Source organism: Odontesthes bonariensis, chromosome 5 (genome assembly GCF_027942865.1).
Source record: "Odontesthes bonariensis isolate fOdoBon6 chromosome 5, fOdoBon6.hap1, whole genome shotgun sequence".
Lineage (NCBI taxonomy): Eukaryota > Metazoa > Chordata > Actinopteri > Atheriniformes > Atherinopsidae > Odontesthes > Odontesthes bonariensis.
In genome coordinates this window covers 13,506,291-13,627,033 of record NC_134510.1, presented here as the reverse complement: position 1 = coordinate 13,627,033, position 120,743 = coordinate 13,506,291, and the positions used below count along the sequence as shown (strand labels likewise).

Sequence of the window (120,743 nt, the reverse complement as noted above, 5' to 3'; positions counted from 1 at the left end):
TTTGTATTGATCTTTGTTCCTTTAAAAACTGTCGTGTGTGGTTTTGGCAGTGTAATTTGGATAGTTATTGTGCTGGGGCTGCAGGCACTGTTGCCTCACAATAAAAGCATTCCTGGTTTGAATCCCGGCTGCCTTTCAGTGTGGAGTTTGATTTTTCTCCCCTTGCATGCATGGCTCCTCTCCAACTTCTTACTACCGTCCAAAACCATGCACGTTAGGCTGATTTGTAATTCCCACCATGTCCTTATGAATGACAGTGAGAGTGCATGGTTGTCTCTGTCAGTCCTGCGATGGACTGGCAACCCTTCCAGGTTGTACCCCACCTCCCGCCCAATAGCAGCTCTTGCCCCCTCCACCATGACCCTGAATTGGATTAAGCGGGTATAGAAAATGGGTGGATGATATCGGTGTCTATACATATCACCTCTCTTTCATTTACTTTTCAGTAGATGACCATATAGTGGTAGTGGTACATTGGTGTGCTCTGTACCTCCTGACAACTCAAACAACTGCATTTCCTCTGATATTTTTTTTTTTGTTCTCCAGCTTTGTGACAGAAACAGTCTAAAGTTCCAAAACTGAGAAAGTTTGTTTTTTAGTAGGGCTGGGCAACGATTCAAATTTTGAATCTAATTAATCACATGATTTCCCTGATTAATCACGATTAATCGCATTTGTACGCAAAATCCAAAAATGAATTCAAAAGTAGCGTATAGCTTTTAGCATTTAGTTCCATTTTAAATGTACTGCCATATAAATGAAAGTGCCATAACATTTGTTGTGCAAACACACTTTAACATCAGCATTTTTATGTAGTTTTTATGTAGAAGCCTCGCTCCACTGTCCGTTTCCTTGAATGACTTGCTGGTATCAGTTGTGTGTTTTGCCTTTAAGTGATATTTTAGACTTGAACTATTACGGAGAGAAGACAATTCAACTTGGATGTAAATGCAGGAGTTTTTAAAAAACATTTATTTTGAAATACGTGCTTTTATGTTGAAACAAGTAAAACAGGAAGCAGCGCCGGTTAACTCCGCGAGCTTCACACAGAGACCGAGGAGAACCTGTAAAGGTGATGTTACCTGCTAGTTTATTTTTTATTTTATTACTCCACGCTTCGTGGTGTTTGCTGTAACTGTGTGAATCTGATGCATTCAACAGACTTTTACATAATAAAACCTGCGTTAATGCGCGATAAAATATTTATCGGCATTAAATAATTAACAAATGAACGCGATAATGAGTTAACTCGCCCAGCCCTAGTTTTTAGCCAATATTTTTTCCTTCATTAGTGATTTTCTAATTTGTGTGTCAGTTACCACAGTGAGATTATGCTTTACAGACTGTATTTTCAGCGTGTTCTTTATGATGAACCCCAGTTTTAGTGATCTTACACATGGGTGTACTCACTTCTGTTGTATACTGTGAATTACGTGCAAACCCTCAAGCTGTTACTTGTTCCACTGTAACTTAACAGAGCGGCAGTGAATAATCATGGTAAAAGGAGCTTTACATGCACAAATACTGATGCATGAATGACAAGAGTGCCTGTTCAGAGCATATTTATTTACAACGTAGTGTTATGTTCACATACAACAGAATCCTCACCATATCATTCAAAGCAACATTTGTCCCGAAAGCAAAACTTAAATGATTTTATTATTTTCACATGAACAATCCCCACCCTCCCCACGTGTCCCTTGTAAAGTTAGTAAAACATGCAAAGACAAATTTATGATATCAAAAAACATGATGAAAACAATAAACGTGTACAGAGATGCAGAACAGAAACATTTGATGTGGAAAAATGAAAATAAGCAAAAACACAACTCTGAGTCGTTTTCAGGTTGCTATGAGCACATGTGGCAAAACAGAACTGAAAGGAGTGCATTTCATATGATACGTACATTCATGCAATCTAGATTTTTTGTCAAAGGCACTTTGGTTGAACCAGAGAAAACAAAAAAATATATACTTTGTATACTTAGACTAGCTGACTGAAGCGTGCTGTTTCACTGAAGTGTCACAATCTGAGTGAAAAAATGTTGATGCATAGTTGTGTATTATCTGGGAGTGTAACTATCAAGACATTTGTTTCTGCATAGATATCACCGTTATTGTTCAAGAAATAAACACATGACAACAGCTAATTAGTGACGAGTGTTCCTAGAAAGGCATCCCGAGATGAAGTTGACTCAGTCTCAGCTTCCCTCAAGTGTGATGAACATTGGAAGAAAGGTCATACTCAAAAGGCAGATCTAGAAACAAATGAAAATAACTGTGAAACACAAGCAAAATAAACCCAAGCATGCAGCGAGAGGAAGCAAAAAGGACAAATCAAGTAAAATATGTAAAAGAAAAAGAAAGAAAATCAAAATGAAACCTTTTTTCATTTTTCAGTAATGAACTAAAAATGATAAACGATATTTGTGGAAAACAGGTGCGCCCTACCTGTTGCGCCGCATGAGGATGACATTGACCTGCAAATCCATCCAGACTGGAGGGGTCGTACGCTCCTGGCAACTGAGTATTTGTGCTCACGTGTTGGAATCTGAGCGACTGAGACAGCTAGGAAAGGGGAAATAAAGGACACATTAGCGGTAATGAGAGATTTTAACGCATAATGCTTACTAGTCACATGACACAGCAACATGTGAGATGCGGAGGGAAAAAAAGAGAAAAAACAAACAAAAAAAACCTGAATAATAATTTGAACTTACAAGAATGAAAGTAACAGGCGGCAGGTCTGAGAAGGAGCAGGATTGAGTCTGACATCATCTTGGGATGTGGCAGGAACACTTGTTTTGAGGATATGAGCAATCCAAAATTTAAGGTGTGTAAAACAATGAAGCAATTAACCTTTCCACTGAATAGAAATGGCGAGGAAGAATAACAAATGTGAAACTAGTTTTGGAATAGCCTGCATAATTTTAATTTTGGCACTTTTCAATGCTGTATTCCAGTGGTGTTACATTTTATAATATTTTAACTGGTGTAATCTGTGCTGCTATTTACTGGGTTCAGTGTACTGTTACCCAGGCAACATTTGACAAAACAAAAACAAAAACAAAAAACATTAACGCATCCTCTGTCCATACTCCTAAAGCTTTCAGAAGTTTTCAAGACGTTTTAGTTAAAAACATTAGATCTATGTGGACATTCAGTATGTCATAACTACTGTTGTCAAAAAAGTTAGAAAATAGACAAAAAAAATCTGAATTTCAAAAGAAATAAGATATTACATACAGCATATATTAGTTTTAAAAAGCACTAGTATACATCTTTTGAACAGGTGTAAAAATGATAACTCTATGGTCACTTAAAAATAGCAAAACTTATCATGCTTTGCTTTGAAAAATATGAACTGACTAGGTAATCAGTACTACAAGAAATTCATATTCTATATATTTAGCAATTCTTGGTTATGTCCTCATAGAAGAGGTATGTGTTTACACAGATTCTATATATGACAAATAATTCAATAGCCTTTGCAATTTGTGTGACCTCATGCAATGAAGAATAAATAACTTATATTTCCTTTGTTACTGAAACTATTTTTTCCTGTTAGAAATGCAGCTGTAAAGTGCATTAGTATTATTGGTTCTTAGTCACTAGTTATTAAGGACAGAACTAGCTACTCAGAATCTACGGGTGTAGCTTGATGAGGATGTGAAGGAGGAGGATGAAAGGTTCATGCTAAAGCCAGTGCCAGCATCAAAGCTGCCTCTTCTGGAGCCTGATCGAGATCCCGTCCTTGAGCCAGTTCGAGAGCCGTATGCAGATCCGGGGCCACTGGCATTGTAGGGACTGTAGAGGCCTTTGCTAGATTGTGAAGAGGCCTCCAGAAGCCGTAGGCCAGATCCTTCTTCGACCATGCTTTTGTCCATGGCATCTTTGAAGGAGATTTTCAGTTTGGTTTTTGGACATGTTAGATATTTAGAATAACTACTGACATCTCTCAATTTCTGGGCAGTGCGGGCATCAATTGTTCCCTTCCTGATGGATTCATCTATGGACACTCTGCTCTCAACATCCGGCTCAATAAGTCCACCAGTTAGATACTGGATCTCAAGGAAACGCTGCCCAGCCTCATAATACAGCCAGCCCTTCTTTAGGGCCTGGGAGGCAGACATCTTCACTTTAGTTCTGGGGTCTTCAAAGCCATTGAAAGCTTTTTGGGCCAGGTTGAGACGATCGACCATGACTTTATCCACCAAACCTTTCTCTGTAGCATCACCGACTGTGAATCTCTCTCCACTGGTGGGGTCAATTATTCCTCCTGTGCAGGCTTGGGCTTCCAACAATCTCTGGCCTGTGATGTTGTCTACCAGGTTTCTATGAATTGCCTCAGTGATAGACACTTTCTCCAACGTGTCTGTGTCCAATATTCCTGCTATGGGTCCAGTTTCCTCTGTTGGGTCATTCCATATGACTGCAGGTGGTTTAATGGAGGGTATGGGGCTCATTGAAGAGGAGTAAGTGGAACCAGTGGTGGAACCAAATGAGGAAGAGCGTGAACGGAAGCCTCCCATGTTTCCAGAAAGCATGTCAGCAAACTCTGTGATAGACAGGTTTCCAGCTCGGTATGTATCAAGAGAATTCTGGTCAATGAGTCCACGTGAAATGGCGTCATCAACATCATACTGTCTACCCGACCTTCTGTCGATGATCATGGATTTAACAGTGCCATCGGAGGAAGACATTGTGATTTCCTCCCACTCACACTCCTGCTCAGAAAGCTCCAAGTAGGTTTGATGGTCAATCAGTCCCTTTCTGTAGGCCTCATATACAGTCATTTCTTTGCCTGTCTCTGGGTCTACGATGACAACTCTGCGCTTACGAACTGAGGACTTGGAGGAGGTCTTCCTTTCCCGCTTCTTTTCTTTCAGTAGCAGGAGCACCAGGCCAGTGTCAGGATCAGTGACGCACCTTTCCATCAGCCCGAGGTAGGTTAGGTTTTCCTCAGTGTTGGGGTCAAAGAAACCTTTGGTGTCATCAGATGGATCAGACAGAATCTCATTCATTTCCTCATCAAAGAAGCCACGTTTGTAGGCCACTTCAACTGGCAGACGATGACTTTCCTCTGGGTCAATAATTCCACCAGTCGCAATCTGGGCTTCCAGGAGGCGGATGCCATGATCTTTTAAGATGAGCCCCTTTTTCATAGCCTGGAACAGGGAGATTGTTTTGCCTGAATAAGGATCTCTGTACCCGGTCACTGCACGCTCAGCAGAAAGAAGCTTGTCTTTAAATTCTGGACCAACAATTCCCATCTTCACAGATTCATGGACAGTCAGTTTAAGGTTCTTGATTGGATCAATGACATACCCTGTAGCTGCTTGGGCCTCAAGGAGTTCAAATGCAGTGCCTGGTCTAATCATGTTCTTCTTCATGGCCTGGTATATTGATAGACGTTCCTTTGCAGACTCCAAAAATACACCGGCAATACAACCTGTGCCCTTAAGGTATCTTGACAGTCTATTGCTAACCTCTTCCACTGTAATAAGGCCTTCGTTTAATTCAGTGACTGTCTGCTGGTCAATAATTTGTGAGCGAATCAACTCCTCCATTGTGATCTGTTTTCTCAGGCCCTCGAATGTCAGTCTCTTGTCTCCCAGGGAGAGTAGGCGCAATCCACTGTCTAGCTTGCATCTCTTGAGCAGCTCTGCATATGACACTTTCTCGTCAGTGACCGGGTCAACAAACCCTTTAACTTCATCAGTGAGTTTCTCATTGGTTTCCTTGTTGATATAACCTCTTTGCAAAGCAATGTCCGCAGGCAGGTGGAACTGGAATTCTGGATCAATAAGGCCACCAGTGGCAGTTTGCGCCTCCAACATTTTCAGAGCATAATCCTCTGGAACAAGATCCTTTTTCATGGCCTGGAAAAGAGATATGATTTTTCCACTGTATGGATCTTTGTATCCAGTGACAGCTCTTTCAGCTGAGAGAAGTTTATCGTGGATCTCAGGTCCAACGATACCCTTACGAACAGCTTCATCAACAGTGAGTGTCTCATTCTTCACTGGATCTACAATGAATCCTGTTGCAGCTTGGGCTTCTAGGAGGCTGAGGCCTATTTCTGGTTGAAGAAAACCTCTCTTCATTGCTTGGTATATGCTTATCTTGGAGCTTGAATCTGTTTTGACTCCAGCAACACAGCCAGTGCCATAGAGATACTGTTTCACACTGGTCATCTCCATTATGTCACGGATATTTCTCTTGCCCTGTTTCAGCAGATTGTATGTCTCCAAGTTAATGATTCGGGCACTGTACAGCTCCTCAATTGTTATTCTTCTCCTCAGAGTCTTATATGACAGTGGACTGTCATTTCTAACGACCTCTCTTTGCTCCATTATCTCAATGATTATGATGATCATGCGCTCTTTAGTGATATTACCAGCGCGATATTCACTCATGAGTCTCTGCCTCTCCTGCTCTGGAAGCAAATTTGAGTTCATGACATCCCAGAGGTTCATTGGTTTGTCAGCAAGGCCCTCAATCGGAATGTCAATTTGGGTGCTTGTCAGATCGCTCTGGGTCTGTTCTTCTGTATAAAGGTATGTCTTCTCTACGACAGTTGGAGACTGAGGCTTGGAGAGTGGGAGGATGTACAGGCCTGTGTCAGTATCTCTTTGGCATTTCTCTTTTAACTGACTATAGGTTACATTTTCATCCGTCTCTGGATCTGAGAAAGCCTTGTTATCACCTGATGGTTCAGATAAGGTCTTTGCAATTTCTTTGCTGAAAATGTTCTTCTGATATGCAACATCCATGGGTACACGGTGGCTATTTACAGGGTCAATGATTCCTCCACTGACCATCTGAGCCTCCAGCAGGGGCATGGCATGCTCTTTCAGGATGAGATCTTTTTCCACTGCTTCAAAGAGGGATATTTTCTTGCCAGTAAATGGATCTTTATAGCCTGTAACAGCTTTTTCTGCAGAGAGGAGTTTCTCATGAAGCTCTGGACCTACAAGGCCTGATTTAACTGCTTCATCTACTGATAGGCATTGGTTTCTCACTGGATCTACAATGAACCCAGTTGCAGCCTGAGCTTCAAGAAGTGAAAGACCAGTGTTGTGTCTGAGAAGCTTTTTCTTCATAGCTTGATAAATGCTTATTTTCTCCTTTGTAGGCTCAAGGTAAATGCCAGCAATGCTTTCGGTGCCCTGCAGATATTTACTGACATTGGGATTCTCACCAATTTGTTTAGGTGTTGTTTTACCTTGTTGAAGAAGGTCAAAGGTTGGCTTGTCAATGATCTTAGAATCATAAAGAGAGCCTGCTGGGACAGGAGCTCTGAGTCCCTTAAAGCTGGACTGTTCCTTTTTCTTAGCTTCTTTCTCATCCACTATGGTGATAATAATCTTAATTATCTTTTCAATTGTAACCTTCCCTGACCGGAACTGTCTGAGCAGGTCAAGTCTCTGTTCCTCAGTGAGATACTCAGAGTAGATAATTTCCCAGAGGGTCATCTTCCTGCCCTTAAATGGTCCGGAGTCCAGCTCCAGAGTTGCCTGAGTCATTGCCTCTTTTGTTTGGGCTTCAGTGTATACAGTCTCCTCCTTATCATTGATTGCTTCGTCAGAAAGATGAAGAAGCTGGAGACCAGTTTTCTTTGCAGTCACACATCTTTTAAAGAGCTGGGAGTATGTGATGTGTTCTTTTGTGTTTGGGTCAAAGAAACATTTAGTTTCATCAGTTGGGCTGCTCAGAGACTGTTTCATTTCATCATCGAAATAATTCCTCTTGCAGGCTACATCATGAGGGATGTGATGGCTCTTTACTGGATCAATGATCCCACCAGTGGTCATTTGAGCATCGAGCAATCGGATACCTTGGTCTTTAGGAATGAGATCTTTTTTCATTGCCTGGAAAAGAGATACAGTCTTTCCAGTGTAGGGATCTTTGTAGCCTGTAACAGCTCTCTCTGCAGACAGGAGCTTTTCATGCAGCTCAGGACCCACAACACCTGCTTTGACAGCCTCGTCAACTGTGTACTTCTGGTTGTGAACGGGGTCAACCACATAGCCTGTTCCTGCTTGGGCTTCAAGCATATTCAAGGCAAAACTGGTCTTGATCATGTTCTTCTTCATAGCTTGATAGAAGGACATTGTCTCCTTGGATGAATCAATGATTACACCTGCAATGCAGTTAGTACCCCTCAGTGCCTTTTGTACTGGCTCCATTTCTGAGACCTCTTTGACGGTTTTATTCCCCTTGTGCAATTTGTTGTACAGATCTTTATCAATGACTTTGGATTCCAGAAGCTCACTGGCAGGGACAGGTGCCCTCAGACCATCAAAGGTGATTTCTTTCTTCTTCTCCTTCTCCTCAGCCACCGTAATCACAATCCTAATGATCTTTTCGATTGTGATTTTGCCTGTCTTGTACTGACGGAGAAGATCCCTCTTCTGATCTTCAGTGAAGTACTCAGAGTTTATTATCTCCCAAATGGTGACAGTTTTTCCCTTGAATCTTCCAAATGGCACTGACACAGTTGTTTTGCTGAACACGTCTTTGGTCTCTTCTTCTGTGTATATGCTGGAGCACTGAGCAGCCTTGTCTGTGATTGGCAGGAGTAACAGACCGGTCTCTGGGTCAGTATTGCATCTTGCCATCAGCTCAGAATATGTCAAAGGTTCCTGAGTGCTGGGGTCAAAGTATCCCTTTGAATCATCTGAAGGTTTCTGCATAATCTTACTCATTTCTGCGTCATACTGCCCTTGTTTATAGGCTGTTTCATCGGGTACACGGTGACTGTTGATAGGGTCAATGATGCCGCCAGTAGCAAGCTGAGCCTCAAGAACTCTGATGGCATGATCATGTTCCATCAGACCCTTCTTCATTGCTTCAAATACAGAGATCTTTCCACCTGTGTATGGATCTTTGTAACCAACAACAGCTCTCTCAGCTGAAAGCATTTTGTTGTGTAGTTCAGGGCCAATCAAGCCTTCCTTGACAGCCTCATTAACAGAAAGTTTCTTATTCTTGATGGGGTCTAAAATGTAGCCCGTGGCTGCCTGTGCCTCCAGGAGTATCATGGCTGTGCCAGGGGTGATCTTCTTTTCTTTTGACGCTTGATAGATTGACATTTTTTGATTAGTTGGAGTCAAAACGCCTGCAATGGCATTCTTTCCTTTGAGAATTCTTTTAAGATTTTCAGTCTCACCAAGCTCTTGAGCTGTGATTTTGCCATTTTTCAGCTTGTCAAAGTCCTTTGTGGGTAAAAGACCAAGGTCATGAAGTCTGCTCGCAGGTACCTTTTCACGGATGCCATCAAATGCTAATGGATCTGGCCTCTTGTCAGCACCATCTACCAGGTCACCGGCACTTTGACCATTGTAAACCTTTTTTGTTTCAACCGTTGTTACGTGGATGATCTCTTTTTGCTGGTCTTTCTGGGCTTCCTCAAGCTGCTGTAGTTTCTCACGCAATTTCTTGTTCTCCTCCGCAAGAATCTTTTCTTGCTCGAGTCTCTTCTTCTCCAGGTCTTGCATTTGTTTTTGTTTGTTCAGCATTTCTTCCTCAGCCTCTTTCTGTTTACTGAGGGCTATGTCCATGGTAGCCTTAAGTTTCTTCTTCTCCTCATCCATCTGCCGTTTCTGGCGTTCCTGTTCATCTTTAAGAGCCTTTGCCTTTCTCACTTCCTCCTCAAACTGGCTCTCGAGTCTCTTCTTCTCATCTTCAATGAGCTTCTCTTTCTTTAATAGATTCTCCTTTTCTGTCAGGAATGTCTGTTGGAGCACCGTCTTTTCGTGCTCAATTTGTTTTTGCTGGGCATCAGCAATCTGACAGAAGAAAAGAGAACATTAGTTACAATAGATTCATAGCTGTGACACGCATGTTATTCTTTTTTTTTTAGCTGTTATTTCAGTTATTTAATTTAAACTGTACAATGCACTCTGCTTATGCAAACGGGGTTAATCCTTAATTGAAATGATTCCATGACTTTATTTTTTTCCTTAATAATTATACTACTTAATATATTTTTAGATTACCCCCTCCCACACTTTTCTTTTTTTTTTTTAATCAAACAAGATTCTCAAACTTCTTTAAAAAACACCAAATTACATTCTTTAACATACAGTTAAAGCTTAAATCCTTCATTCTCTATGAGGGCGGCATATGAGTAAGTACTTTTATACAAATTTAAACTTCACAAAAAATATATTACAAAGAAGGATTGACAATAAATTCTTAGAGTCTGATCTAGACTGTATTCCAAAACAATATGTATGCAAAGAATAAATGAGCAAATAAATAAATGAAGGTCAGAAATAAAACACTCGTATTTCGCGTCTCTAAGGACTGAAATAGAGTGGTGCTTGAAAGTTCTTGAGTCCTTTGAAATTGACTATATTTCTACATAAAAAATAAAAAAGACCTAAAACATAAATAAGCGTCCATACTAGTTTTTGATTAAGAAAAGATTAAGAAAACTTAAATAAAACAAACATGTCATCATTGGTCATTTATATTGTGTGGAAGATGGTCCAATATACACATCTGTGAGTTGTAAAAGTATTTGCAACTGGGATTGGCAGTTATTTCTAAGGTAAAATAAGAGTTAGGTGCTTTCAAACAAATGGGGGACAATAAAAACATAAATCTCTCTATTTATGAATTCTAAACAAAGTTTGCTCCATAAAGCCTAAATCTTGGCTATTCCTGTAAATATTCTCAGTTTTTTTTTTCTAATAAGTTTGAAAAGTGTAATGCATGTAATCATCATATAAGGTCTACATTGTATTCATTGATGCATTATTTTGAAATACATTCTGGAAATTCAGAGATCCAGTACAGATGTAGTGCAGGTTGTGGAAGCAGCAGCTGGACCGCCAGGGCTTCAATTGATCAAGTATTTTCTTGTTCAGCATTATTCAGTGTCTATTTTTATTTATTTTTTCCCTGTGTGTGTGTGTGTGTGTGTGTGTGTGTGTGTGTGGGGAGGGGAGTGTCCCTTCCAAAGCTAAGACCAAACTTACGCCCTTGGTAACGATGTCTGAGCAACTAAACACCTCTCTCACAAGGACTTATGTTAATGTTCATAAGAACACCTATTCATATGCATATATATATATATACACACATACATATCAAATGGACAATCCAGAAACCTAACGAAAAAGAGTTTTGTGGCTGAATAAGAAAAACTATTTAGTTTTAGTGAGTATTGCTGAAGGTATTTGGCATTTCAGCATAAAAACACCTTCTCCCATCTGTGAAACACGATGGTGGTAGTATCATGGTTCAGCCGCTTTTGCTGGAGCGAGAGGCGGGGTACACCCTGGACAGGTCGTGAGTCCATCACAGTGTGAGTAGTTCATATGGACAGAGCCATTAAACAGACTGTTCTGCATGGAGGAATGGACTAAAATCAAGCTGATAAACAGGACTTATCAACATTCACTACAAATATGTCTGCAGTTGTTGCTGTAAAAAGCGTTCACACAACATACTTTTGCCACTCACAGATATGTCATATAAGCTTCTTTTTCAAAATACATAAACGACCATGTGAGCCATATTTGTATAACTAGTGATGTGTACATTCTGATCATACAGAAATAGAGTTGTTAAACTTTCAAGCAATACTGTAGGACCCAGAACAAAAGTAAGTAGTGGACGTTTGCCTTAAAGAGATGCAGTCATTTAAAAAAAAAAAAAAAAAAAAAAAAGTCAGACATTTTCTCATTTTGGAGTATGACACATGGAATGACAAAAAAAAAAAAAAATCAAAAGTTAAATTGATTGCATATTTTGCTACAATAGTGTTTTTTTTACATTATGCCATTGTGATGACTATCACTTCTTTCAGCTCAGTAAAGCATTTTATTTTTTGCTGCTACACCTTCATCATTTAATTAGAATCACTTAGTATTATTTAGCATTTAAACATTGGATATCATTATTTCTATCATATGCTAGTTACACTCCAATGTGTTACAACAATTATACCGAATGTGTATTTCTATTTCTAAATAAAATGAATTAGACAAGCTAATGCATATCAACTCTAGGAACTTTAAAGTAACATTCAACGGCTCCACAGTTTTTTGTTTTTTTTAATTCCTTCTGTTCATTCAAATAGGGTGAGTTGTCTATATTATAATATAATGATTCTGACACGTAACATTACAATTGTCCTCGCCGCTTCGAGGGATGATGGACAAAGTGTTAATGCTGCAGCTACTGCAAAAGGTAGGAAAGGGCTGTTCCATGTCATCATGTCTTAAGCATCAAGCTAATGCCCACTTGTATGTTTCATGATCATGTCAGGTAGGATATACAAGTATAGTAAACGCCTCAGCGAAATATTTTAGTAGCTGAAAATTTTGGCTGGAAGTAAGGTTCACGGTTCGTCTACCATCAATTTAAAAACAATGGCTCTTTAAACTGAGCCTAGTTTAAATGATGTGATGGGTTTTTTCAGAATATTGCTCGTCTTTCCACTTGCTAATCCACACTTTAATACAAAGCTTAGGATGAGTTTTGTGATGGAAGACGTAGGATGCGCGTCTGAAAACGGAGAAACATTCCAGGACATGAGGAGGCATTCGGGATATGATCTGCATGAGCACAGTGCACTGTCACAATGAAAATCTTCAAAATCAAAAATATGAATTATGGTTAGTGTAATCAGAGACAGGAATAGAGGAAAGTTTCAGAAGGAAGAGAGTTAGTCTTTTGACAGAGTTAACAATGACATGAGCTGCTCTGCTATGCCATTTTTGACACAATACCTCTTTAGACTTATTTTGAAGTTCTTCGGCATCCTTTTTCAGCCTAGCCTTCTCGTTCTCTAGGTCTGCGATAGCTTTGCGTAAATCGTCGGCCTCCTTGCTGGTATTTAGCCTCTCAAACTCCAGTCTTTCAACTGCAGTCATTTTTTCTTTGGTTGCAATCTCGGTCTCATGAAGACGGGCAGCGATTGTATTGGCCTGATTCCTGAATTTTTTGGCCTCCTCTTCCGCTTTGGCCTGGGCTTCATGGAGCTGAGAAACCTGAAGTTTGAGATTTTCCGCTTCAGCTTTGATCTCCAGCTGCCTTTTCCTCTCCGCTTCGAGTGAGCGCTGGTATTCCACCGTTTCCTCCTCCAGACGCTGCTGCATTAGTTGTTTATCCTCCAGGAGCTTTTGTGCCTGTTCCTGAGCCAAGTCTTTCTGCCTTTGGAGCATCTCTGCCTCAGCTTTGAGTCTGGAGGCTTCTTGTATGGCCTGCATTTTCTCTTTAAGCATCTTATCAGCAAGCGTTCTCTGCTGATTGAGGTCTTCTTCTGCGATCTGCCTCAAGCGTGCAGCCTCTTGGGCCTCAACACTAAGCCGAGCAGCGTCCTCTGCAAGCTTTTTCATATTATTAGCCTCCTCGGCGAGGAATTTCTGTGTGTTGTCCTTGTCTTTTTTGATGAGACGCTGATTTTCCTCCTCAATTCTGAGTTTCAGTTTGAGTAGCTCTTCCATCTGAACCTTGACTTTAAAAAGCTCCTCCTCCACCTGGCCCCTTTGCTTGACAGCATCATCCACCTCATCCTTCAGGCGCTGCAGCTCTTCATCGAGGACAGATTTCTGATTATCCGTTTCGTCAAGTTTAAGCTTGACCTTGGTGAGCTCTTGCTCCACCTGGAACTTTTGTTTTAATGTTTGCTCGGCCAGTTTTTTATGCTTTGCCATTTCAGCATCAGCTTGTTGTTTCTGCTTGAGCGCTGCCGCTTCTGCTTGTGCTAGCTTAGCAGCTTCAAACTCGGCCTCCTTCCTCAACCTTTCAGCATCTTCCTGAGCGTTGGCTTGGATGGCAGCTTCTCGCTCTGCGGCAGCTTTTTGCCGTTCTGCTTCTTCTGCTTGTTGACGGAGAAGAGCTGCCTCTCTTTCAGCCTTCTCCCTGGCAGCTTCTGCTATTTTGGCCAGCTTCTTGGCTTTCTCATACTCTTCTTTAAGCTTCTTCTGCACGATGCTATCCTCCTTCTGTTGAGCAAGGACACTTTGCACTTGCTGCTCAGCTGCACTGCACTTCTGAGCTGCTTGTTGGGCAACAACGACCTGTTGTTCTGCCTCTTTGTCAGCCTCATCTTTCTGCTTTCTGGCTTCTTCGGCTCTCTTTTTCAGCCGTTCGAGCTCATCTTGGGCTATCTTGCGTTGCCTGGCTGCCTCTTCCTCTGCAGCAGCAATCTTTTTGACCTTTTCCTCTGCTTCTCTCCTCCTGTTCTCCTCCTGCAGAGCAAGCTTCCTGAGTTTCTCTGCCTCCTCTTCTGCTCTGAGCTTGCTTTGTTGAGTTTCCTCCGCAAAGGTTTTGAGCTTATTCAGTTCTAGCTCCAGATCAAGTTTTCCAGATGAAGCTTTTTCAAAGTTCAGCTTAAGGATTCGGATTTCTTCTTCCACGGCCCGCCTCTGCTTGAGTGTATCATCCACTAATGCCCTTTGTCTTTCCATTTCAGACTCGGATGACTTCTTCAGTTGGACAATCTTGTCCTCGATCTCTTGCTTGTGTTGGTTGGCCTGGTCCTCGAGAGCTTTTCTCTGGTAAGCCTCATCTTCGGCTTGCCGCCTGAGTCTCTCGTTTTCTGCTTCCTTCTCTTTAAGGGCAATTTCAGCCTCCGTTTTTAATTTCGTGGCTTCACTGATTGTAGCAAGCTTCTCTTTGAGAATCCTCTCAGCCTCCGCTCTCTGACGAGCTGCCTCTTCCTCTGCAATTTGCCGCTGATGTTTGGCCTCCTCTGCAATGGATCGAAGCTTACTTGCCTCCTCAGCCAGGTCCCTCATCTTGGTGGCTTCTGCTTCGAAAAGTTGTTTGCTCTTCTCCGTGTTGGACATGGACTCCTTTTCGGCTTTAGACTTCATCTGGATGAGAAAATCCATCTCACTCCTAACTTTGGCCAGTTCATCCTCCAGCTGTTTCCTTTGCTGCTGAGCGGCTGCGACTTCATTCTTCAGGCGGTAAAGTTCATCCTCCAGGAGGGATCTCTGTTGCTCTGCGTTGTCAAAGTCTGCCCTGAGCCGGATGAGTTCCTGTTCAGCAGTGAGCTTCTGCTGAGCTGTGCTCTCAGCCACCTTCCGCTGCCTCTCAAGCTCTTTCTCGGCCATGTCCTTCTGCTTCAGCGCCGAATCCTCAGCTTTGGCTCTCTTCTTAGCCTCGCGCTCTGCCTCCTCCTTCTGTTTCTCAGCATCTTCTTGAGCGAGGCTCTTTTTGTGCGCTTCCTCTTCAGCTTGGAGTCTTAGACGAAGGGCCTCATTAGCTTTCTGCCTCCATTTTTCCAGCTCCTTTTCGGCCTCTTCTCGGGCCTTTTCTGCATCCTCCTGTCTTTTCTTGAGACGAGTTGCATCTTGCTGCAGCTGAAGGACAGCACCGTGCTCTTGCTTGAGCGATTCCTCCAACTTTGAGGTCTTTTCCACAAAAGAAATGTGTTTGCTTTGGAGCTCAACGGCAGCACTCTTCTGGGCAGCCTCATGAGCCACCTTGATTTGTCTCTCCTTTTCAATCTCGGCTTGTTTGACTTGTCTCTCAGCCTCCTCGGCCTGTCGCCTCAGGTTCTGAAGGTCTTCAAGAGCTTTTTGTTTTTGCTTGGCAGCTTCCTTCTCCGCCTCAGATTTGCATTTGAGTTCCTCCTCTGCTTCGCGCTTTTTCTGCGTCTCCTCGTTGACTTGTTTGCGGAGCTTCTCGGCCTCCTCCTGGGCAGCCTTTCTGAGTTTCTCAGCCTCAGCTGCTCTATCGCGAAGCTGCTTGAGCTCAGACTCTGCGGTGGACTTTTGTTTTACAGTCGTCTCCAGTTGGATCCTGATGATGTGGATTTCCTCCTCAATCTTGGACCGGCTTTTAAGAGCGTCATCCACCTGCTGGCTTTTGTCTTTGATCTGCTGCTCTGAGAGGTTTTTGAGCTCGTGGAGCTCCTGCCGGATGTTGTGCTTTTGCTTTTCTGCATCTACAGCAGCCATTTCTCTCCTGCTTACTTCTTCCTGCATTCTGAGCTTCAGCTCTTGAGCCTCTTTCTCAGCTTTAGCAATGGCCTTCGCGTGTGCTTCAGCTAACTGCTTCTGTTTGTCTAACTCAGCCTGCATCTCCGCCATCTTTTTCTGCTCTTCCGCTTTGAGTTTCTTTGCAGCTTTCTGCATTAGTGGAAGCAAATGGTAAAGAAAGGATTATAATCAAGCACGATAGGTTAAAGGTAATACTTTACATCAACCAGCCCAAAAACAGTGTGGATTAAAAGGGTTATTACTTTAGAAATCACAGCCAAAACACACTTGTTTCAGAGCAACTTAATGTACTGTATTACCTTGCAATGTTATTGTTAAAATTAGCTCAAAGACGAGATCAAACACTAGATGCAAATTAGATGCACATTCATCAAAGTGATGTTAAATTGGTGATGCAGTGATAAACATGACAAGACAATTCAGGAAAAATGGAAGATGCGGATGTGTCAAATAATGTATGGAAACAAAATATCACTTCACAACACAGCAAGAATAATCAGGGCATGCAGCTGTAGCTGTAGCACTAAATTTGTTAAAATCATAGTTTTACAGTGCGCTATAGTCAATGAAATTGTTTAAAATAATTCACTTATTTCCCACACTTAAATATTGTGCGATCACTACAGAAATATGTCTGGAACAGATGTTTTCAGTCAGCTGGTGGGTTCCTGTTTCACATAAATATATCCCTTAAACGGTGTTTGATAACTGTTGGAACGTTTGAACTGTTCATTCTTTTACTATAAAGTCTAAATGCTTTGAGTTAGAGTCACACTACTCTCTTAGACTGTTTTTTATCTCTTCCCGTGCACTGGGGGTTCTTTAAATCACAAACTGTGATCAAATAGAATAGAAAGGAAAGATAACGTGAAAGATGAAATGTTCAAGTGAAGGAACTGTTAGGTAGCAAACCAGCTTAGGACGTCAAAAAGTTTAGGAATAACTAAAACTTCTGTTAGCAGAGCAAAACTATTATAGTCTAAGCTGTCAGCGAGGATATTAGAGCAGTATTTCTCCAGAAAACTTCAGTGAAACCGAAAACAAATATGCAGAGGAAAGTCAAAAAAGCAGTTTGAGAGAAGAAGAGATGCTGGGATGATGGAGGGAATGGGGACTGTAGAGGAGGGAGGTACCTGAGACACTGATAAGTTACCTTTTTAATGCTCAAACAAGTTAAGCATTCATCATGGCAAAGCACTGGCAAGCAGTTAAAAGAAGCAAGGACACAAACAAAACATCAGGTTAGAAAAGAATGTAAATCTTTGAATTTGTGTTAATTTAGATTTAAGGAAAAGAAAGAGATGAAGTCGGTCATATCATAACTGAGCTGTTGAGTTACAACTTTGAGTTTAACCTCAGGAAAAACAGTTGCCAGCGGGATAAGAAAGAAACTGAAAGAAGTGAAAGGAAGAACCCCTTGTTCTAAATCTTCAATGGCACATGTGAAATGGATGGAAATGAAAGAGTCGACACATGTGTGAACATACACTGTGCTGTATCAGCTAATTCCAGTTTTAGAGATTGAGAGTTGTGCTCTCAGTAAAGCTCCTATGTGAATAATGTCCTTTGATGCCTTATGCACTTGAATCATATGGATCGTATCTGTTTACAGCCATTATTTTGATTTAACGCCTGTTTTAACACATTATGGTTATGATATGATCTTTACTAGAAGCCAAAGATATCCTCCAAAAAAAAAAGACTTGCTTCCCTAGCGACTAAGTCAGCTACAGCATGCCCATGTTTCATGCAAACCCGGTGCAAAGGAACTGTTTGTCATCCGTACATTAAATGTAATATGTGTGTTTGTGACAGACAAACAAAGAAAAGTGCATGTGTGCGTGCTTGCATGCATTTTGGTGAGCCGTGGTGAATCTGTGTCGTTTGTTTCTTTGCTTGGTTAGATTAGTGTTAGGTTTCAGTTTGTTTGGGACCCTCAGCCAGTTGTCACGCACCTCCTCGTCCTCCAAGCGGCGCTGCGTGTCGGTGATGAACTTGATGTACTGACTCGTCAGAGTCATCAGCTCACTGTACCGGGTCCTCAGTGTTACATACTGATGCAGGTAGAAAAAACAAACAGCATTAACAAATGGGTCGAGTTCAGGCAAATGGGCCCCAGTCGTATAAACGTATTAGTCCATGAAAACACACCTCCTGAATGATGTTGTCAGAAGCAGAATCCAACTTGGTTTTCTTCAGGGGGGAAGCAAGGGGCTCCACCTGAGCTTTGTAGGCAACTAGCTGGAGTTCGTAGTCCTGTTTGTATAAAAAAAGATCAGTTATGCCCCACATGGTGTCACTAAATGTTCATTTTTACAATACATACAAAATATATGCGGACTATTGTTGTTTAAGTCTTACCTTGATCGTGTCAATATATGCTTTGGCATACTTCTGGCATTCATCAACTTTGTCTTTGTTCTGTTCAATCTCTTCCAGGAGTTTCTGTTTTGAAAAATAATCCAAAGTAAAAGTTAACTTCTGGAATTTAACACGGAAACAAACAAACAAACAAACAAACAAACAAAAAAAAAAAAGCGTGTTGCAGTTTCTACCTTCTCCTGGGCGAGCTGATCTTTCAGAGTTTTGCTGTCAGTGATGGGCACAGCCTGGATCTTCTCCTGCCTTTGCTTGGCGTCAGCAATCCACCGGATTAGCCAATCGTAGCTCTCACGATAGTAACCCAGCTGCCGACCGAGCTGCTCGAGCTCTCTCTGACGGAGGTCGATCTGAGTGAACACTGCCTTCCAGCGCTCCTGCAGACTGGACATCAGCTGGCGGTAGTGATCCAGCTCAGCGTCACGCTCACTGTGCACACGGGCCATCTTGTCACTAACAGCGGAGGCTTTCTTCAGCTCCTCTTCCAGAGAGTCAAACACTGGCTGTTCCCCTTCAGCCTCAGCACGCATTTTCTGTAAAAAAGGCCAGTCAGCTGTGAGCAAATGTGGTCAAACTTATCGCAAAAAGGTTGAACTGCAATCTGGGATATTTTTTGTGCCGTGCAGTGCAGATTGACTTTTTGCACGATATTATTAAGAACATTATTTCAACTATCATTTTGTTTTGCTTACCTTGAGCTTAGTTCTGTAAGACTCAACTTCTTTGACATCACTGGGCACGGTGTGAACCTCCCGCAGGCAGTCCTCATACTGCTTTAGGACTCCCTCCGCACCCTGTGTGTTACGGATGACCATTTCCACAGTCTTGAGCCTGACAAAAAGAACGAATTAGAATTTTTTTTTTTTTAAAAACAGGTTAGGTGTGGTGCTAAAACATGGTGAAACGGTACATTTTCTGTTCAGAGTAAGTGGTTGGGCACTTACTTCTCGAGATAAACGGAGGAGAGCATGTAGGTGTGGTCCATCTTCTGAACAGTGAACTCAAGCTCGGACCGCAGCATAGGAGCCGAGGCAGTTTGCTGAGGGGAAGCCAACACTTGCTGTGTCTTCACAGACACCTTATCAAGGTCCTTCTTGAGGCCCTCAAGCTCTCCCTGGACTGTCTGTGCAACAAAATAAGACCCGAGTTAACAACATGAAGCAGCATTGAAGGGAATTAAACCTGAGCCAGGCAACAATGCAGAGTGCTTTAAAGAATTCATTAAATCAATCTGTGGTGGGATTCTAATCTCTGGATCAGCCAAAGGCTTTGGTTCATTTTTAAACAGTCTCAGATCAGCTGGGACCAGGTGCAACTCATTTCTTGTATTTCTCTCACTTTCACTTCTCACTGCTCTCTTTGCTCTCCCCTACGGTAGGGATTTGAGCACATATGCGCATTGGACAGTGCTAAATTTCATCCTTTATCAATTAGCTTGCTTCTTTAAACATGCCTAAATTTTAAGTTCAATACCTTCTGCTGCGTTGTTTTCTGAGCACATTCTCTTAGAGGTTCTTTTTCCACTGGTTTGCGGATCCGAGCCACAGTCTGAGTCTCACAGTCCTCTATACGCAGACGCAGGTCCTTCAGCTCCGAGATGTAGTTCTTACACAGAGTCTCATCCTGTTGACCTGCATCACAGCGTTTGCATTAGATTAGGACGCAGAGAGAATGGATTTGCTGTAGAAGTTAGGTGGAAGAATTAAGACTTTATTGATGTTAATTCATTTATTGCACGAGGCCATATAACATGTCATTCTCACGATTTGACACTATGACTTAACAGAGGTGCGGTCATGTCTGCACAAACATCGACCGCATGTTCAAACCACTGCTGCAGTGCACTTAATAAACCATCGATCATGCATTTCCTCATGTGTTGCGTCTTAAACACACAGCTCCATACACAGTACATCTGTACTACATGCTATTTTGCATGTAGAAATAATCAAATAGGGCTTTATGGCATAGAGCAGAACATACTGTCACCTAATTCACAACACATGGGTTGTATTTGGTGCAGAGTCTCCAAATAAAAAGCAAATTGGGAGCCAAACAACATGCAGTCACACATGACACTAATCTAGAAGTGAAATGCCTGTGCATGAACATCACATCTAAAGTTTGAAAGCGTTTTCACACATCAAATTGGTGAGCTGGAGCTTCAGCTGGCCTTATGTCACTCACCTTTGAGCCTAACAACCATTAGCCCTGAAAGGTGAATTGACAATTACAGACTGTAAAAGTACAATCCAATTATTGCATATTCCCTTGTTCTAACTACGAATAACAAAAAAAATACCAAAGATGACAAACAAAGCGCTGATTTATGGAACAAATCTTACCTTTCTCCATGGAGCGGAGCAGGTTGTCGAAATGCTGGCTTGACTTGGTGTAGTCCTCCTCGACCTGCATGCGGTCATCGGGGCCAAAGGTCTGCGAGTCCTGGCTGTCGCGCATAAAGTCCTGGTAGTGCAGCTCCAGGTTCCTCATGACCAGCCGGTATTCCTCTGCTTTCATGGTCTTTAACTGAACAGGCCAGAGAAGAACGGAGGACCAGTTAACAGGCGGGACTACCCAAGTACGCTTTCACTTGGGTTCGATGTTGTGATTTAATTCGATAATTTGGTATTTTCACTTGGAATCGGATTCATTTCATGGTGCAAAAAATAAAAAATATATAGCTAAAGTGTGAACTTGTCCTTTTACAAAGGCTGGATCCAGAGCCAAGTCATCATTTTGCAATAACTGAGTTTGATTCCCATCCTTGCACATTCTTCAGCTGTATACTTCATACTTGGGTCCAAGTTACATGTTTAGTTTCAGTGTTCTAATCAAATTATCCGAGTTTCATTTATTTAATTAGAAGATATAAGTGTTAATGCCAACCATGGTGATGTTCCAGGAGCGTATCTGTGTGAAGTCTCTCATCAGGTATTGCCATGACAGCAGACTCTTCATGTTTATATGCAGCACCTGCCACATGGACACCATCTGCTGATGGCCTGCATCCAGACTAGAGTGAGGAAAGAGTGGGAATTTAGCAACAATTAAAAAGACAAAATGCACCTGAGAAAAGAGCAGATCATCAGAGATAATATAATTAGAAGACTCTTCATGCTATGTCCATACTGTTGTCTCTGCATTCTCACCTCGACACACTGTCCACAGCCTCTTTGTTGACTGGAGGTACCATGAAGCAGATAGAGGGCACCACCGCCTCGTGTCCAGAGCGGTTCAAAACCTTCCATTTGAAAGGCTGAGAGTTGTTTAGAAGCGCGCACTCTTCTCCTTTGTGGACAGTGATCTGAAACGGATGAAAGGAGCCTTTTAACACCCTGTTGAAATAAATGACGATGCTGGTAAATCCTTATGTGTCACCGCTGGCTGGTCATACTAACCTCCTGCTGCTTGAAGTCGCAGACGGCCTGAATGGGCAGCTTGCCTTTGATGGAGGTGGTGGGGTTGCGAGGTTTCAGCTGGATGATGGATCTGGCTCTCTTATTCAGGCCGGTGACCAGAGTCTTGAATTCGTTCAGCTGTTCCTTCTCATCCTGCCGAGTGAAAGGAAGAGTTAGTTCACAGTGCTGTATGTGTGTATGTTGTAAACACACGAGTGCGAGCATGCACATCTACCCACCACAGTGTCCTGCAGCAGGTCCTCCAGGCGCGTGGCTGTTGTAGAGCGATCGCAGCTGTATTTCTTTTTCATGTTTTCTTGGATTTTCCTCATCTGCTCCTGAGCCTCTTTCACATCAGCAAAGAACTGCACAGACAGGAGTCCCGTAATGGTAAGCGCATTCGAGAAACAAATGCTCATGAATGAATAAATGGAAGAAAAAAAAGTCTGTGTTCCACACCTGGTAGTAGGCTGTGTTTTCTTTGAGGTGAGCCTCCACACAGCAGCACAGCTGGAGGATCCAGCTCCACTGAGTCTGCAGGGCAGATGTGAAGGCCTAGTAGAGACAAAGAAGACACAATGATGGTGAGTGAGTTTGGGCCTCAGTGATGTAAACTATATGCTGGCCTGTGGCTTGCTAATGTAATCACCTCAACTGTTTTCCTGCCAGGATGTCCATCCTTGACAAGTTTGTCTCCCAAAGCCTGGATATCATTGACCTTCTTCTCCCTCAGTTCCAGCTCTCGCATGAGACCCTGAAGAGTCCAAAAGACTTAAGTTAACGATCAGATTTATTCGCTCTGTCAGAGAATCTCAAGAGCTGAAATCAGAGATACAAATAAGCGACGGTAGAAGTTCTGCTTCTCACGTACAGAGTAATTGTCTTTTTTAGTTGTCATGTTGGTGTTCCGGTCACTCCAGTCAAAGTTGACCTCTTCTTCTTCTTTGTCATTCAGCCACATCAGTTCCTTAGTGGCAGCGCTGACAAAGCTGTGCAGGGAGTCCAAGTTTCTCAGGCGGAACTTGGAAGAGTTCTGAGGGAAAAGACGGTTCAGACAAAAAGTTAGACGAAAATCTGAATATCATCCACAAAATAAAAAATGTTTGAAATCTAAAAATGATTTACCAGTAGTTTGCCATACTGAAGGTCCAGCTTCCCCAGGTACTCTCTGTATGTGCCTTTGCTGACAGGAGATAACTGGCTCTGGAACAGTAGAAGAGACATTAGCACGAGGCAGGGAACAACACAAGTTAACGTCAGACATTCTGGAGTTCGCTCCAACGCTCGATGTTGTACCTCGTCAGACTTTGCACGTTCGATCTTGGATTTAAAGTCCTCCACGGTCTGATGCAGGCCTCTGTGGCTGCCAAGCTGGGTTTCCACAGACGGCAGATCCGATCCCCACTCTGCTTCATCTATACGCCGCTGGTTCTCCTCCACCCAGGCCAGCAAGTCTTGGACATAGCGCAGGGTCACGTCATCTACCTCTGGCCGCACCTTCATGGTGGTCTGCTGGGAACTCTGGGAGAGGGAAACCTGAGCCGCGGTTACAGCGGATTTCAGACGAAGGTTGTAGTCAGTGCGCAAGTTCACCAGGCGCTCATGGAGGCGATAAACTCTGCGGGGATCAGAAACAAAGCCAGTGGTCAGCAGAAAGTCATCACGCTGTTAGATCACCCGAATGCAGCAAACATGGCAACCTACCTGCGGTACATCTGTTCGGCCTGAGGGTGGCGCCCATCCTTGAGGATCTGCACGTCATTGAAGAGCAGGCGGATCATGTTGTCGGCCTTGTCCAGCTCCCTCTCCACTTCCGCTGTGTGCTGAGCTGGTTTCCCTGCATTCAGCAGACGAATGTCCTGAAAGAAAGACGGCCACAAGAAATATTAATTCCTCAGCGTTTCCACTGCCGCACAGATCAGAAACAAAAAGGCTTTTCTCTGTGAAGGATAAATAAGTCGCACGAGATTAGAGATTCTTATGAATATCTGCTGATGGATTCTCAGGATAAGTTTTACTAAAATGGAGTGAGGTCACACAGAATATAATCAGACATGAACTCAGTATCCACACTGTGCTTTCATCTCCCGCTAAACATTTGACCATATTCAAAATGTTTTTTAAAAAAAAGGAAGTTTGGTTTAACAAACCGCTTATTTTCATCATCTGGATTTCATGCCATTTGTAAAGTACTCAGGCGTTTGGTATTTTAACTACCAGACGAAAGGAGGACTTACAGTCTGCAGCAGCTTCTCCAGGTGAGTCAGCTGCTCGTCGCACGATCCCGACTCCATCTGGACTTTACTGAAAATCCTCTGGAGCCTCTCGAGCCTGGGTGAGATCAACAAAAGCATGATTGAGATTAGTTAAACGAGATGGTACCGTCGCGTAAAGAACACTTACGGCCGCCTGTGTTGCAGCAGGTACTCCAGTTTGTGAGGGTCAGTCACAAAGGCCATATTTCAGCTCTCTGATGAAGAATAGCTGAAAGCTACGAGAGACTCGACTCCGCTCACTCTCCCATAACTCTGACGTGAATAAGACGAAAAATCTCCCCATTTACTGACAAATAAGTGCGGCCTGCTCATTCGGTTACTTTTCAGAACTACAGAAACAGGGCTGTCAGATGGAGAGATAAACAGACGGTCTCATGACAGGAAGCCCTCCCTCTTCGGCTTGACGTATCATTACTCCAAATACTAAAATAATGTACAGTGTCCCGTCTAATTGAATCAAGCTGAATCTATTTGTGAAGCAGTGGGGACACGTTGTCTCATTTTGTTTCAAACAACACACATCATAGGGGAAAGCAGCCTTTTAAAATATTTCAGGATAGTGAGTGAGGAACAATTCAACATGCAATGACATCATTTTGTGACTCTAGTCATTCCCTCAGGACCGTAACTTTACTCACAAGCTCGCTAATTCAGGAATGTCTCAGCGAAACGCAGAGCTCCAATCTTCCTGGCTTTTTTTTTTTTTTTTTTTTTAGTTCATATGAAGAGCTTGTGATAAAAATCAGATGCATCTCCGTCCAAGAATCTTATTACCGTTTTAAATACAAATAACCTGATAAAGGGCTCTTTAACTCCCCTCTTGTGTTAGGCTGGAGCTCTATCTTTTCCACTACAAAGAATGAATTCTCTTGCTTTTCCAAAGATCATTTGTTTTGTGTAGCTGAATTAATGTTTTTTTGTTTTTTTTTGTGTAAAAGTATGAACTCTTTTTCTGGCGTTTGCATTTGTTTGTTCATATTCTGGATTCTTCTAATTGCAGCAGGGGAAATCCAGGTTGAGAGTGATCTTCTGACTGGTTAATCTCTGTTAACACCTGGGTAAGGAACTGATTTTGATCACAGTAAACATAAACAGACACAAATATGCTTCTGTCCTAACCTCTCAAACTCTATCCTGAGCAGTCGTTCTCTCTCGAGGATGGCCACGTGGAGTCGACCCCACTCTTTTTCCACATCAATGGGATGGTAGCCCGGGGGGACCTTAACCTGACCACTATGCACTGCACTCTGTGAACGGGTGAAAGGACGATGACTTAGTTTACAGACAATAGACAATAATAGACAATAATGGAATACAATGCAACATCAGAGGTAGCTTGCCTCAAAGGACTGGTAGATGTGCTTGGAGTGGTTCTTGTTGGATTCCTTCGCTGGGAGCTCAGTCTCTTTGAACTTCAAGAACTGCCGCCAGAGAAGCTGAGGTGGAAAACACACGAAACAAACGTGCGAGTTAGATTTTCATTTTTCTTTCCGTTAACGTCTGCTCTTCTTTCCCCCAAAATAATCGTACCGATTTATAAAATATGTGCAAACGCTTTCTGATCCCTGAATCACATCAAAGTAACGCATCACATGACAGCTCTTGGCCCACAGACAGTGAGGTGATGCATCCCCTCATCTGAGAGGATCGCAGACACGTTCCCATGACCGGTGTAAATTAGATCAGCCCGGTAATAAAAATCACACAATTTCACTCCTTGTATCATAAGAGCAAAAATTTTCCAGACATTGTTTAGTGTTTTGAAAAAAAAAAAAAAGAATAAAAGCAAACCAAAAACCCCAAACTACTTTTAATGATGCTGTGTGAAAGCCCTTTGGTCACACCACACTTTTGTTCTATAGTTGCTGATAGGGCGTGGCAGACTGCTGAGGATCAAGTCAAAGATTATCTGCCTTCTGGCTGCGTTTTCTTAGCACTGCACTGCCCCACCTACAGCTCAACAATGCCTGTGAATAGCTGCTCATTATGTAAGTGTGTGCTTTGATCCAACAACAAAGGCTGCCAAAAGCACTTTTTCACAATATTCACATTTTTCATACATGTACTCTGTTCCAATAAGCCTTTGAAAACATAATGACTAGTTTTCACCTCTTATGAGTTGCTCAGCCATGAACATGTCTAATAACAAAGTCCCAGGCATGTGGGCTTAATAACAGCATATATAACAGCATATATAACAGCTCCATAACTCACCTCTATCTCCTCGTAGCTGGCCGGGAACTTTCTCTCCTCGAAGACCGTGACATGGTGGCGGATCCACTGCAGCAGAAGAGTCACCAGCTCATAGTACTCCTGCCAGCGCAGCTCCAGCTCCTGCAGCCAGCACAGCAGCAACACACATGAGACTTTCACAACAACAAACAGGAGGGCTCTTATTTTCGGCCGTCTCCATTTGCCTTCCCTCACACACCATCCTGAATTCAATTAAGCTGCAACAAGCCATGATTTGTTTTAAAGAAGAGGACTAGTGAAGAGGTGGACAATGGTGGGAGACAGACAGTGACATATTTCCCGATCTTCGTCAGATTACGTGTGTGCAGTCACACGCGGGCCGGGAAGAACATTTAGGAGAGAAAAAAAGTACCGTTTACATGCAGGCAACTTTAATATTAGGACGTTAAATCAAGCTACAGACTGTAAAACCTTGTTGTAAAGCACTTTTCTCCATCTTAGGAAAGGCTGAAACACCACAGGCTGGTAATTTCCTGTTCTTCTTTCTCTCACGTGACTTGGGTTTGTCTCTGACGTATTAATACCTCTAAAAACAAAAGCTAAGCTCCAAGCAGAATCTCAAGCTTGCTGCTTTTTGATTCAATCTGACCAATCACCTGACAGAAGCAAGCATTTTTCCCCATTTTAGATCATATTCACAGCACTCCTGGCTTTTATCAACTTTTCACGGTCCGCTTACATTAGCTCTGGCACCATCATGGACGTCAACACGGGGCATGACATCATACAGAGATGACACGTAAGTGATGATGGATTTCTCGTCAGGATGTGCAACGTCGACATCTGGAAGTGTAAGGTAAAATCAGCGTGTTTGACATAGTCATCAACGACAGCTCTTCGATATTTCTGCTCAGGCGGGTTTTGCTGAGTCATACCTTCAGGGTCCAGGAGGCGTGTCACTCCCAGGTCTCTTTCAGCCACACTGAAGGCCTGTTCAAGGTTCTCCAGGTTGGTCTGTCGGTAGACTTTACCCATGTCGAGGAGTCTGGGACTAGTGAAAAAAAAAAATCTTGTTGATAGGGAGAAAATAATAATCAGATGTGAAAAAAATAACATTGTTGTGTTGATGAGAGAGATTTAGTTGTTTTCGGTCTTTTTTGTCTTTGAAGTTACTTTCAATTTCAGCTCTATAATTACTTAAAGTTAATATTGTTAATATTTCTCGTATCTATCCTTTGTTTTTACTTTTCACATACTTTATGCTTGTACCTCAGAATAAGAGCTGAGCTTAACACGGCAAATGTCCATCTGAAGAACACAACATGGGGTAAATGCCACTCGTGAACACATTGGCAGAAGTAATGCAGCCGATATAAACCAGTGTGCTGTAATGGTATGACTCCACTATAATGGCAGCATCAGTTTTTTAAGACCTTCTGCCAATGGCTAAATGCTGTAAAAGAGCCCACCTGTTCGCGTTCTGACAAACCCACTCGAGCACCTGCCTTTTTGTCCTCTGGGTGTTTGACTCTTCCTGGCAGATGTCAGTGCATCTATAGGTGGAATGTAATTTACTGAGCAGCTAACAGAAAAAAAAAAGCTGACACATTTGTAAGTCAGCAGCCAGCCGCAGCTTGACTCCAAGAAGTTTCTAGAGTGCTTCACATAATGATTGACTGCATCACATTACCTCACCTCATCTATCACGAATGCAGACTTTATAATTACACAACTTTTGATCACATCGTAAACCTATTTAGCAGTTTTAAATGCAATTATCATCCCTGCAGATTGACATGTAGTGAGCAAACACAGAGTACGCAGCCTCGTACAGCTCTCTGATGCGCAGAGTGGAATGGCCGGCGTTCTGTCTATACACCGGAGAGGCTTCCACATGCCGGACTTCTCGAACAGAGTACTGTTTTGTTGGCCGAGAGAAGCTGCTCATGCTCTGGGCCTCTCTCCCATGAAAGCTGCGGGACTTCCATCCATGGCCCAGTTCTTCGCTGCTGGAGCGGGCCCCTGAGCTTTGAGAACCCCGCCCGGAGTCCCAGGAGGATAACTCCGATGGGATGTCCTCACACAGCATGATCACACGTTCGTCCACATCGCTGACCGATCCTGCCGCGCCGCGGACAAAGCCCAGGCTTCCCTTCTTCTGTTTGGACTTCTTCTTCTTTAAACTGAGCATGATGATACCCGCAGGGTGTTCCTCAAACAGTACCGAGTGAAAAGACTACGCTCAAGCAGTTCTAATTATGCCGCATGTCCTCATTCAAAGAGATCCACACGAGGCTTGATGGTCACGTATAAATCCATCTGGGTATTGTCTCATCTTCTGAAGCTCCAGATGAAAAAAAGCCTCCTGGTGGAGCAGTCGAGTCACTGCTCTTTGACCGAGCTGGTCTATACGAAACAAAAATTTAGGTGTTGCTTTTCAGATCCAGGTTGGAAATGTACACACGTGTACATAAACCCAGGAGAATCTTGAATTCTCTGAGTGAGAACATGCTCTCCACCAGTTTGCCCAGACATATAACTCAGAACAAAGTAGCGCCAGAGTTTTCATGTGGCAGACGCTTCTACAGCTACGCCCACACACCACACCCCTGACCTTTATGAAAAGCAGCAACAAGCCAGCCTCGGGAGTCTCAAAAAAAAAAAAGAAAAAAAAAAGAAAAACAGTACAGTTGAGGAAACTTGTCCCTGCAGGTATATTTCTCTTTCAAATCAATGGCTCAAAAGAACTATGAACATTTCTGTCATCTAATCCGATCTTCTGCGCTTTGCTCTCTGGACTTGCATGAATGCCATTGTTTTTACCGGTGATAGTATTCATCACCAAAATCTCCCTGAGAAACAAATGTACATTCTTTTCCCAGGATACTAATACACAAAGCGATTCCCAACCATTCAGTCTGCCATAAACACAAACAACAGCTTTGGGAGAATCAGCATATTTAGGGTACAACAGCAACGCCTCCAGGTTGTACTTCTACGTCTTCTCTATCAAAGGTGGCAGAGAGTTACTCAGGGGGAACATCTACCAGAGGTATTTCAGGCCTTGAGGCTTAAAATCTTTGAGGAGACTCATCAATAAACATTTCCTTAAAGCTGCCTGAGCATGGCTACGCTCGGGTATCGAGCAGCTTGGTGCACAGTATGCCGCAGCTTTTTCTCTCCTTTTAAATGCAAAATGACCCAATTATCATGCTTGAATTTATTTAGGACTCTTCATATCAAGACTGAAAGCAGGATTTAATAACAGAGCAGGCTTGAACTCGAATTAATAAGTTTGATTTGACATTTGAAATGATTCCAAACTCTCGCTCCTGCTCCAGTGCACATATAGAATTCAACTTATTAGTGGTGGTTTGTAATGACAAAACCCTGCAACAATGTGACATGTACCCTGTCAGCGTGGGTGTGTCGCGGGGGTATATGTATTGACTAATAATTAAGAGTTTCGTGTCTGTGCTTGCATCGCATGTCATTTTCACACTCACTAGTGCTTGTGTATGACAGCGTTGAAGAGCTTGCCATCCCTCCAGCTGGTGGTGAAGTTGTCGCAGCGGATGCCCTGGTAGCCGTCCGTCATCCTCTGGGACCAGAGCAGCAGCTTCTCTTTGGCCGTCATGTCCTCTGACAGGCCGTTGATCTGAATATCTGAGATCTGAGACAATATACACAGCGTGTCAACACAGCAGGAGACACATCATTTGTAGGTAATTTAAGTCGAAGAAATTATAAAAAATGTAGTCATTAGTGGAAACCAAAAGGTGCAATTACATGGAATTACTCAACACCATGAAAGTCCCACTCCAGTAATTACTTGTCCCCTAAAGAAATTATCCCTGTTCCTGAAAACTGTACACCTAAGTTTTTATCCCACAAAGAAATCTCTTGATCCTAAAATAGCTTTGTGTCTGACTTATACCTTAATCTTCATTCAGCCAATGAACATGCTAATCTTTGGAAATGCTCATCTGGCTCCTTCCATATCTCCACCCACCAGCCGCGGACACTGCCTGACCTGCTTGCTCCAACTCTGCTTACACCACGCTCTGTTCAGCACTTCTAACATTCAGGTAACTCTGCTGTTAATGTCTGAACCAGAAAGCTAAATGAATCAAGGACGCATGCAAGTGGAAGCATGAGAATGGTAATCTAGCCACTATGACTCTCTACATTGTTAGAATGGCTGCTCAGCCCTGCCGTGAGCTGCGGCTCCTCCCTCAGCTTTGCCTATACCGTATGCTCCACCACTAAACTTTCCCTCTTGCTTAAACAAGCTTTTGATTTTAATAGGTTCCTCTCAGCGCGCAAAAAGCTTCAAGTTGTCAGGATTTCTTCCTCCAAAATTCTACGTAGAACATCAAGGCCGTCTGAGCTCAGGTGGTGCTCTGCAGATTCAAAGCAGAAATCCTCAGCCACAGCGTCGGTGGCTGATTTCGCTCATATGTCTGGTAACGCATGTAAAACGTCTCGTGGATATATAAAAACGGTTCAATTTTTCTTTTGATTTTCTTATCAGAGGGGTCTTATAATACATTATATCTTAGATTCACACCTTAACCATTTTTTGACTTAGCTTTTTTAATAAGTTACTTATTAGCATCGGTTGTCTGAGGTGTCTGTTTACGGGATGTAGCAGTATTTATGCCTGATCACGTACGTGAAAACAGTGCTGTGGCTTTGGCATCCAGATAAGTTTAACTTTGGAAGCCGTGAGTCATTAAAAAAAAAAAAAAAAAAAAGATCTAACCTGCAAATCTGCTAAGATTTTGAAAACAGGCATTATTTTAAAAACAATCTTAAAATAAATGTATGGATTGGATCCATCCATACTAGTACTGCTAATCTCATCAAACTGATCGCAGACTCTTTTCCTGTAAAAATGTTATTGCTTTGGGATAATTATCCGTTGGGAGTTAACACAGAGGGACATTTAGTTCCATTACCTTTGATGAGTAAGTCACAATGACTCACCAGCAACCACATCCACATCCTTTTTTTCACCATTGTATAAAAGTATAATGACTCAGTTTATCATCTGGGTGTGGTGGCCAGGGCAGGACTATCACCCCGATGGGCAGGGATTTCTGCCTGGCAGCTTCTGGCTTGCACAGGAAAAGTGTACCGGGGTGTGACTGGAAGTGCAGCACACCAACATTTCTACACACACCTGACACACCCTCCTCTTGGCAATGAGGAAGAAAGTGTGTCATGCTAACACAGCGCGATGGGGTTTTGTTTCCTATAACATGACTGCTGTTGTTAGGATGTTACTTCTAAGAAGGTGGTTACAGAGAATTTGTTTTGATTAGAAAATTCTGAAGAGCAGAGAGTCCATTGTGATTCATTCCCAGGAGATGAGGAAACCATAGTTGAGGTCCCAGAGACAGAGGATAAGAGCAATAATATAATGGAACACAACACTGACAGACGAGGAGACCTGGAAGTGGAGGATGATGGTCCATATTAACCCCAGGGTCAGTTTGGGGTTCCCATCTGCAATGTCATCATTTCTGATGTTAACCAGCTTGACCTGAAGAAACAAAAAAGAGATATTTTAATGTTCATCATTCTCTATTGTTGATCATCTGTACAGAGAGATAAAATCCCATATCTCATCATGAGATATCTCAAGTTCGCTGTCAGATTTTCAAAATAAAGTTCCAGGCATCGTACCTGCCGGTGTTTGAGGAAGTCCAGTGCTATCTGTACATTCTGCAGTTTGTGGAATCGCATGCGGCCTTTCTCTCTGGGCTGGGGAGGATAAAGAGGAGACAAGCAGGTGTTTAGTTAGGGCACAAAAACTCCCGGCGTACTGGTAGAGGGAGGAAAACATCTGATAAAAATGAAGGGTTGAAAAAAAAAAACTGAAAATAAAATGAGGGGTTCAAATTCTCTGTTGTAATCCTGTTGCTCATCAACATCCAACATAAAGAAAAAAGATGAATATTTACTTATTACAGCGAGCTGAGGTTAGTTTATGTCACATGATGCTTGTATCTTTTGTTTTTTATGTAAATCAAAATGACTGTTTATGCAATATTTAATACAATGGCAGGAAAATAATGCTGAACCAAAACAAACTCGAACTAGTGTGTTTTTTTTTCTCCATTTTCAGCAGCTACATGCCTAAAGCGGGCCTGTCGATGACAGAAATAAAAAAGCCTCAGAATGATGAATCACCCCAGACGCCATGCACAGCCAAGTCACTGTAGGAGTGCAGGTGAATCACAGAAAACCCAAAGAGGGGACAAGTGTAAGTACAAAACCACTCACCAACCGTGCGCTCCTGACCACGTCTCTCTCCCTCGGCTAGCCCAGCAAGAGCAGTGCCAAGGAGAGCAGGCGGCGGCCAGACGGCAAAGATCAACACACAGGTTAAAGGAGGGCGAACGGGAGAGGAGGGACAGGAGGAAAAGTGGGAGGAAGAGGAGTAGAAAAGAAGAACTGTGGATGAGTAAGGAATACGGTTCAGAGACACACACACAGATCAAAGTGGTGTTAATGTATTCCGAGTTATGGAGGCATTCAGAGGATGAGCGGAGCTGGAGCTGGCGGTAGGAGCGATGAAGATCTGAACCCCGGGACGTAAAATATCAGCTGCTTTAGAATGAATGAGGAAGCATCAAGCATTGAGATCAATTCAAAATCTAATGATTACTAGTAAGCCAGAGAGAAACTGTTTGCAAGCTTGGGAACCACAAGAGTCAGCTTATTTGCTTAGCAAAGTTCAGCTCAGGTTAAGTCTTTGGCAAGTTGGCTTTGATGAATACCATTATGTTCTCACAGGGATGGCATTCCAGGTCCATCTGCGATAAGCTCTTCTTTTGTGATTAGTAAGGATAAGGTTCGACTCTGGAGGACGGCTGAAGTGAAAAAGGTGCAAAGCTCAAGCACATTCATCCCTCTGACAAATGTCAGAGCCAGGCAGAAACTCACCAGCGTGTCCCCAGAGAGGACCTCCAACAGTGAGATCAGGTTATGTCCATCTCGAAGGTCTTCATACAGATCTGTCACGTGACGCTGCGCCTGCCAAAGGAAAGAGAGACAAAGAACAGGACGTGTCACAAAGAGATGTAAGCACGGTGTTCTTCTTCACTTCCTCAGTCTCTGCTTAAATAGTCTTTTAGAGTACTGTGGATATAGTCCTTTGATGTGCTTTACTGCATACAAATAGAATAAAAGGTACTGACCCATCTCCATCATGATTTGCTAATCTATTCAACAAGTTTTTGCAGTTTGTGTTTGTGACTTTGGAATGATTCTGCAAACCTGGTTGACACTTCAAATATAAAATGATGAAATAAAAAAAAAATCTCGACTTTTTCATCTGCAACAGTGTTATGTGATATCTCCAAAGTGCTTAGAGCATTCTCTGAACTCGCCCAATTCTACACAGGTCAGGAATGCATAGCCGTAAGGAGCCAAGCCTGACTCCTGCTCCAGATGCCAAACAGCAACTGTCAACACTGACGAGTAATGGATAGGACTCCAGATCACATTTAAAAAAAAAAAAAAAAAAAAAAAAAAAAAGAGATCCTTTGGTGAAGAAAAGGTGAATATAAAACTGACTAAAAGGCAAATGTACACCTTTTGGATTGCACTGAGCAGGTAGAAGTGCATTCACTGCTCATACAGCTGGGGGGTGAGGGGGTGGGGGGTGGAACTGCAACCAGACAATGAAGCAAGTGAGAGGGGTGAGGGAAAATGTTGTGGTGCCAGAACACTCAGGCCTGGATAGAGGCAGAAAACTGGAACAGAAACAAGTGAGGGAGGAGACCATCTTCATGCAAGTCAGATACTGAGCAGACACACTTGAGAGCACAGCCCTCGTTAAAGCGTGCCACAGTACTACCTACCTTTCCCGTCCAATGCTGGATGAGGAGGAATGATGAAGTGAAATAAAATGAAAAGGGGGGGATTTAGAGGGTTTGATGACTGTATATGAGGCAGAAAGATTAAACAGAAAAATTAGTGAATTGTCCCGACAGAAGTCAGAAGTGTTGCTCCTCTGGGTGTGTTTGGTGGTGAGAGGAACAGAGGCCGCTGCCCTAAAATGGAATGACTGTAAATTTCCCTGCAAGTTTCAACAGTGGCTGATGTATCTATGGCAAGAATTACATGAACCTCCACTGAGCCAGTCTGAGCTTTGTTCCCTTCTGCCTGCAGAGCAACGTTAAAGCACTGTAAGAGCTGCATTTTCTGTGACCACCAGGGTTCACTGTTTACCCTGTAAACATGCGGGTGTTTGCACCACTGCAGTGAATTGTGAACTTCTTTTTTAGAAACATCTGTCTAACTGTGTAGCACACTGCGCCGTCTTCTGCCAAATTAGAAACCTATACACAAAGTTGAATAAAACACCAGATGGTTCATGTTTTCTGATTTGCTTTGTACAAGTGACCAGTTTTCACACATCCCACTGCCCTGCACATTATTTAGAACTATTATCCAGTAATCAATCTATCAGCACGCTTCAATTACTGTGTACAGAGCAGAAGCTACTCTGAACGTGTCAGTGTGGAAATGACAACTACATGGCTAACAGTCCCACATTGTGGTTTCTCAGTGGTCTGTGATCTGGCGTTAGCATACTTTCCGCTCACCGATACATGTACAGAATCTCCATTTGCAACAGATTTAACTTTCAGGTTTTTTTTCAAGTTCAGATTGTAGGACTCTATAAGAGAACAGATTTATTTTCCGCAGCTGGGCCGACATTCCGCTCTGCTTTATGTTAAGAGATTTACTGAGCAGGGGACAACACTTTACAGCTCTTCGCGGCTGAGCTCTACCTATAGTCTGCTGCCCCTGTCAAGCCAACCATTAAGCCATTAAATCAGTTTAAACACCAGTCAAACCTTAGCGTTGCCATGGAGTTAACACTTTCCCTGCTGCGTCTATGCATTTTTCCTCTGTGAATTTCTCTGCTGTTGACTTCAAGGTGGCAACAGAATTCTTCTTTGTATTTTGCTGCTATGCATAATAGTGATATTTTCTATGAGAGCATCAATCAACAACACCTTACTGCATCAGCCTGTCAGTGCAGTCTTCGAATGCCAGCTATAATAATAGGTACAATAAGTGTTATCCAACAGGTATGTAATCTTTAACAGGATGAATTTTTTTTAGGTTGAACAGCAACAACAGTATTGGTGGGAATGCTTGCACAACTATCCTTGCGTGCCTCTCAGTTTAAGGCGGGCATGATGGCAGGTAGACACCCAGGAGTCTGTGCAGCACATGTGCTACTGTTGGCCTCAACCACAGTGGGCCTTGAGCCCAGAACAGAATTTGCCTTTTCAGAGGGAGATAAGTAACTGCAGATGTCTCACTCACAGCGAACACTTCAGAGGGAAGAAAAAGGGGTAGTCGCTGCCCTACGTTCTCACACAGTGGCAGAAGAAGACGTTAGCGCTGCACATTCATGGAAATGATCGTTGTGCTTACTTTTCCCCTCTTGTTCCACTTTTAAATAAATGAATGGCCCTACGTCTGTGGACTGAATATAGAAATAATGGGGAAGCACTTAATGTCACAAGGTTGTGAATGTACTGCTGCCAGCAGGAGTTCCCTGTAAGAAGAGTGGCTCAAGTAGGAATATTTCTACTGCTCTGAGGGAAGGGCATGGAGCTACAGGGGCTCATTTTCCCCCCATAATAAGGAGCTCCAGAGTGAGAGGTAGGGTATCCCTCCTGACCCGTTTACCTCACTGACTGAGTGATGTATCGGGGGGCTTTCAGGCTATGGTTTGGGAATAGGGAGTGAGGTAGGTGAGAGTGGACGAGTGCTGATGGGCAGTGTACACAGCTCCTCAGCTGATGACAGGCTGGACTTCTGGTAAGCCTCCCGATCACATTGAACTGTTAGTGACCGAGTGTGGGACAATGAATAAAGAGTTGATGTTTGTCTATGCAAGAGGGAGGTGGGCTGTCGGAAATGATCTGTGCAGAGATGCTTACAATGACCAGGTGAGCGATGGATTGCTTTAAAGACAATGAAAACAGTCCACATTGCATCCCGGGGACCCAATGAGACACACACCTTCAGTGAAGATAAGCTAATATCTCTTCAAATGTACCTGATATTTACATGTGTGCGCCGCTTCTTACCTTTATCAAGTGCTTGTTAACCCATTTCGTGAAGGTCTTCTTCTGTACTCGATCTCGTTCATCTGCAACACAGAGACAGAGCAGAAAATAAATCCCACAAGCGGCTGCAGGTGTATGACGTACGTGCACCTATGAGCAGATTTTCTGCGAATTTCACTTAGTTCACAGAGAGGTAAACAAAGGTGGAAGTCTCCAAGACACCAGACTCGCCTGGTTACTGTAGAACAAAGAGATTTTACCGCTGAGTGGAGCGACACCTCTGTGTACGCCTGCATCTGACTCAGGCCTTATCAGAGAACATTCACTGCAGGCAGGTGCACCCCTATTGTCTAGAAAATGTTGTGCTTGCAAGGTCATGTCTGACTGTATGACACCACTGCCAGCTATGTTCTGAGAAAAAAAAAAAAAAAATGAAGGGATTTTCATCCAAGGTGCAATTTCTATGCGAGTGTGAAGATACACTGCATGATTAGAGCATGACACGGTATAACTATTAGAGGGTACAATTCCCCAACAAGAAAGAACAAGGTCTTGGTTTGAAACACACCCAGTAAGACAACATGCTGGTATGTTACCACCAAATGTTATTGTAGTTGGGCAATCACCTTAAAGTGCGTCATGGAACATTTATTACGGACACAGTGGATGGATCTGTCTGCTTTTAGCCCTCTGATTTGACTTCAAGTGATTTAAAAGTTACATTCACTCAGCAGTTTACATTTCACAGAATGACTTATGACAACAAAACGCCTCCCTCAGTTCAGCCGTCACATCCTGTCTTTACTGACTCATACAGCTGTCCCCATTTAGATAATGTAGTGACCTATGAGCACAACACAAAGTCCCCGCTCTTATCATTTTTAAGGGACTGATGTGACCGTCTCCACGTAGAGACCCACCCAAACGGCAGTGATTCAAATATTGCATTTGTTTTCTCGGGAGGAAGTCAGCAACATGGAGCTGTGTTGCCACGGAAACCTGAATAGAGGCACCGCTTGATCTTTGACCAAATTTTTCCTATAAACTAATGAGGGCTGAGCCCAACTATTCGCCCCTGAGGTTCCACTTCCTGTAAGGGGTCAAAATGTTCCATCAATTCACTGCGTTCAGTTCTGTCTACTTGTTTGAGGAAAGGGGATATGTTTGCCGATCAGGGCCAAGTGAACTTCAGATTATCACATGGCGACATACACTAACAGGCTTCAGCTTGGTGTGGAGCTTGTGGCTCATCAGCAGAATTAAACTATTTCTCTCACGGGATGAATAAAATATGTATCCATCCATCCACTGGAAAGTAAAATAATGAAGTACACCAAGGTCAAGTATCATTTTTAAGGTAATTCTACTGTAATGTGTCCTTAACTTCACCATATTTATTTTACATTTTTTTACATTTTCTGTGAAGTTACTCGAACCTTTAGGATAATACATGTGCTTCAACAATGATGAAAAAAAAGTGATTTACTTCTAGAACAGTGCAGCCTTACTCTAACCCGGTGCCATGGCAGGAATGTTCCAATGATTTTATTGAGAAAAAGATAAAGGATATAAAGTCGTGAAATGTTTCAAATGTAGTGGTGGGACTTGTCACCCCAAAAAATGAAAATGGAACTTTGTAAAGTGGTGATGAAATACGTAAGAGGCTAAATATGAACCCAAATTGCGGTACTGCTACCGGACAATGTAGTCCCTAAACTTTTACTTTGTATGGAAAAACAAAAATCAACTAGAGATTTCTAGTTAACTTCAAAATACATCAGATAAGTTTAAAGGGCAAAAAAAGAGGAAACAGTCTGAATAAAAAAAGGAAAAGTAAAGTGGATGATTCATTCTGGTAACAACTGAAGGAACACAGACTGTAGCTAGAGGGACTCAGTCACCCCAAAACACATGGACGCGTCAAAACAATAGCTATGATTGAGCTCTGCTGACCAATACGGAGAGAGGAAGCTGCTGATGCATTTAGGGGGAGTATCCTTCTTTAAGCCTGGCTGCGGTGACATTGACTGGTCAGATTAACTATATTTCTGCCATTTATATATGAGAAATAATATGTGCATGATGGATACCTGTGACAACAAGCAAAACAATCAAGCCTAAACAACACACTTCTTAATCAGTTCTAGTCTCCAACCGGAAAGCTTCCAGCGCTTCTTCCTGGAAAAAAAATAGATCCTAATTCTTGCTTGCTGACTTCTAACATATGTGGGGGAAAAAAAGATCAAAATCAAGGCTTGCAATTAAGCTATTTTCCATTAAGTGCAACTGCCCTGGTACCTTTTCTGCCATCCGTAGCCTTCAGCATCCCTTGGTAATAAGCTTCATCTGAGGGCACCCTGTCCCGGCCAAGGTTGTCCGTGGAGACATTCTTGTACCTCTGCTGCTGAGAGGTCATTGTCACTGTAAAATGATAATCCTAATAATAAAAGATCCTTGGTGGATTTCCCAGTGATAGGAACTTCTGCTGCTCTTGCTTCTATCCGTGCCTTTGGCTCTCAGATTGTCCCAAAGTGTGCAGTCCTGTGGTCACAATCCACAAGCGCTTCCCAAACCTATGATTTCTCTCCCTTTCTGTCCTCTCCTAACCTAGTCACTGAGTTTGGCTCTGCCCCTCTTTTTCCTCCCTCTTTTCCTTTTTTTACCTCTCCCTCTATTCCTTTCATAGCAAGTTGTGCCTGCGGGCTATGAAGTCTGGGCCTGTCCTTGTGATGTGCAACTGTGTACTTAGTGGGGATGGTGTAGAGAGGACACGGTGGGTAGGGCTCCAGACCACACCCATTCTTTAGAGTGTGAGAGGAAGAAGAGGAAGGAGTGGCAGAGAGGGTGATGTGTCATAACGAGCACTCACTGTCTTGCGTAAGACAATACACACACACATGCAAGCTGAATGACAGGGAACCGTAAAAAAACATAAAATCAGATTTGGCGCTGATGACTTTTTATGCTTAAAATGGCATAAAATGAGATTTAAGTGAGCAAATTACAATGTAAGACCAGGAGTAAAATATATTCAGCAACAGCCTAAGATGTTAAAATAAAGTGTCATACACTCGCCACTTACACACAGACGCACACACATTTCTGGCTAATCATTATTCAGTCACAGCATTCCTCAAGCATTTCACAATAGGAGTCACACAGTGAGGTGAAAAAAGGGAGAAGATGGGGGATGAGATAGTTTTGGGAGGGGCTGCTCCATTATCCTGACAGTGACATGTGAACACACCCTGAACATAGAACATAACTGCTTATATGTGTACTTATTTCTTCTTTGACTGACATTCTATGTACATTTCAAGGCTCTAAACCCTGATTTAATGTAATATATTTTTCTGTATGAGACTAATATGCAGAAAAAAGGATGATTAAGTGCGTTTCCTTTTTTTTTTTAACAGTTGTTTAAGCCACTTGATGTTACTATCGCTACAAGGACTATAATTGGCAATAATTACTGGAAAATGTGTAACAAATAGGATGCAGCCTAATACTGTAGTAGATCAAATAGAGAAGATTAACATAATCCATGTCCTAATATATATAAATCAGTGAGGAATTGAGTTATTAAACATAAATTATGTCCAATCCCACGATGCTGTGGCTTACTTTCACCGAGCCTCTCTGTAATGCTTCTCTGTAGAGTGACTGTATGTGCTGGAGGCCACAGCAAGTCCTCTCTCTGCTACAGCCTGCCCCTCCAGCCTCTGGGTGGGTTTACATCCATTTCTCCACCCTGACTAATCTCACTTTAACAGAGATCAGAAAACTTTTTTTTTTTTTTTTTTCTCCGAGTGCAGCAAAACAGCAGGACCTGTGCAAACATGAAGACACATAATGTGTCAGTGCAAATGAACCTGCGGAGACAGGAGTGTGTTGTGTGTGTGTGTGTGTGTGTTGACTCATATTAAGCCACGTTTGCAAATTTGGAGACACACCTTTGTAGTTCTAAAATGTCTAGGCAAGCTACGGAATTAAGGTGTGGTATGTAGGTATGCAATTAAATCTGAGAGGGAAATGTACCGAATATCAAAATTCACCACAGTAAATGATATATATATATATATCCTTTGTTTCAGGATTTAAATTGACAAAAAAAGAGTTTCTACTGTAAAACAGAAAAGGTAACAGTAGAGGGTGAGTGAGATCTCGGTGATGTTCTGGCAGTGGGACAAGTGCCAGCACCTACTTGAGCTTTTCTTTCTAAACCTGATGGGAAACATTAGAAGGGGACTCGGCAGGGAACGGGGCAACGGTGCAGAAAGTGTGGAACATCTTAGTCATGAGATCGTTCCTCCAAAAAGGAGACATATCATTAAGTTCTCAACATGCTTATTACTCTGCTCCCTCATCTAGCTTCATCAAAACCAGATGGAAACACTGTGGTTTTTTATAAGAGCGGGGAGAGCGGAGTGAAAGTACAGAGAGAAAGTACTCTCTGTTTAAATGAGGAGTTTGATGTTTTCTTATGAGGCCACTGACGGAACTGTTGGTCTTTCTTTTCGCACAATGCTCTTGTATCAGCGGGCTTTCTGACTTCCACAGGTATTAGCTGTTAGCATCAAAATAATCACAAAAAGTTTGGGTTAAGTTGTTCAGAACTCTTGACAATTTTGTTCAAACACTCATGGCTGTGAGAGGGTGAGCCACGGTGATCTTTCTAAGACTCCAAGCACCATCTAGAGATTGACAGTTATTTTTGTTCTTTTTAGCCAACAACTAGCGGATTCCTTGGACATTCATGTTCCTTTCCACTGAATGTTTTGTTAAAGAGAAAATCCCAGCAAAAATATTCATAGGTTTAATGCAGATTAGCTAAACGCTAACATGCTGAACTAGGATGGTGAACTAACTTCGGACTGAATGACTGAAAATGCCAATCAGAGGTCTGGATAAACTTACCCGCTCATTTTGAATGAGCAGCATGTTAGTGTACGGAGAAATTACTGCTGCTCAACACACCGCCGTGCCTAAATTCAGCCACACAGAGTCACTGGGATGACTGCAAACCCTTCGTCCTCCGCCAGGGCAATACAATGTAACATTTGAGCTATGATTACTATAAACAGGGGTAACCAATACCCTCATGGACTGAAACCCATGAGCCCCAATAAACTGTCTTTTCATAGTTTCTTTTCTTTGTGCCAGTGAAATAAAACCAAACGTTTAAAAACACGAGCCTTGATACGCATTAAACACCGTCTGTGGCAACGGTATCTATATATCACTCAGTTCCTGCCTCTGATATGAATTCCACTGGCTCGTTTTGTGCTAAAATTACAGTAAATATGAAGTAAAGCGGTTTAATTAACACTGGTATTCATCTTTTTTTTCCCAAAGAAACACATCTACAAACAGCTGAGGAGCAGCATGCATTTGTCCACATAGCTCTGTATGAAGTACCTCTTAGCAGTGAAGACATGGATGGGCTGCAGCCACTTGGGACTACAACAACTTGCATTCAAGCACTCGGGAACAAAAAAGCAAACAAATTAGAGGACAAAAGAATTCTAAGAATGTGTCATTATGGTTTCTAAACGTGCTCAACTGCAAAGAAAATAGACGGGTTTGGACGGGAAAGAGCTTTCATTTGAGAGCATTAAAAAGCTGCAGAGGACTTACCCTCCCATATAAAGTTACCTCTCTTCACTGTCTTCTCTCTACAGTTTTTTCTATCCCCACCATTCAAGTCTTCATTCTTTTGGGAAATTCGGGTGAAAGTGCATGTTTTTCGCCAAACTTAACAGTCACCACGCCTCAGTGAGAAGAATGTTGATTAAAAAAAAAGATAGGAACATCCTAAACACACCCAGGGCTATCTCATCAGGCGCTCTATAAAAATACAGAGGTGTAAAAGGAGAGCAGAGATAAGGACAGGTAAGGTTGCTGCAATCTGAATCTCAGCGCACGTTGCATCATATCGCCGTCCCTCTAAAGGTTAGGATCCATGAAGATGAAACGCAGGTGTTATCTCGGCTTCGAGCAAGGCTCAATCATTTAGACAAGTTCACGACATAGACAAGATATTCTAAGCCTTTTTTTTTTAAATGTTTCCTCAAAAAATATTTGACTGAGTGTCTTCCCCAAGGCTCAAAAACAGAAAGAGCACTCAAAATAATAATAGCAGCAGAAAAAACAGTATCAAGTGCAGCCTGCTGAGTAATAGTAGCACAGAGTCTACACTGCTAAATAGAAATGTGTTAAACTGTGACAACTACATCAAGTATAAAACTTTGTATTTCTAATTCTCAACTGTGAAATTAGGATGACAGGAAAGTGTATATGAAACTTCTTAATAGTATTTGGAGCTTTTGATTCTTTATGTAGCCGTATACTAACATCCATGCTGGTCCAGCAACAATAACTTACTGATGTTATTTCATAAAATACTATCAAATGCAAATGATATGGTTTCATTTGTGTTTTATGGAGAAGGTACAGCTTAAAACTGACATAAAAGGATGTCTTAATATCCAATCTAATCACAAGGATGTTTGTCATAGCTGTGGCATGGCGTGCGGTCCAGTTATCACAGATGTCCAGCCTGACAGCAGACTTCAGATGATGCTGTCATTAGATACAGTGATGAGGCTGAAACCAAATTTAACTCCGACTCAACAAGCCTTTGGATTAGCCACAGCAGCTGAGCATTGAAATAGATCAGCGCCCAGGTTCAGAGGACTCTGTGGAAAGTCCCACATCTGGTTTTTGTGTCAGTTGCTCGTGTTTAACTTTTTCGAGGGGGGTTCAAATAAAAACGAGGTGACGAGGAAGTGGCTCCAAGAGCTGGAGCCTGGCTGGAAAACATGGGATGACAGCCTGTGTCTCCCTCTGCAGGCGAAAACCCCAAAGCGAACGGTAATTGTACATCGACTGTACACATTTATGGCCTCAGTAGCTCTACAGTACTTCACAGGGAGGGGGAAAAGGGATGAGTCAACATTCAATGTCAGGACAAAAGTCCTTTGATTCCTGCAGTTAACACAGCTAACAGCATTCAGTGCAAGCAAAGTCTTAGAAAGTCTTATTAGAGCAAATTATCCCCACGGGCAAACAATGCAGTTATGTTGGACATTTTCCTTGATAACTCATTTCTTGAGTATATAGTGGATCAACTGTCAGAAACAAAGCTAAAAATGTATTTATTTTTATTTTGTATATAGGATGGTTTAACTCCAGATCACACATTGTGAGCTCCTCATTTTCCTGCGATCTGCTGATCCATCATTATGACATGTGGCATTGCCATATGGCGTCTCACCTTTGAAACTTTCCAAACAGCCATGCAAATGTGGAAAAAAAAAAGGGAACATGAGAGATGTTTCTATGACGACATCCATAAACAGAAAGCAGCATATGCTTCTGTGGCAACTGTGACTGGCTCTTACTCACGGCTGTATTTATAGCAGCGGAGACGGAGGAGTCTCCCATAACTGACCAATTCTACGTCGGAAGGAAAACACCGTACTCTGCACATTCTTTTCCGATGGCAGAAGGCAGCGTGAGATTTCCACCCCAAGATGGCACCAGAGTTCAACCACACCCGACCACCTGCCGGGTAGAGCTACACCTAACAACTTAAATCTCCAAAGAGGGATTTTCAAAGATAAAAGTAAATCTTCTTTCTCAATAATACCATGAGTACATCATTTTTATTAAAAATTTTTTTAATCCTATGAAACTAAATAAATGACAGACTGTATCATATTGGGACATTTACAATGGTTCACAATATGTACAGGCATATGTGTTTGGCATAAATTTTATGTATGTTGTTCAGATATTAGGTTGTTATTTAGGCCATCATAACTTAAGAATAGTTTTCATTAGGAGCAGAAGGGCTGAGTGATCTGACATTGTTATATATCGACTTTCTCACTTTTAGAGGAATCATAGAAAACATTGAATTAACAAACACATTGTGTCAAACCACTTCTTCCCACGAACTAGGCAAATAATTGACAGGTTGTGATAGCATTAAGCTGATGCCCACCTGACACATTGAACTTGGAGGCATAACTCATGTTGTAAACAGACAGAAGAATCCAAGAGGACAGAGAATCCACCGCTCTGGTGGGTCCAGAAGCGTTAGCCTCCAGTTAAAGTGACAAACAACCACACGCACAACTTGTATGATCACAGGAATTGAATGAAATCCCCTCAGGAGAATTGTGATAAAAGTGATGAGCATAACGTCTTCTTGAATTCTCCATCTGAAATATGAACTGCTTTTACATTATGTAGCAGTTTGTATTGATGTAATCTTGATGTGCAGCTGTCACTATTCAAGGTGGATTGAATTAGAACAGTAGGACTCGTTAAACTACAAAAATCTAAACATTTGCATGACACTTTGACTCCAAAGTAGCCTTCACAAGTAAACAAAGAGCAAAGTGCATTCAATTACTCAAGAAGTCGAATAAAGAGAAAAAGAGAAACTGAAGCTCAGTCTAACACTTATAACCTTTCTTCCACGAGTCTGACCCGAGTGAAACACCATGTGATACCCCCATGCTCTGAAAACCCCACCTCCACCTGTCCATAAGTCAAGTCTTAGCACTCACCTGCACAACACAACCTAATGTGCAGGCATCTCAGCCGCTCTTCATACGAGTTCATGCAGATCATTTCCTCGCTCAAAGTTCCAACTGTCCATCCATCATAATTCTGAGAGAATCGCACACATCCCACATGAGCCCGACAGTCAGCTGCAGGTGTTGCGAGGAGTGTAAACACGAACAACTTCTGAATCAAGTGGCAGGCAGATACGGCCTGCCTCCCTCAATAATGGACAAAACGAAAGATAACTGACAGGAATTTCCACTTAATCTTCATTGTGGGATTGTATTGTTTGTTTATTGCCTTCGATAACTATAGGGCAGTCACGTTAAAGCAGCTTAGACGGACCATACAAAGAGTATGAAAGAACAGTGTTAATTATCTATTCTGAAACATTTTACCGACCAGAACAAAGGGTAAACAACAGCCATCGAGTCATTCAGTGATGCATACTTGTTCAACATTAACTATGAAGAATTGTAAAACTGGCTCCAGGCGCGTGCCCTTTAACACGCTGATATGAAGTGACTCTTTGCCAGATCTGTGTGTCCTACAGAATCCTTCAATATCTGTCAGTGTTTTCCTTTTTTCTTTCTTTTTTCCACAGAAGCTTAGAGAGCCTGTAAGTATTGTTACACTTCTTGGCAGGTTTGATGCAGCCCTTAGGAAACCGAGCTCAGTTTCTTATAATTAGGATCAGTTTCTGTGTCCACAAGGCTCTACGAAACCAATCTGTAACTCCAAAAGCCAGACGTGCTATGAGCGCTGATAGCATGAATGAGCATGCGTGCATTTGTAGTGATATGTCTGAATACAAAAAGAGAGCAAACAGTAAAAGCTGACAGAACTGTAAGTCTTGTTAAAAGAAACTGTACACTCTGGCTGACACCTACTGTTGCCAGTCATCCGTACGATGGTGCGGTTTATGACGGAGTGCAACAGAGTGATTCTTGAGACACATTTAAACACACTTCCTTCTACAGAACATCGCACCCTGTGGGCCACACAGGACGCTCTCTGAGCTCCTTCTGTTGCGCTAAAGGAAATAATTCAGAGGAGAAATTCACGATTTTACTGCAAACGTTTGTCTTTTAACCCACGTAAAGATACATTTGCTGGAACTGAAATTCATCAGATTTTGCAACCGAGGTGATTTTCAGATCATTGCACTATAGAAAAGAGACACGGTTCAGATTCAAACTCAAAAGCAGGACTGAGTTACATGTTCGACGGCACGTGGATAAAAAAACACGTAACAAATGAACAACAACAGGAATGGCTCTGTTGCTACCAACGGAACTGGAAGGTTAGAGAACAGATCCATGGCTCAGATCATGCTGCATTAAGATAATTCACTGAATGAAGCAGCTAGCTTGACTTTGTCCAACAAAATCAGCCTACCGGCATCTATTTTTGATTTTTATATTTTTGACATAATGTGCTCGATCCTATTAGTTTAATCTTTGCAACAATCTGCACAAAAGCAGTGAAACTTGTGTTGATCCTCTTGTCTGACTCTGAATTTAAAAAAAGTCAATTAGCATATTTGTTATCATTACTTAAGTTGAACATACAGTCATGTGAATAAGAAAGTAGTACACCTTTTTCATGACTAACGTTTTCATTTTCAGGATAGGAGAAAGAAATAATCTGTTCTGAACCGGTGCTTAAAAACTCCGGCAAATACAGCTGAGGCACACACCAACATATGACATGGTGCCATTATTATTTGACAAAAAACTAAGCCAAAGCGCAGAATTAGTGTGTGAAAAATGTCCCCCACATTATTTCATGGGAATTAGGAGAGTAGGTAGCAGCCACGTGCCGCTCATCAAATGCTACGGGTTAATGGGTTCTGCTCCGTGAGTTACGGTCAGTCGAGTCTGGGTCGGGTCCCGTTACAGTATCAGCTACACCTTAGTAATTCCTGAGTAGATCAAAGAACATTAGGCCGTGATCAGACAGCACCGATTAAGCGGTCTGTCTGAGTGTGTAATTTTCCAACTACGACTGCAACCGAACCACAACAGGTGCTCAGGAGGAACTTGCTCAGGAACTTAAGGGTCAGCCAGCGAAGCGCAGACTCGTCTCCAAGTGAGTGGATGACAACAAATTAGCTGTGTCAACATCAGCAGCCGTGGCAACGAATAAGCACTTCCTGTTATTGTGCAAAAAGGCAACCTCTGAATGTCAGATGCAAAAAACCAGCTGACTATTCACGAGTTGCGCTTGTCATCTATCACCATGACGGGAAGCGCACTAAGAAGTGGATTAACCGTCGTGTTTAAATCAGCAAGCGAGAAAGCCTGGATATACTGTACAATGCGGCGAGATCTCTGACAAAGAGGATGGATTTCATGTGTCATTGTGCACGGGAGAAAAAGGCAACTCATGGGTACACAAGCTTAGACGAAAAGAATCTGATTTCTGAATACTTGCACAAGACACTTGGAGGCAAGCTCTTGCTGCAACCGAAGCGTATTGAGGCATTCCGCATGAATGTCACGGGGGACATGTATGACCTCCCAGCGCAGCCCAGTGCGGCTAAAATAAATCAGTTTTACACGAACGTCCTGTAGCAGCTCCCGGCTTTTTGTCTCAACGGGGCTTGTTCTCCATTCTCTAAGGACACGAGAACTGTATCCAAACCAGCCTTTGGTGACTAAGAGCCTCTACGGCCGAAGTAAAATGTTTATATAATGAATAATGCCCACTGGTTCCTCAGCAATGACCACAGTGGTGTAAGCCATTTAGGTTTTCTACACACACACACACACACGCACACACACACACACACACGCACACACACACACACACACACACACACACACACGAGGAGTACTGGAAAAAAGGACACATACAGAGTACAGTAAGTAGCTACTACTGGATTGTTCCAGAGTTGGACTTCTGATTGTGTTTCCAGGAAGAATCCTGGATTTTCCACAAACCAGGCCAAAGCAACAGCCAGAGCCAGGAATCTGTGTCCCACTTTTATCTCTAAGGGAGCCTTTGTTTGGTGTGTGACTAAATCAAAGTCCTTCGCATGGGCAGGGGTTATACTTTACCTACATTGTAAAGACAAAAAAAAACAAGGTTTGACAAATTCTCTAGTCTTAGCCCGTGTTTAAGAGAAGTGTAGTGAGCACTTCCTTAACTGAAAGGGCCACCTGTCCAACGTGTTAAGCATGAGAATACTGATGACCAGTTACGCAGAACAGTTTATGATCTCATTAACAGCCTTGTTCTAGAACACCCATGTGAGTGTGAAGTCAGATACCGTGATGCTGCAGTCTGTGAAAACCCGCTACGGTAAATACAGCTGGGCAGTCTGCGGAGGGGAAAACACGCACAAACAAAAGGTCGAAGCTCAGAGAAAGAATGCAGCGTGATGCACCTTGTGTGTGACCCAGAGGTTCCACAGTTTAACTTAGCCCCGCCCCTTCCTCGCGACCTTTCAGATGACACCATTCCAACATGGTCAGAGGGGAACGTTGACATCCATCTTCTCCATTCTGCACGCACACCCCAGTGTAGTCTTCAGCATCTGACTGGAGGCTGAACAAGAAGCAGATGGGGTCCCAGTAGTGCAGTGTCAGGCGCTCAAGACATGGAGCCGGTGAGTGGATAGAGGACAGAGAGAGCACTGAGAAGGGGACAGCTAAGTCCAGAAAGCCCCATGAGCGGCCCGGAGAACAGATCAGAGGACGACAGCCGCGTTAACTCTTAAATATCTGAGACAGTAAATTATTAGCAGAAAGCGCGACGTGTAAATAACGTGACGTTCAATTATTAACAGTCAAGGATGAGTTTTTAGCATATCCAGGCTAAAATATCACTTTGTGTTGAAATACTGAATAGGACGATGTCTTCTTTATTGTTGCCTTATGGGCCCTTTCAGCCAAGTGAAAGGAAACTTATTATCTGAATTCCAGGAGTTTACACAGCTCAGTTTCCTTTCACTTGCCTTTCATCCCAGCCACCAGCTTCTCAAAGCAATATTGAAGTAGATAAGATAATATCAACTCTTCCCCAATATCACCTCTACTCTTTTGAACAATAATGATAAAAAAAAGCCAAGTCTGTTGTAGTACTGATGTACTGCTGAACAATGATCAACACTGGAGGTCATTTTGTTCATATGAAATGACGCATCTTAGTACATTTTGGATAATTGTGAGAATCAAGACGATTGTAGATGAAGTGTTTCATCTGTTGGGATCTGCTGGTATTTATCTGGTCTAACAAAAATAAAGTCCTCAAAGTGTTACCACTGAGCCAAATCCTTTTTGTTGGTCCAAATGCTGGCAGCCTGCTCAGGGACTGGCAGTTCTTCCAACTGAACAGGTGTTCAGACCCATTAGAAGACTTACTACAGGGAAGCTGCCGTCAGTAAATAAGCACACACACACTGGGATCTTTGATGTACAACAAAACATGACCAGACCAGTTAGGGTGGGAACGAAAGCACTGTCACAACACCATTCTGCAGTACAAAAAAAATAAATAATAATAATTAAATAGCAGGGTGGAGCCAAGGTTGCATTATCTCTATGAATTGTTACTTGACAAACTGACATAACTTGACGGCAAATGAGACACTGCAACATGAGCCGAGCTGAAGGCCTCCCACGCTTTAAAAGTAATGAGAGCTAATCTCTTTACAGCCACACGTAAGAACAAACACTTCAGCAAGCACGCAGCAGCATGGCAGAGAGACACTGGCACGTTAAAGTCGACTGGAAGCTTAGACTGTTCACAGTGGGAGAATGGCTGAAATCTCTGCGCATGACCAGTGCAGAACGTAAACATGCCTCATGTGAAGCTGCGCTTCAGTTCACAGTAATGGGACCTCTGCAGATCTGACCTGGGAGCGCTGAAAAGTAATAAAAAGAACGTGGACGTAACGGGTACACACGGACAAACTGAATGATACAGAGATATTTCTGAACGCACAAATAATGCAGAAAAATCGAGGAAGACGAAGGAAGGCACTGTTGTAGCATCCAGCGATTGTGGCTGTACCCTCACTGCTTCCCAACATTGCTTCAATATCCTGCAATCTTCAGCTTTCTTAACCCACCCCTGTGTTTTTTCAAGCACCCGAGTGCATTAAGGACCACAAAAGTGACCCCAGACCACCAGAGTAGGGAGAATGGGGGGGGCTTGCAGGCATTTGTTGGGACAAAGAGAATAATAAGGTAAGAGGGACTGAGGAGGCTGTTGCGACAGGTGGGCCCCTCTAGGACGGGGGAGTGGGGAACTGGATGGGCGTGGCAGAGATTTTTTTAAAGAAGGAAGGCCAAAGCAGGAATTTGCATCTTCCACACCCTGAAGCATTTCATGGAAAATCTGCTCGTCTCGTACATTCACTTGATTTCAGACTTTTATGACACAGCCAGGCTGTTCTCTCTCTCCAGCTCTGCATAGGAAGGTCTTCATGTGAAAGAGCAACTGCACATCAACAGTGTTTGTTGCCACTGGAAAGGGTGTGTCGCATCAGTAAACACAGCTTTTTCCTTGAATACAGAACTAAAGATCAAAAACCCCTCCAGTGTCTCTGATAACGTAGATGGTACGACTTTAACCTTGTGAGCCTTCCTGTCCATCTGTGTGTATCATCACTGCGGATAGTGGTCACGGAGGCTCCTACATAAGTGGTAAGTAAAACAAAGGTGAGTACTTTGGCAGCTGTTTATACATGTGCCGGTCTTTCAGAGGACAGACGTTAGTTCTGCGATAGCATTACAAATAAAAATGAGGGTTGGATTCAGAGAGGGGTGCGGTCAGAGTACTCACCTAGAGCTCACCGGTAAGAACGTCGATATATTAGGATTACGGGTGCCACAGACCCCCAACTCCTGGATCCTGGATCCAGGATGGTCTGATTCCACCACATGTTCAAGTTCAATCTAACATAAAAAAAATTGAAAGGAACCAATAATAAAAAGGAACCAGATGAAGATTTTACAAACTATCTGATACACATCTGTGACTCATTTCCTCTAACCAACGACCTCATGTTATCAACAGGGATGGGCCCGGTATTTGCATTCTTGGTCAATAAGTAATTCTTGAGATTATGGCCAAACCCAATCAAGCAATCATAGAAATGATATCTCAAAGCTTTTCTTCAGTTGATACTTAAAGGGAAAATAAATAACTGCATCATCGTTCAACAGTCTAGGAAACAGTCCAAGATCCGTGTGGAAGATCTTGTTGTACAACATAAAAAAAAAAACTATTTGAAAGAGTTTTAGAGTATTAAAAGTAAGATAAAATGTTAACATAGAGCCCTATCTATAGTTCCAACAACAACAACAACACATGCAGTTCAGGAGATGTGTTCGTATGGCACTGGATGATAGCAGGTGGTGGAAATTTAAAGGGGATCTGAAATAGCTCAGACAACACACATGGCTGTCTCTCTTTCTCACACACACACACACACACACACACACACACACGCACACACACACACACACACACACACACACACGTAAAAAATTCTAAATGAAATACAATCATCATAAATCACTGCTGATTGTTGACCACCTGATGTTAGAATAAATAATGAGGGCAGGGGGGTGGATAACCCCAAATTCCTGCCCTCCTGTAAGTCCATCGGCATAGCAACAAATTAAATAAAAAACAGAAAGCGGCCAACCGTACTCATAATTCAGCTCAAACTTTGTGGACAGGGTTAAATATGGAACACAATCTGAGCTGCAGTAGCTGAGGGTTGTTGTTTGGTGATTGTGAATGTGTGTGCTTCTGTCCTGTCGGAGTGAGTATGCCCAACATTTGGGATCACAACAAGACTTCACACAGTGTGTTTGCCAAAAAACACACCGAGTCAGCAGCCAGACAGGCAAACACAGTCAAACATGAACAGACATGACGAAGCAAACCCCACTCTGATAACCTACCAGGTATGATCTTCATCTAAGAGGTGGTACGCAGATGAAGAGGAGGACAGAGGTGAAGAAAAAGACAGCTGAAAGAAGGGAAATGATGAGGACAAGGGAGGCTCCAGCTTGTTTGCGCTCAACTACCTTGTTTCTCCCTTGTCTTTAATTTTGACAGGCTGCGCCTGCTGCTTGGATCCGTCAGCCTGCGCCACCACGGTCAGGGGAGGAGGGACAACACGCCAAGCATGGGGAAGGGGGCAGGAGCAAGGGGTGCAGGGGGCCGAGGGGGGCGGGCAACTGGGTGAAGGAGTGTTGGAGCAGACTGAGGTCTATAAATATCCAGCAGAGCCAGATGATCGCACAGTGTCACAGATAGAAACTGATGGAAGTGCTCTAGAGGGACCACCTCTCCCTCTCAGTCTCCCTGCTTCTCCCTTTGATGATGATGATGGGGGCAGGTTAATACTCTGATACTAAGTCACAGTTCTCAGCCAGAAATCAGACCTCATACGCTCTCTGAAGTAGAATGTAATAAAAAAATGCCAGAGTCATCCTGTAGACGTAATACTGTCAGCACCTACAAACATAGACCCATCATCGAAGAAGCACTGATGCACCATGTGTGGTCTCACTGATAAGAATAATGTGATGCCAATGTGATGAGGTTTGAATATATGGAAAATACTGCAATTACAAACGTTTGCTTTTTTTCTACTAATTCTGGTGCAGTTCTACTACTAATGATTCATTTTGTCGATGCCGAGTTTTAGGCTTTAACATATAAATAATAAATGAATACGATTCTGTTTGGATGATTTAAGTGTAAATGAGATGGTATAAAACTGGATATGTTGAGGGTGAACATGAGGACTAGAACTGGCAGTAACGTTAGACGGACAGAAATAGCAACAACAACAACAGTAAATATGAAAACCGAGAGCTAATACTGATGGGATATCTACTAAATCAGGCCCGCTTCACAAAGAGTTCAGAGACGCACCGAAAGCACAACTGCAGCACTCAAGAGTAAATCTCCTGCTGCTTTTGGGATCACATTAATGCTCAACCCTTCTCCAAATATAGAAAGTTCAAATATACATACGGCTTTGCAAATCTTAGTGTTGAGAAATTGCTTAATTTCTCCATAATGACAAAAGCAATTCCACAGAGTGTCTGGAGAGCAGAACTGGGCCACTGACGTGCCACTTCACATGGATGTCCCGGCGGAACGAAAAGCATCCACAGCGACATGACCATGAGGGGGGATATAGAGAAGAGGGCAGGGAATTCCTCCATTAACATGCTCCTATATAGCATCCACAAACTCCTGAACTCGTCCGGCATGTTACACACAGCGCCAATTATGTCAGTACCAATATTTGAAAGGTATTCTAAAAGTTTGTATCAAGGTGGATATAGCTCTTGTCTCAGTCTAAGACATTACCAGACGTTCAGCTTTGTAAACACTGCTCTGCTTGAAAGCAAGTGGTGAGATCTCTCCAGAAAGAATCCAGTATAATGTGGCAAAAACGAAGTGAATGACTTGGTTGGACTTACAATTATAGCTAAAATATCCTGCCGACTGCTAAACTTGTGGAGGTTTAGGAAAAATCCCTTCAGCTTTCCCACAAAGCTGAAGTCATGTGAGTCAGACTCTTTAATATGGCCCAACATGTATGCTGGGAAATGACTCATGTCAAAACTATTTGGGCCAAAGCCTCAATATATTCCACATGTTATCGATCCCTCCGTTTCTGCTGTTTGGTCTACGTTGAGTCTGTAATGCTACAGAGTCGGCATCACTCTTCAGCCTCTGGCTGTTATGTTGCAGTAGACTTCTGTAAAATTTGATATCAAACCCTTTGCAAGCGCAGCAGCTCAAAGTGGAAAGTCAAACATCACATCACATCACATTCTTCATCCAGCCACTTCAGGCTACCGAAGTGGCTGTTCAGCCATTCCAGAAAAAAAAAACCAAATAAAAATCCCAGTGAAGCCACGAAGCCAAACAAGGCTGCTATCTAAAGTTTCATTCGGTGTAATCAGACCGGCCAAATAGGTCATCACTTTATTGTGAAATGGTTTGCCTGCTGTGCCTGTGGGCCAGTTTGTGAAATCTAGACCGCTATGTTCTGTTACCCCTGACAAAATACTAGAAATGATTTCACAAGTGCACTCAGCTGTAAAAGATATGGCATGGCTGTAAAAGGTCACTAAACTTTGTTGTGGCCAAAACACAAGAGCCGGCCTGTAGAGGAAACAGCAGTGGAAGATTCTGCTTAAACTGTCGAAGCCCAACAGTCCCAAACTTTTATCCTGTCTCTCAGTTTTGTCTGTTTGACTCACAAAGGTCAGGCTCTTTCTTCCAGCTCCAGGATTTGAGAATGGCCAGTATGAGTCACAACATTAAAATGGTGTCCCGCCATAATGAAAGACACACAGCCGCGGCACTCTGTAGCTGTTCCTTTAACCAATCATACAAGTATGCACTGGGCATAATTTCAGAGATGAAAACATGGGGGACCTCAGTGGCACGTCGTCTGGGATGTCATTTAGGTTAATTGCCTCTGGTGCCATGTGTGGGCAAAGTTTAAATAGTCCCTCGGGAATGTCCAGTTCCATCCAAAATGGCAAAGTTTAAATTTAACCATATGCTGCAGTTTCCATTTAGCAGAGAAATAAAAAGCGTTGCATGCAATGTCAAATATAACCCGGCTTAGAGTGTCCCCGTTTTAAAAGCTACATTTTGGTGGCAGGAGTCACATTTTTTTTTTTTTAAACACTTCCTCTTTGGAATACAAAACAAGACACAAAATTGTAATGTGACAAAAGGAGCCTAACTATGAACAATCATCTCACGGGGATTAACTGAGTTGAATGGCAGCCATTTATTAAATCAGCAAGCATGCCATGAATACCACAGTCAAAGGGTAATAGCACTAAAAGTAGTGTCTCAATAACCTAACACCGTATGGGAGGTAAAATATGGAGGAAAAAACATCTCATTAAGTTTGATGGCAAGAAATGAAAAAGAAATAAATGAAAACACAGCGCGTTTGTTTTTTCGAGGGGGGGATAAGTCTCCCTTGGAGGTTTGTTAAAACACCTCTGACAGCAGTTGAGCCATCTGGTCAGTGTGACAGTTAAAAATGGTTGTTGATACTGGACAGCAGATGTCAGCAGTGCACTGCTGTGCCCACTTCTGAAAACATTACACATGGAACAAACCTCAGGTGAAAGCAAACATTTGCGAACACTCAGCATATCAACTTCCAGTAAAAAGTTTTTCTTGTAAAATCCGAATTAAACACTGTTCGGCTTCATGAATAGCTTTCTGTCATCGTGTGTGTGAGTCATAAAGTTTGTCTTTCACTGCAAAAAGGGACTGTTTTCTTGATGAGTAACACAGATTAAATCAAAGAGCCAGGCTGCTAATTGAATCCAGATCTGTTGTCACGTGTGGATCCAAACAAACACACCCATAGAGCTGCGAGTAACCTATTCCAATTTCCTGACTCTTTGTCTGGTGACCACACCCACAACAGACAACGCCCATGCAAAAACCTTCACACATGCTCCGAGCGCGACAAACACGCCGGTGTCAAACAGAGAGTCGACTTATTCCACTTTTAAAAGAGGTTATCATCTAAAATGCGGGTGTCACATGAACATGCTTCATCCTTTACTTCATATGAGCAATAAAAGTTTCACTTCAGCAAAGATAACCGCCGCACTGCTTGGCACTTTATCCTGTAACATTTACTTCTCTAATCCAGTAGTGTTATCATTTTGCCTCCATAACTCCCATATCCTTCGCATTCCATTACACAGCGGTATGCAAGTGGCATGCTTATCTTTAATACATGACAGACTGAGGAGAGAAGAAAAACAACCACAGAATATAAGCCAGAGCCAAGAACATAGTATTACTAGAGCAAAGTGGAGAAAAGCTCCCAGAAGCACCACACCCCCCCTATTTTTTGAGTTAACTCATACAAAATCATCTCAGCAGGGAACAGGCGAGGCTGAATCTCCACAAGCAGCCCCACCTTGTTGGACTGACTGCAGGTCTGCATAAACCCATTGGCAAATACTCAGAGATGGCTCCAGAGATTGCTGTTCTCACACAGCAGTTTGCTGCACATCTTAATTCATTACCCAACACAAAAGGAATTCCCCACCCAAAAAAACCTGGAACTTTTTTAGGGACCGGGATTTTTTGGGGGGTGAAATTATAACTGCAACAGATGTAAAATATTCTCTCATCTATTGTTAACAAAACTGTGATTAAACAATTCTAACTTTAATTATCATGAGTGAGTAAGGAAGGACTTAAATATGAGTCACAATGCTCGTGTGAAACCTGACAGTGTCAAGAATACAATTCTAACAGCGTTAGTGACACTCTTATTTCAGCACACACACGATTAAATCCCGGCTGCATGCCAGTGGTCTCTTTTCACGCTCACACTAAAACTGTTCCTAAAGAAAGACTGCTTCCATATCACAAACCAGAGCCTTTGCAAAGTGCAACTCTGAGCCATAAACTGTAATCAAATCCTCCCAAAGAACACTTTGAAGAGAAGCCCGAGACAATTACTGAATAAGAAAGCTATCCAAAGCAGTGAGTACATGACAGCGTGGGCTGTCATCAAAAACTTTACCTAAGACCTTCCACACTTCTAAGAAAGGTGGAAACCCTAAATGCGAGACCAACTCCATCACATGTACAGACAGATTAGGACAAGACAGGAAGTAGGTCAACTGATATGTATGCAAACAAACCTTCAACAAAGTTAGGCCAGGTCTTCTCTCCTGGTTCCTCCAGTGAGTGGTCCCAGTCAGACTCAGGTGAGGCCCCTTGCACGGTGTCCCCTGCCACCCCCGACAGGAGAGCTCGCTCTATAGCGATTGCTTCCAGAACATCCAGGTCCAGTTCCTCTTCCTCCACCTCAGGCTGCACAGGTGGAGGAGGTGACTGCTCCCCATCGTCTTGAGGACTAATGAGATGCTTCACTTCAACAATCTCTTCAACTACCACAATTTTCCTCTTCATGGCGGCCTCGTCCAGATCAGGTCTTTTGGACTCGCAGGTGTCCCCCAGGTGAGGCTGGTCAGGCTGGCTTACGGGTGTGGCAGTAACAGAGGGTGTGTCTTCTCCCGAGTCTGTCTTCTTCTCTTCCTGCTTGTCGAAGGCCTCAGAAACAGAGAGCCTTTCCTCTGTGCTGCACTCTGCTGCCTGACTGGCTAAATGTTGTGCAACCCTGGGAGGCTCCTCTTGCTTGACGAGAGGGCTGGCCTGTGTCTCGGCTGCGGGTGCTTCCCTCACAGTGGAAGATGTTTCTGGTTTCGGAACCTCCCGCTTGATTTTTTCTGCAGCGAGCGGTGCTAGCTCCACCTCCCCTTTGTCTACTGGGGCCTCTGAGAGCACAGCAGCTGCCTGCCCGACTTCCTCCCTGCACATTCTTTCAGGAGTCATCTTTGGAAGAACTTTAGTCAGTACAGAGGCTTTGACAGGGCTCTCCTTAACTATAGCCTCGGTCAGTGTTGTTATGTCAGTGGATGGCACAGTTTTTGCCTCAGGCAAAAGCACAGGCTCTGTGTTTATAGTCTCTGATGCAGGAGTCTGTTTAGCCTGCTTTTTTGCTTTTCCCTTCTTCTTTCCCTTTAACGGTTCCTCTGTAGCTTTCCCGTCACTCGTTAGGGATGCAGTCTCAACCGTGGGTTTCTGAGATTCTGGCAGTGGCTCGGGGCTTTTCTCTTCAGGTTTAGTGACTGCCTGCACGAGCTCGAGCTCCACTCGTCTTATTTTCTGCACCGTCATCGTTTCGACTTTGAGGACAGTCGACTCCTCAGGTTTCACAGGCTCCCCATGGGGCAACACAGCCTTTGACATGTCTTTGGGAGATAATGGTTCCCGTGTGATCTCACTGAAGTTGCGCTCCCCTGTTTTCTCTTCTCCTCGCACGTCCACTAGGGGCACTGCAGGGGTTTCACCTACTGGTGGTAATGCTGCTTCTTTTGACGTAGTCTTGCTTTGCTTTTGTACCCCCTCATTTGGCTTTCCTTCAGTTTGCTTGGGGGCTTCTTTTATCTGTTCACTGTTACTATCTAATGTAGCCACAGCCTTATTTTTCTGAGCCGTCTTCATGGAGGTGATCTCAGTTAAAGTCTCTGAGGTTCTAATTGATTGAGGTTGGACAGTATTTTCTTCCATCCCCTCAGGGGATTTGGCTTTTGGGGTTTTTTCCGTGTTCATCTTTGAATGAGGTGGTTCTTCAGCATCAGTACTCTTGGATATCTCACCAGGAGACTTCTTTTTCTTTCTCTTTGATTTTGAGCTTCCCTCAACCACTTGTTTAATGTCATTAACAACCTGTGTGATAGCAGCATTCTGAGCAGACTGAGATGAATGGAAGTCTTCTTGCACTTTTGCAGGGCCCTGCACTGAAACTTTAGATACTTCTTCTGGCAACACCGTTTCATCTTTCTTGGCATGAGGAATCGTTTTCACTCTACTTTCCTCCTGTTGCGTAATTACTTCTGTCACTATAACTTTGCCCTTCACAGGCATTGCATCTTGAGCACTGGCCTGAGGTGCTGCAGCAGTCGCAGTACCAGTGTTAGTTTTAACTTCACATGTTGAAGACTCCGTTATCATTGTCATTTTTTGGGGCACTGGATCACTTTTAGGCTTTGCTGTGAGATTCTCTGAGTTGACTCTAGGAGGACTCGTTTCTTGAGTCACTTTAACGTCAGGGATTCCCTCTGCTGCATTTGTGGACCCTTCTGGTTCATTAGTGGGGCTGTCGCGTTTGGGTTTCGCAGTTTCCTGAATGACTTTAGCTGGTTTTTCGGGGACTTGAGTCTTCATATCTGGAGCTTGAACTGATTCCTCAATAACTTTTTCTTTGTTAAGCTTCCCCCAGAAGTTAGTAACTTCTTTACTAACAGGTTTAGTGCTCTCGGGAGTGGTGGTACCAGGAAGAACTGTGGAGGTTTCCAGAGCAGATTCCACTGTCTGAACTGGTTTGTGCTTTACTTCGGCGTCTGTGACACTGATCTCTGCTGGCTTTGTTTTTCTTTCTTTGACTTGCATGTCAGCAAGCACTGTGACAGCTGAATTGCTAGTGGCAGTTTCAGTGGACTTTACGAAAGCTTTTTCATCAGCAGCTTTTGGCTTCTCGTTCTTTATTTCTTTATTTGTTTCGGTAGTCGAGGACTTTGTTGCAATCTTTGATGTTGCAGCACCTGCAGCTTTACCAACAGTAGCCACACTTAATGGTAGGGGTGTTGTGGAAGATGTCTGAGACACATCCCGCTTTTGTGCAGGAACAGAACTTGGCACTTTTCGGACCTCCAATGCTCTCTTCTCATGTGATACAACTGGTTTCTCAGTTCTCACATTAGGACCCTGCTCAGTGACTCTTCTCATCTTGTTCTCCTCCGTCGCCATTAATTCACTATTGAAGCTGGTTCCTCTCCTATAAAGAGGCTGATGCTGCTCCGTCAGGTCCCATGATGCTTTTGGCCTGACCTGCTCTGCAGTCAGTGGACGGCCTCGGAACCTGGGGGTCCTATCAGAGGAGTTCTCTCGTTCTTCGGGACCCATCATCTTATGGCGGTAACCTTGACGTTCAGTCAGTGCTTCCTGGCTCTCTGCTTCACCCCTGTGACCCGGCTTGGGAACATAAGAAGTGGGACCTTGTACAGATTGGACCCGTGCAGCACGGTGGGCAATGGCCAATGTGGCGGTTGGCTTCCTCGTCCTCTGCAGAGATGCTGGAACAATCTCAGCAGGCAGGTGGAGGTAGTCACGCAGGTAAACAATGCCTTCATTGGTCAGGTACCAGTAGAAATGTCTCCAAGCAAACGTTTCCTTCACATAACCCCTGGACTTAAGAGAGCCCATCGCACGGATCACTTGTAGATTGCTCACATCTTGTACGTCAGAGTGCTTGATCTGAGGCCTTTTGTCCTTCTTGGCCACCATAACGCCATCTCGAAACAGGACCTCATAGATGGCTCTTAGGTCCCGCATGGGCATCAGCATTCCAGCAACCATTGTGCTCTAAGTCAGTAAACTCTTTCAATGTAAGACAAAAATGCTCAGCATCAAACAAAGTGAATTGGGTGGCAAAACCAGTTGTCACGTGCTTGTCAATTCAATTTGTAATAGTTCAAGAGCAAAGTCTCAATTTCCTTACTGTCTCTTCCTCGTGTTCTTGCCGATCCCTTAGGTGTCGTGAAGAAAATGAATATTCCTCGTTTTGAAAACCAAATACGTGCTGTTCCCCCTACATTTAGGGTGGCAGGCAGTGAACGCTCTCTGTTCTGCCGAGATGGCAATGACAGAATGGAAGAGAGGCAGCGTGTGTAAGAGAGTGAGAGAGCGACTAGGCGCACTGCTCAGGCCGGCTCCACCTACCTTCTCTCTTACCCTTAGGAAAAAACAGGCATGGAAAAAAATTCTCACTAAAGTAAATAGTAGAGGAGGAAGTAAGAAGAAAAAAAATAGTGCAATAAACTGAACTATAGACAGAGCTAAGTCAAAAGACTTCAGCAACACATCTATGTAGTGTGCCCAAGCACATGTTCTGTGGCTCTGTGACTTTTACTGAGACACCCACTCACACGAAAGCACACGCCCCCAATTCAATACACACATACACCACTCTAAATTAGCACAACAGCCGTCTCACACACACCCTCTGGTGTGTCATACACACCGGTCCAATGAATGGGCTATAGAGATTAGTTATAAGAAAATGAGCCAACCAGTTTGCATTCTTCAATCCTCTCCTCAGGCGTCTAGCTGGACGTACATGTCGGAGCAAAAGGTGTCCAGTTTTACACTTTTCCTGATCGAGTATCACTGAAGAGCTTTCACTCTACACACAAGGTGTCGTTTTCAGATCTCATGACATACACTAACGAAACAAATGAAGGACAGAGACAGAGAATACAGGAATGTTTAAATATATCACGGTAAATGGAGACAGTGAACAGTTCTTTTAATAGACAATATTAAAAAAAATGGCTTTAAAACACACATTGGTAGTCTGCCCATCTTATTTCCCCGCAAACATTAAGTATGATTCTATTCATGATTCTATTCTCCAAGCCACCAAGAGAAGAAGGCTACATAGACTAATCGGTATTTCCCTTTGCAGCCCATTAAAGTGATGCAACCGGCTGTAAAGCACCGTAAAGTTGTGCTGCTGCTTCAGACAGCTAACATTAGAGCTTCTAGCAGGGAACCAAGAATCTGTCTTGCACAACTATATAAAGAACTGTGCATTTTAGCTAACCTTTTCTGCACTCCCTGAAACATGATATCAGATTTCTATCCCTAGATCACTTCCCACTTCTGTACATCTGTCCCCTGTTCGTCTGTCAGTGTCAGAGAAAGTGTCCTCTCTCAGCCAGGAAAACTGGAAGGGAAACTGGTAACTGCAGGTTAGAGCAAAGGAGACGAGGATATACTGAAGAGCAGAGCGATCAGACAGTGCTGTGCTCAAACACAGTGATACGGTAGGAAAATTATAGTGGTGGCGAATGGGCAGCGATGAAATTATGCTCTCCCCCTGCTGTCTCAAACCACACCATGACACATCCAAACACTGGCAGAAAACTGTTTGGCTTGTGTTTGCCATGGCAACAGTCAAATGAAGTGAGCCAAGTCTGAGTGAGCCACATATCCGCTTTCAAGGCTGCAGCAGGGAACCTGGACAGCTGCGCTACACTGTCATTTAGGAGAACTTTATTTGCAATGACAATGTCACATGAATTAAAGTGTCAGCAAAACTATATATATATATATATATATATATATATGTGTATATATAGTTTATGAATACAGTATGCTTGATTAATCTGAACTGAGGGAAAAAGTTAATTTAATACCTTCAGTGCGAAGTTTTGCTCTGAAACCAACTCATGCCTTAAATAAAGAATTCCTTTCACACAATCGGCACATTTGTCTGACGTCTTTCGAGTCAAACTTGAAGGCGATGCCCTGGGTCATGTGCATATGCACTCCACCTACGGCAGAAATGCCCTGAGGCCTTCAGTATTGCATGTGAAAACAGTGCTGTGGAGGGCTGGGAGGCGTGGATGAGCAGAGGAATTCTCAGGTTTATTGTGCAAGAGAGGCATTCCTCTATATTACGAAATGAGAGTTTTTTTTTTTAATTAATAACATGCTGCAGATTGCCCGACTATGATTAAAAAAACAAGGTTGGTGATAAATATGGCCACAATATGAATGTGCATGACTGGATGCACAAACCAGAATATAACTGAGCATTTAATTCAAATTAGGTTGGTTGAGAAGCCTTTAATGATATATCACCTGTCAACAAAGTATTTTAATGGAGTCCTAAAGAGATATTTCAGTTGGGCTAAGAGGCATCACTATGGATGGTGTTTTGCTCTCTGGGTCGCATATTAGTGTGATTTCATGCACTATTTATACACAAAGTGTGCAGTGAACTTCAAACTTCCAACATGATCCTTACTCTGGCTTGAGGCCCAGTCCCTTAAGCCTTCCAAATATTAAATAGACCCACTTCAAAGAAATACTGCATCACCAGGCCTGGGCAGCCCCGATTGTTTGGCAAAAAAAAAAAATAAATGTGTGTGGGGTTTCTGATAGAATAAGCAACTTCTTAAAGGGTCTGAAGCAAGATATCATGAAGGAGCGGGATGTACTGTATGCTACCACTACTACTGATGCAATGTGATTTTTGACAATAAACCCCAAACTCTCAACAAGAGGAATGACAATGGGACCGCCTGAAACAGATAAAATGAGCAAGAAAGATGAGCGTTTTCCTGGTTAGGCATTTGTCTCTGCTGAAGTCTCAGAATAGACTTGTCACCACTTGCGGATGGTGGCTGGCGATTGGCCCATAGTAAAGGTCCGCTGCTTGAGGGTTTAATGGTGCTACGCACATGTGCCCTCCATCCAGATATCAGATCTAAGCCACTTCATGCTCTTCCTGTGAAAGGAAAGGTCGGCAGGGCTTTTTTATCCACCCATATACAATCATATTATTTCCACAATAAAACCTCCATAAATTGAATCCAAGTCCACATGTTACAGCCAGACTCATGATAGGATTGCAACAATAGATAAGGGGATAAGCCCAAGAATATTACCCAGGCTCCGCCCTCGCAGTGAAGCAACACCTTCGGCTCTGCTACACTTAGACTACGGCTACACGAAAACGAAACGAGGTTTTTTTTGAAAACGGGTACGAAAATTCTTGCGACCACACGGAAACGCGCTGCTGGTCCAGATGAAAACGATGAAACGATGCAGTACACACGCCACTGTGTCACGCCACGCTGTGAGACAATAGAGAAGTGTTAAAATTGGCTCACAGCGTCAACGTGTGACTGACGCAAAAACGTTTTAGCTGTAACAATGGAAACGAAACGAGGCCGTTTTCAAACTTTCCCACTCTGGAACCCGTTTTCAAAAACTATCGTTTTGGGGTAGTGGGAACGCCGGCTCCGTGTGGCCGCGACAGCGAAACGATAAGAAAAAGTATCGTTTACAGTGAAAAACGTTTCCGTGTAGCCGCAGCCTTACTCAGGCAAACTGCTCATTAAGGTGGAGACGAGTTCCCGAAAAAATGGGAACTCCACCCACTTTGTTGGGAAGCAATCAACTTTGAGCAGCGCCAACGGCCCAGGGTAGAGGCGTGTTCAAGGTAATGACGTGGTTGAACTGCCACTCAACCCATGGATTGTACACGGAAGCGCTTCATTCAATATCAACATGGAGCAGCATCAAGCTTTTGACACTGCTGTAGATGCTGTAATGAAAGTGTTCGACGGGAGATTCTCGTTAAAAATCGAGCAAAGAACAGCCCTTGAATCATTTCTTGACAGGAAAGACGTTTTCGCCTTGCTCCCTACTGGCTTTGGTAAGAGTTTAATCTACCAGTTAGCCCCGCTGGTAGCTAAATCATACGTCAGAGGAAAGAGTGGTGTGATTGGCTTAAGCTTAGGCACAGCCTTTTCTGGCCACAACCAGTAGCAACCCGAGGGAGGCGGGTTGACCAGGCCATTTCGAATCGTATTCGTTATGGTCTTGGTCAGACCAGAATCTCGAAGAGATTTGAAAGTCTATGTTAATCAGGCTACAAGAATATATAACTGAGCTCTGATGGGCTTAAACGCAACATCAACCTTAAAACCGAGGATGAGAGAGCCTTTTCTGTTTGGGCCCCTCAGTTGTGGAATGAAGTGCTCAAGGAAACATGCTTTCTTTTTTTTCATTTTAAAATACTTACCGGATACTAATCAGATAAATTATTAGACTATTATTAGCTTAGTTTTTATAGATTTGACTTTTTTGCTGTATTGATTCTACTGCTTAATCTATTCATTTTTAAACCACTTTATCTTAAACCTATTTGTGGGGAAGGGGTGAAGTGGGCAGGGTGCACCCTGAACAGATCACTCGTCTGTCAAAGAGCCAAAACAAGACGACCGACCGTGCACACTAACACTTACCACTTCGGTCATTTTAAAACTACTGATTCAGCTAACATCCATGTTTTTGGACTCCGGGAGGAAACTGGACCATCTGATGGCAACTGATGGTGGCAGCGGGAGGAGTTCTAAACTCCACACAGAAAGGCCCCAGCCAAGATTCAAACCAGAGTCCCTCTTGCTGTGAGGGGACAGTTAACACAACACCACTCTGCAGCCCACTTCTATTGATCATTTTAGCTCTTTTTCACCACTTTGTTTTACCTTCTTGATGTGAGGCAACGGTGCTAACCTACGTTAATATCACTATAGCTAATTATTTGTGTGGAGTTTGCATGTTCTCCCCGTGTATGCGTGGGTTCTTGCCGGGTACGCCGGCTTCCTCTCAACGTCCAAAAACATGCATGTTAGGTTCATTGGTGATTCAAAATTGTTGCTAGGACATGCATGGCGTGCATGGTTGTTTGTCTCTGTGTGACCCTGTGATGGACTCTGCCTCTCACCCAATGACCCTGAGATAGGCTCCAGCCCCCCTTCGCGACCCTGAATTGGAACATAATAGAAAATAGAAAATGAATGAATGAATAATTAAAACAAAGTTTGTCAAAACAATATGAACACTAGCAACTGTTTGAATATGTGAAAAAGTTTAGTCCATCTATCAAAAACAGCACACATACAATTTATATTTGTCTAACCAAAATGATGACTTGCACTTCTTTAGCTGTGAGAAATCCATCTGCAATGAGCTCCCTTTTTATCTGGACGATAAGCCTTTTCTAACTTGAGGAGCTTGTCTCCCGAGTGGATATGTTTGGGTGAGTGACCCCCACAGACGGACACAGCTGTGGCCCCTGACACAGCTAATGCAGGTTAGAGCTCCAACACCTGACCCGGGAGTCTGCTAAAGTTAGAGATTGTTGTGAGCAGCTTTATTTGGAGGATATGGCTGTCACCAAAGCATTTACAGGCAGTGCAAATTGATTAATAAATTGATTGTTTTCCCAAGTTTAAAGTAACATGTTAAGTTTAACTGCTGAGACAAAACGCTGTACACTGTAAATCTCATTGGGTCTCCAGAGTAAGGAAGTTTTGTCCAAACGGAAACATACCAGCAACAGTCAGATGCATTGTGTTCAGACTTTGGGGATCCCTTGAGGATGAATACTACAGACAAGTTATGGTTTAGAAAGGACATCAGGTTGAGGTTACTTTATGCTAATTCTGTACATTAAGCACAGACTTGGTAGAAACTGTGGGGCGAGTTTGTGAGTCGAAGCTGCATAAAGCTTTGACCTGGTCATTGAAAAGGTCTCAATGACTGCATATAAAGCCTTGATCCCAGCCTCATATAACCCTCACAATGACTTTGAATGATAAGTATGGGTCAACATGAACACAAGTGCCAATTAGAGCTCAAACAGGCAGAGGAGGTAGTCTTTGAAATGCAAGAAGAGTGAGGGATTAACCCCTGCAGGGGATTGGTCCACCATTGGACCACTGAGTATAAATAGGATGACCTGGCAGATATGCAACTTGCACACTTAGCCATTACCAAACAGAAATGTTTTGCACCATTCCACTGCCTTCGTAATCCTCCATCCTACAATGCACTTTACTTACTTTAAATGCCTATTTTATGTTTAGATACTACTATTTAATGTTTAGCTATGTGTCATTTTTTTACCATATGTCTTCTCCGTGGGATGGTGGGAAACGTAATTTTGATTGCTCCGTATGTCTGGTACATGTGAAGAATTGACAATAAAGCTGAATTTAATTGAATTGATTGACTTTAATAGAGCTTGGCGTCTCTAAGGCCCCATCCACACGTAGCCGGGTATCTGCTAAAACGAATATATTTTTCTACGTTTGGACCTGTCATCCACATGAAAACGCATAAAAACGCATCGTAAACGAATGTTTTTAAAAACTCCGGGCAAAGTGAAGATTTTTGAAAACTCCGTTTATGCAGCTGCATGTAGACAGAGATAACCGGAGTTTTGCGTTTTCGAACGTCACAATATGCGCCAAAACAACAACAAATCTGCTTTAAAGTCTAAAGTGCGACCTTTGTTTACTGAAGAAGCATGGATGTCTTGAGAACTGTGGTGGTTATTATTGTGCAGGCGCTGTTTACTGCCTTGATTTTACACGCCCAAGTCGTACTCCTCACTGTCGCTGTCGGAATTATTACATCCTCATATCGAGGGGCAGTCCACTGTCATGCGATCACCTGTCCGTGTGCTCAAAAAAGTTGCGTGCACACCTTATTATTTAGCTGACGAGGGCAGATTGCGCAAAACAGCAAATGCATTTTTGTTGTCAAGACAAGTGAAAACGCAGATGTTCGGTTATGTGTGGAAGGTGTTTTTTTCGAAAACGAGGTAATGTGGATACAAATTTTTTTATAAACGGAGGGGGGGGGATATTCGGTTTTAAAAATACTCGGCTACGTGTGGACAAGGCCTTAAAGAGCTTGCAAGAAGGAAAAAAAAAAGAGACAGAGCTTTATAAATGTACGTCGTAAAGCCACAGAATATGGTAAACCACAGAGTGAGTGCAAACAAAGAAGTGCTGTGTGTTTTTAGGTGTTCAAAGAGGTGTCTTTGGCATCCCTCACTCTCCTGCAAAAATAAAGAACCAACTCCTGGATAACTGAAATGCAATATAAAGGGGGAAGGCTTGAGAGTAACAGAGAAGGGTTCTGCTCTGCTGCTCAATGTTCTGAAATCCATCAAGACACTGGCAGCACTCCTCGTTGCTTTGCCAAGCTAAACCTTTCTCGCCACATAAATATTTTTGGATTTACGTTAATCTTTTCAAAAGCAACTCTGGGGCGAGACAACCTTTTTCTACAATAAAGTCTGTGTAAACGTGTCTAATGGTGAAATATAAATTCAGCAATGAGTCATTTTGGGAAAGGTGAACCTTCAGTAATTCACTTTCATTAATATAAAGCTGTTCTGACGTCAGAGGTACAATTAACCACTGTTTAAGCAGGATGCAAAAAGCCACCTCTTGGCCTTTTGTTTAACCAACATGCGAATAACTACTCATGGAAAATCTGTAAACGGATGTGAGTTTAAGGTAAAAATGACAGGCCTTTCTGGCCTTTTTTGCGTTCTCAATCTCAACAAGTCTTGGATCACACGGACTTCTCCTTTTCAGAAGTGGAAAGAAATTAAGTCAGGGATAATGACTCCCATCACTCTCCTTACTGACCAAAAAATAAGCTGGAGCACCCCAAAAGTAGCACCAAGTACCATTTATTCTCTCCGTCCCTCTAACGTGCCGTTTGTGCCGTTTGTGGAGTCGTCCTGATGCTCGGAACCATGCGACTCTCTGGAGCCTCTCAGAGCTTGGACAGCGGCCTGCCCATGAGGAGGCAAATGTGGGCAGACTGACAGCAGAAGCAGCAGTGCAACAAACAGTGCTGCTCACTAGAACCGGCGCAGAGAACACATGCATAACTTAAACATTTTGAATTCATTATCCCACTTCAAGAAGGAGATACTATTTCCTGCAGAGTATGGCAGACAAAGCAAAATGTGTCTCTTACCGTTTTGACAAACAGTAATAGAAATCAGACCATGGTGGTAAATTCCGCAAACAGCCGGCGGACACAAAAAAAGGCTTTGTGCTGTAAACAAGTTCCAGCAGTCAGATTTGGACAGAAAATTTGAACCAGCCCTCGGCTGTCTTGTTATTTCTCCTGTGAGAGCAGCCTGCCAGCTCAGCTAAACGGCAGCCAGGGATCGGATTCTGCATGCAGATGTATCAAACACTTTTCAGGAGCTACAAAGGTTTGAGTATTGCATAAGATGAATCCACCATACCCCCCAAAACACTACACAGCTGAAAAATGACATGTTGCCTGAATGTGGCCACACCCCTTTGTGTGACATAAGCTTGTATTTGACCAGTGACCAGTATTTGAATCATTTCCTTGCATCCTCTGTCCTCAGTGTCCAGTGCTGTTTAATATCATCTTACCTTTTTTCGGGCTGAGCCAGAATCGATCGCCGAGGGGATCGCCTATCTCCCCGCTGCTTGGTTCTGACATGCTATTAAAGGGCCTCAGAGGCTCCAACAAATACAGCACCTTATTCTCTCCGCTTTCGCCACACAGTCAGTCACCACACTGCTACTACTCCCTCTTTTCACCCTTGTGAGACCCAAAGCCTGTCCAGTGGATCAACACCGCATGCAAGATGGGGCTAAAAAGGAGAAGCAATAGGAGTGGAGGGGTTCTTTCAGGGTGGAGAGAGTGTTTGTGAGGAATAGAGAACAAGGGAATCTTTTCATCTCTGTCCCATAAACGCAAAGAAACATCTAGACCATAAATCCAAGGCCCATGCCAGGCTGGACACAGCCTCTCTGCTGCCCCGGATACCCTGCTCCATGTCCCATACATCTGAAGGCACCCACGCTTCATTCTGGCACCAGCTACCAGAGAGATACACACTGGAGTCTTTGTTCAAGAAAGCAGAAAATTACAGTCCCAGAGATTAAGATGAAGGGTGGACACAGAAGGAAACTAGACTGAGAAGGACAGAATACAAAGAACTAAAAGCAGTGCCAAGGTTCCCACAATACACCCGTCGGCTGCTGCTCTGACTCGGTCTTTTGCATACTTATTCTTTGGTTTATGGGGAGCAATTAAGCATTTTGTAAGTCGTTTAAAAGCAGTGAGTTAATCTTTGAACTGGAATCAGATATCGACAAAGCAAATGAGCAAAAAGCAAAATGAAGGAGGAAGGAGATCACAGACAACCAGAGAGTTTTCTTCTTCAGAGCTCAAAAATCAGGGAGCGGAATGAATCACGCATACTGATTAACAAATTCATTGCAAGTATGGCATTGTTTAAACATGACGTCTTAAGTTCTGCGCTTCACATGGCAGCAATAGTTGCTGCGAAGAGGAGGAAGCAGCTCGAGGAAGTCATGCACAGGAGAGGCTATTTTCCACATGTGTAAGTTTGGAGTCACAGAAGAGGACCCTGTCGGAATAACTGTAAATTAAACAGCCAAACTAAACGCAGCAATTCAGAGACAACTGGGACCCAGGGGTGGAAATATAGATCTGATGTTTGCAGAATTTGAACTTTATGTCCAATATGACCCACAATATTTGAACAAACCATACTCCCATTCATGGAAAAACATAGCCTCTACCATTTGTAGACAATGTAACTACCGTATTTCTGATAGGATTTATTGGGAAAGACATGTGTAACAATGCTCTTTTAAGGCTGCATTGTGGATTTAGGGCTCTAATACAGAAAGCTGACAGTCCACCATTGAGTGTCAGTAATCATCTGTGGCACTTGGTGTGTAATGCAGCATCAGTCGGAGCCTGTTGGTTGGACAGTGGGAAAGATAACTTTTAATGGCTCTTCAGAGTAGTGAACTCTGTTGAAAGTTAATGTCGTGCAAAACAGTCCGTATGAGCGTTAGTTTAACACACCAGGCACAATTCAGCAGGACACATTCACTACAGACAAGCTCACTTCAGCTCAAAACCGCCTTCAACTCAAAGTTCGTGGAAAATATAAACGCACTGACTCTAACACAAATTTGAATTTACTATACAGTACTTTTTAAGTGTCTCATCCTTTAAACAGACAATGTTAGCTGTAAAGCTGCGAAGGCTATGCTGTCTCTGAACTCTGTCTCCCACCAGCTTTTACCTCCCATCACATTTGCTGCTGCAGAACAACAAATGATAGTACGCAGTCCAACTTTGTTTTCTATCCGTTTGAAGGCAAGGCAAGGCAAGTTTATTTGTATAGCACAATTCAACTACAAGGCGATTCAAAGTGCTTTACAGAGACATTAAAACAGTGGAAATAAAAAGCATGATTTAAATTTTAAACAAAAAAGAAAGATATAATCACAATAGATAAAACAACAAAGGGTTTGAAGGGTAACATGCCCGGATAACTTCTCTTGCTGGTAAACATACTGTCAAGTTGTATTTTCTGTTCGCAACCACAGATGGTGTTACTGGCTTTGAATCCAAAACTCAAAGCCAAACTTTCGGGCTCATTGCTGAGCTGGAGTTCGATGAGCTGATTTGATTAGAAACATCTCCAGTTGTCAAGGCGCATCAGGTTTGTCCCATTTAGCTCAGACCTTAGGGGATGGGCAGGATTTTTACAGTTCCATTTAATAAAACAAAAACTTAATTTGAATTGAGAGATGCCCATGAATGTGAATTTATCAGAGTACATTTTTTATTTGTCAAGTGACTGTGGTATGAGAGGACCAGGACCACAAAAACAAGGAGCTGAATTTCAGGAAAAAGATCTTGCATTCTATATGCTGCGCTCTGGTCTCAGCATCCTCCATAATCATCTTAAAACAACGTGTTCATGAAGTGAGTTTTTGTTCACTGTAATCATTCTTTCTGTCCACAGAGGCTGCACAGAAAATAATCTAAGAAATAAGGGATAAAATTCTAATACTGAAGCTAAAACAAGGCTTCAGTGAAAAGTTTCAGAGTCAGGTAACTGCACAGGGTAGCCCATCTTTTACACCCAGTGTCCTGGGTTACTTTGTATACTTGTTTTTTTGGCTTTATTGATCCTGTTGGAGCTTCAGATAAATATTAAATTCCATTTATCTTCTAAACATAATATCAAAATGACCTTTGCAGCTGCCAAAAATGATTTTAAAGAACGTCTGCGCATGTTAGTAACAGTGATGCCGGTAACGCGTTAATTAGTAACGCGTTACTGTAGTCGGACTACTTTTTTCAGTAACGAGTAGTCTAACGCAACTACTATTTCAAAACTAGTAGTCAGATTGAAGTTACTTATCTAAAACATCGTGCGTTACTATTTCTGCATTTCAGGGGAACATATATTTGGCTTTTGTCAACATATAGTCACGATTATTACAACCATACATTTGTATTGAAATAATTTGGGATAATTTCGTTTTCTTATGAGTTATTTCAGTGTCCGCGACGGGAAGTCACTCGTTATTTTACATCTACCTACCCAGTAAAAGGGATCTGTCCCACTAAAATGTTAAACACCAGCGATATCATTTGTTACATTTTACTCACTTTCCCTAATCATTTTCAATAAATACACCAGTCTAAACCACAGTTTTCATCAGTGCCTGTCACAGACGATAGTTGATGGGTTTAGCTATTCGTGCTAACTTTATAACATATAGCCTACGTTTCAGGCAGTGCTATGGAGAGGGCTAGCAAGTTACCTGGTTGCAATTGATGACTCAAAGATGACTTGTTAACGTCTTTGTACTGTATTACATCTTCTATGATATCTGAATGAGTGTACGGGTGTTTATCTATATGTATACTTCGTCAGGTGTAGCTTTGGGTAATCCAGTAACAGCTGCAGGCGACTAGCATACAAACATTTCTGCAAAGCGACGGGTCTGACGATCAATCAGGTTTGTTTAAACTTTTATTGGTCAACGGGTGGATAAACGTGACATTTTTCGTTCAAAAACTTGACTGTCATACTGGCTTGGGCCCATAATTATCAGCAGGTTACGTGATATAACCGTCCGTTTGTCTGCATCGCTGCGAGTGAATGACTGATATTTTGTTAAACCACTCCTTGCTGCTCAGTGCTCTAATGCGGGACAACTACATGTTCAATGTAACTTAAGTGTTACCGTAATTCATAGATAGATGCAATCAGAGTTAAATGCATGGAGTCAAGAATGTCTATTGTATTTTTTTTTTAAAGAAGTGTTTATGTTAAATTGAGTCAAGAAACGCTACTTTATTTCTTATAAGAAGTATTTAAGTTAGACTTAATGAAGTCAAAAAAGCATTTAATTTGTAATAAGTATTTCAGTTAAATTATAGTTAAATATTACTTTTTTACGTAAGAGGTTTTTTTATATTTTAAGTAAAGTCAAGAAAGACTGTCTTATTTTTTTTTTTATTTAAAAAACATGTAAGCCTATTTCAAGAAAAAGTTTGCAAATGCCAGTGTCATTTTTGATGTTCTGGTTAAAATGCATGTCAATAAAGTGAGTATTGGCAGAACTGGTAGTCATTTTCATGTTATAGGGGCGGGAGATCAGCCTCTGCTGAAAGTAACTAAAAGTAATCTAACTTAGTTACTTTTGAAAGCAAGTAGTCAGTAACTTAACTAAGTTACTTTTTAAAGAAGTAATCAGTAGTCGGATTACTGTTTCAAAGTAACTATGGCAACACTGGTTAGTAATCCATTGTACAGGAAAAATGAAAGGAATCAAATCAATGGCCAGTAAATCACAATCAAATAGAGGCTGACCCTCACAAAATGGAGCACCAGTGTGAAGGGAGTAAAATGGCCGTAGGGAGTGCCAGGTCTGGCAATGCCAGCCAGCAGGGGCGAGCCGGTTTGTGCCGCTCAGGCACACAGACATTGTACTGGTGGGACGGCTCATTTATTAGGAGAAAAAAACCAAAGCAAAAAGGGAAACATCTGTGTAAATATGAAAACATTTCCCGAACAATGCAACACAGTCATAGTTTTATCATTCAAATAAAGAAATGAAAATTTGAATAGCTGTGCCATGACTAAGCGTCTGCAGGGGTGGTTCATATAGGGCTTTGGTTGCCGTAGCAACACAACCCACAGGTTAGACAAATACCATGTGCTGTCCACGGCTGAGGTTCCAGGGAACATGGGCTGGCTGCTGCTGTTGCCAGGGGCAACCACCTATCAAACAACAAAAGCTGACACAGGATCTAGGATCTGGGCTCTGGCCTCTCTGACTCTGTGCCACACTGTGCACATTCGTATTGTAACCTGAAGAAGCTGAGCTTTATTTTTAGATCGCCATATCGATGATCGGCATTTAGCGACACACAAACACAATGTAGGTGCCTCCTCGCGCTAACGCATAAAAACGGCCCACACATGCACCGCACACACACATCGAAATGTGATTTATTACCCTCCCTCCCATAAACCTCTTTCAAAGTGGGGAGAATGAATCAGTTGCATTCTTTCTTTCCTCAGAGCAAACAGAGAGAAAAACTGACTGCATGAGCAGCTCCGTTCACAACACAGAGACTTGCAGTAAACTTACTTAATCTGAAAGTGAAGAAAAGGCCCATTCTGCCACAGAGTCTGGTTACAGACAGCGGTGACTCACGGTCATCATTATGCCTGCAACTTCCATAAATTAGCTTTCACTGTGCGGAACCTCCCATACGAGGGCTCTTGGAACTCTTTAACGTAGGAAAAAGGCACAACAGCAGTGGTAGTGGGGGTTAGATAACCACTTAAATCATTTAAATGCTCTCTCTTTTGAATGGATCTCTGAAAGACAAGGATTGTATCCACGACTCAAAGCACTGTCGTGAAGACAGTGTTTTCAGGTGATCTGATGAAGTGAAACAAGTTTACACCTCAGTCAGTGAAAGCCTGTCATTTCAGCACTGAGAAGTGAGGACAAAGCAGCGGGACTTTAAAGCCAGACATCTGTCAGTCCATCTGCAGGAATAGTTGAGGGACATAACTGCGTGTTGGTTTTGCAACACATTTCTCACTTCACACTCAGGAATGCTCTGGTTGTCTGTAGAAATGCACCCGACATGTCCCCTCATGCAGCCTATATGAGGAGAACAAAGCAGCTCATAGCCTGACACCTTTGAAACAAAAAGGTGACTCCACTATCTCTGCCTGTGATATCAGAAGAGATCATTTAACATTCCCTCCATCATAAAGATTCCTCCGTTTTACATCCTCCGTAAATTCTAAGTCTAGGTTATAACCCTGAGCCACACTGCAGCCTGATCAGTTAAATGTCGCGTTATCACCGTAAAGACGCATGTTAAAAGTACAATTCGCTGGAGGCATAATAAACACTTACGCTGTGCCGCACATTCTTAAGAATTTATAGTAATTAGCCAGTCTTGTTGTTTATGAGCCACTCCTGAGCCATGTCACAGCCCAACCCACAATTCATGTGTCCTCGTTCCTGCAGGCGATGGCATTTTGCTTTCCTCTTTATTTGGCTGCACATCCTGTTTTTCCACTCTGACACCTCCAACTAAAGTCCAAGCCTTTAAAGATGGAATAACAGCCCAAACAATGGTTAAGTTTCCTTTTCCTCAGCTGTAAGGCAAACCAGTAAGGAGGAGCCGCTCGAACAACGAACAATGCAGTGGATTTAATTACCCCCAACGGCACAAAAAAAAGGTTAAAATAAAAATCAGCAATGCAAAAGTCCACAGGCATTGTTTATTCATTTATTCTATATTTTCTTAATATGCAGCTTGTCCTTGAGAGCATGTGGTCCATGTGTGGACAGCACAGCATAGTTACTCAAGCCAAAAGACTATCAGCTTACCCTCCGTGACAGCTCTGAGAGTGCTCATTGTTTGTTTATGGCCCCGCCTGTTATGGTGCAGTGTTTGCAACCAAACCACAGCAAGAGCTTTAAAAAGGCTCACTGTGGTTAACTGAACAATTAATGTGCTGCTATATGTCTGGGAGCATTAGCGTACCTTGGATATAAATACCATTGAATGGAAGGTTTTATTCACATACACTTTTGAGGTAGGTTGCTCGTGAATGTTACCTCCCTGAACCTCAAGCATTGCAGACAAATGAAGTCAAAGGAACTAAAATGTCAAAGGAACCATCCTTGAAAAGAGAATGCAAAGCAGTGGGATCACATTTGACAATCATCCAATCCTTTGTAAACCTGCCCAGGCTTTCGTGTGAGGCGTCTCTAGTGTAGTCGCCCTAAGGTGAATAAATGTGACCCAGCGTGCACACAGATCTGTGCTGTAGGAATGGGATGCAAATATCGCCAGAAAAATCCCTCTGATGTGTGGAAGCACAAGTTTCGTACTGTCTCGACACAGGCAGACCGCACACACACACACACACACACACACGTTCTTGGCATTTTTTGCTTTATGAGTGAAGTCTGAACTGAAAAGCCATTGTTTGCCCCACCCAAGCTCACAGATACATTTCAACAACCTTTTTATCAGGCATCTTATCAGGGACTTGACATTCACCTGGCAGCAGTTCCTTGCTCTTTCTCTTTCATTTAGAAAGCCTAATGAAGCACGTGGTGGACTTTGGCTATTTAGCCATTTTTCCACAAGGCCTGCGGACAGTAAACACTTTCCACGACACACCTTGAGGTGCTCCTATAAAGCAGCAAAGCAAAGTGGTAAAGTGACCTTTCCCCAAATACGAGAGGCCAGGAGTTACAGCCCCCTCCACTGGATCTCCAAACTGCGTGTAAAACATTCCAGATGTCTTTCAGTGGAGAAAGATGACCCGAGAGGGCGAATCTTGACCTCGCCCATCTGTTTCTTCAGAGTTACGGCACATTCATTACAACACATTACCTGTCCCAAACTAAGAGTGTGGGAGTGTAAAATAACGCATCCATCACTGAAGCACAAATGAATCCATGTCACAAAATATGGAACATAATGTGATAAATCAGATATCATATGTGTCTTCTCATCAGTTATTGTATGAGCTGTTTGGTAATGCACTCCAACAATGATAAATACTACTTATTGTCTGAGAGCTTCGGGTGTTCCTGACCATCCTCGGCCCACACTCACACAGCACAGCAAGAAGGGGGGCACTCACCTGGAAAACAAAGAGAGACACAAAGACACGGTCAGTGGAAATATGAGCCGCTGTTGCACGTTATAACATTAATAACACGTGGATTCATGCTTCACCTCTTTAAGATATATGGGCACGGTTAAACACACAGGAGTCGGTCTGTGAACTTCTAAAATGAATATGGCTTCAGACACTTCAAACTAACAGAACTTTTCTCCACAAGCTGGAAAATTCAGCTTTTTAAAGTCAGTGTGGCAAAGATCTCAATCATATCGTCAGTCTTTTAAGTCCCAGGCAAAAGAAAGGGGAAGTCTTGTGAATCTTATTGCACTGATCACTCAGGACGAGTATTTACTGGAGATGAGTGGCGCGCTTGAAGCGAAAGTCAAGTTTCCAGGCTAATATCGCCATCTGCTGGAGAGACGCACCAATGGAAAGCTGGGAACATGTTCAGACTTTTTCTGGCCACGACATTCGGATCCAGTTCGAGGTCCTTTCACGTATACGAAGAGAACATCTGATCAATTTTTAGAATCTTTTGCAGAATAGATTATATCATTTCTACAGCAGTCGGCTTTAACTCGAGCAGCTCCAGCAGTAAAATGTTATGTTGTTATTCAACAATAACAATAATAAATTCTATAAAATATAATATATATATATATATATATATATATATATATATATATATAAAATATAAAATATATATAAAAAAATAAAAAAACACACTCACTGATATAACAACTCTACAGCCATTTGGTGGCATACACACCCTTTCATTTTGATATTACACTTTCTTAAACATTTTTTCATGCAATACTTTTCTTCTTTTTTCACTAAAACTGCTCTGAAAACCCCTCAGCTTGACGTCACTGTGATCTCCAATCTTCAGGTCTTCAAATCTCAGCCACATTTTGATTTGAATACACCCGAGCAAGAAAATAACACACTATAGCAACCACGGTCTAACACTCTGACCTAAAAAAAGGATCCCAACCACCTCAGAAAGGTCGTCCAGCTGTCCTTCAAACTGAGGTCCTCCCCTCTGAACCCGACCTCTACCACCCACATCGCCCGGCCGGCGTGAACAGCATTCCCCTCAGAGGAGCCGTGACAGTTTCCTGCTGTGTGTATGAGTAACATTCAAAGCAGTGGTTGGCAACCGACAGTCCCACTAGTGTTTCTCATGTGCGCCCAACGCCGTGTTAAATCATCACCTAATGACACCGGTGATCCGGGAAACATGTCACTCTAAAATAGAGTGGTATGAATTTCAACAGCTGACTGTCACTGTCCGAGCTATGGCCAATACTTATAGCAATACAGTATTCTAACATGACGGGGATTAATCATTATGTTATAGTGAGGACAGTAACTTTGGAGATTCTGTGTAACCAGGGGGAGAAGATAAAGAAAAGATCTCTGGTATATATAAATATACTATTTAATATAAAATGTAGCATGCGTTTTACTTGACGTTACAGCGGTTAACTGTAACGTCAACGATTTTTAATTATTATTATTTTTTTTTATTTATTTAGTCATTTATTATTATTATTAGTTAGTAGTTGTATTTTTATTAGAATTGTTTATTATTGTAATATTATTGTTGTTGTTAATATACAATCATTGTAAATATTAATATTTTTTTTTAGCTACTTGACTAATTGGAATTTCCCACATTGGTGGATGAATAAAGTATTTTTCTATTCTATTCTATTCTATTCTATTCTTGACATGAAATTAAATATATAAATATTTTATAAATCAAAAAGGGATATTACAGTGTTGATGAGGAGGTTGACAGATGGATTCTAGATTTAAAAAATTCCTCTTTTCTGTCACGGTGTAGAAAATCTGGAAGAACAGGAAAAGATGTTCATCATGAAATGTGGCATCCTTTAATTATCCATTTGACCATTCAAGGGTTTCGATCCAAAAGCGATTTTATTGTTATTTAGGTCTGTCTGTATTTAGCTCCGTCACCCCGAGAAAGATGAACACAGTCTGTTATAACATATCCACCGAGGGCATTCCATTTTCTTAAGTATTGTGTGTGGCATGAAGCTGATAACCGGAACACAACAAATCAAACCAAAGCGAAAGAAATCTGAACAACAAGATGTGATAAGAAGTATCCTGAAACGGCAGTCAGACTCTCCTCTGGAGGACTCCGTGGTAACATTTCCTGGATGGATGCTCTGCAACCAGACATATCAAAGAGTCTCTCAGTGCAGCATCACAGGACGAGAATTGGATAAGAACTGGAACTATAACCTAAAAAATAGAATGAAAGCAAAACTTAAAAACAGGTTGCCTATTCTTTATCAATTACTCCCATTTCCACCACTGCAAGAGTCCTCCACTGGGTGGTGGTGACAACACACACCGTCCCACAACATCAACACCAAAAGCCCAACCTCAGTAACCTGCTGCTGGCTTTTACTCTTCTCAGGGGTGCTGTGAACGCTGGCTGCTGCCACACAGACAAACCTCACACAGCCAGCCAATCACTCAGACGCACACGAACAGTGCAGCACTTCTTCTCACTGTGTGGGAGGTCTTTGAAACGTGCCGTGGCCCGATGGAAGCTCAGTGGGAAGTTTTTTTTCCACGGTAATCCCAGAGAGTGCGACAGTAGAAAAAAGGCCTTTGAGTAGGAGAAAAACCTCTCTTTTGTGGATTTTGAACTGAGCAGCACTCAGCAGAGAGGACAGAGGGTGATTTACTGCTGAAACTGCTGAAACTGGAACGTTAAGTGGCATATGAGTGTCCTGCCGGTGAAGACGAGGCAGCAGTAAATCTGAGCGGGACCACACCGCAGCTGTCAGAGCCCATTCACTGCTGAGTCGATGCAGCATAAAGAAATCAGACATTGATACTGAAAATACTCTGCTGAGTCATTTATATGTGGACACCCACGCTGTTCTTATAAAAAAAAAGATGTCAGCCAAACATTAAGCAGAGCACTGTGACATCTTTTTGATGTACTTTTGCTGTACTTGGTGTTCTTATTTTTGCCTCAACGGCTCAACAGATGCGGCAGCTGACTCTCAAGGTTTAAAGTTAACAAAGCATCCATTTTGAATTTCCTCCATTGGGGGATAAATAAAGTATTTTTCTATTCTATTCTATTCTATGTGTGAAACAGTGTATTAAGTGTTCAAACACCTTTAATGGATCCTGAAACTGTATTTAAATAAATGTAAACCATTCAACCGAGCTGATGTAAAAGGTTGGATTCATTACAAAGCTAATTCATCTATTCATTTACTTACTTACATTTTTCAAAGACCAGACTTTAAGAGAGTTTTATTCATTAAAAGTTAGATAACGCTGACTTTTCCCTGAAAATAATGACGGTAATCATATTACAGTTTGAGAAAATAAACTCATTTTTGAGGATTGTTAAGACAACAACAGAGTCTCTTGCGTGACACCAAAAATACGTACAATGATTACCTGCTTTAAAGCACCTTGTCCTGTGTTTTGTGCAAGCACAGGCAAGAAAAAGGAAATAGGCCCTATGATGTGGGTGACATACTGATGCTGTGACAACCAGAGGCGAGAGAGACTGTTCAGCTAAATGTCAGCTTCATGCCACTTCTTAACACGATTACTGTTGATCGTTGCACATGTTTGGATAAACTTTCTCTATCTATTCTCTACATGCTATATTCACTCTCCACTCTCAGTCAGTTGCATCATAATACTTTCAAAGTGATAATACAGGGTACATTTAAATGACTTTTTTTGGGTGAATTCAGTCCCACTTTGGGACTGCGACGAATGATTATTTACATCATCAATTAAAGAGTAGTTTGTTTGGATTGAACTGAAGAACGCTCACATCAACTTCTCAGAGTCAAAAACTAAACTTAAAGTTGTTTCACTCGGGGGGCTGGATGGAAAATCTCCACAAGAGGTCCAGAATGAATGATGCAGGCGTTTGTGTTCTCACATGCCACTGCTCCGGAGCATCTCCAGAACATTTCAGTGAGAAAACGGCTTAATTGATCAATTATCTTCACCACCAGTTACTAAATTCAGAGACTGCCCGAAATCCAAGGAGAGAAAAACCTGCCACTGACGGGATAACAGCACATCGGCCTGCTCAAGTGATGCACAGATAAAGGTGAATATTTTCACCGCTACATAATGTTGCTGCAGGGGATTACTTTCTGATACCCGCTCATCTAATGGAGTTAGCTTGAATACTAAGCTATTGTACTTGCTTTTACTGCTTTCTTTCCCTTGCGTGAAATTTAATTAATTAATTAAATTAAATTATTCACTTTACATCTATGAGCAACAAAGATTCAGAGAATTCAAAGAAATAATCAAATACCTGTTAAATGTGGTGCATCTGTTTGTCTTAAATCTAAAGTCATGATATTGAGACATTATAAATGAAGGTTTGGAATGTGAAACCATGCACAGGGAAAATAAACAGTCTGAAGGTCTGTTTCAGAACAGCTCACCGTGACCATATAACTTCTACCAACCAGTGTCACGAATAACACCTGACGGAAGGCGCAGATCACGTTTAAAGCCTGGGGATGTTACTCAGACCATGAAAGAGTGACGTCTCTGTAGAGTTTGGGAAATGCATTCTGGGGAGAAAGCCTGCTAATATGCTTGTGATGTTTCTTAACAAACCTAAGATGTTTAATTTCATGCACATCTAAAAAAAAAAAGATAACCGGATTCCACTAAAATTTCTCCACAATGCCATTGACAACAGCAGATTCCCAGACGTCTGTTATAAAGTATGTGTGACGTTGTAATAGTCCAACGCATGTGCAGCCTCTCTCCCCATCTGCTCTCCACCTGTATCAGTTTACCTCTTGGCTTTGTTACCTGCCTCCTCGCTCTTGTTTCAGCTACATTTTCCTTCACTCCAGGCTTACCTTTGCTCGAACAGAAGAACTCCATGCTGGATAGTTAACAGTCCAGAGACCTTTGGAACCCGAAGAGTCCCAGCGACTTCACCCTGACAGCTTGCTTTGACAGCTACCTCCCCGTCTTAGTGACTTTCACTGACTATCTACGTTCTTTCTCCGCTCTCCCTGTCACACACATCAAGCTGTGTAGATCAACAGAGAAGGAGTGTTCCCCCTCCTCCTTCACAGGTCAGAGCCGCCCTCCATAATAATACCTCTGTGAGTGTGAATGTGTGAGCGCGAACGTGTACGGCGCTGAAGTGTTTGAGAAAGAGCTGAAATTTCAGAGCAGCAAACAAAGGCGCAAAGCTGAAAGGCAACAAAGAACACCAGAGAAAGGACTAAATTAACTCAGGCACAAGTGTTCTTCTGAGTTCCATTCAATAGTTACTGCCACATTTGAGTATTCATGAGGCTGGATGTAATATTCTTATGCACCTCTGCAGCATTCAAAACGTGCTCAGTGCCAACTACTGTGATGTCACATTTCACTGGCACGGTCCTTTAAGGACCGAGAGTGTATGTGTTGTGAAAAGTACCGTAAAGAGAGGCGGTAAATGTCAGTTAGATGAAAGAGTGTCAAAGCTTTGAAAAAAAATTTTATGCTACTTAAAGTCCAAAATGTACTATGAGTCATGCCCTGTAAGCAGAGTAAATATCCGCTGGAGCTGTCCCAGTTTATAGCAGCGTGAAGAAGGTATAAGCAAAGGTTAATGATTCACAGTTATTCTTAAATTGCAGCACAGCCTCGCACACATTAACCCATGGAACCAGGGGAGACTCATGTGAGTGAGGTGAAAGGATAAAAATACATTTATAATGTCTAAAATGGCTTTTTCTTTGGAATAAGTCCAACCGATAAAATACGGAAAAAAAACTCAAGTGACAGCCAGTTAACATAAAATGTGTTCTTACCATTCAGCCTGTTTGGACTTAAGGCCTTTCCCTGGGCTTGCTGTGTACACAAGAGCTGTGTATGCGTTTTCATTCACGCTATTGGAAAGTCCAGAATTTAGTTTTTTCCAATTGGAGAAAAACATTTTAAGATTCCCCCGCAACAATCAAACGGAATATTCTAAACTGAAGCAGTATAACATTAAGCCTCGTGTCAATCCACCTAGCAATGCTATCCGAACGAAAACAGTCGCAAATAATGTCTCCAGAAAAATGTTTAGCTGAAAAACATATATGTAAATATATGTAAATATAGAAAAAATTCTGTTGACCAATTAGAAAAAGAGCCAGCAGCTGTGTGTGCATGGGTCCTGTTAGATCTGTTTCAAGTCAATAATTCTACTTCTGCAAAACTCAGAATAAAGCTTTTGATTGACACCCGACTTGAGCCAATAGGAACATCCAAGTTTGTCTACAGGTTACAGTAGCCAAGTCATTTTTGGAGATAGACTGAGCAATATGAAAACGATTTTATGGACGACTGCCACATCGAATAACTACTGAAATTCCTTTTTTAAAAAGGCATGCAATTTCCTGGGCTCACATTCTGACCCCAGTGGAAGAAAAAACCCTGTGTGAAGTAAATCCACCGCTGCCAGTTGGTTGCACAGCACTACGGTATAATATAATATGTTTCAGGGTTTCGGAGAGTTGTTAAGAGTGCAGTAAACACACAGCAAACATTAAGCAGTTAATTACTTGATATCTTGATCTGGCTCTGCAAACTGAAACATCTGGACATATCCTCAGAACAAACAGCATAAAGTATTCATTCTTTGAGGTATTGTTATCACATTTGGACGAGGCCTTGGTAAAGCATCAGGAGACGGTTTGAATATGCTTTCCGGCTAATGTGTTCCATCTGTAGTCATCTACGAGTATCTGCATCAAAGCATATTTAAGAATCTGTTGGAGATTGACTCGAAACAGCCCCAGAAAATCTCCCGATTTAAACTGGGTGAGCTTTTTATAGGCTTTTCAACCTCAGCAGAGTCACAAAGGTAATGCCTCCATGGTTTAATTTCCCTGCAACAGGAATGGCTAACAACGTGTTTTTATCCATGCAACGGATGAAAACACTATGTGGAAGGTACCAGAGTATCAAGTTAATGATGGAGCTATCCTGAAACACAATACAACGGAATGTGGAAGGTTTTCCATGTCTGGAGGGTGTGTTCATAGATGCGCTCACCGCTGTATCTAACACTTGGCTCACCGAGTCTGTAATTGAAACCAAAATCCATCCACAAGATTAATTGAATTTCACTTGTCAGGACTCAAAGCTACAGGCTCCCACAGATACCGTCCGTTTAAACAAGTGAATGATGCAGGATTAGTGTTCCCTTTCTTCGGCTTCTGTTTGGTCTTGCTTACTATAAGGGAGACACTAAGTGAAATCACAGCTGTGGGATAGCCAATCTATACAGTGAGGTCTTTTCCCTGGGTCTCACCATCCCCCAAAATAGCTGAACAGCAGAGAGGAAACTACGCATGATGCATTTCCTTGTAGGGAAAACTGACAGGAATGCCTTGAATTGTCCACAAACTGCAGGGGGGGGGGGGGGCATTGTGGAGATGGGTGTGAAATCAAATACATGGAGCTCGTGCAACAAAGTGCTGATGAAGCACTGAGACGTTGTAAGCTTTACAAACAAAATTTAAAAAACGGAGGCGTAAATGCTGATTGAAAAGAGTGACTGTAAAGTCGAAGCTGTTGAACAACACAACAGCTGCAACGTGCCAAGAAGAGCGTGACACACAGTACAAAGTTGAGGAATTTGACAATTCCCCTGTGAAATACCAGGAAAAATAGGAGGAGAGAATGGAAGGGCTAAACAATAAAAAGGAGACACAACATGTGTTGTCTTCCAAAACAGAGTACACGGAGGCCAACGCCCCGGCAGATAAATCCTAATCACACTATCCTCCCAGGTCAGGCAGAACTGGGGGTCTGATAAAAACAGTACAACGTGTTTCAATAATAAGGTTGAGATTCGAACGGTTTCTGCGTCACTGCGACTGGTTCTCTACGCTTGGTGGATGCAAAAAATGTGAAAAAAAAAAAAAAAAAAGAATTGGGTGATGTTAAAAATCAAAAGTAGTCGGAATGTGACTGTGCACCTAAAAGGTTTGCTACAGTAAGCATCCCATATTCACATATGCGTTATCCATTATGGAAATATCCTCCTTTATTTAGTTTTGGCATGTTAAAATGACAAAGGGGCTTTGAAAGGATAACCCTGATTAGTTATTTTTAGCATTTCTTTTCCAGGTCGTCACCACAGTAACTACTTGTTCACACAGCATTTCCTAACTACACTGTAAACACAGACGGTCCAGGTTTAACCGACAGAACATCTCCTGCCTGAAGCTTGTGTGTTTGCTGTTCCAACTGTGGCATAATACAGGTGTGTTGTTTCTCCTGGGAGATGAGAAAATGTCTGAAACCGCTACGTCTGCAGGTATTTCGCAAAAGTGAAATGTCCACAGTCTTTTCCAGGGAGGACTCGTCCTACTGACACTCTTTTAGCCTTCAATGAAGGCGTGATAGAATATCGAATGTTGTGATGCTGAGAGATTTTCAACTGACAGCTGACAAGAAATCTCAGAGGTTTGCTATTAAAGGAAGTGGACTCATTCAATTTTGGGATTCCAGCTGCTGGTTAGCATGTGATCCCAGCAGTTAGGTCATTAGATTGTTGGCAGATGTGTGGCCCATGTTGCTTTTAGACATTTGCGGATAACAAATCTTTTGACAGACAAACTGAAATAGACGCCGATCTATTTTCAGTTTAGACAAGTGACTGAGTGAGAAATTTCCCGTCTGAACATTATCTAGTTAAAGAATCTGTCTCTTGCTACCAGCCAGCGGAGACCAAATTCAAGCAGTCGTTTGATTTCCCAATGCATGAATGCAGAACACACCCAAGCTGTAATAAACCGACTTATCTTCACATTTAAAGTTCAAGGACGGCGCTTACACTCTCTTTCCTCACTCTTCCCTTTCAGTCCAAAAGCAGAATTTATTTGCCAGCCTGTGGAGGATCATGCGCTCTCTTTTTACTTTATTCTCATCAAAGCTTTAATTAGCCAGATTCTCATTCCATTCCTCTGAGATGCAACCTCTGTCAAACAGTGGGTTGCCTTTTTTGGGATTTTTGGAAGCAGTCTAAAGCATAAATGTTTGTGGCTGAAGGAGCATTATGCCTGGCTTTTGAAATGCAGCCAAGATAGATTACCCTGAATGTAACCAGGCTTCTGTATTACTGAACAAGCACACATATCAACTTCAACACAAAAAGGAGTGTGGTAAAATAACATGTTTAATGTCACATCACCAGTTTCCATTTCAGGAGCTACGACTTCCTGAGTCTTCAAAAACCACTTACAGATTTTCCTTCCTGTCTTTGTCTTTTCTTTTCAAAGAGCAAGAATCTAAGATGTGAGACCTGGATCCAAAATGGAAGCAAAACAATTGCAATGAAAGTGAGTAACACAACACTTTAAACGTTACTTAAAGTCTCAGGGAAGAGAAGAGTTCAATTAGATTGAGGATTTGTGTGTGACTCCGTGAGTTTCGGTGTTTACTAAAATTAGCATAACTGATGTTAAAGGGATAGTTCAGGTTTTTTGAAGTGGGCTTGTTTGAAGTACTTCAGAGTACAGTAGGCAGCGGTCAGAGCACTCTCTGTTAGGAGAAGCGGGAAGGAATTCTCATGGGGGAGTCAATGTAACAGCTACTGTGAGCAGGGAAAACAGAAGAACTCAAAGTCACAGCAAACAAAGGTCTGATGAAACGGTGATGAGTTGTAAAAAGATCTACAATGTAGCATTTTTGAAGGTGAAATTTTGTGAAATTTTGCAAAATTTGCTTTTTTGTCCCTGCTCTCAATAGCTGTTAGCTTAGCGGCCCATGAAGAATTCTTCCCTCTTTCCCCAAACAGAAAGTATTCTGACCTCATCCTGCCGCAGGTAAAGCACCAACTACTCATAAGTACTTCACACAGCTCCACCTCAAAAAACCTGAACTATTACTTTAATATATGAACACATTTCCATGCCAGTCTGCAGGATGTTGTCTTTCACCCTGCAGTCTTGTTTGATCTTTGTCCAGTCCAACTTATCCGTATACACCAAGCATCATACACCATACCCCCCCTGTCTAAAATGCTGCCACTATTTTGTATGCTTGGGTATGAACTCTCTCTGAGGGTTTCCATTTGACTGCTGGTGTCAAAATCATCAGAAAATGTGTGTTCATTTGTCTTTGTATCATGTCTGGTTTAGGTGTTATGAAAGCTGCCGTTTTATTGGTGTTTGAAATTCTAAGAATTCGAAATTGGTCTCTCCCACACGTTTAGCTTCGTCGCTCATTCCATGAATGCCCAATCCTTACAAGTTGTACCTCATTGGAAAGGTGGCTAATCAGGCACCTTTCGCCATTCGTGTGGACATAAATTCAAAATGGCTGCCCAAAAACCTCCAAGGGACATTAGTTGACCTGGGCAACAAGCAAAAATCTAAAGTAGACACTTTAAGGGTCCTAAAAAACCATTTAAAAAACGTTTGTCTGGGGGACATTGGGACCCCTCCTTCCTACTAGACTATTTGTGGTATATCTTGTATGAAGATATTATCCACAAATCCTTTAAGGCTCCATTTGTATGATATCATGACATCTAGTGGCAAACTGGAAACTGCCACCAACTAAAAGCCTCCACCGCTTCCACGAGTTCGGTTTAGAATACCTGAGTGAAATGACCCAAAGGCATCTACAAGGCAGCCATGAGAAGAGCTGCTTTCATTCTCTAAATTCTAAGGAAAACATGTTGTCACTCAGTCTCAGCTCTGTGACAACATGTTTCACTTTTCTGCCATTTTCTTTCCTTTTGAAATGACAAATATTGCTAATAAAGAAGTATTTTTTAAACTTCTTATTATACAAATGAGATCTACATGAAACAGCCTCATGGTATTGATGTGGTAAGATCGCATTAGCTGAAGTAACGTGAGCATATTTTGTAGAATACTTATCGAACAGGTGAAGCTTAGTATTAGTGTGGTCACATTCTCATTGCAGTATCGCTGTATTGCACGGTCCTTATGAACTTCGACCACCTTCCCTTTAACTCATGACATTTCCCAACGAGGTCAACGACAAGAGATTAGGGTAAGATGATAGGAGGTCATGTTTTAATCGTTTAGAAAAAAATACAGTGGTCACAAAAAACTTTCTGGGCTTCATGGCAGTGCTAATGATCAAGATCAAGAAGAGGGATGTGCCCGGCCTGTGGATACAAACTGTGCGTTAGTGGTCCTTTGACTACTTATAAGAGCTGAGCACTGTACATCACATAAACCTGTCAAGTCAGGGACGCTCTGATCCAGTGAGGTTCGGCCTTTATCTGAGTCACACGGGTCTTTAAAAGCACTTATTTCTCCAGCATCGAACAAGCTGACAACAGGAAGTAACTTCACATCACTTGGATAAACAAGTTTGGCCCTACTTTCTATAAAACTAAATCAAAGTTGATTGATCATGTTAGTCAAGGCACAAGACTGAAGTTCTGCTTGAGCTATTTCCCTGGCACTCAGATGCAGTTATCATCTGACTTATAATGCTGAGTCATTCATGTCTCAGCTGTGTGATAAAACATAAAAAAAACACCCAGGAGCGATTACTTCTAGTGGATCTAGTGAGGCTACAACCAAAACAAGGCACCAGTGATGACTAGATGGAAAGTAACACTGAGGAGTTACCCAATCTGATGGTATGAGTGTCATGAAAAACAGACTTAAAAACACACAGATGTGCATAAACCAGACAGACTCAGCTACTGTGTGTATCCGTCTCCCTCACACATACACATACAGACTTTCAAGGTTACTCCAAAGTGCTGCATTGTATGGCAGAGTTTGTCCTACCTCTCACTCTGTTGTCAAACGAAAACTCATTCATCACAGTCCCAAGTCTGGGCGCCTCTCCATGTCTGGCAGCAAACACAGGCCTGAAACTATCCTGAATGCAAACAGTGTTCCCTGTCTTCAGCAAACTGCTGATAACGTGACCCGCAAATGTGTTTCTGACCCCGCATGTTCTTCACATGAAGCGCACTGACACACTTCAAAGGATGTTCAACCACACCTGTAAACACTGTCACTACAACTTGTCATTATGGGGAAGTTATATCCTAAAACACCATTAATGACACCTTGTGTTCACACTAAATGTTTCATGTTGGTAGATAATGTCAGGATGGCGTTGCGCATACAGAGGAAGTACGGCCTCTCAGAGGTTTGAGCTAAACAACAAGACAATGGTGGAAAACATCCCAGTGTTTGCCACTTGCCACTGCCATAATTCACATCAGACATGGCAAAAAAGTGCAGAATGTCATCTTTTCTGTTCAGGAAACAGAGGTGCAGCAAATGGGGACGCAGTCTTTCAGGAGGATCAGAGGCCAAAGTTGTGCGTCACTGCACAAAAACAGTGAATGGAAGCATGGTTCTTTATGAGTAGAGGTTTCCTGAATGCATAAAAACAAGTGAGGGAATTCCCTCTGACTCTAATTAGTGTGTGCACAGACGCATGCTTACTGATGTGCACGTGCAGCGTGCTTTCCTGTGTGTAATGATGTCCAGACGCTGTAAAATGTCATAGACCGTTAATGCTTTTAACAGCGAAAGAAATGACACGTTTTCAGTCTCAACAAGGTCATTTTCAGTTCATCACTCAAGGCAGGACAATCTACGATGAAGCAAACATCTACAATCTAAACCGTCATTACAAGCTTATACTATGGTGTTTTAGCAAGGTTCAAATATAACTCTGAAAACAGACTTAATTTCCTTTTTCGAAGTTGGAAAGAAACACAAACGTGTCTACAACTGCGAACATTTCCTGCATGATAAAAGCCATTTCCTTCAGACGACAGAGTAATAAGGTGGCAGCTCATGAGGGTTACATGTTGTTAATTACTCTACTGGGTTGCTGTTTTACATTTAAAGATAAAAGATTAACACCGTTTGGTGTTTGATTAGCACTGAATTCTAAATAACATCAAAGAGGTAAATGAGTTCTTATTGAACTGTATTTAGCTTCCAAGCACTGAGCACAGCAGGTCTCATTATATATATATATATATATATATATATATATATATATATATTTTTTGCTTGCTTGATGTTGTCTCCTTGCGAGTGTAACGATTACAAAGACCAAGCCTAAAATGCTTGGCTTATGATCTGATCAGTAGCTGCATGATGGATTTTGCTGATGCTAACATGCAAAGCCAGTCTAATGAAATCTGCAACACTTGATGCCATCAAGTTTTCAATCAGGATCAATTTCTCATGAGTTCCAGTGCAGTAAGTATGTAATGGACCCTAGCACTATCACTAATCTCTTGAATTTGAAGGAGCAAACACGAGCAGCCACCGTTCTTGTGGTCCACAAATTGTCAATGCTGAAATGGAGAACTATAAATCTCCTTTATGACTGCAGAGCACCCGCGCACACATACAGTAAGGGTTGCTGTAGCATCTGAGGTAACATACTCACATCATAAACAGTATTTTTTTTAATGTAATTCATCCCCCATGCAGGGACTTAGGAACAAATGCAGCACTTCCACAACAAAACAGTCACAATAAAGATGCACACTGAAAAGCTCTTGTGTGTTTTCCTGTGCTCTGCGCAGATCCACTGTATTAGTCACAGTACAGGAACAAGGTGAAGACAGGAAACCACAGTACACAGATAAAATATGGGACAAGGATTCAGGAAGTGTGAGATCGATCAGGGATGGGAGGGACACCCGGAGAAAGATAGAGTTAATGTCTACTGGGGTAATCGCATTAATCACACATCTGCCACGTCTGGCAGCCGTAGCCTTGCACGTACACCTTCTGGTGCTGGACATGAACAAGACCTTACTGTTCCAATCATTCTGACCCCAACAAGTCCTCCGACTTACAGGGTCATCTGTCACATCTACAGACCTCTGAATAGAACCCATAATGGGGGTCTTTATGGGTCGGGCCTTTGTGATTGAGATCAATAACACAGCAACACTTTACTCAGGCACATTTCTGGTTGGGTTTTGGTTTTAACATCATCTAGTTATGGTTGTAAAAAATGTCATGGAAAGGTTTAAACTGAATTCTTTTTAGAAGGAGACCATCTCCATCATTCACGCTATTCTGCTGGTTGCCTCGGTTACATGTAACCTATTCTTTTGACATAATTATGGACTGCATTTGCCTGCATAAACAAACGTCACACGGGCAAGTTTGAAGGAGGAGGATGGTGTCAGAGCTGTGATGAATGAGCCTCACACACACTGGAACTCACTACGTAAGTCTCCAAGTCCCCGTGCAACTTTGGTACGATAGTGAGATTCAATCAATAGTGTCCCATTAGTGCGAGTGTGATAAAAGTCCCATGCACTATCCACAGAGAGGCAGGGGAGCTGGTGTAATTACATCAAGACTTATTCCGGGACACTGACAACCCTGAGGGCTGAGAAGTTTTCTTTATCCAGTCAAATGTTGCGCTTTGATCAGGAATACTGCTGCAGATTTAGTAAAGTCTTGCATGACCATGCACATCAGAGGAATAAAAAAAAATAATAATAAAAAAATAAAAAAAGGAATAGACCAAGTTGGCAAGTGCTTTCTGGATTCCCCCCCCCCCCCCGAGCTCAGTTCCAACTAAATTTCACCACACTCTTGCCACACCATTATTCAGCACAGACAGCTACCACCACAACCCCTCCACCCTTCAGCTGGGTTATGGGTGGATCTCACTTCTGATTTGATTGGGGACAAAAGTTATGTGAAGAATGTTTTCTCGGTTCACTTATTCATTTTTTGGATTGATAAAACATGAATAAACATAGACTAGATTAAGCTCGTATTGTCTTGCTTTATCCCGCCAACGTTTTGAAGCAATATAATATTCATTACATCATCATTTGGGATGCGAAAAATCACTCTTTTTTTTTAGTGGGAAACATTATCTGTGACACTCAGGCTTCTACTGGCCCCAAGCCCTCTTTGCCTGATGGGCCTCACTGATGTGTACTTTATTTTCTTTGGCCTTTCTATGCAAAAAGTTTAAGAGAATTGATTTCCATGTTCATAGGTCGGTTATGGGAAATAGTTTGTGTAAACCCTGAAAAAGCTTTGCTGCATTGTACAGGCATTACTGTGACCCGTTACACACAAACGCACAGGACATGACTTGTTCTTTTCTTCACATGAAATATGTTTCATGGTAAATTTGCATTACACAATTAAGGTGGTTCAATTAGCAACTCAATCAAATTTCTTTTGTTATCATACTTTTACCTGACCGTTATTGCAGGATAGGCAAGCGAATGGCTATTCACGGTTTACGGTACAAGCCTAATCCTTGTCATTAGAGCTACGTCACTCACTATGACAAGACACGTGAACATTAAGAACTGGTTTGGAGAGGTAAAAACTCGGCAGGTAACGCGTAGAAGAGATGCATCTACAGCAGCCTACAGTGCGATGGAGGAAAAATGCTGAAGGAAAAAGAGAACGTATGAAAGAGAAGATGCTCCCAACACTAAATGCAGACGTAGTTAGTCACTGACACAGATGCAGAGATGAATAGAACGACAGGCTGCACAAGGCCACCATTCAGTTTAGGTAAAGTAAGACATTGATCCAGCTTTGCATGGTTGGTTTGCATGGCAAATGTGAGGTCCACGAGTAGGTCAATCAACTACCAACATGCAATTTTCCTCTGGGACACTCTGTCACACTTTTCAGTGTTAACTGCCCAAAAGTTTGTCCACAAAAAAACAACAAAAAACAGTCAAACACAGAGTGTGTCAGAGCTGGGGCATACTTGGAGCCCTCAACGGGTTTTCGAACAATGACTGTGTCACCACTCCCTTCCAATACAAGAACAATAGCACCATAAAATGTGTCCCTCATTATTTATTGTTTGCTCATTTAATTTTAAATCTGCTCCACATTATGCATAGTTAAGACCCAATTTCTTCTATAAATCAAAAGCAGAAAATAAAGTACCTTTCAGAGAAGTGATTTCATTTTGGATCGATCTATCCATTTTGGCTTTTTGGCCTCCTCTTGAAGAATGGCAATCAGTGCTGGAAATGTGTCAAAAGTCTGGTGTCCTTCCCCTCAAAAGAAGACAGCAGTGGTGCCTTGTCTGGATGGGTTCCTGTGTGCTTTCTTTTCTGTCTCTCTTTGGTCACTTTCCTGCTCTGTCCTCCACTACAGGTCTGCTGACCAGGACTCTCCTCTGTTTTGGTTCCTGTGATACACCATGTGCACGCACACACACCATTTTACAGACTCGCATAAACACACCATCACACAGACAAGCATTCTGTGTGCGCAAAGTTAGAAAAAAAAAAAAAAAAAAAAAAGCTCCTCCCATCGGCCCGCCTCCCCTTTCAAATAAAACCGGCTTTTCAGTCGGACGTGAGCCTGGAAATTCAGCCATTCACTGAGTCCGACACAAACAAATCAGCTGAGAAACAGAGTAGATCTGTTCATCTACCGCCTTCCTCCTATGAAGAGACATTAGGAAGGAGTTTGGGAAGTGGGTGTGCAGACAAACAGAGACCACGGGGTGCGAGCATGTTCAGCTGAGGAAAAAAAACAACGTTTTTGTGTTAGTGTGTGTGTGTGGGTGTGTGTGTCTGTGTGCGTGCCAATGCAGGGAAACAATACTCCAGCACCACACCCAGATCCCTGCAGTAATTCCTGGGATGAACCTGCTGTTTACACACACCAACCACACACATATGACATACCACAACTTTCTAATTCCTACATAAAGTAAATACTAATTAGTAATTACACATCTATCAGTTGTATGAAATAATGTTTTTTGTTTTTTTAATCATTTTACAGTGAGTAAAGATAAGGAATTCATTACACAGAAGTCTTAAATGAAGCCGTGGTGCAATGGGAACAGAAAAATGAACACAGTAACTAAACAAAGCTGTTTTGTTGCAGATAAAGACAACCAACTGTCTGTGTCCTTTGGAACAACTGTGTAATAAGGATTGTCCTGTCATTGCTACGACTGCGTATGTCAACTTTGCCAGCTTGATATGTTCTGTGCTTTCTGAGATGGGGCGGACCTCTGCTTTAGGAACCCTGCCAAATAAGCTTGTTACCACATTTGTTTTGCACTTTAACTTGCAGGCAAAGAGGAGAAAATGACTGAACAGACCTGTGATCCTTTCGTGTGGGGCAGGGATAACAAAGTTGGGGAAATGAGGTGTCAGCCATGCTGAAGTGCTTTAGGATTTTTACCTTCTTTCATTTTTTCTCGTCCACGTAAACTCGAGCCGTCTGTCCACTGCGATACCAACCAGGACCTTTGTGCAATTTCATAGTTGAAGGAATGCTAAAAATGCAATAAAGCAGACAGCGTTTTCCCTGGCCACAGGGAAAATGTCATATTTTCAAACAAAAAGCAACATCAGTCTTGGCTGTTGGTCTGAAGTTTTTCTTTCTCAGATGTGAACGTGTAGAACTGCAGGAGTCATCTGAAGATGTCCCAAGTAGGACATTTCTGTGTTCAAACTAGCATCATGATCACAAGATCATGTATCAAAAACCTAACTGTAAGATTAAAACTGATGCCAGATACACTTCACTGAGTCATTAAACAACCTGTGCTGCATGTGAATAAACCCAAAACTATCTTACGACTTTGAGCCACATCTTTGCATCTTACTATCTGGGCTGATATTTTAGGCTTTCACCTCCATCTCTAATCAGTCCTTACCAAGGAAGTGGCTGCGGCTGTGGTTAGAGCTAAAAGAAAGAGATCAGAATTCACCAAGCTGAAACTTAGCAACATAATTGATGGCAGATAAACCCATCCAGTGATAATCAGTTAGTCTCCGTCTCAGCTCAGACAGAAGGCAGCCTTGTTACAGAGCTATTTTTATTTTCTTTTAAATCGACTCTTGTATGGCCTCTTGTTCATAATGAGGGATGTCTAGAGGAAATGACAGACACATTTTTGGCAGTGGAGAAAATAGAGGTCTTGCTGCTCTGGTCTGTCAAGGACAATTCAATCATGTGTGCACGAGTGTATGTGTCTGTGCGTGCGTGTGTGTGTGTGTGTGTGTGTATGTGTGTGCGCATGTGTGTGTGCGTGCGTGTGTGTGTGTGTTTTTAGACTGTTTGGAACTCTGCAGCCCTTCAGATTGGTTCGAGCAGCCACTCTCTGAGCACTTCTTGTGAATGTATCATTGTACGCTCAAGATCAGGAAATAATTAGCAACAATATAGATCACAATCGACTCCAAAAGCACTGCCTTGAGTAAAACGTTTCATGGAAAAGTTTTCTTTTCTTTCTTTTCCGATTCCTATGTGAGCAGAAATTGTTCATTTGTAATGTTAAATGAGGTGAAGGAGGTAACAAAGGTAACAAAGTTGGGGACTAAATTGACATTTCTAAAGTTATTTAAAGTTTTATATATAATAAATATTTTAATATATAATGTCATATATAAATGTATGTTCAATACATGCATATTTGATTTAAGCTACAGTCTCAAATGCTCTTTAATTAGAGCCCCATTTTTGTCCCAAAATGCACGTGTCGGAGGAGAGTCGAGGCTCTGACTGAAGTATATCTGACACTATAACACTGTGGACTGGGAGATAAAACATTCAAGATCTTCTGCTGTGTCTAACCTTCATCGTATGTAAAAATACAGCCACATTGACTGAACGAAGGTCTTTAAGTTATTTGAATAGGGATTTTGTCAGATGACACTGTGGTCTTAAAAATCAGGATTTTATCAGAGCAGAGTGACTTTTAAAAAAATGCTTTAGTTGACAAGTTATCTTGATAGTCTGCTTTTCAATAACAATTTCTAGACCCAAGAGCGAGGATGTAGAATAATTTATCATAAAGTCAACAACAAAAATATCTAACAGGAGAAACGACAATATAGGAAATTCTGATAGGAAGGACTGGAATAAGTCAAGGAATGGTCTCTGTAGCCTATGAACAAATGACATACTGTTGTTCTGGATGTGTTTACACAGAAGCTGTGCACCTTGTTCATGTAAGTTTCAGGACAGGTGATTGTTATTAGTTGCATGGTGGCAACTTCATGCCATTTCATACAGTGCTTTGTAGAGACATCTTTTGATCTCTTGTTCTACGGTGTGTCCATGAGAGACACAATGGGAGACACTTTGCCAAAACTAAAATTACTCGTCGTAGTTCACGTGACATGACAGTGTCAATTCAGAGTATTTGTTGGCCCAAGTCAGCTTGTCAGCTGTGAGGATAGATGCAGGCAAGTTGTTTTTCCTTATTTACAGTCTTTGTGTTGAAGTCAACTTACCGGCAGCTGGCAGAACCTTAACACTTGTCGTACAAGTCCAACACCCAACACCAGTGTTCTCTTCCAACTCAACGTAACAATAAATCAGCATATTTCTCAGAAAGTCAACCTCTTCCTTCAAGAAACACTTCCACAGTGCACCTCCATGCCATGGAGCTCATGTTTAAAGGGATAGTTCGCCTCTTTTGACATGAAGCTGTATGACATCCCGTATTAGCAATATTATTTATGAACATTTTTCTTACCACCCGCTGCGTCCTGTGAGCCGAGTTCCAGCCTCGTTTTGGCGTTGACGAAGGTAGTCCGGCTATTTGGCTGGGGCCACAAAAATAAAGCGTTTTGCTTCTCAAAACAATATGCGTTCAAAAGTGTAATACATTTGCATCACAAACTCGTTCATCCAGAAAAAGTCAGACCTCACAATCGCTTGGCGCTATTTTCTCTCCCTTCATATCACTGCACGCTGTCGCCTTCCCACAGCCGCACCTGTTACGGTGTTTACTGCTCGGAAGCAAGGGACTGCTCGGTCTGCACTTCGGTCTACACAGCCCGTAGTAATACGAAGGTAGAGAGAAAATAGCGCCAAGCGATTGTGAGGTCCGACTTTTTCTGGATGAACGATTTTGTGATGCAAATATATTACTCTTTTGAACGCATATTGTTTTGAGAAGCAAAACGCTTTACTTGTGCGACCCCAGCCAACTAGCCAGACTACCTTCATCAACGCCAAAATGAGGCTGGAACTCAGCTCACAGTACGCAGTGGGAGTTAGGAAAATGTTCATAAATAATATTGCTAATACGGGATGTCATACAGCTTCATGTCAAAAGAGGCAAACTATCCCTTTAAAGTTCTAAAGCGAACTACTGTGTACATTTGGTATAATATTCGTCAGAATGTTAAGCACCAGAAATGAAGAAAATGGCTTTTATTGAGGGAAGTTAGTATTTGTTTTGGTTGCCAACAGGTGATTCACCAATTATGTTGTGCCACTACAGATTTCCCAACACATCGCAGTAATACATGGCCTGTAGCTGGAAAATTAATCCCATATACTTTCATTTCAAAAGGAAATGCTGTGCAAATAGAAGAATGGAAAGCAGGATCGTCACTGGGTGCAGATTCCAGTACAGTCATTTCCTAACAACATACCTGGTTTTGGCCTTATCAAAACAATTTGTGGCCATGTATTCTTCAGTGTTTAACATACTTCCATGAAATCCCTGTTACACTTTTACATTGTACCTGACATTTGGGTTGTGCAGACTCTTTCCTTTGGCATCCCTCTCAAATATTTTACAGAGATATAAAACAAACCAATGGCCTGCAGCTGCTCATAAGGTTACATACGGCAACAAACACAGCCTGCAATTCCAAACACCAAGTCCTCTGTTCAAGGTTAGAGGGATGAATCTTTCAACTACGAGCAGTGTTTCATAACCTTAGGAGTCTTAGGAGGAATGAGGGTTATGAGGAGCAGGCTTTTGTCACGCCAGCTCTGGCTGAGCTGGAGTTATTTGCTTCGGTGTCGTTTGAAAGTCCACCGTAGCTTTACAGCAGGATCCTGCCAATCTACACAACCGTTTATTAGCTGCCAGGAAGCCTGTAAATTGCTAAGAATTATTTACCAAGGCCCTCTGAAGGAATTTTTGCTCAACCTTTCACTAAGAGTTCAAAATTGCCATTGATTGCATACATGATTTTTCCCCGCAGTTCAGGTCAGTTATGTTACTTATGCCGCTAGAAACCTGCTTGTTAGTCATCTCATTGTCCTCTGTGGTAGTTTAAAAATTAGATCTACTTATTATCATCATTATACTTTAAGTGATGTACTATATTTCTCACAGATGTCCCAACTGTGAAATTCTGGACTGATGCCACTGATAAAGATAATAATTTGGCAGGTGGCTGATAGCCAGTACCAGCTGCTTTAGTCTTTTTCTCCTCTTCTATCCCAGGAAACAATTAAAAGGGTATTAGCCTTAAATTGGCTAAACAATTTTCAACTATTTCGGTCTTTTATCACCGAAATACATGTGTGGATACAAAGTAGTTAACGGACACCGTGCTTAACCAATGTAAACCAGCAACGCCGCATTTCCAATAATACCACTTTGTCAACTTCTTTCAAAGTCACCCAGTACTGTTCTGTGCGAGCCCACCAACCCAAACCGCTCAGTTGCTACCAGCTCCTGTCCTCCATCTACATCAGTCTGGTAGCCCTGCTGTGGACATCCAAACATAACATTCCTTCTGTCTGAGGTCACCCAGCCAGTCAAATCTGCAGGCCAATGTACCGGCTTAGAGCCCAGGACGGCAGTCAGCAGGGCAGCAGCTCCCCATCAAGAGAGACAGGCTTTGTTAGTCTGTGCTTAAACAGTTAAGCCAGCGGCCTGAATGATGCTGTGTATTGTGAAAAGAATTATTTTATGTGGGTAAAGAAAGCATTTCTGTGAGACGTTCGTTTATAAAACGGTCAATTAACTGTTGGATTTTACAGCTCCATGTGTTGTATGTGTATACAGAGCTCAAATAAAGAGTCTACAACAAGCAAAGGAGATTTTCTCTGCTCTTCATGCTGACAGCTTGCAGCCGTCTCTACGTGGAGGCTGCTTTTTCTACCATTCTGTTATACCCAAGACTGGTGAGGAATCCAGTGATTTGAGACAGAGGGGAAACGAGGCGTAAAGCAAGTGACCTCTGGAGATTTCCTCCCATGCCCCACCCTGGAAAACCAATAACCAAGTCCCATGCGGCCCTTCAAGCGGTGAGAGGTTGCTCCTTAAAAAGCCCTCCAGCTCAGATATTTGGATATATGACAACAGAGAGGTGAACACTGGAGGGTTCTGGTCTGAGTAACATCCTATTTGAAGAAGGGAGGAAATGATGGCCTGGATTAAATGACCAACGTTGAGCAAATTGCCCCCATCCTAAAAGGTCCCCCACCCACGCTCTGATTCACAAGCTTCAGCTCTGATTCAGTTTGCTGGAACTGAACCAACACCATCACTGGAGAGATGCTGTCATGTCAGCTTTATATAGACTTAACCATCAGCCACTGAGAGAGGCTAATCCACCCTTTGATTTCAAAGATATCTACTCTGAAAACAATCATCATCTCTTTCAGCTACTGCTCCTGATGTCCAAGAAAACAGTCAAAGCTTTTTATCCCTTCAGGATATCCTTAAAAGTCCATTCCACTGCTTTTTTGATGGTCAGGACTGCTGTTGTGAGGACAATGATCCACTAGAGGTTGTGATTACCCTATGTAGTACAAATAAAGTCAACAGCTCAGGAAGAAGTATGAATAGATAAGCAATCAAAATATGGTGATCCTTTTGCAACAAAGGCACACAGTGAACAGGGTTAATTAACAATGTATGACAACTATCACATTCTTTATTTGTTTAAGTCACTCAGCCCTTTTTTTTTACCTTTCAGGGTTTGTCAGTTTTCAAAGGGCAGGTTTAATATAAAATATAATATAAAGCCTTACTTAATTATAGAAAGAAATGAATCACTATGAGTGCAGGTACTATTTAACCAATTAACCGTTCATTTTAAAAGTTATGCAAAATAAACACTGGTCAGCTCAAATAACAGCAATCACGACATTACAATATAACCACCAGATTACATTAATTGCCAGTTGCACAGCTAATTCAGATCACCACCAAAGAAGAATTAATTCTATTTGACTTTGTGTTGTCATGTGATTTTGTTCACGTGCGAGCTGCGTGTTTCGCTACAAGTGGAGAAATCCTGTGTCATTATTTACAGAACATGTGGAGGAAGTGCTTTCTGTAGCAAAGTTGGTATCAAGATTCTGAGATCAGCAAAAGCAAGACAAGTTACATTCAGACAATGACCATTTAGGGGATCACAGGGACAACTCGCTGCACTGTGTGAGTCAGTAAGTTTGTGACATGAGCTGGTGGACAGGAGCTGATGATGATCGTGTATCTGCTGTCTGAATGTGAGCTGCTTGCTCCTATTAAAGTGTCCTGTTGGAAGTCTTCTCACTTTCTTTAGGAGAGAATCACCCATCCTCTATTCATTTTGAATGAATGAAATGTTGAAATGCTCTCGTACAGATATACTGTATAATGCATGTTTTAAATGGGATAATGCTGTGTCTTGGTATCGTGTCACTGAATTGGCAGAAGCAGCAGTTTTGGAAGGCCAATCATAAATCCTGTCCAGTGGGAGTCCTGAGGCCCACCATGAAAACACGCCTCATGTCTCAGCTTACACATGTCCCTTTTTTCCTTCTAAATTCTGCTTATGTTCTCTTAAGTCAGTTTCATTTCAGCAATTTGTCTATCTGCTTCCTGTCTTCCTTCCCTCCCACACTCTCTAACGGCCTCATCATCTTTTTCTGTCTCGGTTGCATGACAGGGAGTTTTCTACTTGAGGCGCCACTCTGGCTACTGGCTGTAATGTTCTGCTCCCAGGAAGGGTGAGGGTACTTGCCATCAGTACATGTCTGACAGACTTAGATCAATTTTTCTCGAGACCTTTCAGCCTTCCCAGAACTGACACCACTGAGCCTGTTTGTATTCACTGACTGGCAATAGCACCCACACTGTCTCCTAGTGGAAGTCACGGGAAATCCATGTAGTTTAGCCACTAACTACAGGCACCTTACACCACCATTAGTATACTTTAATACACTTCTGTCTCATGAATAAAAGAGAAAATAGTTCTCTCTCTTTCTTTCCTGTATATCACCTAATTTCAGAATAATTTCTATCAAAAAAATGGAAGCAATGTTTAACATGTAAAGGTTCTACAAGATAGCTGTTCATCTGAGAAAGGTTAACAGTTACAGCAATTTTACCGTGGTGGCCACATGTGCTGTTGCTAATAGAAAAAACAATGTCTGCCTTCTTAAAAGCAGCTTCAGCCATCACCTAAACCAAAGTCTGGGACATGTACAGTAAGTTCTAAAGGGCTTCCACAATAAAAGACACGCAAATATCATAACCGGAAGACTTTAAAATAACAAGAGCATTGCAATAATTACATTTCTTAATTTCTTTCATTTTTTTTTACTTTTATTGCTATTTTTGTTTCCCATTTTCAAAGCACTCTGAGTGTGTGTGTGTGTGTGTGTGTGTGTGTGTGTGTGTGTGTGTGTGTATAATTCTACAGAGATATCTTTAAAAAGAGGGAAGGCATCAGGTAACTTCCTGAGACTGAAACCAAGTCAACAACTAAGCAAATATTAATAAGGCTCAACCATCATTACAATGTCAACCGAAACAAATTTCTCAGTGTTTAAACCAGCTGTTCTCAGTTCTCTGGCCTTTCTGTAATTGTAAAAGGCATCGTATCGTTTGCTATGATGTATGCCAATGATTGACTGATGTGATCTATCGGCTTTTCTTGTTACTATCCATTCGTCTCAAACAGCATTAACTGACCTGAATCCCTGCCCTTCCATCTCACTTCTTTTACATTGCCTAATAAATAATCAGAGGAGAGAAAGTACTGTCACATCCAACCAGGATAACTTCGCTTTAATAAGACAAATAGTTCATTTCAGAACAAGCCAACCAACTGAAACTTATTTTCATAAACAAGCCCCCTCATTCTTTACAACAGGAGCCCCCAACCACTGAGTCTTGGACTATAGGCAGGCCCCAGAAAGTATTTGTTACCTGGCTGCAGCAGGGGTTAAAAAGATTCAAAATAAATGAATAATAATTGTTTTGTACCAATATAGAACACAGCAGTCTCCTGCACCTTTCCTGCTACAGAGAGACATTACACCAATGTACTTTAGTAGAAGTTCATTGGTGCCATGCTACGTGTTGGAGAGCTTAATGTGCAGTACAATGTACATGACATGTCATATCATCTTCATGATGGTCTACCCTGGCCTTGGCCAACATATCAGCATTATCCCCACCTTTACTCGTCAGAGTAACAACTTTTCAAGATAAAGGTAAAAGATTACATCCAGTTAAATGCCCCTTCCAAACACAGCCGAGAGCAGACCACGCTGAAGGCTGCCTGATAGAAACAAAGTCCAAAACAGAGTTCATCTGTGTCAAAGAGCAGCTGCAGTACTACAGGAAGGCCAGAAGTACTAGAGATTTCAACTTTGAGGTAGGAAAACAAACAACAGGCAGTGTTTTCCAGGGTTGTTGTTTGACCTGTGGCGTGGGGGAGAGTGGATCACCCTTCAGAGACCCAGTGGTCAACGGGCACAGAGAGGCCATGTTTACTTTAGCAAAAGTCTGTCATCTGAGAAGCTTCTTTATCTACGAGGCAAATCATCCCTTTTATGCAACACTGGTGTGTGTAGCTCTTTTTCGGAGAATAAAAGAGGCCGCCTTGCCATTTAGGGCAGTTTTTAATGAACTACATGTTTCTACACTGAGGACATTTGCTGCCGCCAACAAGCTTTACTCCCTCCTTGTTGGTATCTCAAAGCGAAAAGATTAAGTGATCTGCTAACAGAGTAGAATGTAACAACTTATTCCTTGTGGCATATTTGTAGTCCCATGGGCATACGTGTGCGAGTGGAAAAAGCAGTAAGAAACTCGGCATGCGATGTCATGACAGTGTGCGCACACGTGGGACAAATGCCCCCCACTGTCAGCTGTGTGGGGTGACCTGCGGTGACATTGCTGGCCTGTGTGGTGGCCGTCATACCAGCCGGCTCCAGTTGCACCAAATGCCAGAGACAAGCAATGAACTCACAGCCGTTTCAGTGTTGGGAAATGACAGTAGTGACAACAACAAAAAAAAAACAACCTGATGGACACACTCAGGAATGTTTGTTCAAACGCATCCTTTCAACGCATCGCGCGTGCAAGAAGTTTTCTATCAATAATCACCATCATCATCATAAGGAAACCTGCAAGTGTAGTTAGTGACGAATGAAAAACGTTTAACTCTAGCTTCCAGGAGAATCTGGAAAGAGCTCAATGTGAATGAAATGACCCGAACGATCCAAAAAAAAATAAAAAATCCTTTTCTTCCCACAACAGAGAGCTCCTTCGCAGAGGAAACAGAGATTTCTGATAACTCGAGCCACAGTGAAACAGACGGTGCCTCTATTACTGCACAATTATGTCAAACAGCATTTTATTTTCAGACTGAATATGGCAGTCGGTCTGTGTTTACAGTGACAGGATTAGTATGGGGCCTCCTGCAAGTATTAATTGTCATGCATTTCCACATTAAAGAAACAAAACAGAACCTCTGGGGCCAAACCACTTGTGCTTTGTATCAAACGTCCATTTTTAGTGAATGATTCCAAAAATGTACAGCAGCACCGTCAGGACGGTGCCAAACACCTGTCACTGTGTGGTAAAAGCAATCAGATATGTACATTTAGAAAGACACCTGAAACAGACAAAACCAAACCAAGAGGAGAGACAACTGCCGTGCGTTAGAAATATGTGAGCCTAATGTGGTGGTCAGCTGGCTGTTTATCCCTGCTTCCTGTTTACACAGTCAGTGACTTTAATCAGTCACTGCCGGTAACGTCATATTTATGATGAAGATGCAAGAGGAATTTTTCCAAAGCATCCAACCATTTTTTTCTTTTCATTAGCTGCCACATACAATACATACATCTGCCTCTCTGACATACATAAACAACTGTAACCGTGTGTACGCACACATTCCAGTTTTAAAGAGCGTTTCAGAGGGGAGGGCTGGGAAATGAGGGGGAGGGATTGTTCTCATTACTTTTGGAGGTGGCGCTTTTAGAAAGGCCTTTCCATCTACAGTAGTAAGTTGCAGCACTTGGCTAAAGGATATTTTTGTTTTCCATAATAACCTTTTTCACAGCTCACTGGAGCCTTGAGGCTAAAACTCCAGACCAATACTAGACTTAATAAAGCGACACAGCCCTGCCCTGCCGTACAAAGCCGTGCTGACACAAGGAGTCTTTGTGTCAGACACAACCCAGGTGTTAGAACCTCCGTACTTTCCACACAAATGTGTTTTCCACTCTCATTCCTCCCTCCTGAGCCACAAAGCCACGTGTTTCAGCCCCAATAAAAAGGATTCTGAGAGAAACTGAAAAAAGGTACCACAGGGCTCCTTGTCTGTGTGAAAAGAGCAGCAGTAAAGCTCTAAAAAAAACAACGAGGTTACAGCTGCCACTCAATCTGCTGGTTGGGCAGATCTAATGCAATCAGAGAGCAAACGGGATGTGATATTGAACAGCATCATCAGTCAGAAGCAAACATCCCCACCTAGGCTACAGGACCGCTGAGCAGCACTGTGCTGTCTGACTCAGCTGCCTTCAAACAGCTGACTGACTGAATTGCCGAGTCTTAAGCTCAGTGGGTGCGAAAGTTATTACAAATGGCATCACTTTAGCTAATAATAATAATGATAAAGATATATCTAAGTGAGTGGGTCTACAGTGGGAAAAACAAGAGCAGAGATGAAGAAGCACGAATCAATGGAGGCTGGACCCCATGCAGGACTGAACAGAAAAGGAAAAAGATGTGCTATCAGAGCGCTGACATTTTCCACCCCCCTCCCTCCCCAAATGTTTAACTGACACTTAAACCTCCAAAGTCAATGTCACTGTTTTAACAGGTTTTGTTTTCTCTCTTTCCTTTTCCAAGAGGGTCAGACTGTAAGTGTGTGAAAACAAGCCAGCAGCTAGCTGCTTATTTGTAAGTGTAATTGAAAAATGTACAGACCAAAGAAGTTACAATTTGGTAAAAACGCCAAGTGTGTGTGAGTGTGTGTGGGGGGGGGGGGGGGGGCAATGTACATCAAGCTAGAGACAGTCAGGGTAACAGTCCCAATGTCATCCTTTCTTCCCTGTTCCAGCTAGTTTGGCTAACCAAAGGATGTGTTTAAATCCTGTATCTAATGACTCCTGTCTCTTTCTCATCTGATTTCTTTTAACAGACTCTATGCGTTCCCAGAAATAAATAAAAGAACAAGACTTTCTGTTCTGCAAAATCATTAAGTATATGACAGTAAGGCCAATAAATCATCGAACATCCCTCCAGAGTTTCTCTCTGTCTGCCTTAAAAGGCCCTAAAGGAGTCCCAGCAGTGTTGCTTATCAAGCCCTGCCTCAGTGTCACCTCTGCCCTGAGCTGTGTGTCGCTGCTGATCTATCCCAGGCAGCAGGATGCTGACACACATGAAAAAAAAGAACGAATAGTCCAAAAAAGAAGACAAACCATCTAATGTTTTCTTGGCTGAACAGCAAAACTCACAGCACACAGCCTTGCCCACTTAATACAGAGACACACCCAACATGAGCTGAGTGTTGTACTGCATCACAATGTATATAACAGAGATACAGAAACAGGAAAGTTCCATTACCTAGATGTTCCCTTTTTTGGTTTACACAGCAGGCAACTAGCAGCATGAAAAGCTCTAAATGGCATCAATTGGCTGCACTGCAGCAGGGACAAAAGTCCTAAAACGTTAATGCTACTCTGTATGAGCACACGCATATGCCAATCCGCTGTTTTTCTATCAACGGCCTATTTTCCATGAGAGTTTCCCCTGGCACTGCCATCTGTGCATGGCTGACCTTAAAATGAAACCAGCGCTTTGTGTTTGCAGTAGTAACAGCCAAAGTGGGTCCCACTAAAAGGGAGGCTGACTGCAGAGAGGGAAGGGAAATAAAATGTGTGCATTTATAGGATTTTTATTACATGAACTCATAGAAAATTGTGTAATGTCAAGTAGGATCTTTGTAGTTTGTGTGATTTCAGAGATGACAGTTTGGGGCTGTTGCTACATTTAAGTGAATACCTCTGTTTCTAGCATCACTACCATGAGTCATGCTGAACACTAATACCTGCTTAAAAACATCAATACTTACATGAATACAGTATCCAACACATTAGACTGAATTTTCATTTAATGAAAAAGAAATATAAGCAGACCAACTCAGACCATCATTCAATACAGTTACATCATTCATTAAAGAGTATGGCGATGTTGGCAGTGCAAAGTATTTTGCAATCTCATCCAACTAACAACAGTCAGTCATACAACCACTTTTAAGTTGCAAATTCTCCCATCCAGCTAACATGAGCTGAACATGGCTTTTTGGGACATCCTCACAGAGCAGCTATTATTGTGCTGCTGTGGGCAATTGCAGAGATTAGCCCTGACAGTTAGCTGAGATGCAAATCCACCATAGAAAAGGCTGAGATCAAACTCTAACAATGAGGGTGGAGACTAGAGCTATGAAGCTAATGATGTCTGGCCACAAGAACGACTGAATGGGACCATCACCTCCGGCTATTCTTTGCGCCTTACTGTGTCATATCAAGGTTTTGTAACGAGAGCATTTCTACCAAATCTGATGACACAAAGGACGAAGAAAAATGGGTAAACCCTGACAGAGATAAGCTAAACGGTGAGATGATTTGTACCTTAAAAACACTTTGTTTGAACACAGACCGAAATAAAAAGCTGATAATAAAAAAACTTCAAGTGCAGAATTCTGACCTCCCAACAGCCAAAAGGTATCGTACGCTGCGTCAGCTTTCTCAAAGGCTTTCTCAAAGGCACTGTAGCACCGATAGTGTTCACTCTGACCTCCTAATACATGTCAACCTCAGGCAGTCAGCCAGCAAAAGACAAGAAACACATGGAACAAGATGGCAGCAGAGATAAAGTCTCCAGCAATAATTAAGATATCTTTCATCGGTTTCAAGTTTTCATAAAGGCAGCACAGGAAATGCAGTCAACCTAATTGGCATCAAGTTCTGACCGGTCACAAGTCAGTGTGTGTATTTAGTGGGAAGGGAGACTCATTAGGTTTTAAACAGTCACACACCTAACACGGTTTTAAATACACTACCTGGGTACGCGTGCTTAGTTGTCACCTATCTTTTTAAAGAGTTTAGTCATCACAAATGTGTGTCAGACCACTTCCTAGAGACCACTCCTCACCTCACACAGTGACACATACTGCAAAAAGAAATAACAGCAGTCATTCATAAAGATAGCTCTATAGTAGGTCTGTGATGGGCTTTAACACACAGTGATGATAGAGGTCTTTATGCAATGAAAATAAAGATCAATCTTCGTTATTTCTTTACTGGTCAGATACTGGACTCGTCTTTGCACATCAAAGCTAGACTTTGCTTAATAACTCACAAATGTGCGACTCCCCAAGATAAGGGGAAACAGAAATTTTAATTAGCTGTATCAGACAATCAGTCTGCCAAAAATAACCGTTTAATTGATGGACTTAACATTGCTGCAGCTATATTTAGGGGTTATTCTAAGCCCTGTAGAGCAGAACACAGGTTGCCGTGGGGCGTTCTGTGGGACAAAACATGGATGTCAGCCATGGCTGCTTGCCCTCAAAAGTCCCCCTAACATGAACAGGGCAATCCCCCACACAGACGGCCCACTAGCATCGGCCTCAGCTGCTAGTATAAATTGTATTAGAGGACAGTGGGAAGACAGCCAAGTCTTTACTGTCCAGCCGGCTACAATTTAAAGCAGGCAATAAGAGGTCAGTGAGTAACACTAGAAAGAGCAGACCGACTCGAACTGTATTTTAACCCATCTGGAAAATATGCTTGATATCAAATCCTATATCGTATTCATGTTCTTGGTTTTGCAGGGGTTTTTTTTAATAACACTGGTAAATTATTAGTTAGTTATACTAATCTGGACATACTTATGACTACCTCATTATCAATTCGTGAGAGATGATTGTTAGCTTACGGCCTGCGTTTATCTGCTATCAGATAAGACGTGGCAGGGGTAGAACGACTAATCGCTCAGTGTCCACAGAGTCTGACTAAATCACATTCTGGCTGAGCTTCTGAGAGGTAAAATTCACTAACAAAGACACAAGCCAATCCTTAAAAAGACAAAAAAAAGGCCTGGTGTGTAAAAATCATCAGGACACACAGCATGTGGACCCAGAGAAGACACGTGCACCAGCCAGAAGGACAGACGATTGTCTCCAGTCATCCAACACGAGCTGAAAAGTAAAGCGGCAGCTTGTCGCAAACATTGGCAGATAATAACCTAAACAAAGCTCGCTAAGCATCTGTAACAGCTGGATGCACACAAGTCCAGCTGTAGCTCTCTATGCTGAAGGCCAACGTCAGCATGAATGTTAACAGAATTTTTTTATCCTTTTTAACATCCAAGTGTGGTGTGTTAGCACGCTAAGACTTTCGAATAAACAAAAAAAGACAAGAAAAGTGAGGACCCTGTTAGAAGACTTATGTGTTTTTGTAAAAAGAGATAACCACACACACACACACACACACACACACACACACACACACACACAGGCACCTCTGAAAGTGGGGTCAGATAGGTAGTAAAATCTTCGAGCTGTGGCTCAGCTGTGGTATTTAAGGGAAATAAAGGAACACCAGTTAAGCCAATGAGGGGACCAGTCATTTTACCTAAAACAAAGAGGAGGCTCAGGGCACTCAGGCAGCCACACATACACACCTAGAAACCATGTGTTCTATCTACAGAACTTTAGTAATTATGTAGGAAAATCATGTCTCTGTGTGGTAGGATTGAAGATACCATGAGACAGCTTTCCAACTACCAGTAAAGGTTTTACATAATATCAAATTGTATCCTGTTAGGAGTCCAGTCCAGTTCTAACATTAATTTGCTATCCACTATCTAGGTCTCACAAGACATAAATGTGTTACATGAAAAAAGAGGAGTGGGTGGCCTCCATCTGCGTTTCAAGGTGAAACCAGGTCAATTGTGTGAATAGCATGGACGAGGACAGGTATTTAGGACAGCGTGGGCATATTCTGCAAAGATAAAGACGAGTTTCCAAACAACCCGGGCACATTATCGAGACTGAGAATGTTTACAAACCAAATACATGATCAGTCCCGCTGCATGCAGCCATATTAACCTGAACTGCATTCCTCCACGGCACCCACAGTGAGAACACGACACAAAAGCCTGGTAAAGCTTCACAGATATATACAAGACGTGTTTTGAATAAACAAGAGAGGGAGCGTGACAAAGTCAGACAGCTCTCATCTCTTAATAAGGAGAGCAGAATCTCGGTGAAGCGCGGTCGCTGTCAAGGAAGGGAGCGCAGAGGAACGTGGAGCATAAACACCTGCCACAGAGCCAGCTCCTGCTTCCCATTACCTACGGCACGGAAAACACACACTCACACACAGGGCCACATATCTGTAGAGTGTGCTCTGATGTCCCCTCTAAAATTCTGTAACATGTTCAGGCCAACTTTCAAAACAAGTTCAAAAAACCCAATCAGTATTCCACACCAAAAACCCCTCCAAACTCACCTCCCTTTGACCTGATAACAGAGCAGCTACAGTTCAGGTCACAACCTGCCTTCTAGTTTCCTGCTGATGAGCCATTGAAAAGATTTGCAGAAAAAGCCTCTGAAGTGTTCAGTATTTGGAATCAGTTTGTTTACAAATCTCGAGAATCAATGTGGTGATTATTTACAGATTGTTAAAAAGAGTCCCACTGAGCAGTATTTTAAGAAAGAAAATAGGCAAAAATATCCCCACTGACGACAAAAAGCATGCAAAAGCGCTGATGCACAGAAAATGAGCGGGGGTGATTCAGCAATAGTCCAGCTGCTAGATTTTCGCAGCCACAGAAAAAAAAAGAAGAAAAAAAAAAACTGGGGCAATATTATTAGAGGAGCTCTCCCTCTACTTGAAGATCTGCTGGAACACGACAGACTAAACATTCAGGGGGAACAACGTCAAGTCGAAGGAAAAGCAAAGCCATACTAACATATGACGCATCGACAGAAATGCCCGGTGGAGGATGCTGCTGACACCCTCTGACAGCGAGAAAGTGAGAAACCAAACCGAGTCTTTGGATGTGTTGGTGCATGAATTCATTTTTATTTTTATGACTGTGGAGGTTTCTTCACTTGCCAGAACCAAGTCAGCTGCATCCTTCACAACTCCATCTGTCTACGATTCATTTCCAGATCACACCAGGATTTCCATGGAAAGAATACTGTGTAAGGTAATCCAGGGAAAGCATGCAGTAGTGCTAACGTGGAGTGATGAAACGACAGAATGAGACACACATGACTTTCCTGTGGGGTATTAATGAATTTCACCGTTGCTCAGCAGCACCTGTTAATGCCTTCTGTTGTGCTTGGATGGAGGATAACAATCAGCGGAGCGCTCAGACTTCAACTAAGCCCCTCTCCCATTGGGGTCAGAGGTCAGCACAGCAGGCTGGTTGTTAAGGTCACATATCAAAGTGAAGCACTCCTGTAAATCCAATGGACTCTGGCAACTCACACTCAAGAGAGGCAGCGTGCAAGAGTGACAGCAAACATGTGTGCCAATCAATAAAGCACTCAGCGGTTAAGAGATGCCGCATGCGTGACTCCGGCTCTGTTCCACAGACAAATGCACACGCACACACAGCAGCCGGCACACTCAAAGGCACAGCAGGGAGCATTTGCAAACAGTCACGTGTTTACACCTGTGCGAAAATAAGTAACCCCCAAAATAGACAAATGAATTAGGTCCTGACCCCATAACTCACAAATGTAAACACATCTCTTGCACCATCACATTTGTCATGCTTAAGCTGTCATCACTCCTACGTGAGGGCAAACTCTCCCACCTTTGTACTTCTCTCTGACGTTTTCATAAGCTTGAATGAAGTCCTGTTCCTCAGCATTTGGAGGCAGGAAAGCGGGTTCGTACATGGCCATGCAGACGTTTCCACCTCCGTCTCTGTGTTTTGAGGTCAGCTTTTTCTTCTGTGTGTTTGGATGTGTGTGAGACAGCCTGCGCTGTCCTCTGTCTGCTCTCTCTCAGCTGTGTGTGAACCCTCCACAGCTCCCAGCTTCATTCCACAGCCCAGCGCCACACCCCCCTCCCCCCACACACACACCACCCCTCTTCTCTGTCATACCCTCCCATAGCCTGGCTCAGAAAAACTCATAAATCGGAGGCCCCTCCTCTTAAAGATACACAGACTGAGTGTGTGCTGCCTGCCGAGCACAGGCACAGCAGTGAGGGGAGCAGGACTGCAGCAGAGGACCGTCTGTAACGCTTCAGCTGAATTAGCTAATACATGTCATAGATTTCTTAATCTCAATTAAGTCTTAATCTTAGAAAATCATCTGCTATAATAATGACCACATGTGAGAGTTAATGACAGCTGTGTAGGATAAACAAACGCAACGCAACATACACTTTCTACGCCTATATCCAGTAGTGTAACAAAAAAAGTAGGACTTACAGGGAGATCGACATGAAAAAGTCCTAAATTACACTAATCGCCACAGACGTTAAACATCTAAGAGACCATTATGTAAACTTAAAATATGTAACTATTTATAACCATGCCTGAATCCATAAGATTGTTCTAGATTCCCTGTTAAATACAAACTGATACACTTTTGGATCAACAACAAAAACAAGGATCTATAAAGGTCTGATTTTCACGGAACCCATTTGTCGAATTGTATCATTGCAGAAATAAACAAAGTTTCTGAGGGCTTCAGAAAAAGAGTTGTTGATGCTCATCGGGCTGGAAAAGTGTTTGGGCTCTCTTCATCCACAGTAACACCGTTCCTTTCCACAAATGGATGAAAGTCAAGAGCTCGGTTACTCTCCCCACGAGTGGCTGATAAAAAGCAAGTGTGTGACAGTCAGCAGGGACACAAAGGGTGGGTTCTGAGCAGTGAAAGGTCTAATGATAATGTTTCAGAGTCCATCATCAGAGCAACGCTAAACATCAATGACACACATGACAGGGCTGCAAGGAGAGAGCAGCTTCTCTGACAGAAAAGTTGAGGGAAGACCTGAAGCAGCAGTTGAGGAAACCCATCTACCTTCCCGGAGTTCCCAATAACGTCAATAAAGATGTCGGAGAGCCTTTTTTTTTTTTTTAAACTTCTTTAAATGGAAACAAGCTGAACGCCCCAACATTTAATGTTACCGTTAATATTCAAAGAGATTATATGTGATTGTTTTATAACGCCTTCATTAAGTCACATTGGAAAAGTCACCGCATAGTCTAATAACAAAGACGTCCACCGTGTGGACACACTCCATCCGTTTCATTCGGTCCCTGAGAAAGTTGATGCCCGGAGTGCAATAAACACATTCAAAGGCTGTTGCAGGGCAGGCATGCCCTTGACATCCAACGAGGACATAAAAGGGTGGAGTCAACTAGTGAATATTCAACAAATGACTACACTGCACTGATCCCCTTAATTCAATCTCCCTGCTTATTTACAAGGGGCTTTGATTAATATCAGTCAGTGGTGTTAAAGATGATTGATAATAGTCCCGATAACAAACAGTCTTAACTAACAGAGACATCCAGAAAATTGATTAGCCTGCTGAAATGACATCTTGTTGAAGTGATTTATCATAGTTTGCCTCTTCAAAAATGAAGAGGAAGAACAATATGGGAACAATATCACATCTGCACTATTTCCATGCTGGTTTGCGTAGGAGACAGGAGAAGGGATCTGGTGTAGGAAAAGGAAAATCCCTGCAGCTCAGCCCGACTATCAGACATTTCTTTGGCCAAGGCCTGAAATGACATCAGTCAGGACCCTTTCCTGAATGGAAACACGATAAGTTCACTCTAAAGTCCCTGTTGTTACTGCTGCTGCTGCAGAAGTGTGTGTGCATCCATATCTTTAAGCTCAGTCCAATTGGGAAATCTTACTTGCAGGAACAGAAGAGACAGTTTCTTATGCACCGTTTGCCCATCAAGCTTTACTAAAGTTCTGTACGTTTTCCAAACCTCTTTGTTTAATTCATATCACAGTATCATAATGCAGTTGTTTATTTATCCGCTGTGTTCGCAATAAGTTTTTCATAGATTGTCCCCATCAATTTAAGTATGAACAATGAAATTTGGATTCACACGAAGATGCGAATCCTACATGTCCAGCATAGCCTTTGGCTTCCAAAAAAAGACAAAAGAAAGGAAGAGTGGGTATGACTATTAGGCACTTTGAAAGTGAGCAGCATCAGCTCCACAAAAGGGAACTCGTAACAGCTTCAAGTTTACATATCCACAGACGTAAGGATATCAACTGTCCAAAACCTAACAAAGAAAATGTCATCATCAATACTTTATGATTCCATGAAAGGGCAATGCTGAAAGCCAACACTGAAAGCCCATCATCAGCACTTAAAAAACAGACGGTCTATAGCAGAAATGGCTGCATGGGCTCAGGAACACAGCACATCTAGACCTGTCACCCACTGAAAACCTACAAAACATACAACTATAAAGGCCATTATGCCAAGCACAAACACAGGAAAACATTTTGCTTTCATATCTATAGCAACTGGTCTCTTCAGTTCCGAAGCGTAACAGGTGATGCTAAAAGATGCAACAATAAAACACAATGCCCCATATGTCGAACATGCCTTTATAGTATTTTTCATCAGTTATGGGGTCAAAATTGCTTGAAAATCCCTACTTTGCTTTTTCATTACCTGACCAGCTGATTGTGGCCACTGATGCAATGTACTATTCACAGATTAGAAGTCAGATGCACGGTTACCAAGTTCATTCTATAACATTCATACAAAGTTGGAAACCTTTAACACATCACCCACTGTAAACAGTCCCTGACACTGGATCTCGCGACCTCATTTTCACACCCACGCACATTGTGGTGACACATAGAAGATACTAAAATGTCTCTCTGGGAACTTGTTGGATCTTCCTCTCCTTTCACATAAAGCTGGTCGGCCCCACAGCGTCATCTCTGTGACACCAGCTGGCACTTTTAACAGCCAAAGGTCTGGTGATCTGAATGAGTCCGATTAAAGCTGATGATGAAGGACGCATTAAAGGGAAGTTAAGGCGTGCGTTTGTGTGTGGGCCGGGCTGAGGGTTTGCTTCCAAGATCTCATTCAACAATACTCAACAGGTGTGTGCCGGGGCTTTTAGCTCTTGCATGCGTTCTTTTGAGTGCGCACCCAAGCTTCCCACATTATGAGCATCTGAAAGCGTGCCTGCATGCTCCAACGTGTGAACCGCTTAACATGTGTGCATGTGCAGATCGGTATCACAAAGTGTTTATGTGCGCATTCTCACAGCATGTCATGCTTTGCCAGTGAAGGGTCGATGTCAATACTTAACAAAATAAAAAACTGATTATTCATTTCCCATCTAAAATGTCCTCTGAATCCTGTACAATGTATAAACCTCTAAAAAAAAAAAAAAAAAAAGACTGATATCGTAGCAAGTTTGCCCCGACTTAATTTATCAAGCATACCTTGGCTGGATAGTGTAATATGTCCTTCCTTGGACCTTGTTACTTCCAAATGGTGTACAACACAAAATTTTAAGGTTGGAAAACATGAATCTGAAGTATATAGAGTTAAAAGTTAAATACTTGTTTTCAAGCTGTAAAAGGGTACATTTAGCAACACTGAGACCATTCATTGCATTCCCCAGTGGTTGAAGAAGCTACACAGCAGTGCTGTAAAGCTAGTCTCATGTAGCGGACTGTCCCTTACAATACTTCAGATTCAATAAATTATTAATACAAGCAATGCAAATACTTCAGCTTTGCATGCAACACCAAATATTCCTGCCCTTAAGCAAGTTATTGGTAAAAACACGATAAAAATAGAACAAAACTGATGTTCTTTATAGAAAGTAGGAAGTATTTGGTCTTCTGTGCCGTCTCTCTATGTTTGACTGTTGCTTGCAATAGGTGACCTTCCTTCCCTCTCTCCTCTAACACCCTGTTTGTCTGTGTGTGAGCTTATCATCACCAGAAAGGATGCTTGATACATTTCTCATATGGTGCAAGCAGGCTGCAATGTTGTTGTCATGAAAGTAAAATGAGGGGGTGACCGACACAGGCCGGGCTCCCTCTTCTGGATACTCGCAACACAAACCAACAGGATGCCCGTCACTGTTGCTCATTCAGATCGGTTACGTTTCACGACTCTCTTTCTTATGGCTCATTTATAGAATTTGAAAGTGATGATGGGTGTCAGCATTCCTTCTCTGATACAGCCTGTAATGGGGAAGCATTCAAAGGTGGAGTCTGTAAAATAGAAGAAATAAAGCTGTCCTGTCTGAAAGGCTCCCCGAATTGGCATGAAATTCATTGTCTCCTGAAATAAGGCAGAGCTCTGCAATGCCAGGAACACAACACACACAGTGTGCAGTCAATGCTATTTGAGAGGGGTGTGGGAAATGAGGCACATTTTCCAGAAGCACTGATGACTCCCCGGGACGAACACTCTCAGGCAACCAGCCTGTTTTATCAGAAAATGCCACCTGCTGGACAAACGGGTTATTGCTGTGTGAAGGAGCTCCAGTGTCTGTGTCCAATCATCATCTGGGAGCAAGATGTATGATAGAAGTAATCTAATAAGCTATTGATGTTTCTCAAAGTGCGGCTAAAAACCATAATCAGAAGTGGCCTGAGATTGTATCACAATCGTATTTTTCTCAGTCCTGGTGAGGCAAATGACTTGAAACACAAAGATGCTTTATAAGTTAATACAATTAAACAGAACAAAACATAATTCTAAACAAAATGTAAATATATTCCCCTCCAACAAAGCAAATACTTTATTTGTTAATTACAAGTGCTGAGTTATGGTGGGTTTCTGCAGTTGCACAGGTGTGTTTTAAGGTTCTTTCTGGTCATGGTCTCACTGCTGTAGTTGTATTGTGTTTTATGCAGTAGGTGCATTGTTTTGCTGAGGTATCATGGACTCCATTTATCACCAACGTCTTCATTCCCACAGCAAATCTCAGATTATGTGTATGTGAGACAAAGAGGGTTTGTGTGTGTAGCTTCATCTTAGTGTCAGACCATCGCCTTTCCATCATGAATTATTGAAGAGGACTCTGCAGGGATGTTTGCTGTTCAGGCACAGCCAGGAATCTCAAAGCCAACATTACAACAAGCTGCTTTCAGCGAACACAATTTAATTAATGTCAACAAGCTTGATCTGCCTAAAATAGCAACCTAATTAATACGATATTTCAATTTGTTGCAACATTCTTTCAAATAGTTATCACGAGCATTTGAGAATGACTCGGGTGATTATATTTCTAATCAAATGAAATATTTATAAAAAGATCAAATAAAATTGTACAAATCCATCATAGATTTTGATACATTGCTTTGGGATCATGGGAGTTTTTCCACTAAAAACAATATCATGTTCTGCTGCATCGAGTTGGATCATCTGTTAACAGCAACTGCAATAACATTGCTGTCACTAACTGCAACTAAGTCGACCATAAATTCCTACATGCCGACATAAAGTGGACTGAATGTTTTACAACATTCCCAGAAGACACCATCAGGTGAGTTTCCAACCGCTCTTGATACTCATATGAAGATATTTCTCACAAGTAACGTCAGGCAACATTGATTTGTCACTTTTATGGTGCTGTGCCTCAGAGGTGGCAGCACAAAGAGGCTGACCTCCAGTTTGTCAGTACAAGGATCCAGGCACCGAGTAAGAGTTTCCTGCACGCACAAAAGATTCTACACATTCTTTGACCCACATCAAAGATGACCTTTGGCTTCTTCTTGTCTTCCTGTACTGACCCCAAAGCCATGCTGTGAACTGTAAATCTTCTCCTTGAACTGTCAGACAGCAGACTGACAACAAGTTTTCCCATCTGTCATTCAGCAACAAATATTAAAACAACAGAAGAAGAAAAAAAATCAATTTGCAATTTCTGATGGCAATACAGAAATCAGGGAGTTAGAATAATAAAAATGTAATTAATGCTGCTGCAAAAAGAGGGACAGAATACAAATCACACTTTCTAAAATGCAGGAGTAATAGGTGTGTGTCCTTCCAGCGCACGTCAGGTTATCCCTGACAAAAAGTGTGCATTGTCCACTTCTAATACCCCTCAAGCACAAGCTAATCTACATACAGCCAGGGATTCTGCAGTAGCCAGCCAGTCAGTAAGCAGGGGCCACAACAAAAGCTCAGCCTCACTCAGAGGTGCTGACACAGCCTGACACGGCCTTCGGATGGACAGAGGAAGAGAAGCACAGGATGTGGAGGCAGACCAATTGTAAGTGCAAAAGTTACCAATACTTCCTCGGATCCAGGGGCACGGCGCTAAAAAACTTGCACATTCAAGCACTAAAGGACGTGCCAGAATGTATATACATAGAAACATGTTACAGGCATGCTTTGCTTTCCATCTCCCTGACAGGTGATGCCCTTAAGGTCCATCAATATTCAGTCATATCTGCATCACGTCAGAGATGAGCCAGCATTTCAACATTTTCCATTCTTTTAAATCTATGGTTCTTTTCTTTTTTTTTTTTTTTTTTTTTAAATCATTTTTGCACAGCGACCAACACTGAGACTTGTACATCTGTTATAAGACAAATTTGATACTATTGGTCTGCTAAGCTGGGCTGGGGTAAGCACTTCCAGTGATCATTATCATCAGTACTGCATCTACATGCCAAATGACTTGTACATTATCAAATCAAGCCACGATTTGTCATAGACTTGGAACTGGTAATTACATATACTGAGGAGGGATCATAACTTGACCTTAATCGACCCACGTCTTTGATTAATTGTTGCAGTCTGTGTTAAATTAGGTCTTCTCTGACCAAGGAGTGTAATAATGGATCTAACAAGTCAGCCTCAAGCAATCAACACATCCTGGTGATGGTGCTGCAGTCTAAATAAATGATGCGTTTCCAGTGTCCCTGTAGATGATTTGGACGTGTTCCCAGTCTACTGTTCAAGCAAGAAAAAAAAAAAAAAAACACACCTCAAATTTGGAAAACAGTTGCACACTGGGAGTTTCCCTTCCTTTAATGTACAATGCCTATATCCTGTCAAGTTTAGGAAAAAAACGTTATCAGTCCACAGGGGGTAAGCCTGCTCTATGTATTGTAGGAACAAAACAGTGCAACTTGGTTTCCTTTTAAGCTAGAGTATCGCTTTCTAGATTAATTATTCCTCAGTGAAATGACATTTAAAGCTGCTTACTGCTGCTTGAAGAAACACGGCATTCAAAAAAAAAAAAACAATGACTGAAGGTCTTCTTCATATGAACAAGCATGGAATTCAGAATCTAGGCGGAGCTTACAAATGTAAGTTTTTTGAGGGGGGGTTTAAAGTAGAGAAATTTAAAAATTCTGCTATTTTTCTCTTATAGACGTGACATTAACCAGTGGCCAATATCTCAACCCATTAAATAGATGGAAGACATTACCACAAAATATAATGTACCTTTTTAACAGCAGCCATTTTGACATAAAACAGCATGGTCGTTTCTCAATACCAAGTACTTGTGTACTTACTAGTATGGACTTGTAGGAAGTACAAACTTCTGAGGACGGAAGGACGCAAGTACGCTCATTATGCATTTGGAACGGAAGTGTACTTGATTACATCAAAGACGGTTCCACCAAAAATAAAAACATTTGTAGAAAAAAGATGAACAATGGGCCGAGCTGTGCTTGCAGTTGCCGTTGGTATGCTTTACGTAACATTTCCAAACAGAATTTACAGTTATGTGCTTTCTCCTCCACGATCTTCGCTTGTGCCGCACTGCTTTCTGGGACAGTAAGCTGTCTGAAGTCCGCAACCAGTCACCTCAGAAGCATCCCCGATAAAATGGGCGGAGCAAGTACACATCCGGGAATGTGGAGCATACTTGTCTGGATGCGTTCTTTAAATTGGAACAGTACTTGGTCCTTAAAGCCTCGTTTCCACTATGCAGTCCGGTACGGGTCGGTTCGGAACGGTACGGTACGGGTCGGGTCGCTTTGGGGTCAGCTTGCGTTCCCACTGTACAAAGGGGACCCTCAGGGGTGGGCGGAGTGAGTGCCGAAGCGTAAATAGCAAATAACAAATAACATCCATAATTTCGAACCACCTCCAAGCTTCTTAAGCTTAATGCGACACTGGCTCGCGGTCCGGTTGAAACCTCTCTCTGCCATTTTTGCGGCAATCAGCTGGAAAACCTTTTCGTTTCGCACAACGCCATCGAGCTCCCGCTGCACAGCCTCCTCACCAACAACGGAGAGCAGAGCCTGAAACCGGTCCTGTGTGCTAGGTACCCCAAGCAGAAGGGTTACGAAAATGGTAACGGTACGGATCGGTATGCTTTCGTGGTAATGGAAACACTGAAATAAGCGAACCGTTCCGACCGGACCCGTACCGGACTGCATAGTGGAAACACGCCATATGTGATGATGTTTCAGAAGTACACAAGATCCCAAGTATAGAAAAGTACGCATATTGAGAAACGGCCCACGTGAACGTTGAATAAGGTTCAGTAACTAAAAAGAGAAGGCCCCTTCGTTAAAGTGTGTCACAGCTGTGTTTAACAACTACTTTCTGTCAGAACTACAGCAGTGAAAAATGTCCACGGCCCTGACATGAAAAAAAAAAAAAATCATTTTTCTTTTTAATGAGTACAAGATTCAGCATTACGGATAGTGTTTTTTTTCTTTGATGCCTATGACAGTTAAAAAATGTAGCTACCACACAAGTACACACAACGTATACTGGTCCATATGTAAAACTCCTGACTAAAGCTGGAAAAACCTTTTTCCTTTTCTTTTTTTTATCCAATCAAGTAAGCATTACTGCAAAATCTCAAACAGCCTGTGAAATTGTGTCAATAGAGGTTCCCAAAAGCTAATGAGATAGGTAGCTCAGAGGGTTTTATCTGTTCACTAACTTTGGATGGAATGGTGTAAAATCCCTAGAAAAAAAAAAAAAAGAGGACTACTAAATTATCAAAAGATTAACAGATAAAATTATAGAGAGATATAACTGACCAACAGAAACATGCTTTCGTGCTCGCCGATAAGTAGTTAGCAAGTACATCATGTGTGCACTGCAGTTGTTTAGTCATCCTACCTGCAATACGAATTACAGCCCTCTCTGCTGGATCCAGAACCTCCCCTGAAGCTGATTTGGAGCGTTTAACCCTCTGGTGTTTGGACAGGTTCCATGGCAACGTGTCTCCAGGACAGGGGACACTGCTCTTCTCTCCACAGCTCTCCTCAAGTGGGGTTGGATCCCTGCGTCTGTCTTTTCGTGAAGCCATGGCCTACTTAATGGAGAAATAAAAGGATTGAGTATGAGATTGGCAACATGAATAAGACTGCATGCTAACATATTAGACCGTTCTCACAGCAGATCTTTCGACATGTTATTGCAGGAAATGCAAAGGTGTATTAATGATGGCTGCATTCCTCTTGGGGAGTGGTTTTAATGTCGTGCATGCTGGCCCACTGACGAGGTTTACGGGGCACTAAAAGGAACTTTGCCATCGTTAATGGCAATCATTGCACCTGTGCTTTTCAAGCACGTGACAAAGGTATACACGCCCATAAAGAGGCCTTTCAGATGTAGACGAGCAATAGAATATAAAAGATGAATATGATTAAGTACATAAGGTGGATATAGCCACCATCGTATCCCACATCGGGTTGCCAACTGCCCTTTTGAAGCCCAATGTTAAACATTTTGGCTGTCAATGTCTTTGAAATAAAACTGATTGAAAGCCACAGAACCAGTTGAGTAGCCGCATGTCTGTCACAAGGTAACCCCAACCAAAGGCCGTGTTTGCTTTATTGTTATTTTTTCCCTAAATTAAATAATGATTGTGCTCTGTTAAAGAACACTTCAAACTTATGACTGACACCATGGACTCATGTAGAAAATATTTACTGATGTAACCCAGGGGCTAACCATACCATTAGCTAGCACAGACATGATACATTTTTAGATTTGAAAAACAGCGCACCTACCTCTCTCAGCTTCCTTGTTCCACAGGCGTGCGCACAAATTGATCGCCGAAGTCATACACTATAGTATTCCAAAATTGTCTTTTATGGTTAGCCCCTGGGTTGAATTGTATTGCTACTGACACCACGGCCAATTCGGTCAAAAGTATTTTGATACACGTTAAGAGCCTCAGGAAAGGTTAAACGCTTGCCCGAAAGAGCCCGCTTTCATGGAAATCAGCGCAATTGGACAACTTTGCGCAGCGGGCATGAAAATTTCTCGCGGTTTTCCCTTTGGCAAACTTCCCTGGGTCTCCAACAGATGGGATGTGTTTGTAAAATGGCCGGAATTCTCCTCTAAGCAGTCACTTAACAACTTTAAATTCTCCAGCCACATATCCTAGCTAATCATTAAACCGCCACCACGGTCTAATCTTATGGTTGAGAACCAATGTGTCAAAGTGACTATCTACACATTGTATTTGCAACCCATCCAAGGTAAACACCTTTACTCTGTGTGCTGTTAGTGGCCAAAGTCTTCTAAAGTTTAACTGCAACTGGAGTCCAGGGTAAGATAAAACGCTGCCATAAAATGCAAACATCCGGAGCAGGACACACCAAGTTTCTTTGTGAAATATTATCAGTAATGTGTGGAGATGGCTCCAGGGAGAGGCTTCGTGACCACGATAACAGAAGTATATGGAACTTCACCTGCTCATGCAAAAAAGACACAGTACTTCTCAGAAGCCCTTATGAAATGAATAAGTCAGCTCGGCAGCAACCGTATTGACTCTAGAGTTACATTCAAAGATTACATGTGGTTGCAAAATGTAACACAACCTAT

At 42.3% G+C, this 120,743-nt stretch overlaps 1 protein-coding gene across 18 annotated transcripts; it reads right to left on the bottom strand.

Moving 5' to 3' along the window:
* Positions 1 to 1,545: 1,545 nt before the first annotated feature.
* LOC142379728 (plectin-like) lies at positions 1,546 to 109,987 on the bottom strand. Of its 18 annotated transcripts, none has more exons than XM_075464933.1 (36): positions 109,774 to 109,987; positions 36,351 to 36,412; positions 34,098 to 34,112; positions 33,178 to 33,267; positions 31,915 to 31,992; positions 31,667 to 31,771; positions 29,730 to 29,896; positions 27,159 to 27,274; positions 26,963 to 27,066; positions 26,245 to 26,364; positions 25,371 to 25,466; positions 25,150 to 25,277; positions 23,992 to 24,085; positions 23,459 to 23,613; positions 23,051 to 23,372; positions 22,880 to 22,957; positions 22,626 to 22,787; positions 22,404 to 22,508; positions 22,214 to 22,309; positions 21,994 to 22,119; positions 21,755 to 21,907; positions 21,506 to 21,660; positions 21,243 to 21,369; positions 20,699 to 20,882; positions 20,541 to 20,564; positions 19,827 to 19,984; positions 19,298 to 19,476; positions 19,046 to 19,184; positions 18,530 to 18,886; positions 18,336 to 18,419; positions 18,126 to 18,230; positions 17,930 to 18,028; positions 12,750 to 16,103; positions 2,721 to 9,794; positions 2,452 to 2,568; positions 1,546 to 2,258 (listed from the first exon to the last, which is right to left on the bottom strand). In XM_075464933.1, the coding sequence occupies exons 1-34, from the start codon at positions 109,862 to 109,864 to the stop codon at positions 3,639 to 3,641; spliced, it is 13,584 nt and encodes a 4,527-aa protein (XP_075321048.1). In that variant the 5' UTR covers positions 109,865 to 109,987; the 3' UTR covers positions 1,546 to 2,258; positions 2,452 to 2,568; positions 2,721 to 3,638. The 18 variants fall into 18 exon arrangements, with proteins under 18 accessions (XP_075321048.1, XP_075321037.1, XP_075321038.1 ...); XM_075464922.1 differs by lacking the exon at positions 109,774 to 109,987 and adding an exon at positions 56,597 to 60,367; XM_075464923.1 differs by lacking the exon at positions 109,774 to 109,987 and adding an exon at positions 56,597 to 60,367 and having other exon boundaries at positions 31,679 to 31,771.
* Between the last annotated feature and the right edge of the window lie 10,756 nt (positions 109,988 to 120,743).

What these genes read in the sequence shown, in the direction of transcription:
- LOC142379728 (XM_075464922.1), bottom strand. Translation starts at nt 59,876, where the DNA reads ATGGTTGCTGGAATGCTGATGCCCATGCGGGACCTAAGAGCCATCTAT. An exon ending in TGGAGAAGCTGCTGCAGACT is followed by an intron (nt 23,614 to 23,991) that starts GTAAGTCCTCCT and finishes TCTTTCTTTCAG; the next exon opens with GACATTCGTCTGCTGAATGC. An exon ending in GCGACTTCAAGCAGCAGGAG is followed by an intron (nt 21,661 to 21,754) that starts GTTAGTATGACC and finishes CATCCGTTTCAG; the next exon opens with ATCACTGTCCACAAAGGAGA.